This window comes from Coregonus clupeaformis, chromosome 20 (genome assembly GCF_020615455.1).
Source record: "Coregonus clupeaformis isolate EN_2021a chromosome 20, ASM2061545v1, whole genome shotgun sequence".
In the NCBI taxonomy this organism is placed as follows: domain Eukaryota; kingdom Metazoa; phylum Chordata; class Actinopteri; order Salmoniformes; family Salmonidae; genus Coregonus; species Coregonus clupeaformis.
In genome coordinates this window covers 2,484,929-2,591,162 of record NC_059211.1, presented here as the reverse complement: position 1 = coordinate 2,591,162, position 106,234 = coordinate 2,484,929, and the positions used below count along the sequence as shown (strand labels likewise).

Here is a 106,234-nt window from a genome sequence, read left to right as displayed (position 1 = left end):
ACAGGATTTTCAGGATGCCTCATGGTCTGACAAGCACGGCTCTAGCTTTGCCACCTTTCACTGCAGATGCGGAAGTGCAACGTCGGCGGATGTGGAGGATTGAGATGCATCCAATGCGAAAACACATCTCTAGTTTAAATTGATGGATTTTGATGGGGATTTTTTAAATTTATGCTAGTTAGATTAACATGTGTGCAATGATGTGACAAATCTGTGATTTTGTGCATTTTTATTGGGTAAGCATTAGAATAAGCCGCCTCAATATTTGCAGCCGTAGGTGGTAATATCTCTCTAGGAGCTGAGCTGTCGTCAATATTGTGAAATAATTATAATGTTAAAGTAAGATTTTAATGGAGAAAGCTGATCCGAGAGCAGGGCACCCTTTCTTTCAATCCGATCAGTAACGATACATGCGCAAACAACTCTCTTAGTGGAAAGATGCATCATTAAAACACTTCTAAGCCTAAATTCCATCACTATCGGGGAAACCGGGTCCAGACCTATCCAATTTCTAATAAATCTGTCTTTACCTCAAGGAAACAAGGAAGGAAGGATGCATTTCTTAAGGAGGAGTACAAGGCCCACACATTCACTTGCTATCAGGGACGGCTTGTTCAATAGGGCGATATGGGCGACGCACTGCCAAACGGGAAAAGGAAGGGATTTTTTTTCTAATCAATTATATCACGGCAACAGCAGTTATCAGTGTTCACGTCTGATCTGCCAGCCACTAAATGTCAAATCAGGCTAAAGTCGTGCTTCAAATGGCCCCGCCCGTTTTTGGGGCGATTTCAGTCAAGTTGAAAATCGCCCAGAAGTCTCTCATAGCCTGTCATGTAAAATCTATTTTTTTCACATTTCAAAGCTTTCAATACATTCTCTATGGGTGTCTGTGGGCTTGCACTTACGCGCTTTCGTCATACGTGACGTAACGTTGAACGTAACTAAGACAATGGCGGCTAGAAGCGTCTCTGTTGCGACCTGCAGTGCGGCGTTATTTTATGTTTTTAATTTGTAGACTTAGTTTACAAACATTCTGCCAACCATGGATTTCCAGTGGTTGGTTTTGGACTGATCTTGTTGATCGTGTACATACCCGCTACGAACGGACTAAATAATGAAAACGCTGCTGGCAGCTGAATCCCAATACAGCTGGGAGACTTGGCTGGATGAGTCCCGGACAGAGAAGTGGAGCCGGCCACCTTCACCCTGGTCAGAGCGGACCGCGATCCTGGTAAGAGAGCGACTCTGTACCCCGACATTGAACTGCTTTCTGTGTCATTGCGACCTTACTATCAATTCAATTCAATTTAAGGGCTTTATTGGCATGGGAAACGTGTGTTAACATTGCCAAAGCAAGGGAAGTAGATAGTAAACAAAAGTGAAATAAACAATAAATATTAACAGTAAACATTACACTCAGAAGTTTCAAAAGAATAAAGACATTTCAAATGTCATATTATGTATATATACAGTGTTGTTACAATGTGCAAATAGTTAAAGTACAAATGGGAAAATAAATAAACATAAATATGGGTTGTATTTACAATGGTGTTTGTTCTTCACTGGTTGCCCTTTTCTTGTGGCAACAGGTCACAAATCTTGCAGCTGTGATGGCACACTGTGGTTTTTCACCCAGTAGATAAGGGAGTTTATCAAAATTGGTTTTGTTTTCGAATTCTTTGTGGATCGCTGTAATCTGAGGGAAATATGTGTCTCTAATATGGTCATACATTTGGCAGGAGGTTAGGAAGTGCAGCTCAGTTTCCACCTCATTTTGTGGGCAGTGTGCACATAGCCTGTCTTCTCTTGAGAGCCAGGTCTGCCTACGGCGGCCTTTCTCAATAGCAAGGCTATGGTCACTGAGTCTGTACATAGTCAAAGCTTTCATTAAGTTTGGGTCAGTCACAGTGGTCAGGTATTCTGCCACTGTGTACTCTCTGTTTAGGGCCAAATAGCATTCTAGTTTGCTCTGTTTTTTTGTTTGTTCTTTCCAATGTGTCAAGTAATTCTCTTTTTGTTTTCTCATGATTTGGTTGGGTCTAATTGTGTTGTTGTTGTTGTTGTTGTTGTCCTGGGGCTGTGTGGGGTCTGTTTGTGTTTGTGAACAGAGGCCCAGGACAAGCTTACTTAGGGGACTCTTCTCCAAGTTCATCTCTCTGTAGGTGATGGCTTTGTTATGGAAGGTTTGGGAATCGCTTCCCTTTTAAGTGGTTACTATCTGCCCCGTGAGTTCCCCCAATTGTTTGTTACCGTTGTGTACTGTTGATAATCACAAGTTTACTGGAGAACTGAGACCAAGTAGAGACTTTGGACAGGGTGGATATGGTATAATAAAGGCAGTTTATTCAGAGGTAAAGATATCTGGAATCGCGTGCACGGACTCGTGCACGTGTGTAGGTCACCTAAATCATCAGAAAAATTGCCCCTCCTGAGAATTTTTTCAGGAGCCGCCACTGCTTGCTATTTAACATGACTTTCCCTAGTATCATTCACAAAGACAGTTGTTTTGATGAGCTACAAATGAAATTATTTATTGTAACCTATCTGATTCATGTAATCTAACATGATTTAGGGGTGTGGTGTGTCCTCAGATGTTAGGTGTTAGAAGATGAAGATGATAAAATGCTTTGGCATTCTCTGCCCGTGCCAGTAGCTTCTGTAGATGAATTTAAAATGAGGCTCCTCCGTCTTTTAAATAAAAAATGATTTAAGATTGGATCAATCACTATCAAAGCAGACCACTTGCGTTTGATGTGCTTCTATAATCATCTGTGAGAACTTCAATGTTGCTCCAAGGGCAGTGTCACAGTCAGTGTGTGATGCTGCACTGAAGGCCAGTTCTCACTGGTGATTGTCTTCATTCAAGAGAACAAAATCTCTCTTGTCATGATTGTGAATGGGGATACTCAACATACACTTTATATAGCAATTGATAATATAGCCTAAAAGGTTTTCAATACCCTATGGGAACATAGCTTTAAAGGAATTAAGCATGAAAGCAACATATTTCCCCCTGGCAGGCTCAATCCAGTTCTGTGCGAGCACCCCCATTGACTAGATCTGGTCTGCTTGTGGTGGGTTGTATTAACAGCAGTGAATGCATTGTTGAGACGCATGTCTATTGTCAGATGTCAGTTCCAATCATGTGGAAAATGATTAATACCCCTCAGTCCCAGTAGACATCTACCACATCCTACATTTGAAGGAGTTTCCAATAGTGGGTGGTTGATCAACCCGAGCCACAGATCTAGGATACGTTTACCCTTCCGAATCCTTTTCCTGACCATTATGACAGGAAAACTCAAAACAGACCCTAGATCAGCTTCTAGTGACAACTTACTCCTACTCTTCTGTATCCGGATCAGCCCCATGCAGCTCCATATTTCTCCTCTGTGACTCAGCAGCCATTGCTTTGTGATCTCCATCCAAAGTGTCCAGTCATTTAGTCCGGTAATTGATCTGGTAATAACCACAGATCTAGGATTAGTTTATCCACCGCAAACCCAATCCATAACCATTAGGAGTGGAAAACTCAAAACCCGAGATCAGTGACTAGGTAGGGGCAACATAACCAGCCCCAGCTTCACATCATTTCCACTGTGTGACTCAGAAGCCATAGCTGTGTGATCTCCCTGGTGATTGATCTGGTATTAATAGCCACGTTTAGGCTGTAGCACAGAACAGGAAAAGGCTGTGGTTAGCTAGCTGCAACCAGAGCTGACCAGAACAGACTTACAGCAAACTGCTCCTTACTGTACACTTATAGCTTAGACACACTAACACCTCTGAACAAAATGTCGGCAGTCAATCTCTTTTGTGTTCACACAGCAAAGACCTTGAAGTCGTCAGCCACTCAGCCTTATTAAAATACTCCAAAACTGGAGGTGGCAGTAGCGTTGTTTGGCAATGCATGTCCGTGTGTGTTGCTTAGTTTATGGTCTAGATTCCAATGTTGGTTAGCTAGCTAGCTAGATAAAGTTTATATTTGGTAGAAAGCCCTTGTTGATACTAGCCAGATGGACACAGCTAGATAACTACCTAGCAAGATGACAAAGAAACAATATAATTTACTCTCCATAATCCTATTTGAGTTTGCAAGAAAGGCATTTCACTGTACATGTGGCATTAACTTGAAACTACTGCCAGTGCCAGCCCATAGCCAGATGTTTAACTAAATTAGCTAGCTAGCTAACGTTAGCATATTCGCTAGCTAGCTAAGGACATTGCACTAACTAGGCAGCTAGCACAGGCAGCTGTTTCATGGAAACTAATACATTGTGATTTAATTATAATGTCAATGTCAGTGGTTATCTAGCTTGGAGGAAGTATTTAGTGTTGTGTGCATTGCGTCTGTGCACTTAGCTAGCTACCATCCCATAGCCTACATTGCATATCCACATCACCAACAAACTATCATGGTCCAAACACACCAAGACAGTTGTGAAGAGGGCACAACACCTTTTCCCCCTCAGGAGACTGGAAATATTTGGCATGGGTGTTTCTCCCCCCCCCCTTTGTTTTTACACTGCTGCTACTCGCTGTTTATTATCTATGCATAGTCACTTTACAAATTACTTTGACTAACCTGTACCCCCGCACATTGATTCGGTACTGGTACCCCCTGTATATAGCCTCGTTCTTGTTATGTAATTTTCTTGTGTTACTTTTTGATTCTATTTAATTCTTTTACTTTATTTAGTAAATATTTTCTTAACCAACAATGCAGTTCAAGAAATAGAGTTAACGGCATGTACAGTGGGGAAAAAATGTATTTTGTCAGCCACCAATTGTGCAAGTTCTCCCACTTAAAAAGATGAGAGGCCTGTAATTTTCATCATAGGTACACGTCAACTATGACAGACAAAATGAGAAAAAAATAATCCAGAAAATCACATTGTAGGATTTTTAATGAATTTATTTGCAGATTATGTTGGAAAATAAGTATTTGGTCAATAACAAAAGTTTCTCAATACTTTGTTATATACCCTTTGTTGGCAATGACACAGGTCAAACGTTTTCTGTAAGTTTTCACACACTGTTGCTGGTATTTTGGCCCATTCCTCCATGCAGATCTCCTCTAGAGCAGTGATGTTTTGGGGCTGTCGCTGGGCAACACGGACGTTCAACTCCCTCCAAAGATTTTCTATGGGGTTGAGATCTGGAGACTGGCTAGGCCACTCCAGGACCTTGAAATGCTTACTTACTCCTTCGTTGCCCGGGCGGTGTGTTTGGGATCATTGTCATGCTGAAAGACCCAGCCACGTTTCATCTTCAATGCCCTTGCTGATGAAAGGAGGTTTTCACTCAAAATCTCACGATACATGGCCCCATTCATTCTTTCCTTTACACGGATCAGTCGTCCTGGTCCCTTTGCAGAAAAACAGCCCCAAAGCATGATGTTTCCACCCCCCATGCTTCACAGTAGGTATGGTGTTCTTTGGATGCAACTCAGCATTCTTTGTCCTCCAAACACGACGAGTTGAGTTTTTACCAAAAAAGTTATATTTTGGTTTCATCTGACCATATGACATTCTCCCAATCCTCTTCTGGATCATCCAAATGCACTCTAGCAAACTTCAGACGGGCCTGGACATGTACTGGCTTAAGCAGGGGGACACGTCTGGCACTGCAGGATTTGAGTCCCTGGCGGCGTAGTGTGTTACTGATGGTAGGCTTTGTTACTTTGGTCCCAGCTCTCTGCAGGTCATTCACTAGATCCCCCCGTGTGGTTCTGGGATTTTTGCTCACCGTTCTTGTGATCATTTTGACGAGTGGAGGACAGAGGAGCCTCTTAAAGAAGTAGTTACAGGTCTGTGAGAGACAGAAATCTTGCTTGTTTGTAGGTGACCAAATACTTATTTTCCACCATAATTTGCAAATAAATTCATTAAAAATCCTACAATGTGATTTTCTGGAGAAAAAAAATCTCTCAATTTGTCTGTCATAGTTGACGTGTACCTATGATGAAAATGACAGGCCTCTCTCATCTTTTTAAGTGGGAGAACTTGCACAATTGGTGGCTGACTAAATACTTTTTTCCCCCACTGTAAGTAAGCATGTCACGGTAAGGTCTACACCTGTTGTATTCGGCTCATGTGACAAATAAAATTAGATTTGAAGTGTGACTGGCTCATGACATTTAACTGTGGATGTATGGAGAAAATGGCCTATTTTTTTCCTTTTTGTTGTCACTCCTTTTGGCTTCCCTACGTGGGGTTTCGTGCTCTCTGATTGGCTCAAAGTTGTTGACCACTGATGAGCTATGCGATTTTACAAGTAGAAGATCGTTGTTACCGGGTCGGCATGCAGCAGGTACCGCTTTTGTTCTAGCAAGAGAAGGAACGGCCTCCCACTGTCTACCTATCAGCATTCTATCGGCAGTGAGATTCTCGGTGTGTTTCGTGCTTTACAGGAGCAGGCTAGTGTTGAGATGTGCCACGTGGATTTATAATACTAGAACATTATGTTGAGTTTCTTAAAATTGTGTTAATTGCTCTTAGCAGGGGTCTCTTTTAACCCACCAAAGGGCTAGTCTTCCAAGAGTCTTGTTCAGTGGGATGTTACTTCATTAGACCTTGTATAGTTGTTCTTGTTTAGTTGCCACATGGGACTAGTATATTCACTAGCTACCACTTTCCTATGTAGAGGTCCAAGGCTGCGTTTACACAGGCAAACCAATTCTAATCTTTTTTTCCACTAATTGGTCTTTTGACCAATCGCATCAGATCTTTTCACAGCAGATATTTTATAGAGCTGGTCTGATTGGTCAAAAGACCAATTAGTTAAAAAAATATCAGAATTGGGCAGCCCAAGAAACCTGGTGATTTGGTTTTATTTCAATGTGACTTGACCCAGTGGGATGCCATCATCCGTTCCAGGGTTTGGGGTGACAGTGCACTGACTGACTCTAGGCTTCTATGTCTACTTTGTCTGTGGAAATAGCTGGCAAAGGTCTCCATGCACATTGCTGACCCGATGACCAAACAGACGTTAGATGTTTCCTAACGTCCACATGGGACAATGAAATGGTGCAATGCGACAGGACAGACACTGGCCATGAGGGCTTCCAAGTGGGCCAGCCCTGTTAATTTACAAACCCCCTCGATTTTTCAGGTTTCAAAGCTACTCGCTGGGGTCATTGCGTAAGTAATGTATTTGTTTAATTGTTTTTTTTCTTCTTTATTGATGAATTAAAAAGGTCGCCACCAACATCTGGTGAACATGGACATGTTTTGCTGAGTCACTTCCATTGAAATTCTTCTGGGATTTTGAGTGTTGTTGCCACACTGTGAAACAACAGTAAAGTTCAAACTGGAGTAACTCGTAGAGTTAGATATACCCTTGATTTTAGCAATGCTATTACAATCAACTTTAGAAGTTTCCTTTTTATTTCAAGGTTTGTCATTCAGTATGTGCCTCACATTGCAACGTGTGTGCCTTACCCTGCTAATACTGTACTCGAAATACATGCAAAACCAATCCCCTCTCTTTGTGTTCACCTCAGTCCCCCAGCCTGCAGTACCAGCCCAGGTCCAGAAGGGGGCAGTGTAGCTGTGTGTCAGTCTATCAGTGGTGGTGGTGCACTCTGGCCTGTTGGGATGCAGGGCTCATAGCTGGTAGGCTGTAGCCTGGCTGCTGTGTCTGTGCTGTGCACTGGCCTGTGACGCCTCCCTGTCTTTGTCTGCAGCCGTGTAGTGTCTGGGTCAAGGTGCTGCTATAACGAAGCCCTTGAAGAATCAACCTCAGAGGGATGGAGAGAGAGAGAGCGAGGGAGGGATGGATGGAGGGGAGGATAATGCGATAGGAAGTACCGATGATAATGCGATAGGAAGTACCTAGGATAAGCCAGTTACTTGCACATGCACTCTGTTGAGCTGTTGGATTAATTTCATTTTCATTTAATGCTGTTACGTATTGGTACTTTAAGTCCGAGCAGCAGGACTGAATCTATGGGGACTGTATAATGAGTGTCTGATGCCTCTGTCTTAGCAGATTTATTATGAGGACTTCATTTTTACTAGTATGAAGCTGATAATCCAGGGTGGATATTTAACAAATGTACCTGTAGAAAATGTTGTGTAACCTATTGGACATTTCCTAATTTACATTTTAGTCATTTAGCAGACGCTCTTATCCAGAGCGACCTTACAGTTAGTGAGTGCATACATTTTTCATACTGGCCCCCCGTGGGAAACGAACCCACAACCCTGGCGTTGCAAGCGCCATGCTCTACCAACTGAGCTACAGGGGACTACACTAATGTGGCTATGGTATCTCTACTATATCTCCACTCCAGAGGAGGCTGGTGGGAGGAGCAATAGGAAGATGGGCTCATTGTAATGGCTGGAATGGAATTAATGAAACGGTATCAAACATATGGAAACCACGTTTGACTTCGTTCCAGCCATTACAATGAGCCCGTCCTCCTAGAGCTCCTTCCACCAGCCTCCTCTGCTCCACTCCTACCCTGTTATCTGCTGTGTTGGTCGTACAGCTCCCTCCTCCGAGTCTCATGGTCTTTAAACCTTTGATCACCATGCAGAACCCTGCATCCTCATTCTGTGCGTTACTCTGAGCGGCCCGCCTGACTCCCACACCCTCCCTACATCACAACACACCAGGAATGGGCCTTTTACATGAATTACGCTAGTCTTTATCACAGGCACTGATAGCCCCTCACCAATGTTTCTCAGGCCCTTTTTGATCCATTCAGTGGATAAAGAAACTTCCTCCGGTTCTCTTAACCCCCTAGCTCCATCACTTTCCTCCCTCGTTCCTCCTCCTCTTTCTTCGCTCGTTCAGGAGTTTGATCATCCACTGGCCTTGGGTTGGCCAGGGTCATGTTCATTAGGGCATGCAACAGAAAGTATTCTAAAACGTTTTGCAACGGAACATGAAAATGAGCGTTTCTTATTGGGCAAGTCCAGGCTGTCCCTCCGTGTTTGTCTGTTTACTTCCGTTTGGTGCCTCATGAACACAGCCCAGTTCTTGTGGTCAGTGGAAACAATGTGTGAGTAGCTAACCCGTGTACAGCTGCTTACAAATCCATTAGGCCTAACTTCTCCATAGAGATTAAACAGCACACAACACTGGTATGTTACATGTCATAGCCCATTGAGATGTCTGTGGCCACATGTCTTTGTTAATCATTAGGTCAGCACTGGGCCACTGGCAGGTGGAGGCTCGGCAGTTTGCTGTTTCCTCAATCACTACTGATGGACTGTTGAGTCAGTCGGGGCCCATAGTTTTTCCTGCTTAGGTTATGTGGTCTGGAAAAACTCCTAGCTTTCACTTTGATATATTCCACTGTAATCAGGGCTATGAGTTTTACCTAGCCTGGTTATGTGACCTGGGCCCGTATTGATCGCTGATCTAGGATCAGTTTTGCCCCCTCTCGTTAATAATGATGAGACCTGAAGCGATGAAGGAAACGGACGCATACAGGGAGTCACGAAGAAATCACACTACACAACACTAAGATTTATGAACATTATGTTTGGGATTCTGTTATTTTATATATATATTGATGACTATTTTCCAATGTTACTTTTGATCAGCACTCCTACTCTGACACACTGTGACCAGGAAAAATGACTTGCCCTATATATAGTACAATAATGGGTCAACTATGGTAGAAAAGTGCTCACCAGTGCTCTAGCATACATTGACACATGAAACGTGCATGTTAATGTATATTTTGTCTAGGCCTTGGGCTGGTGCCAGTAGTAGTGGCAGATTTTGTAAGCAAAGGTGGCAGTTGGCACAAGGCAGGCAGAATGGTACCTCTGTGCCGGTAGCGTTGTGATTGGCGCACACTGACTGCACGAGCCTGGCATGCACGCGGGTGTGTCTGACACTGTGGGCTCTATTTTGGGCTGTCATTAATGCGGCGCTAGTGTCAAACGCACATTAGTTTGCAATTTAGTCATGTGAAAACTGGCGCACTAGCATTTTCCAGCCCTAACGCCAGGTTCGGCAATTTACCTGTCTTATATCAGCTCAGATGGGCAGGGTGGTAATATTTGAGGTGTGTCCTTAAAATCTGAGGTGTGTCCTCAGATTTGAAAATGCTCATTAGCATCAAAGTAGACATGCAACACTACAAATCCCTGGAAGGTCCAGCATGCCATCTCTAGCTGACACCTTTGTTAACAGGTATTGTGTCAATTTAAAACTTGCACAAGACAGTTCATCCAGATCATCATGACATTTGTAGTTCTTTATGATAGCCACATTAACAGTTAATTAGCATTTCATTTTGGGGGGGTAAATACAGGCGACTATATTGATTAAAATCAATATAGAGAGATGTACACGGTTATCAAAACGTCACGCCACAAAAAACACAGCCCTTATTTTAAGTGTTTCTAAAATCCTCTATGGGAAAAATTATTGTAACCATTTCCTTGTTTGACCGCTAGGTTTTAGGGGTATTATGACTCATACTGTGGTACTCTATTGCATGAATTTTGACAGCGGAAACACAGCCTATCCAGCTGTGATGCACACTGCCCATATGTGCATGGAACAAGAGTAGCCTAATGTGCTTTTGTATGCTTAGAAACATAAAAAACTCATGTTTTCCCCATCGCGTTTTACCTGTAAAAATGGCTTGTTTTCTGTTTCATATGTTCAAAACTCTCCCTTAGGCCTACTATAACGAAGGCTGGTTCAACAGCAATCTGTGTCTTTTTGATCCTGGGGATTTTACGACATCAGTACATTTGACATTTATTTGTTAAAAAAAAAAAAACGGATTGCTTGTTTTTTTGTTAAATTTTATTACAAGCAAACTTAGAATGATTCACCTTCCTGGTTTTATAGTGACACTTTCCGCGGCACGCTTGCAATGCAACTTCTGGAGATGTGTGAATGCGATCTGATCTGTAAAATGGTTCTGATTATGTTCATAAAACATAGTCCTATTTGGGAGCAGTATAAGGTGAGTGGACATTCTCCCTTTCTCTTTATGTTGGATCTTTGTCCAGATACTGTGAAAAGTTTAGATGTGCGTAAAACCCTCCATAGTCTGCGTTGTTTTAATATTATATGCCCACAGGGAGAAATGATGGTACCTGTAAATGTGACATAGCCTATATGTAAAACAAGTTGTTGCTTTGTTTTGATTAGAATTATTCATTCTCTTTTTAGGCCTTATCAATAATTTAATCTTAATTATTGACAATGTTTGGCATGACCATGCTCAACCATAATGCAATTTACAGTATGCTTAGCCCCTATGTCAGTGTGAATGCTATTGAAGCCATGCAATTACTTAGAACAATGTAGACTGCAAATGGGTTCAAGTGAACGTATTTAGCAAAGATAGGTCTACATTTTGTTATTTGGTTTCTGTAAGCCATTTAACAAACTATAACAGACTAACATTGGAATTGGAGTTGATTCCAAGTGAATACATAAGACCAAAAATACAAAACTTGAAGCAACCACATATTTCGCCATGGAACACATTCGGATTGGCCAGTGAGGGGCCAAGCCTCAACACACCCACAACTTGTTTATTCATCAAAACCCACCCCTTTCGCGCCAACGCCAGCAAGTGCGCCAATAATTGTGATAGTGAAACAGCAAAAATATTTCTGACACACCTCTGAACCTATAGCGCTAACGCCTGCGCTTATATTTACCATTGCGATAGGTTTGTTAAAATAGAGCCCTGTCTGTGTGTGTGTGTTGTGTGGTGTGGTGTGTAGGGCGGCAGGTAGCCTAGCGGCCAGTAACCGAAAGGTTACTGGCCGCTAGGTTGGATCGAATCCCCGAACCGACTAGGTGAAAAATCTGTTGGCGTGCTTTTGAGCAAGGCACTTAACCCTAATTGCTCCTGTAAGTCGCTCTGGATAAGAGTGTCTGCTAAATGACTAAATTGTAAAGTGTGTGTGTATGTATATCCGGAACGAGCAAGGTCGCTGCTGGTTGATTGAGTGCTCATAGGAGTGGGTGACCTCGTTCGCTCGATCCGCAACAAAGGAAAGGCAGGAGATGCAGGGAAGAGCTCAAATCACTGGTGTCTGTCCCAGTTTCTCTCTCCCTCTGGTACACTTACACACACTGGCTCTCTCTCTCACACACACAGTGTGCACACACACTTTGTTGGCCTACACACACTACCCCACCGCAGTCAGACACTTCAAGAGATTGGCACATTTCTCTGCAGTACTGTACCACCTCTGAAAAGAATGGACCATCGCCCCACTGCCCAGCATGAAAGCTACACCCTGTGTTTATATAGGACTTCCATTTTATCTTGAATCAGCCATTCAGCCCTATAGAGTGCATTTGTATACATGTACATAACTGGTTGCCACACAATGACTGCATTGAGACATAAAACGGAGCCGTGACAGACCAGAAATGATTGGAGTCCGTAGGCGTAACAGCATGTAAATCTGAGTCAGGATCCCAGGGCTTCTTCTTCCACTGAAATATTCTGTATTTGCCTTTTGCCAGGCAGGCGCTTTTACGTGTGTGTTTTTGTGTGTGTGTGTGTGTGTGTGTGTGTGTGTGTGTGTGTGTGTGTGTGTGAAAAAGACAAGCGGCCAGAGGGGAGGCTGGTTGGAGGGAAGGATGTTCACTGACTGGGAAGGGATGAAGTTATATGTAGCTCTTTCTCTGTGTGTTTTTCTCTGTCTCCTCTCTCTCTGTCTGCCTGACTAACTGACCCCCACCCCTCCCTCTCTCTCTCTCGCTCTCTCTCTACTGTATCATCAGGTCCTGGCACCACCAGTGAAACTCCCACACTCCTCTCCTTCTGGCCTCCGTTACTGGGCCATTTTATCTACATACACACACATGAGTTAGTGTTCAGTGCATGAGTTAGTGTTCAGTCTGACACTACTACACATCATCTGCTTGTAAGGATATCTGAGGAACATTCTAGCCCTTTCTCTCCCCCTTACATAACTGCTTCTATCTTAATTCGGAGCTATCGAGTCACTAGCGAGATTAGGCGTGGGATACTTGGGTATTCGGAAACACACCGGATGCTATTCTCTCCCGATGCCCTTTGAGACCCCACGTATCAATTATAGACCTGGGTTGAAATACTATTCAAAGTCATTTCAAATACTTTATTTGTGCTCGATTGAGCTTGCCTGGCTTAAAGGACCAATAGATTATTCCCAGAACAGTCCAGGCTAGAACAAATGCTTAAAGTATTTGAAAGATTTTGAATAGTATTTGAACCCAGGTTTCATGTGTTGCTGTGAGGAATGTGGTAAGTGTGACTGTTTAACGGAGGTTCACCTGAGAGGTTTGGCCTTCACACCTCATCATCCGAGAGGTCAGCAGGGCCACTGGTAACTGATCTCCGTGGGCATTGGCTACAGCTATCTCACTGACTCGTGCTCTGGCTCTCCTTTTCTGACACCTAACACACTCTCGCTCTCTTCTGAATGTCTCTACCCCCCTCTCGCTCTCTCTCTCTGTCTCATACTATCTCTTTCTATCTCTTTCTCTATATCTCTGTGTGTCTGACTCTCTTTCAATCTCTCTCAATTCAATTCAAAGGGCTTTATTGGCATGGGAAACATATGGTTACATTGCCAAAGCAAGTGAAATACTGTAGATAATAAACAAAAATGAAAAAAAAAAAAATGAACAGTTAACATTACACTCACAAAAGTTCCAAAGGAATAGAGACATTTCAAATGTTATATTATGGCTATTATCTTTCTCTCAATATAGATACATGGATGGACAGACCAGGCCAGAGGGGCACCTCTTTGCTTTACTGTTTCCAGGAAGCAGAAAACGCAGTCTTGAGTTTCCCCTCCCTCCCACCTCCTTCCCTCCCGCTTCCAGCCAGGTGGAGAAAAAGTGTCCCCCGTCCAAAAATGTCCCCCCATTTATTTATTTTTAGGTTCCACAAACAGTGCCTTTGGTTTGTCTCTTACTTCAAAGAGAGGTTCCTACTACAGTATGTCTCACGATTCACTTATCCTGGCTCGTCACCTTTTTTCCCCTGCTTTGACGGAATACCCGAACCAATCCGATGCAGCGAGAAGATTAGTCTGTCATCGTGACTTAAATTCTCTCTTACATCATACCCTGCCATACATCATTAAGCGCTTGGCCGCTATAAATCTTCACAACGTTGAGCTAGAAGAACACGAATGCCAAGAAGGAGATCCCATCATCCAGATTGGTTTCAATGGAGGGAATCAGGGGAATTCAAACCTGGTACCAGATCTGTTTGTGCTCTTGCGTGACAATGATCATAGGAGTTGACAAGACTGTACAGCAGATCTGGGACCAATGTAACCTTTTTGCTGGAGCTCTCAGGATTTGGATTTGAAAGCTCCTCCTTTTGTTAAGCTTTTTCTTATTGGCTGGGTTCGTATTGGATTCTTGGAGTAAGGAGAAGGAAGAAGCTGTGCAGCCACTTCCTGGAAATAACCATCAATTATCTGACATCATCGGATTGCCCTTTAGAAGAATATCTACACTTTTTGATGCCCACATTTCTCTTTCAACATATGACCAGTGTGTTCTGTCAGCATGGTCTGACTAAGAAACTGGATGGTCTTACCCCAGGAAACTGTGACTACTTTGAACCACCAGAAAAGGAGGATAAAGAGCATTCAATGTCTGCATAATTAGTGGCTTATGCTTAAACTGGGACAAAACTATGCAATTTTCCCCATACCATCACTTCCGTATATCTGATATTTCACAAATGTATTTTGTGATTTGTTTTTGTTGTCATATGACCAGGCCCTTCAGCATGTTTCCCCATTCTCCCCCCCAACAATGAATAGGTCCAACATTTGAGATAGCCTACTAACCTCCTGTTGGCAGTACTCACTAGTCACTCACTACAAACGACTGTTCATGGTATTTCAGGAAGGCTTACTTCTTCGGGAGGTCCGGAACAATAGGGGTTTGGCTTGCTTAGCTTTGTTGTCTGTTGCAGCTCTTATTGAGTTAGCTTAACTGTGTGTGTTGTAGCGCTTGTTGAGTTTGCCTGTGTGAGAGAGAGAGCAAGAGAAATGGAGAGAGAGAGAGAGGGGGGAACTCCAGTCCTCCCCTCCTCCCTCCCCCCTCTCTCTGATGACTCAGAGAAATGTGCTTGGCTCCTGGCAGGCCGGCCTGCCAAAGCACTGGGCCTGATGAAAACACACTGAAATTGACGGGAGAATTCCTTGGTAGAATCTTCTAGGATTATAGGGCCTAAAGCTTTCTCAGATGACCAGATTTGATAAATAAGAGCATAAAACTAATAGCATAAATGTGTAACTGGTTGTACTGAAGCCTCAAAGCCTCCTAATGGTTTTGCTTTGGTACGGCAAGTGAGTCTGTCCATGTTCTGTGTACTTTGGATGTGAGCCAGTTGGGTGACTTTAAATCCAATGCAGTTGCACTTACATTAAGGATACAGAAGTGGTTGTCTTTTGTATGGAATATTTCTTCGTCTACATGGTCAAACAGGGCTACACTGGACTACAATGCCAATGTGGCATAGTCCACTTCGGGGTCATGTTCAGTTGAGCACGCTGTAGCAAAACGTTTTGTAATGGACAAAATAAAATTGTCAGTTCAGCTCTGTTTCAAAATGTTTTCAGCCTACAGAACACAACTCAGGATCTACACAAGTATGTCAAAGTGCTAGCCCTGGCATCTCTGGCTAGCCTCTCCAGCTCTAGCGGGAGCTCAGTGGCACGGGGCTGACGATGTGAGAGAGTTTGGCTCGTGTCACCAGCCTTAAGCCCTGCTGGCCTCCATGGACAACACTGTCACCCCATTAATCTGTCTCTCTACACCCCCCCCTCTCTCGCTCTCTCTCTCTCTGTATCTCTCTCTCTCTCTATGTCTGTCTCTCTCTCTCTCTGTATCTCTTTGTATGTCTCTCTCTCTGTATGTCTCTCTCTCGCTCTCTCTGTATCTCTCGCTCTCTGTGTATCTCTCTCTGTATCTCTTTGTCTCTCTCCCTCTCTCTCTCTATATATCTCTCTCTGTATCTCTCTCTCTCTCTCTCTGTATCTCTCTCTGTATCTCTCTCTCTGTATCTCTCTCTCTCTCTCTGTATCTCTCTCTCTCTGTATCTCTCTCTCTCTGTATCTCTCGCTCTCTGTGTATCTCTCTCTGTATCTCTCGCTCTCTGTGTATCTCTCTCTGTATCTCTTTGTCTCTCTCTCTTGCTCTGTATCTCTCTCTCTGTATCTCTGTATCTCTCTCTGTATCTCTCTCTCTCTGTGTCTCTGTCTCTCTCTCTCTCTCTCTCTTTATCTCTCGCTCTCTGTGTATCTCTCTCTGTATCTCTCTCTCTCTCTCTCTCTCTCTGTATCTCTCTCTCTCTCTCGCTCTCACTCTCTCTGTATCTCTTTGTATGTCTCTCTCTGTATCTCTCTCTCTCTCTCTCTCTGTATCTCTCGCTCTTTGTGTATCTCTCCGTATCACTCTCTCTCTGTATCTCTCTCGTTCTCTCTCTGCATCACGTTCTCTGTATCACTCTTTCTGTCTCTTTCCCCTCGCTCTCCTTCTTCACCTCTGTCTCCCACCCACCCACCCCTTCTCTTCCTCTCTCTACTCAGGATTCTACTGAATTGCTTTAAGAAGCCAGCACCTTTCTTTCTTAGAATATACTCAAGCCCTTTTTGTTTTTCATAAGAAATTTAGACAGAACCACCAAACTTAGATAGAAATCTCGTAACGTAACCGACTGCTTCCACACAGATGGTCTAAATGGGAAGATAACAGTCGAGTTTCTTGGCTGTAGGGTTTATTGTATTGGCTGTAGTAGTAGTTGGCTAACTCCTTTAAGATAGCTTTGTTGAGATCCATCAAGCCAAATATGCTGGCCAACGATGTTCTTGTGGAATTGCATTCTCTTTGTTTTCTGTTCTGAGGTATCATCCCTCATCACGTATCCAACACACACACACACACACACACACACAGTGACCCTATCTATAGTGCATTCGGAAAGTATTCAGACCCCTTGACTTTTTCCACATTTTGTTATGTTACAGCCTTATTCTAAAATTGATTAAATTGTTTTTTTTTACCTCATCAATCTACACACAATACCCCATAATGATAAAGCAAAAACAGGTTTTTAGAAATTTTTGCAAATGTGTGTATATATATAAAACAAAAAAAGAAGGAAATATAATATTTACATAAGTATACAGACCCTTTACTCAGTACTTTGTTGAAGCACCTTTGGCAGCGATTACAGCCTCGAGTCTTCTTGGGTATGACGCTACAAGCTTGGCACACCTGTATTTGGGGAGTTTCTCCCATTTTTCTCTGCAGATCCTCTCAAGCTCTGTCAGGTTGGATGGGGAGCGTCGCTGCACAGCTATTTTCAGGTCTCTCCAGAGATGTTTGATCAGGTTCAAGTCCGTACTCTGGCTGGGCCACTCAAGGACATTCAGAGACTTGTCCCGAAGCCACTCATGCGTAGTCTTGGCTGTGTGCTTAGGGTGGTTGTCCTGTTGGAAGGTGAGGTCCTGAGCGCTCTGGAGCAGGTTTTCATCAAGGCCAAAGAGTTCAATCTTGGTTTCATCAAACCAGAGAATCTTGTTTCTCATGGTCTGAGAATCATTTAGGTGCCTTTTGGCAGACTCCAAGCAGGCTTTCATGTGCCTTTTACCGAGGAGTGGCTTCCATCTGGCCACTCTACCATAAAGGCCTGATTGGTGGAGTGCTGCAGAGATGGTTGTCCTTCTGGAAGGTTCTCCCATCTCCACAGAGGAGCTCTGTCAGAGTGATCATCGGGTTCTTGGTCACCTCCCTGACCAAGGCCCTTCTCCCCCGATTGCTCAGTTTGCCTGGGCGGGCAGCTCTTTGGCCGGGCGGGCAGCTCTAGGTCTTGGTGGTTCCAAACGTCTTCCATTTAAGAATGATGGAGGCCACTGTGTTCTTGGGGACCTTCAGTGCTGCAGAAATGTTTTGGTACCCTTCCCCAGATCAGTGCCTCAACACAATCCTCAACACAATCCTGTCTCCGAGCTCTACGGACAATTCCTTCGACCTCGTGGCTTGGTTTTTGCTCTGACATGCACTGTCAACTGTGGGACCTTTATATAGACAGGTGTGTGCCTTTCCAAATCATGTCCAATCAATTGAATTTACCACAGGTGGGCTCCAATCAAGTTGTAGAAACATCTCAAGGAGGATCAGTGGAAACAGGATGCACCAAAGCTAAATTTCGAGTCTCATAACAAAGGGTCTGAATACTTAAATAAGGTATTTCAGTTATTTTTTAAAACAAATTTACATATTTCTAAAAACCTGTTTTCACTTAGTCATTTTGGGGTATTGTGTGTAGATTGAGGAACATTTTTAATTTAATCAATTTTAGAATAAAGCTGTACCGTAACAAAATGTGGAAAAGGTCAAGGGGTCTGAATACCTTCCGAATGCACAATGTATGGCCTGCATAACAGTGATAAATCTGGACAAGGAAATGGTCTGCTGCTCTACTGAGGAAAGAACATTTTGAATCAGGTGTGCTAGATTAGGGTTGGAGCAAAAACCTACAGGACGGTAGCTCTCCAGGAACAGGGTTGGGCAGTCCTGCTGTAGAACAACACATTTAACTGCACTTATCCGGTGTATGTAACATATTTGTTTCTTTTTTTTGTGTCTGAGTGCACGTTGATGTGTCTGTAAATGTTCCAAGGGAAATGAGAACATGCACAGGACCGTCGACATTGATGTCCATGATGGACTGACTTGGCTCATGTACTCCCGTATGCCAACCACAACCTCCTGTATATTCCACGTCTGTATGTCACTTACTCTGTGTGTGTGTGTGTGTATGTGTGTGTGTGTGTGTGTGTGTATTGCAGCACTGCAGGAACGGAGGTGTTTAATAATGGCGGCCACACCGCTGCTGGAACTCCCTGTGTGAGAGACCGAGTGAGAGACAGGAGAGAGATGAGAGAAAGAGAGGAGAGAGCAACAGCTCGTTTGAAGTCTGTGACTAAGCCTAGCATGAAACGACAGTTCTTCAGCCATCTCAGCCAGTTCCCTTCACACACACACACACACACACAGTATTGTACAGCTAACCTTGTGGGGACACACAATTCAGTCCCTAACCCTAACCTTAACCCAAAAACCTAACCTTAATCCTAAACCTAACCCTAGCGCCTAACCCTAAAACTAACTCTAGCTCCTAACCCTTAACGTAATTCTAACCCTAACACTAATTCTAACCTTAACCCTAAACCCCCTAGAAATAGCATTTGACCTTGTGGGGACTAACAAAATGTTCCCAGTTGGTCAAATGTTTGTTTACTATTCTTGTGGGGACTTCTGGTCCCCACAAGAATAGTTAAACACGTCCACACACACACTCACCCCAATCCCTCCTCTCACACTTTGCATCCCACCTAGTTTTGATCCCCTTCATAGTTCATACCACAGATGACACTGAGTCACTGATAACCAACATCAAACACTTCTAGACGGCGGCCATTTTGTTTGCTCCGCCATATCACCTTTCCCAAACCTCGGTCACACTGGGACAGTGAAACAGTCAGAGGGACAGAGACTCCAACTCATGTCTTTGTTACAGATACAGTGGGGAGAACAAGTATTTGATACACTGCCGATTTTGCAGGTTTTCCTACTTACAAAGCATGTAGAGGTCTGTAATTTTTATCATAGATACACTTCAACTGTGAGAGACGGAATCTAAAACAAAAATCCAGAAAATCACATTGTATGATTTTTAAGTAATGAATTTGCATTTCATTGCATGACATAAGTATTTGATACATCAGAAAAGCAGAACTTAATATTTGGTACAGAAACCCTTGTTTGCAATTACAGAGATCATACGTTTCCTGTAGGTCTTGACCAGGTTTGCACACACTGCAGCAGGGATTTTGGCCCACAGACTTTCAGCTCCCTCCAAAGATGTTATATTGGGTTCAGGTCTGGAGACTGGCTAGGCCACTCCAGGACCTTGAGATGCTTCTTACGGAGCCACTCCTTAGTTGCCCTGGCTGTGTGTTTCGGGTCGTTGTCATGCTGGAAGACCCAGCCACGACCCATCTTCAATGCTCTTACTGAGGGAAGGAGGTTGTTGGCCAAGATCTTGCGATACATGGTCCCATCCATCCTCCCCTCAATACGGTGCAGTCGTTCTGTCCCCTTTTCAGAAAAGCATCCCCAAAGAATGATGTTTCCACCTCCATGCTTCACGGTTGGGATGGTGTTCTTGGGGTTGTACTCATCCTTCTTCTTCCTCCAAACAAGGCGAGTGGAGTTTAGACCAAAAAGCTCTATTTTTGTCTCATCAGACCACATGACCTTCTCCCATTCCTCCTCTGGATCATCCAGATGGTCATTGGCAAACTTCAGACGGGCCTGGACATGCGCTGGCTTGAGCAGGGGGACCTTGCGTGCGCTGCAGGATTTTAATCCATGACGGCATAGTGTGTTACTAATGGTTTTCTTTGAGACTGTGGTCCCAGCTCTCTTCAGGTCATTGACCAGGTCCTGCCGTGTAGTTCTGGGCTGATCCCTCACCTTCCTCATGATCATTGATGCCCCACAAGGTGAGATCTTGCATGGAGCCCCAGACCGAGGGTGATTGACTGTCATCTTGAGCTTCTTCCATTTTCTAATAATTGCGCCAACAGTTGTTGCCTTCTCACCAAGCTGCTTGCCTATTGTCCTGTAGCCCATCCCAGCCTTGTGCATGTCTACAAATTTATCCCTGATGTCCTTACACAGCTCTCTGGTCTTGGCCATTGTGGAGAGGTTGGAGTCTGTTTGATTGAGTGTGTGGACAGGTGTCTTTTATACAGGTAACGAGTTCAAACAGGTGCAGTTAATACAGGTAATGAGTGGAGAACAGGAGGGCTTCTTAAAGAAAAACTAACAGGTCTGTGAGAGCCGGAATTCTTACTGGTTGGTAGGTGATCAAATACTTATGTCATGCAATAAAATGCAAATTAATTACTTAAAAATCATACAATGTGATTTTCTGGATTTTTGTTTTAGATTCCGTCTCTCACAGTTGAAGTGTACCCATGATAAAAGTTACAGACCTCTACATGCTTTGTAAGTAGGAAAACCTGCAAAATTGGCAGTGTATCAAATACTTGTTCTCCCCACTGTATGTTTATATTGACTACTAAGTCCATATGTCTTATGTATGGGCTCCTCCTATATGTCCATGTGTCTATCTTTCAGGACTTATGTCTATCTAATTAGTCATTTAAACTAGACATCTGTATTGTCATTGTATTTAGACAGGCCTAGTTTAAACGTCTTATACTTACTCACATGAACTGTCATTGGATGTAGCTTCTGCACATGGAAGGCCATAAGGACTATGATGTTAGTAGAATAGTCAGAGATGCTGGTGAGAGAGGCATGTCTCTGTTATGGAGGCGAGGAATTATATGTTCATATGGCTTCGCTCCCTGACACTAGTCCTGTATGGTGGGTTTGGGATGGGTACAGTACACACCCTCTCTCTCTTCTCCTGGAGGCCTATGTGACAGGTTTCCACTCCGCCTTTGCGTCGGGTGTGTGTGTAGTCTGAGTCGTGAGGGTTGAGGGTGAGTCATCCCCTGAGCTCTCTCTTCATTATTCCCCCTCACGTCCCCCACACACCGCACCGTACCCCAGACACCTTCACACAGCGCTTACCAAACAAACAGGCACAGCACAGTGTTACATGTCAATCATTCTTCCCCCATCACATGTATACAGAGAGAGACAGAGTAGTTATCTATCTCCAGTTGAAGAGAAACAAGACACACCTGAGTCTGCTGCAATTGGGAATACAACAAACCTTTCATTCCAAACTTCCATTCAAAGCTAAAATTGGCATTAATGCATGATTTGTGTCAAAGTCAGGTTGTTGTCCCATATGCCTTTATGTACAGTACGTTTAATATTATTTGCATAGTCGGCTACATCTCATTCGTTAGCAGCTGGTACAATAAGACTTGCAGGCTTTTTACCTGTTGGCAGGTAGAACGGGTCGGGTGATAACTGAAAGTATGAATAATTGCTCCCATATACAAACACACACACAACTCATAGATTCCCTGGGGCTGCATTGCCCCTTGAGCCTCGCTGAGGTTTTCAAAGCCAAATGTGTTCAAATAAAATATAATAATTAGCAGATGTTATTGCGGGTGTAGCGAAATGCTTGTGTTTCTAGCTCCAACAGTGCAGTAGTATCTAACAATTCACAACAATACACACAAATCTAAAAGTAAAAGAATGAAATTAAGAAATATATAAATATTAGGATGAGCCATGTCCGAGTGGCATACATTAAAATACAGTAGAATAGAATACAGTACATACAGTGAGGGAAAAAAGTATTTGATCCCCTGCTGATTTTGTACGTTTGCCCACTGACAAAGAAATGATCAATCTATAATTTTAATGGTAGGTTTAAAATTTGATTTGCATTTTAATGAGGGAAATAAGTATTTGACCCCCTCTCAATCAGAAATATTTCTGGCTCCCAGGTGTCTTTTATACAGGTAACGAGCTGAGATTAGGAGCACACTCTTAAAGGGAGTGCTCCTAATCTGTTTGTTACCTGTATAAAAGACACCTGTCCACAGAAGCAATCAATCAATCAGATTCCAAACTCTCCACTATGGCCAAGACCAAAGAGCTCTCCAAGGATGTCAGGGACAAGATTGTAGACCTACACAAGGCTGGAATGGGCTACAAGACCATCGCCAAGCAGCTTGGTGAGAAGTTGACAACAGTTGGTGCGATTATTCGCAAATGGAAGAAACACAAAAGAACTGTCAATCTCCCTCAGCCTGGGGCTCCATGCAAGATCTCACCTTGTGGAGTTGCAATGATCATGAGAACGGTGAGTAATCAGCCCAGAACTACACGGGAGGATCTTGTCAATGATCTCAAGGCAGCTGGGACCATAGTCACCAAGAAAACAATTGGTAACACACTACGCAGTGAAGGACTGAAATCCTGCAGCGCCCGCAAGGTCCCCCTGCTCAAGAAAGCATATACAGTGGGGGAAAAAAGTATTTAGTCAGCCACCAATTGTGCAAGTTCTCCCACTTAAAAAGATGAGAGAGGCCTGTAATTTTCATCATAGGTACACGTCAACTATGACAGACAAAATGAGAGAAGAAAATCCAGAAAATCACATTGTAGGATTTTTAATGAATTTATTTGCAAATTATGGTGGAAAATAAGTATTTGGTCACCTACAAACAAGCACGATTTCTGGCTCTCACAGACCTGTAACTTCTTCTTTAAGAGGCTCCTCTGTCCTCCACTCGTTACCTGTATTAATGGCACCTGTTTGAACTTGTTATCAGTATAAAAGACACCTGTCCACAACCTCAAACAGTCACACTCCAAACTCCACTATGGCCAAGACCAAAGAGCTGTCAAAGGACACCAGAAACAAAATTGTAGACCTGCACCAGGCTGGGAAGACTGAATCTGCAATAGGTAAGCAGCTTGGTTTGAAGAAATCAACTGTGGGAGTAATTATTAGGAAATGGAAGACATACAAGACCACTGATAATCTCCCTCGATCTGGGGCTCCACGCAAGATCTCACCCCGTGGGGTCAAAATTATCACAAGAACGGTGAGCAAAAATCCCAGAACCACACGGAGGGACCTAGTGAATGACCTGCAGAGAGCTGGGACCAAAGTAACAAAGCCTACCATCAGTAACACACTACGCCGCCAGGGACTCAAATCCTGCAGTGCCAGACGTGTCCCCTTGCTTAAGCCAGTACATGTCCAGGCCCGTCTGAAGTTTGCTAGAGTGCATTTGGATGATCCAGAAGAGGATTGGGAGAATGTCATATGGTCAGATGAAACCAAAATAGAACTTTTTGGTAAAAACTCAACTCGTCGGGTTTGGAGGACAAAGAATGCTGAGTTGCATCCAAAGAACACCATACCTACTGTGAAGCATGGGGGGTGGAAACATCATGCTTTGGGGCTGTTTTTCTGCAAAGGGACCAGGACGACTGATCCGTGTAAAGGAAAGAATGAATGGGGCCATGTATCGTGAGATTTTGAGTGAAAACCTCCTTTCATCAGCAAGGGCATTGAAGATGAAACGTGGCTGGGTCTTTCAGCATGACAATGATCCCAAACACACCGCCCGGGCAATGAAGGAGTGGCTTCGTAAGAAGCATTTCAAGGTCCTGGAGTGGCCTAGCCAGTCTCCAGATCTCAACCCCATAGAAAATCTTTGGAGGGAGTTGAAAGTCTGTGTTGCCCAGCGACAGCCCCAAAACATCACTGCTCTAGAGGAGATCTGCATGGAGGAATGGTCCAAAATACCAGCAACAGTGTGTGAAAACCTTGTGAAGACTTACAGAAAACGTTTGACCTGTGTCATTGCCAACAAAGGGTATATAACAAAGTATTGAGAAACTTTTGTTATTGACCAAATACTTATTTTCCACCATAATTTGCAAATAAATTCATTAAAAATCCTACAATGTGATTTTCTGGATTTCTTTTTCTCATTTTGTCTGTCATAGTTGACGTGTACCTATGATGGAAATTACAGGCCTCTCTCATCTTTTTAAGTGGGAGAACTTGCACAATTGGTGGCTGACTATTACTTTTTTTCCCCACTGTATACAGGGCCGTCTGAAGTTTGCCAATGAACATCTGAATGATTCAGTGGAGAACTGGGTGAAAGTGTTGTGGTCAGATGAGACCAAAATGGAGCTCTTTGGCATCAACTCAACTCGCCGTGTTTGGAGGAGGAGGAATGCTGCCTATGACCCCAAGAACACCATCCCCACCGTCAAACATGGAGGTGGAAACGTTATGCTTTGGGGGTGTTTTTCTGCTAAAGGGGACAGGACAACTTCACCGCATCAAAGGGACGATGAACGGGGCCACGTACCGTAAAATCTTGGGTGAGAACAACCTTCCTCAGCCAGGGCATTGAAAATGGGTCGTGGATGGGTATTCCAGCATGACAATGACCCAAAACACACGGCCAAGGCAACAAAGGAGTGGCTCAAGAAGAAGCACATTAAGGTCCTGGAGTGGCCTAGCCAGTCTCCAGACCTTAATCCCATAGAAAATCTGTGGAGGGAGCTGAAGGTTCGAGTTGCCAAACGTCAGCCTCGAAACCTTAATGACTTGGAGAAGATCTGCAAAGAGGAGTGGAACAAAATCCCTCCTGAGATGTGTGCGAACCTGGTGGCCAACTACAAGAAACGTCTGACCTCTGTGATTGCCAACAAGGGTTTTGCCACCATGTACTAAGTCATGTTTTGCAGAGGGGTCAAATACTTATTTCCCTCATTAAAATGCAAATCAATTTATAACATTTTTGACATGGGTTTTTCTGGATTTTTGTTGTTGTTATTCTGTCACTCACTGTTCAAATAAACCTACCATTAAGATTATAGACTGATCATGTCTTTGTCAGTGGGCAAACGTACAAAATCAGCAGGGGATCAAATACTTTTTTCCCTCACTGTAAATATGAGATGAGTAAAGCAAAAATATGTAAACATTATTAAAGTGGCCAGTGATTTCAAGTCTATGTATTTAGGGCAGTTGAATAATGAAGTCTGATTTGACTGGGAACTGGATTCATACGCTGAGAGGATCCAACTCATTGAGCTCCCACTGGCAACTGGGTTCTAGTAGTCCTGCATCGCTTCCTTTCTTTCACTGCCCTAGTTACTGTCCTTTCACTTCCTACTCTAAGCCTACTTCTAATCATCACAAGAAGGAGCCCTAGAGGTCGTGGGTCAAGTTGACTAATAAACTGGCTATCCTGTGGAATTCAACTCTCCTTAGTTATGTTTTGCACTTTATTTAGATGGAACAAAGGTGAGACAGTCAACTGGGAGAGACAGTAAAAAGGGAGGACATGGGGATTGGACCCGGGTCTCCGGTCGGAGGAAACATATGTGGTTAGAGCCGTGAGCATTACCGCAAGACCACAGGCTCTGCACCTGTCTTTATAGTTAATACCTATCAACCGTAGACACATGTATTGCAATAAGTGGCGCCTGTAGACATGTACTACACCTCGGCACACACTTGTTCTGAAGAACATCATCTTACGTGTCAGTGTTACCAGATGACGTCCATCCTTGTCCAGTTTATTGCTATTAACAAACAATATGCTATGCGTCCCAAATGGCACCCTATTCCCTATATACACACTACTTTTGGCCAGAGCCTTTTTGTGACGCACCCTATAAATTCCAGCAGACTGATTTGTCCGATGACGGTCCAGAACCGTTCAGCCGCCCGTCACCATGGGATTGTCTAATGTGGGTTGAGCTGGAGCGTGGGCCGGCCCGGGAACCAGTAGGAACCCGTTGAGGGCAGCATGCGTGGGAAGAGGGTCTAGTTAGTTGGTTAGGAAGGAAGGATCTGGGAGAAATTAAACTGTCAGGACTGCAGTTTGATTGGGTAATGGATCTATTATGTTTCTCCTCTTTGCTCTAGTGCTGATCTAGGATCAGTTCCTTTCTGCCCATACAATCTTATTCACTATGATCTGAAAGGGGAAACTGATCCTAGATCACCAGATTCAGCAGCATTGGGTAATAGATCTGGTATGTTTCTCCTTTTATGTCAGGATGCCATAACAGAAGTTTCTCTGATGTGGTTCAGGACTCCAGGGGAGGGTTGGCTACGTGGTGGTTTTTAGAAAAAACAGTCCAAATGGGGAGGGCGGAGGGGAGACAGTTACCCAGAGGCAGCCGGATTGGCTGGGCCTGGTCTCACCGCAGCCATAGCAGTTTGGTGAGCTGGCTTTGCCTGGAGAGGGAGGGAGGGAGGGAGGGAGGGAGGAGGAGGGGTGGTTTAAGAGTTCTTGGCTAGAGTTGATCTGGTGTTACTGAGTGTTTGAATGGTTCTTTTTGTTCCGTTTCTACCATGACTCACTCTCTTCTAACTGCTGCCCTGAGGGGAGAGGGGAGGGAGGGGGTACTGATGTGGTGAAATCATTAGGAGACCGCATGTTCCCCTGCTACAGTTGGCATTGGCCTACTTTCTGACCAATCAATAGCCCAACTCAGTCCCTAGGATGATGAAGTGAGAGTAGATTTCATCAAACAGAGCCTTCCCCATCAGATCTCTCAGTACTGCCTGGACACTGTCGATTGACTTATCTTAGTGAGTTGTAGTCGATATGCACATACTGTAGCTAATCATATGACACTGCAATTCTCTGAGTATTTTCTCAAACACCATTGAATAATTAGGTCCATAATGATACTTATTCAGAACACCACATGGCACTTATGTATGTATGTATGTATGTATGTTGTCTGCCTGATCTTATCTGTAAGCAGAAATGAAAGGTATTCCACCGTCATCGGACAAGCTAATGAATAATCAATTAAGCGAATGCCCTCTCCACCTGCCGGCGTCCCCCCTCCTCCTCCCCTCCCTCACCCCATCCTTATCAGACCCCCAGTGGCCATGTTGTTTCCACTGGTGGGTTGTATATTTAGTCCCGTCGAGGACCTTCGAGTGCTCTCCTCGTGTCTCCTGAGGGAGCAAGCCACAGGTGTTTTGTTAGCCTCTCCTCGAGTCTCCCCTCTCTCGCCTCACTCCTCCCTCCGTCAGCTTATTTAGCCCCCCCGTCCCCCTCCCTCTCTCTCTCCCCCCTATGTACCACCTCTCTCTCTCTCTCTCTCTCTTTCTCCCCCTATTTACCACCTCCCTCTCTCTCTCTCTCTCTCTCTCTCTCTCTCTCTCTTTCTCCCCCTATTCACCACCTCTCTGTCTCTCTCATTGTATACGAAGTGTGATACCTTCTCCTGAGGCCTCAGTCCTCAGGGTCACTCCAAGCCCTCCACGTGTCCTTCCAGCCCCTCCAGCTCCGGCAGCATTTCAAAACCATCTGACCCCGGTGTGCTAACTGGGCTATTTTGAGAGCAGGGATGGCAAAAACGTCTGTCTGCTCTCTGCGTGTAATGCAGTGGCCGTCGGAAAAAATAGGACTGTTGAGTAGGGGGTCCTGGGTGGGTGTGTGAGAGTGTGCGAAGAGGTGTGTGCGTGCGTGTGATTGGAGAGGAGATGGGTGTTTGTTTGAAGATTGTGACCCAATTAAGTATTGGGATCAAGTTGTGTGTTTCTTTGGGTAATGGGGACTGGTGTTGGAACAGGATATTTCCTACTGTTGCAAAACAGTGATGTCCAGAATGATGTCCCTTTCACAGTTCTCTGGGCAATGGAGCAATAGCCTATCTTGTTACTTTCATCATCATTGACATCAAATATGGCACAATGCCTGAATCCTGCAATCGTAGCCAGTGGCAGTGAAACAGGTCCTTTCACTTTCATCATCAACATAACTACTGCCATCTTTTAAACGTATAGCCTACATAAGATGTAGTTGAGTGTGTATGACTTTAAATACCATCCTGATAAGTCCTCGATCATCACCACGATAACTTCACTTCTCAGCTTATTTAGCTCTGAGCAGTCGGCACGAACCTCACGAGCTAACCACATGCATTACCGTTTTACTGTCTGATTTACAGTCTGCTTTCCTACCAGGTAGACAGAAATCCCCTGAAGTGGAGTACACACTGAGGTTGCGTCCCAAATGGCACCCCATTCCCTATATAGTGCACTACTTTTAGCCAGAGCCCTATGGGCCCTGGTCAAAAGTAGTGCACTTTATAGGGAATGGGGTGCCATTTGGGATGTAGACTGAGGCCTCCTCTCTCTAATGTTCCTGATCAACTGGTTCAGCAGTAGAACGTGCCAGCTACTAACAGAACAAAACAGAATCTCATGTAATATTTATGTGGGATTTGAAAATATTACAATGTTTACTTTGAGGCGAGCTAGATTGATAGTAGGCAGAGATTTTGTAGGAATAATGTTGTAATAATGTTTTGTTTTCTTGTCCTTAATTGGGTTTAGATGATGATCTTTCCATTCAAATGGTTTTGTATATATGTTCATATACTGTATAGCTAACATCTTAATTTGATCACACTGTTGCAGGGAATTTTCCTGCAATGCAGAACATTTAAAACTTGTAGTGTATTTGAGGTTTAAAAAGGCTTCTGAAGTTTAATTTCCACTTTGAAATGTTTATTTTCCCTTATGACAAATGTATCAACCACTACAAAAATGTCCATTAATTAAAATCCACATAATAATTCACATTTCCTGTTGCTGCAGGAGTATTTTCCTGCTGTAGCAAACTGGTGATCCCTCCCACCCTCTGTTCCAGAGGCTTCCCTCTGGCCGGCGCTTCAGAATGCCCATGGCCAAGAAGAACGTGTTCAAACATTCATTCGTTCCTTGTGCTGTTGGACTACTAAATGCAACTTCAATTGTATCAGTATATGCACTTATCTATGCAGTGCAGTTGGGACAGCGGTCAGTTGTGAGTGAATGTATCAATGTCCTCTGTTTTTAGTGTATGCAATGTGATGGACTGACTGGTTTAAATGTGTATGATGTAAGAATGTATGTGATCCTTTTAATGGAAGGTGATGCCAAAGAACAATGACCATCCTGGATGGACAATAACGTTTTATTCTATTCTAAATTAAAATCCTACATCTGTAGGCCAATCTACATTCTACAGTGCATATATAAACAAAACGTAGCATTGAGTTGAGCTGGATACACATCATATGACCATTGAATGATTGCTGTGATTCACCTCAATCCTCCGAACACACACACACACACACACACACACACACACACACAGTAATGTGGCTGGGACGTCACACACACACAATGGTCAGTACATGCAGTAGAATAGATAGTGTAGTTCCTCTCTAAGAAAAGGATCTAATGTATCCCACGTTTGTTGTTGTACGTGTGGAACTGCCAGCATTGTTCGCTGGACGCTGACAGCTGTGCGCACTTATCATGAATAAACACAGCTCACATATCCTGGACGCATTAGCATGGGAAGAGGAGAGGAGAAGGCAGACGGAAATGACTCAAGCCTGTTGTCCACCTACATGTTAATGTCAATGGAGCAGAGTGTTTTAATTCAAAGGGTGTGTGGTTTTTAGAATATACTTCTGTTTTAGCCTCGATTATCTGCTTTATCTTAGAGCTCTCTGTTGAGGGGCGTGGGGGAGGGGGGCTGGCCTGCTCTGTGTCTGGCAGTAGTGCTAGGGGAAGTACAGATGAGGAGTGTCTGCATGGTTGACAATCCTGGGCTGGTCCCGCTGGGCTGTGTGAGTGAGTGGGCCTTCTGATGCAGCTCCGGGGTAGGGCTCGTGGACTGTCTGAATGGTCCTTCAGGGTGGGGCTCGTGGACTGTCTGAATGGTCCTCCAGGGTGGGGCTCGTGGACTGTCTGAATGGTCCTCCAGGGTGGGGCTCGTGGACTGTCCGAATGGTCCTCCAGGGTTGGGCTCGTGGACTGTCTGAATGGTCCTCCAGGGTGGGGCTCGTGGACTGTCTGAATGGTCCTCCAGGGTGGGGCTCGTGAACTGTCTGAATGGTCCTCCAGGGTGGGGCTCGTGAACTGTCTGAATGGTCCTCCAGGGTGGGGCTCGTGGACTGTCTGAATGGTCCTCCAGGGTGGGGCTCGTGGACTGTCTGAATGGTCCTCCAGGGTGGGGCTCGTGAACTGTCTGAATGGTCCTCCAGGGTGGGGCTCGTGAACTGTCTGAATGGTCCTCCAGGGTGGGGCTCTCCTCGTCAGCCTCCCACTCATTTAAGAGTTATTAGTACTGTAGGTTTTATCACAACATCTGTGAGTCTATAGTACACTCAGCATGTATCACTGCACTGCACTATAAGTTAGGCTAAGTTAGCACTGTGAATGGGACTCAGTGGATGGTTTCGCCTCTGTGTGAACCAGGAAGATGACTCTGTAAGGTAACAGCTGAAGCACGTCGCCTGAAATGCATTTAAACATGACTTAATGCACCACTCCAACTCCTCTGAAGTGATAGACCTTTTGGTAGTCCGAGAAAGCAGCGTGCATGTCATGCTTGGTATGCCGGTGACTCATCAGCAGTGTGTGTGTGTAACTTCTGTTAACTGTGTGTGTGTGTGTGTCAGTCCTCCTGTCTGTATAAGTGGGAAGAAGTCACCCAGTCAAAGAGATGGAGAGGTAAACAAGGTTAGAAGATTTGCAAATTTATTTTCCCCTCAGAGCCTAGAGGCCTCTCTCTCTCTCTCTCTCTAGCGTTTGCTTTGCATGGGAAATGGAGTGTCATTGGTTTTACTTAGCAGCTGAAATCTCAGGTTTTGCCAGGTGTGTGTGTCATAGAAGCAGGTGTCTTAATCCTCACCTAGACAGCGATTCTTCACACTTCCCCTGTTAAACCTCACAGATCCCCATGACTGTCATTTTATTCTTACGGCTTACTGTGTGTGTGTGTGTTGAGCCGCAAGAGGTAACTCGATAAGCTAATTCTACCCCCATTTCATTTGCGTGGCGCCTAAGGAACCTCATGCAGAGTGGCTAGATGCATTACTGTGAGAGCAAAGTGTCTGTCCCATAATATAAAGCTCAAGACGTGACACTCAAGGCCTTTCACCTTTGTACGCACTGGACTCCAACACATCTTTATTCCCTAACTTCATCATGACACGTAGTGTGTCTAACGACACATTAACACATCTATTAGCTGCTTCTGTCACATTTCACCTGGCTAGAAGCTACCATAGACAAGTGATTCCACCATGTTAAATCCCATTTAGTACAGTTACAACACAGACACAATCGGGCCTTTTCATATCAGTCTGTTGGTGAACCCAGTCCCCTGTACAGTACAAAGAGTTTCTTAAGTATTCCTTAAATATAAAGGACTCTGGGTGGATGGCCTGGTGCCAGCTTGGGTTGCCTGCCTGGGGATTTTCCTCCCAATGACTCTGCCTTGTGATCAGCCAGTCAACACTGTATACTTCCCTTCCCCTCAATTAGATTTGACCCTCCTTTCAATTCCTTCTGCTGCACCACTAGGCCTATAGCAGACACATTCATAAAGACAGTCACTTGTGTAGTTTACTTTTGAGATGGGTACATTTTACATGCATTTAATAATACGGTCATTGTGAATACTCTGATTTTAATATAGTAGTTTGATTAAAATGTTGACATGCTTTGCAAGACTAATTATTTCCCTTATAAATCAAGAGAATGGGTTCAGAATGTTAGGGATCAATGACAGAAAGCCATCTAAATATATGCACATTCCTCTCCATTTCTGCACCAGTTGGTAGATTTAAAAATACTCTTATCTTGTAGATAATTTAGGATTAGGAAAGTATTTATGAATCATTAAACTGGTTTGGAGAGCATTTACGCACAAAATATATTGTGCAGTTGACTTTTGAGTCGTCTCATTGAGACATACTGAGATGTAGGCTATGTCCTCTCATTGGGTACATTTACATGCATTCAATAATATGATCATTGTGAATACTCTGATTTAATATAATAGTTTGATTAAAATGTTTACGTTCTTTGCAAGAATGATTTCCCTTATAATCTGGTTGACATGGACAGCTGATAATCAGACTACCTGATGGAACTCACCAAATCAAAATAAATGTTCCATCGATCATATATATTCTGAGTTCAGACATTTCGAAGATGCATACTTTAGGATTTCCCAAACTCACTTCACTAGCGCCAAAGAGGGAGGCTCACGCTCTACATGCTAGCACATGCACAGCTAAAATACACAGCAGGAACTCCGATTAAGGTGTTCACATGTCCTAAAAATTACAAACATTGGTCAAAAATCAAGGTGTTTTAGTCAGTTTATGCTTACGACCTCACCCCGATAAAAGGCCCAGTGCAGCCAAAAACATGATTTTCCTGTGTTTTATATTTCCACATTATGCAGTTGGAATAATACTGTAATAAAGCTTGCTAGACCTCCCGAGAGGGGGAGCAAGTACTGGATTGAGCAGAGTAGCTTGATGCTGCCACCACCTTTGTCTGACCGGTATGGTCCGGTGTCGGAGGATAGGACACACCAAAACTCAGAGACAAAGCAAACAATGATCTTTATTAAACACACCATTCCATAACATGGCGTGCATGAAATGCTAGGCGACCTACTAAATTCCTGCAGTCTGTAACCCAATCAGGAGTGTGGCAGTGACCTGAAGGTGTAAGGCACACAGGTTATTAAGTGTGATAATGAGCTAAAAAGTGACACTACACACACACACTAGTGAGATATACGGTTAAGGAGAACTGAACATCCAAGGTTCTACTACCACTTCACTGCAAACCGGGCCTAGCCCAATGAAACGCAATTGTACAAACATGCAAGTTCACTGCAGGGGTATAATAGCCTACACACTGTCTAGAGACCCACAGGTGATAATAGAGTCATAGAACCCTCCACTGAGCTACGCAGTCTGCAATCCCCGTTCTGTTCGCCCCACATAACCCACGCTGTATTTTTAAAACGATACATTCTAAAAACATTTAACAAGACTAGGCCAACGAAAGAGACAGACATAACATTAAGCATTTAAATGTAACATTTAAAAACACTTAACTCTCCCAGGTGACGGACACCCCCACCATGGGGTCTGGGCCTTTGCACCACCATTGGACTGGATATGTTTCCTCGGTGCACTGAATAGGCTACAAAAATAGGCTGCAAACTGGACAGGAACAACAACTAGGCTATACTCGGATTCATGTTGATCACCGTAGGTTTTAGCCTGATTTAATTACGTAGAATAGAGGAGCGCACTACACTCGCAGCGCGCTCTGTTTTACAAACACTGATAATAATAATATGCCATTTAGCAGACGCTTTTGTCCAAAGCGACTTACAGTCATGTGTGCATACATTTTTACGTATGGGTGGTCCCGGGGATCGAACCCACTACCCTGGCGTTACAAGCGCCATGCTCTACCAATTGAGCTACAGAGGACCACATGATAAAGCTTAGCTAATTAATTTGCATGTCCATGAACATGCTATAATGAGCAGAGTGGTCTGTTTCCAAAAGCCAGGGAGATGGCTTGCACTGCTAGCAATCCCACTATCTAATCTGGTTACCCAAATTCCCCCTCACTACCTGTCTTCGTCGTCGGCTGCCCTACCCAGCAGCGAACGACAACATTCCCTGTTAAGGTGAGTGCAATGTGGATACTTGCAAAGGCTACAAGCCCAACGTTCATCAAAGCACAGCTCCCCCGCCAAGAACAGCCTGCGCTCTCGGCTCTGCCTTATCAGTTTCTCAGCGTCCCGGGCAGAGTCTTGCAAGCAGGCACAGGTGCGAGCAATTAGTTAATGATTTAGTGACGCTCTCCCTCACCACAATACTGTAGAAATTATAATGCAGTTTAGTGTAAGAGCTCTTTGAAAAGACTGCCTGAAATATCAGTCTGTTTTGGTGGGATGGAGTTTTGGCCTGCCTGGTGACATCCCCAGGTGGTAAATTAGTTAATAGACCAATAAAAAAGAGAGTTCCAAACCTCTCTGCCAATAACAGCTAGTTTTCATTCCCCTCCCCACTCAGACCACTCCCAGAAATTGCTCTTTGCTAAGAAGCTATTTTTGTTTCCTTTTGACTATTTTAATTGAAAACAATCACAGTAAGGTACTTCATTGTTACTCAGAAATGATTTGATATTGAGATAAAAACGTTTGCATTAGGCTTAAGATAATCAGAGTAACCTATGCCAAACTCTGAGTATTGCCATAAGCAGCTTAAAGGTAGACTCCGCGATACGACGTAGATGCAGAAAGTAAACAGCATAGCGGGTCAATTTCTACAACAACCAAGAGCGTTGAAGCGCGAGGCTCAACTTCTGTAACAGCGTGAAGCGAACCTGTGATCATTCGCAGATACTGTGTGTGACTGTGTGAGAGCGAAGTCTTGCATCTCTACCTTTTTAATATCAAATTATTACTGTGCACGTAAACACACTCACTGAGACACACAGAAAAAGATTTACACAGTGGATAAGAGATTGAGAGTTTAGCTCTGTTAGAAAAAGTAAGGGCCTGATTCAGACGTTATATGGCTTTCCTATGCATTTTCACGTAAGCACTTCGCAGTATTTGGTATTCAGACTTACCTTATGCAGGTGTGCAAGAAGTTCTTTGGGAGTGGCTCCCTTATTTGCACTGAATACATTTAATTCAACCGCTGAAAAACCTCCCACTTGCTGGCCAACAAGTTTCCTCATGGAGTTTTCATTCAATGGGACTTTCATGACATTTATCTAAAGCCATCTCTTTAAATACGGTGTACCTTTTTAATTAGAATGTTCTAATTAATTCATTATAATCGAGAGAACGGGTTCAGAATGTTAGGGATCAATGACAGAAAGCCTTCTAAATATATGCACATTCCTCTCCATTTCTGCACCAATTAGTATATTTAAAAATACTCTGATCTTGTAGATAATTTAAGATTAGGAAAGTATTTATGAATCATAACAAAACTGGTTTGGAGAGCCTTTACGAACAAAATATATTGATGAATAAAAATTACATTGGTTTGATTAATCTTGAAAGTTGCCATATTCAATTGTTCAAACCATGAAATATTGGAAGGTGAGAAAAGTGTACAATAGGGTTTGAACAAAAGTTCTATAAATAACCTATTCCTCACTAATTGTGGAAATGTAATGACATCGGTCCAGTTGTCATGAACCGTGCGCCAGGCTCCAGGTTTAAACTGCTAAGTGTGGTCTGAGTTCCATAATGATTCAAAGATTCGAAAGTATTCAGACCCCTTGACTTTTTCCACATTTTATTAAGTTACAGCCTTATTCTAAATTTTTATTTTTTATTTTTTATCCCTCATGAATCTACACACAATACCCCATAATGACAAAGCAAAAACAGGTTTTTAGAAATGTGTGCAGATGTATTAAAAATTCAAACGGAAATATCACATTTACGTAAGTATTCAGACCCTTTACTAAGTACTTTGTTGAAGCACCTTTGGCAGCGATTACAGCCTCGACTCTTCTTGGGTATGACGCTACAAGCTTGGCACACCTGTATTTGGGGAGTTTCTCCCATTCTTCTCTGCAGATCCTCTCAAGCTCTGTCAGGTTGGATGGGGAGTGTTGCTGCACAGCTATTTTCAGGTCTCTCCAGAGATGTTAGATCGGGTTCAAGTCCGGGCTCTGGCTGGTCCATTCAAGGACATTCAGAGACTTGTCCCAAAGCCACTCCTGTGTTGTCTTGGCTGTGTTAGGGTCGTTGTCCTGTTGGAAGGTGAACCTTCGCCACAGTCTGTGGTCCTGAGTGCTCTGGAGCAGGTTTTCATCAAGGATCTCTCTGTACTTTGCTCCGTTCAATTTTCCAGCCCCACAGCATGATGCTGCCACCACCATGCTTCACCGTAGGGATGGTGCCAGGTTTCCTCCAGACGTGACGCTTGGCATTCAGGCCAAATAGTTCAATCTTGGTTTCATCAGACCAGAGAATCTTGTTTCTCATGGTCTGAGTCCTTTAGGTGCCTTTTGGCAAACTCCAAGCAGGCTGTCATGTGCCTTTTACTGAGGAGTGGCTTCCGTCTGGCCACTCTACCATAAAGGCCTGATTGGTGGAGTGCTGCAGAGATGGTTGTCCTTCTGGTTTTGTCATTATGGGGTATTGTGTGTAGATTGAGGGGAACATAAAAAAAAATCAATTTTAGAATAAGGCTGTAAAGTAACAAAATGTGGAAAAAGTCAAGGGGTCTGAATTCTTTCCGAATACACTGTAAGCTACGTCTTAAATTATTGTACAGCATTAGCCTAATATGATCCACTATTGCTAGCAACCCTCGGGAACAACTACACGGACGTGACAGAGGAAAGAAAGGTCAACAGAATGGAATGTAAAGGAATGATACCAAATGTAGGCTACATATTAAAGGAAACAAACACTAAAGTGACAGTTATAAATGTTTGTGGAAATAACTGATGGTGGCTACCAACAATGGCTAATATTTAACATGATACAAATTGTATATGAAAATGGAGAAAAGCCCGGCCATATAATTAAAACATTCTAGAGCGCATTAATCAACTCGGTAGGTTCGGCGCTACAGAAGTTGATAGCTTGGGTCTCCAAATTTCATCCTGGCAAATTATGAGGACATACAATTAAAATTCTGAGTAATGGCACAGCTATTTATAGCCTTCTTCACTGTGGAAAAGGGGCCAAAATGCATATCATGTTAATATGATTTTCAGTTTGCTTCCATTTGACTGGTTTCACATTCATCTCCAGCGATCATAAGGAAAAATTATCTAAAGCAATTGCTATTTGTAATTACAATCCCCTTCTCCAAACGGATTACTAATTTACCTAGCTCTTATCAATTCATACATTACAGTGCATGGAGAATGGTGTTATTTCTATTGGAAATAGGTTTTTCCACCTGGAACCGACAGATGGTCGACCTTATTCATGGTTTCCTCGCATGTAAAGGCGGTGGAATTATGAGGGAATTAAGTCAAGGGCAGAATACAGTGTATCTATAGACACATCTCTGCCACACCTCTATCTATGATCTCCACCCCAAATGAATAGTTGGCTGTCACATGCGTTTCCTCATGCTTAAGTTCAATGTCAGAATAACAATAGAGAGGATAGGACAACAACCTCTCCCTCAACGTGACCAAGACAAAGGAGATGATTGTGGACTACAGGGAAAAAAAGAGGACTGAGCACGCCCCCATTCTCATCGACGAGGCTGTAGTGGAACAGGTTGAGAGCTTCAAGTTCCTTGGTGTCCACATCACCAACAAACTATCATGGTCCAAACACACCAAGACAGTCGTGAAGAGGGCACGACAAAGCCTATTCCCCCTCAGGAGACTGAAAAGATTTGGCATGGGTCCTCAGATCCTCAAAAACTTCTACAGCTGCACCATCGAGAGCATCCTAACTGGTTGCATCACCGCCTGGTATGGCAACTGTTCGGCCTCCGACCGCAAGGCACTACAGAGGGTAGTGCGTACGGCCCAGTACATCACTGTGGCCAAGCTTCCTGCCATCCAGGACCTCTATACCAGGCGGTGTCAGAGGAAGGCCCTCAAAATTGTCAAAGACTCCAGCCACCCTAGTCATAGACTGTTCTCTCTGCTACCGCACGGCAAGCGGTACCGGAGTGCCAAGTCTAGGTCCAAAAGACTTCTCAACAGCTTCTACCCCCAAGCCATAAGACTCCTGAACAGCTAATCATGGCTATCCGGACTATTTGCACTGATCCCCCCACCCCCACCCCCCACCTTTTTACGCTGCTGCTACTCTGTTAATTATTTATGCATAGTCACTTTAACTCTACCCACATGTACATATTACTTCAACTACCTCAACTAGCCGGTACCCCCGCACATTGACTCTGCACCATTACCCCCCTGTATATATAGCCTCCCTACTGTTATTTTATTTGACTTCTGCTCTTTTTTTCTCAACACTTTTTTGTTGTTTTATTTTACTTTTTTATTAAAAATAAATGCACTGTTGGTAAGTAAGCATTTCACTGTAATGTCTGCACCTGTTGTATTCGGCGTATGTGGCCAATAAAATGTGATTTGATTTGAATAGAGAGGAGTGCATAGAAAGGGAATAAAGTTCAATTTACGCACGCATAACTCTAACATGACTTCCCCCCCTAAGTGAACAAAAATAATGACCCCACACACTATATACTTGCAAATCAATCATTTTATTGACAAACGCAACATTTCGGTCACATTTCCGGTCAAGACATACAGAAAAGGAAGTGAATTTATGGGGTCACATGAACAGTGTGTGTGTGGAAATAACTTGTCTGGACTTCCTCAACTCAAAGCCAAAGGGGTACTCCCGGGGCGAATGGCATTGATTTACGCAGTCCCGTTCCTGTGTGTGTGTTGTGACTCTTGACTGTGTGTGAGGGGGGTTTTAGCTCCAGCTCAAAGTTTTTATGGCCTTTTTAACCACGGGACTCGGCGTGTCGAACGGGATGGAGAACTCATGACTGCAGTCTGGGGCGGCACAACCCCTTCCTCTCCCCTCCTCCTCCCCCTTACACTCCCTTCTCCTCTCCTCCCCTCTCGTCCTCCTCTCCCCTTCCCTCCTCCTCCCATCCTTCTCTCCCCCCTCCTCTCTGTGTATCTCCTTTGTCTGATAAGAGGTTGAGCTCCACGCCCCATTCATGTCATGTGTTGCTCATCACCATCGCATGGCAACAACACACACAAGAACGTGTGTTTATGTCTCTGACTGACTGGTAGTCTGTGTCTCGGGAATGTATTTTGAATAATAATATAATAATATGCCATTTAGCAGACACTTTTATCCAAAGCGACTTACAGTCATGCGCGCATACATTTTTTTGTGTATGGGTGGTCCCGGGGATCGAACCCACTACCCTGGCATTACAAGCGCCATGCTCTACCAGCTGAGCTACAGAGTGCTTGGAACTTCACATTTAGCATTTTGCCATCTTTGTGTGTGTGTATTGTATGTAAGTGTTTTAGCATGTGGGAGCAGTGGACCAGGGAGCAGTCCTGTGAGTGGTGTTAGGTCCCTGTGAGTGGGTGTGTATGGTCTGGGTCGCCAGCTTTTAGTACTGCAGGACCTCCGCTCACCTCCCTGGGACCATTCATCCACACCCACGCCTCTCTCCATCCATCCTTTCTCCATCCATCTCTAGTCTTTATCCTCCATCCATCCAGCCTCTCTCCATCCAGCCTCTCTCCATCCAGCCTCTCTCCATCCAGCCTCTCTCCATCCATCCTCTCCAAGGAGCATTCCATCCTGTGATTGTTGCATGAGATACTGTATTACATTCAGACACACACAAATACACATATGCACACAACACCCGCGACTACACTAAAAACACACACACACACCTTCCGGGGATTTTCTCCTTGCTGTAGAACAAACAACAAGACAATTGCATTGATTTAATTAGCAAAAGCTTACGTTTTAAAGTAAAGCATTTCAGAGAGAGAGAGAGCGAGAGCTTTGTTGATCTGTCAGGTCAAGGTCGGGCTACTGCTGGATCAGCTGGATTGATCTGTGGACATAAACATGTATGCTGGGCCTGTACACGCCTGTGATTAAGGGCTTTGGGAGTGGGAGTTTGTGTGTGTGTCCTCTGTTAAGGATCATTCATCTATGTGTGCGTCTGGCCCCTGGTGGGGGTTATTCAGTGTGTGTGTGTGTGTGTGTGTGTGTGTGTGTGTGTGTGTGTGTAAATGCAAATGCAAATGCACAGAGAGCTATTAGCTACACATTACATTGCCCCTGTATTTGATGTGTGGGATTTAAATGTGCTCTTTCTACATGGCCTGTCTTTAACAAGCCCAGTGGGAATGGGCTTTCTCAGAGAGGGCTTAAGCTCCTGGTAGGAGTATGTCTCGCCTCAGCGTGTGTGTGTGTGTGTGTGTCTGCGGTGTGTATGGCTGCTAGTAGGGGGGTGCATTCGCCTCTGTGTGTGTGTATGCGCCTGTCAGCGTGTATCGTGTGTGTGTGTGTGTGTGTGTGAGTGAGTGAGTGAGGACCAATGGTCGTAACTCACAGTGACTGTAAGCAGAGGCCCTGGCAGGGTGGCCTCAGCGGTGCTGCTGCGGTGCCGGTGGGCCCTTCTCCATGTCACACACAGACCACCAAGCCTCCCTCCAACCTGATACTGCTGCCTGCCAGAGACCTGCCACAGGCCCACAGCACAGACCAGCTCAGGTAGCACATAGTCAAAACATATGGAGAAACTAACTGCCAGGCTGTGTGTGTGTGTGTGTGTGTGTGTGTGTGTGTGTGTGTGTGTGTGTGTGTGTGTGTGTGTGTGTGTGTGTGTGTGTGTGTGTGTGTGTGTGTGTGTGTGTGTGTGTGTGTGTGTGTGTGAGTGAGAGATAGAGAGATGCAAATAAGGAAATAGTGGGGTAGAGGGAAGGAGAAAGGTGAGAGTGAAAGAGAGCGGGGGAGAAGGAGAGAGTTCAGCCTTTGACCTATGACCCACAAGTTCAATATGTCCTCCCTCTTCAACCTGATCTCGTCAGGCTGTGTGGTCTTCATTTCCACCTGTCACTGGATGCTTTATGACCTTTAACCCAGCTTATACGGATAATATGTATACAGTGAGAATACATTCATTCAACGTTAATTCAACATTTGGGATAAAGATTGTAAGAGTTGAGTTTGGGTTGTGAAAGAGTTTGAGAGGTAGTGTAAGGAGGATGTCGTTTTTACCTGATAACTGCATCCGTAGTTTTGAATGTAGCAGAGACACTTGCTACCAAAGATAGCTCCTACCTTAAGACGTTCACATTGGCGGCAGTTGGTGTTCTGGTTGTTTACTTGCTGTCAATGGCAATTCCCTATTTGGTGGAGGCTGAGAAACTCCATGGAAGCCATCTGGCAAACAACTCTAAACAGGGCAGATGACATTGTTATGGCATTGTTCAAGCACAGTGAGTTTCCCTACCATATTCATAGTACTTTGTAGTCGACCGAGAATACAGTACATGAGCACCACAACTTGATGACTTTAAAGTCCATCCAAACATCTCAATACGTTAAAATGATGTACTCAAAACTAAGTAGGGAAGTAAATGTAGTGAAACTTTTGGAAGGGAAAGCAAGTGTCACTGTGTACATTGCCTTCAATAAGAATTGACACCCCTTGAATTTTTTCACATTTTCTTGTGTTACAGCCTGAATTTAAAATGGATTACATTTAGATTTTGTGTCACTGGCCTACACAATAGCCCATAATGTCGAAGTGGAATTATGTTTTTAGACATTTTTACAAATTCATTAAAAATGAAAAGCTGAAATGTCTTGAGCTGAAAAGTCTTCAACCCCTTTTATGGCAAGCCTACATAAGTTCAGGAGTAAAAATATGCTTAACAAGTCACATAATAAGTTGCATGGACTCACACTGTGTGCAATAATAGTGTTTAACATGATTTTTGAATAACTACATCATCTCTGTACCCCACACATAGAATTATCTGTAAGGTCCCAAAGTCGAGCAGTCAATCTCAACCACAAAGACCAGGGAGGTTTTCCAATGCCTCCCAAAGAAGGTCACCTATTGGCAGAAAAGAAAAGCCGACATTGAATATCCCTTTGAGCATGGTGAAGTTATTAATTATACTTTGGATGGTGTATCGATACACCCAGTCACTACAAAGATACAGGCGTCCTTCCTAACTCGGTAGCCGGAGAGGAAGGAAACGGCTCAGGGATTTCACCATGAGGCAAATGGTAACATTAAAACAGTTACAGAGTTGAATGGCTGTGATAGGAGAAAACTGAGGATGGATCAACAACATTGTACACTACATATCCAAAAGTATGTGGACACCTGCTCGTCAAACATCTCATTCAAATATTCATGGGCATTAATATGGAGTTGGTCCCCCCTTAGCTGCTATAACAGCCTCCACTCTTCCGGGAAGGCTTTCCACTAGATGTTGGAACATTGCTGCAGGGACTTGCTTCCATTTAGCCACGAGCATTAGTGAAGTCGGGCACTGATGTAGGGCGATTAGGCCTGGCTCGCAGTCGGCATTCCAATTCATCCCAAAGGTGTTTGATGGGGTTGAGGTCAGGGCTCTGTGCAGGTCAGTTGATTTTATACACCTGTCAGCAATGGGTGTGGCTGAAATAGCTGAATCCACTAATTTGAAGGTGTGTCCACATACTTTTGTATATATATTGTAGTTACTCCACAATACTAACCTGAATGACAGAGTGAAAAGAAGGAAGCCTGTACTGAATAAAAATATTCCAAAACATGCATCCTGTTTGCAATAAGGAACTAAAGTAAATCTGCAAAGAATGTCCTGAATACAAAGCGTTATGTTTGAGGCAAATCCAACACAACACATCACTGAGTACCACTCTTCATATTTTCAAGCATGGTGGTGGCTGCATCATGTTATGGATATGCTTGTCATCAGCAAGGACTAGGGAGTTTTTTAGGATAAAAATAAACTGAATAGAGCTAAGCACAGGCAAAATGGCAAAATTCTAGAGGAATACCTGGTTCAGTCTGCTTTCCAATTCACCTTTCAGCAGGACAATAACCTAAAACACAAGGCCAAATATACACTGGAGTTGCTTACCAAGACTATATTGAATGTTCCTGAGTGGCCTTGTTACAGGTTTGACTTAAATTGGCTTGAAGATCTATGGCAAGACTTGAAAATGGCTGTCAAGCAATGATCAACAACCAACTTGACAGAGCTTGAAGGATTTAAAAAAGAATTATGTGCAAATATTGTACAATCCCGGTGTGCAAAGCTCTTAGAGACCTAACCAGAAAAACACACAGCTGTAATCGCTACCAAAGGTGATTCTAACATGCATTTCATTTTCAATAAATTTGCTTACATTTGTAAAAACATGTTTTCACTTTGTAATTATGGGGTATTGTGTGTAGATGGGTGAGAAGAAAATCAATTTAATCAATTTTAAATTCAGGCTGTAATACAACAAATGTGGAATAAGTCGAGGGGTATGAATACTTTCTAAAGGCACTGTGTATATTTACTGGGCTCAGCTCAAAGCAACCTGAACCTGGGAGGGAGTAAACACGGACACACACTTCCTCAGGGCAGCACACTGCACAGTGATCTATTGGAGTTGGGTGACAGATACTGAGAATGCCTGGGCCTAAATTCAGCCCTCCACTTCATCAAAAACATCCTCCCTCCCTAGCCTGGATGAGGGATGTGTACACTTCTCCTGATGGCTGGGAGCAAGGCAAACAGGCCAAGCAGCGTGTCACACTGAAATATCTCCCCGTCTGGCGAGAGGTACATACACATATAGGAACAGACAGACAGATACACACAGGTGCACACCGAGGTACACGCACGGACACACACAAATAGAGGTGCATACACACAGGTGTGTGAAAACACACACACACACACACAAAATCATGGTGTGACCCACATACCAGGCAACTGCATAAAGAAGCAGAGAAAAAAGGAGGAGAGGAGAGCAGAGAGAAGCACCACTTCACTCCAGCCCCTTGTGACTCTACTAGTGTAGTAAATCTCACCCATCCATCCCATCCCATGTCCCACTCCACACCATTGTAAACCGCAGCCTGCATGAGGTGGAAGTTCCACCTTTATTTATTTGATCTATCCTTTGTTTAACCAGGCGAGTCCCACTCAGATGGTAATCTGGTTTACAAGGGAGTTGAGAGAGTTGATTCTCTAAGCTCAGTGGGCCATGACCACATAATGCTCTGTACAGTACAACAGACCTATACAGATGGCTATTTAACACATATGACCAGCCTAGATGCAGTTTCTAATGGGAAATGTCAAGCATTCACTTCACTTCTCTCTCACCTCTGCTGCTAATACTGTTCTATTCCCGCCTCTAATTACTATGCCTTTTAAACAAACCAGAAATTAATCCATTTCATTCCCTTCGCCCAATTAAACCATCCATCCTCTTACTTACGCCCACCACAGGGTTGTCTTTCTCTCTCTCTTTCTCTGAATGAGACTTGACTCATTGTCCCCAGTGGGAGAGAAGAGTAGTTTAAAGATTCTCACTACTCCAGTTGACTTCCTGGAAAACTAGACCCACCGTGACTGTCTCATTATCTTTATGCTGGAGTCCTAGACTATCCCACAAAGCCAGGGCTCAGTCGGATCACAAGGCCTCTAGACGGTCTGAACCTGCGGAGGAAGAGAGAGAAAGAGGGGAGGAAGAGAGAGCGAAAAGGGAAGACATGAAGAGATAGACAGAGAGAAGAGAGGTGTGTTCATGCTATCCTCTCTGTTAAACCGGAGGGCATTCGAGGCTACATCACATATCACTACTCTGTATGCTAATTGGTTGCAGCGTCTGTTACTCGGCAGCCAATCCCCCGTCAACACCTCAGCAGACACCCAGGGTCAACTTGTATGTGTGTGGGAAGGTGTTTTCTGTTGGGTATACAGTGCCTTCAGAAAGTATTCATATATTCAACAGATTTTATTCTCACCCATCTACACACAATACCCCATAAAGACAAAGTGAAAACATGTTTTTAGAAATGTTTGTAAATGTATTGAAAATGAAATACAGAAATATCTCACACCCCTGAGTCAGAACATCTTAGAATTGCATTAGGCAGCGATTACAGCGGTAAGTCTTTCTGTGTAAGTCTCTAAGAGCTTTGCACACCGGGAATGTATAATATTTGCATATTTAAAAAAATATTCAAGCTCTGTCAAGTTGGTTGTTGATCATTGCTAGACAGCCATTTTCAAGTCTTGCTATAGATTTTCAAGCAGATTTAAGTTAAAAAATGAACTAGGCCACTCAGGAACATTCAATGTCGTCTTGGTAAGAAACTCCAGTGTATATTTGGTCTTGTGTTCTAGGTTATTGTCCTACTGAAAGGTGAATTCATCTCCCAGTGTCTGGTGGAAAGCAGACTGAACCAGGTTTTCTTCTAGGATTTTGCCTGTGCTTATCTCTATTCTGTTTCTTTTTATCCTAAATAAATTCCCTAGTCCTTGCCGATGACAAGCATACCCATAACATGATGCAGCCACCATGCTTGAAAATATGAAGAGGGGTACTCAGTGATGTTGTATTTACCCCAAACATAACACTTTGTATTCAGGACATAAAGTTCATTTCATTGCCACATTTTTTGCAGTTTTACTTTAGTGCCTTATTGCAAACAGGATGCATGTTTTGGAATATGTTTGTTCTGTACAGGCTTCCTTCTTTCACTCTGTCATTCAGGTTAGTATTGTGGAGTAACAACAATATTGTTGATGCATCCTCAGTTTTCTCTTATCACAACCATTAAACTGTTTTAAAGTCACCATTGGCCTCATGGTGAAATCCCTGAGCAGTTTCCTTCCTCTCCAGCAATGGCGTTAGGAAGGACACCTGGGTCTTTGTAGTGACTGGGTATATTGATCAAATCAAATTCTATTTGTCACCCGGGTGGCGCAGTGGTCTAAGGCACTGCATCGCAGTGCTAGCTGTGCCACTAGAGATCCTGGTTCGAATCCAGGCTCTGTCGTAGCCGGCCGCGACCGGGAGACCCATGGGGCGGCGCACAAGTCGTCCAGGGTAGGGGAGGGAATGGCCAGCAGGGATGTAGCTCAGTTGGTAGAGCATGGCGTTTGCAACGCCAGGGTTGTGGGTTTGATTCACACGGGGGGCCAGTATGAAAAATAAAAAAATAATGTATGCACTCACTAACTGTAAGTCGCTCTGGATAAGAGCGTCTGCTAAATGACTAAAATGTAAATGTAAATTTGTCACATACGTGTTTAGCAGATGTTATTGTGGGTGTAGCGAAATGCTTGTGTTTCTAGCTCCGACAGTGCAGTAATATCTAACAAGTAATATCTAAGAATTTCACAACATATACCCAATACACACAAATCTAAGTAAGGAATGGAATTTAAGAATATATACATATGGACAAGTAATGAATGATACAAAACTAATAATGTAAAAAATAATACATAAAAAGGGATATTCGGTGTCTGCTTTTTATTTAATTTTATGTATCAACCAATAGGTGCCCTTCTTTGTGAGGCATTGGAAAACCTCCCTGGTCTTTGTGGTTGAATTTGTGTTTGAAATTCAATGCTCGACTGAGGGACCTTACACATAATTGTATGTGCGGGGTACAGAGATGAGGTAGTCATACAAAAAATCATGTTAAACACTTATTGCACACAGAGTGAGTCCATGCAACTTATTATGTGACTTGTTAAGCACATTTTTACTCCTGAACTTATTTAGGCTTGGCATAATAAAGGGGTTGAATACTTATTGTCTAAAAACATTTCAGCTTTTCATTTTTAATTAATTTGTAAAAATGTAGAAAAGCATTTATCCACTTTGACATTATGGAGTATTGTGTGTAAGCCAGTGACACAATATATCAATTTAATCTATAACACAAGAAAATGTGGAAAAAGTCAAGATGTGTGAATACTTTCTGAAGGCAATGTATCAAAGTATTTAGAGAAAATGCCTTTATATGGTTATGGCCGACACTTTTCAAGCATTTCTCAGCCTTTAACCTGGTTTTTATTGGTATCTCATAATTGAAAACCAATTATCTTACGTTATGTTAAAGGGCCTTTGTGTTAGCTTAGCTGGAGAGTGTTTCACTTGTTGGAACAGGTCATTTTTATGGGAGTTCATGAACAAGGCAAAGTTGAGTTCAGTTTACTGCATTACATTAATTTTATTCTCTCTCGCTCTGGGAATGGAGACGAGTGTTTACTCCAATACAACTTCTTTATTAACAAATTTAGATATATAAAATGGCCGTGGCAGAAGTTGCTAAAGCTTCAAAAGACTGCAGTTGTGTGGTGTGTTAAATTATAAACATTACCCTACTTTAGAAGAAATCTACAGCCAAGTTCTATAAATGGTAGCATTGATGCAACAGTTGGCTACTGAATAAAATCTATTTATTGAGAAGAAGACGAAGACAATGAAGAAGATTAAGAGGAATAATAAAAGTCGAAGAAGGCAGGAACCACCTGGAACGATCTAAAGCAGGGGTCACATTCTGAGTCAAAATGCAAGCCGAGATCTACCGTTCATATTCGTTTTTTTTTAAGCCTAGGCAACAGTACTGTAGTAATGAGGTTTGTGCAGTAGGCTATAGGCCCAAAACATTATCACTGCATATTGGCTTTTCTTCTCAGACCATTTTTTACAATTATATTTCAACATTTGAGGTAGGCTATATGATCACACCGGTAATAGATCAGTTGTTGTTTAATATTGCAGATAGATTGTTGCTTCCATCAATGTAATTGTCTGCATCATTTACAATCCCCACATATATATATATATATATATATATATAGTACCAGTCAAAAGTTTGGACACACCTACTCATTCAAAGCCTTTTCTTTATTTTTTACATTGTAGAATAATAGTGAAGACATCAAAACTATGAAATAACACATATGGAATCATGTAGTAACCAAAGAAGTGTTAAACAAATCAAAACATGTTTTATATTTGAGATTCTTCAAATAGCCACACTTTGCCTTGATGACAGCTTTGCACACTTGGCATTCTCTCATCCAGCTTCACCTGGAATGCTTTTCCAACAGTCTTGAAGGAGTTCCCACATATGCTTTCAACAATGTAGAAAATCGTAAAAATAAAGAAAAACCCTTGAATGAGTAGGTGTGTCCAAAACGTTTGACTGGTACTGTATATACATACAGGGTGGCTATTTGAAGAATCTCAAATATAAAATATATTTTGATTTGTTTAACACTTTTTTGGTTACTATATGATTCCATATGTGTTATTTCATAGTTTTGATGTCTTCACTTTTATTCTACAATGTAAAAATAAAGAAAAACCCTTGAATGTGTAGGTGTGTCCAAACTTTTGACTGGTAGTGTATATATAAATATACATACATATACATATACATACTTATATATTAACATATATTTTAAAAATATAAATATCAGCCCAGTTGTTGTATTACTTGTGAGAGACAGCTGAATGAGTATACATTTAAATAATTTGCTCTTAAAAATTTTACTGGGCTGATGGAGCCTGCATCTGATGGTCAGTCTCTGTGGAGGGAGAGAACAGCAGACTGAGGGTCCGCCTCTCAACGTCCCTCCGCTCTCCCTTTCCTCCGCTGACACTGACCAAAAAGGGACACCGTCTTCCAGCTGATGGCATTGCATTATTTCTGGCTCATGCACAAATTAATGTTGTTACTCCTATGACCAGAGAAAGTGAAATATTCCTCAAAATTAAAAAAGACCCAAGCCGCTAATAATAACAACGCAAGCCTATTGATACACTTTCCTACTCATTCATTGCAGCTGCAGTGCTGGTTGTAGCGCTAGTGGAAGTAGGGAAACTTGCATTTTATGGCTTATAAAAGTGTTGAATAGAAAGTGTTGAGTAAAAACTTAAACATGAACTCACTCATAAAAACAGCAGCTCTTTGCTGTATTCGTTGACAGTCTCTCTCTAGTCATGGTTTTAAAAGTTTAAATATCTCACAGTATCAACTTTGCTGTAGCTTTCTTTCACGCCTGCTACGTTACTGCAGACACAGTAATCTGAGCCATTCGATTGGTAGGCCTATAGTGCACTTGATTTGCTCCCCCCGGGAAGGCAGGGTTTGTACCTTCAGACATATGAAATGGTTCAAAAAGGGAACACATCGCCTCCCCGGCGCGCAGGGTAGCTAAATCGGGTGCACCTACTGCCAACAGCACGAGTTGAATAAGAAATGTTGGCGATCGACTAGGAATGCCTTGGAGATCGACCAGTTGATCGCGATCGACCGGTTGGTGAACACTGATCTAAACAAAGCATTCCAAAACAGGGTTTCGATGTCGAAGCGCTGTAAAGCCCCTTTGTAAAGCCCCTTTGCTCCACTGCAAGCTAAAAGGGAAGTCAAGGAAGTCAAAAGATCCTACTGGCAGTGTTGGAGTGTGAAACGGACGGCCGGAGGATTGATACCAGTGTCAACTCCAGACGTCACATGACCAAAAGAACATCCCCACAGTGTGTGACGCCTCAGATCCCGCAGTGCTATGTACACAGGAAACTGGCCAAGACAAAGACTTGTGGAATAACAAAAAGCAAAAGGGGCAATGAAAGATGCTGTCCACAAAAAATAAAATACATTAAGTGTCATGAAAAAACACTTGCCCTCTTTGGTTACACATGTAAAATATATTATAAAACATGGGCAGCACTGTTGGTTTTGGAGTTGGGCAGCTATGGATGGCCAGGCCAAGGGTTTCTATGTCCTGGAATGAGAGAGCGGCTCCAAGAATAAGAAGGCACATCACTAACTGCTGGGCAAGGGTCTTCTGAGGTCTGCCTTGTCACATTGTGATCCACAGACATCAATCTAGTGCCAACATAAAACAGCTCTTTGTTCGCCCTGTAGAACGGTTGTGCTACACACACATTTCCCCCCTGAAATGTATTATAAATGGATTTTGCTTCACCTTCAAGACGAAAGGGGGTTTGCCAACATAAAGACCAAAGAGGAACAATCATGTTTTCTCTGTGATTTGAAGGAGCTCCATTGACAGTTTTGATAGGGGCAGAAAACATTTTAACTGTCATATTAGAGGGGTTTTGAGGAAGAATTGGATTTCTCCTTACGGTCATGTCGTCCTATCAACTGAGCCAGGCTGGACAAGGAGGACTAGACTGTGGGTCTTCAAGCTGTAGCTTCATGCTGTGCTGTTGAGACCGACTGAGAGAACCCAAAGATACTTCGGAAACCATGAAAATCTCATTAAGTTCACCAGACCCACTCAGTCCTTGAGAAGACTGCAGGAGGCCATTTGAAGTAGCAAGGTGGTCTCCCTTTAGTCCTTTCCATCGTACTGTGCAGAGATTTGAACGGTTGAGCATCTGTGGCTTATTCTGCGAAGTATTTTTTAGCGTAAAAGTTCTCTATTAGTTACTGAATGACAGGGATTTTGTGCATTCTTGCCAATACAGACCCCCTGCCAACATTAGTTTACTGTGAACGCTTCATTCAACGGCCACAACCATATCTAAAGCATCAAGCATCATCAGACACATGCCAATCGCCCAAAGGAGTGCTGGACACATTGCACAATGCACGTCAGGGGCCTCCTGGTTTTGCAATGCAAACTAAGAGAGTCGGAAAGGTTTGCTAACATGCATCGTTGACCCCAAATTGCCAGAAAACAACTACAAATCTCTCAGCACCTCTCCAATGGCTGGTTGGCGAGGACAAGGAGTGAAGAGAAGAGTCTAAATGGTCTTCCATAATATTTGTGCTGAATGAGGCAGTTTTCTCAGAAAACTGGCCCTATATTCACAGAATGGAAACACACAAGCACTAACGTTAGCACTGAATATGAATATGAGGTATGCATATACGCAAACAAACTCACCATGACAAACACTGGAAAAGGTTAGCCTGCCCATTAGCCTGCAAAGCATTCATTCCATGCTTTGTCGGCGACTCAGCGCACAAGCCTCCACGCCAACAAGCAACTTGAGATTCCAGTCCATATGAAACAAAGCAAACAGTGGGTTAAGGAGCCGCCAGAAGTGCAGCATTAGTGTACACAGCCATAAGTCAAGAGATCTGACCAAGATAAAAATTGACAGGACTCCTGTTTAAAAGGCAGGGAAAGCCTAGGAGAACTGTTTATCTGACCTTTCAACTCCTCCTCCTAAACTTAGGCTCATTGTGCAACATTGGGCTCGGCATCTTGGTTGTTTACAATGGCGATATATGGAGCACAGGCGGATTAAATTGTTGCCTGCTGTTAAAATACATTGGATTTGTTGTGGACTCTGTTTAGTGAACTCTCCAATTAAACACAATCAGGCTATTTCAGAATGATGGGAATCTACCAAGTATTATAAACACTATCCAGATGATTGGGAGTGAGACCTTTAATGATTAGTAGTTACTGGAGGAAATTACCATTGTAGAGATGCAACACATGGTTAAGCCATAGCTAAGTCATTCTATTTACTCTGGGTTGTCCCCATCATAAAGCGTCTCAGAGTAGGAGTGCAGATCTAGGATCAGTTTTTTGCCTTTTAGATAATAATGAATATGATTGTATGGACAGGGGGGTCCTGATCCTAAATCAGCACTGCTACTCTGAGACGCTTTGTGAATACGTGCCCAGGTCTCAGACTCTCAGTAGCTGGTTGGCTGAAATCAGGTTGGAAGAGTTTATTTATAAAGGGGGATACAGCGGAGGGTGAAGGTGTGCTCCACTTTCTCGCCCGGCGTCTCTGCCTTTGTGTCGGTGTGTTTGTGTAGGATTTTAGTGGCTCTTCAAGTGTTGGAGCTCCATCAGTTAGGCCCACACACCTTAATCATGGCACCCATAGTCAGTGAGATCTGGGCCCATGCCGCCGCTGAAGGGAGCCTGGGCTCGTCCCATGGGTGTGCCCTTCTCTCCTGTTGAGTCATACATCACACAACACCAACCCCCCTCCATGGAGACACACCCACACGTTACCCCCTTCCACAGTGACATCACACAATACATGCACATCACAATACATGCACACTGCACACAATACACTCACCCAACACACACCAGCCCCCACCTGTCGGCCGACCAGCCCTCCACCATTGGCCATTATCAACACCTGAATCACCACTCACAGCTTGGCTTCTTTAGGCCTGATGACTCACACTAGAGGGGGTGCATAGAGAGCCCATGATGCATGTCATACAGGTAGTTCTCTCACCATTCACCTTCTCTTTCTGGAAATGTTTGTCATCATCACTCAAAGGAACCTTTGTTATTCGAAAGGATTTCTCCAATGACAGAGATGGAGGAGCATCATCCCTCAAGAAAGAAACCAGAAGAACTGGACTTTAAACGGCCCAACTCACCTCCCCCTCCCATCTGTAGTCATCGGAGACACTTCCCAAATCTTCAAGACTTTTGTAATGGAATATTTTGACAGCATGCAATGCTTAATTACTTTGCTGGAGTTGCAGAGCTTCAAACCTGCACCGACTTGCTGTAATAGAAAGACACAATTCATTAAATAAGAAGGGGGGCATGACTTTGTTTCAGTGCGAGGACAAGAAGATACTACTCTGTTCTGTTCCTCTTCAATTGAAACCAATGGCCCTTAGCCATCTTACCACTGCCATTACCATTGTGTCTAAGGACAGACTTCTACAGAGCCTCTGAACCTAGTAGAAGCACAGTGTCTGTCCTGTGATAGCTGTATGAGATTCCACATGCTCTGAGTAATTCCCCCCCCTCCCCCTCCCTCCCTCCCTCCCTCCCTCACCCCTCCTCCCACACTCCTTGTGCGGTGCGTGGCCCTGAGTCATCAGCCCAGCCAGGCACCCCACACTTTCCTTCCCAGCCCCTCTCTGGCTGTGGCAAGGAGGACGGCGGATTCACCGACCAACCGAAGATTCACGATCCTCCCAGAGGAAACTCACTGAATAGCCTCCGAAGGTGATGAGTCACCCCGACGGCGGAGCACTCCTCTCCGTCTCCTCCAGCCAGCTTCCCCCTCTCAGACAGTTCTCCAACCCCACCCGGATCAGATCAGAATCCTCTGTCCGTCTCTCTGTCTGGCCCTTGGCGCAAAGTCAAGACACTGAAGGACATATAGCTCACTTGTCTGCATGTTAAACAATGGAGACTGGGGTGATAATGACATCCTCAGGCCAGCCTGCAGGGTACATAGCTGTCATTAGTGAGGATGAAGATGTCTATAGTTCTGTCTGGCCAAAGTGTGCTCTGATCTCGAATCATCCCACTCATCTAAAGTATTGTGATGCTGAACGTAGCACCTTGAACGAGCCGTGAACTTCTGGATAAGAACATCTGAGGGCAGAGTTGCGTCTAACTAGATTTGTTTGACTAATTAATTGACAAGTTAGGAAAGCACCCTGACAACGGTCGTAATGTCGAAATGCGTCAGTTGGGAATAACAAATAAGCATTTTCTATTCCATTTTCAATGCCCTCCAACTTGCTCCAAGACTGAATGGATTTCATAGAGCTTGTAATGAGTGATTCGCCCATAACATAGAGACTTGTTCTAATAGGAGATTTTGTTGACCATTGCAAGAGCAATAAGGATTTTTAGGGGCATTATGACTGGGTTAATAAAACACAGCTGCCCCTAAAAGTCCCTCACTTTTCTTGCTGCCTTTTTCTCTTTCTCCCTGTCTCTCTTATGTCTCTTCCAACCTTTTTGAGATTGAACCGTAGCGTTTACTGGCTTGTGGACTGGCTGAGGAGTGGGTTCACAGCTTCGATTAGTTGAGTACTAGCAGAAACGTGGCTGGATCATTCGGAACAACAGAGGTGAAAGAAGAACCAACCAGCCGGTCGGTCGGCCAACACATTAGACTTTTGGGTTTAGATGGATGGGGCTAGAGGGTTGCATATTTCGCACAAAGCAATTTATGAATTGTATATTTATAATGGCTGAGTTTTATTAGGATTAGCGTAGGTGTTTTAAAAGGAGTTGAATGAGTTCAGAACTTCAGAGCTTCAGTCTTTCTCAGGAGGGTCCCTAGTCTAGTTCATTAGCTATTCAGCTTTACTGTAGCAGACAATGTAAACACAACCTAGGCCAGTTGAATTAGAGGAGTTTGCTGTATTCACAATTACTACGTAATGACAATATGTTACATATGTTATGTCTTTTGAATTGCTGTATTTAAGTTGGAAACTCGACGAACGAATCCAATGACCTGACATACCTTGAACAAGCATTCCCTGGCATATACTCACAAATGTACTGTAGGCCCAGGCCTAGTTACAGCTGCAGTCTGTTAGAGACTGATATGGTCTGGTTAAAGTGATTACAAGGACTATTGCAAGTGGCAAGATGAGCCTGACTGGACCTGGAACAATGTAAAATGCCATTGAGTAAGGCTTGGCAGGCGGTAGGAGTGAGCACTGTTTATATCCCAACTTTAATCAGTACTCTTGGTGGATATCCCAGATATCTAGCATAGCCATGGTGCTTATTCAATCCAGGCCCAGGCCCGTGTCACCAAGCCTTCCTACTTAGGCCCTCTACTCTCTCATACTCATACTGGCTGTTTTCCTGGTTGGTATTGAGGAGTTGTTGTGTCATGCAGTGTTTTTGGTTTAGTTTTTGTAGTGAGTCATTTCATCTTTATGGTAGTAGGATGTAAATTAGCATAGTCCTACATATATCTTAAAATGACCTGAAACAGAGCAATAGGAAAGTTAATGATAGATTACGCCCTCAAACTAAGCGAGAAGCTATGTGTTTCAGTTTTGAATCGATCTAAACTTGAAACTCAGTTCACTCTTGATGTGAATTTTTATGAGGATTATCATTTCTCCAGTTAGAAGATGATACATTTGACAAATGCTAATCTTATAGGTCTATTGTCTTTTATGCTTATACTGATGATAAACTAATTAAGTGTTAAAATAAGGTCACTGATGTGAAAAATAGTTAAACAGAGCTGACACATCTGACAATTGCAGCTTATCACAACTGTAGCTTAAAATAGCAGGCTTGTATAAACAAAGTCTGTGTTAAAGGAGTGAGAGGAAAACGGCCTACTTAAACTGAACACTAAAGAAATGCATTGATGACATGCATTTTAGTCAGATGGTGGGATAATAGGCCTAAATAGTAGAGGTTGTAATACAGTACTATGGCAATGATCAACAGATATATAATAATTAGATATTATTGCATTCAGCTTTAAATAAAACACATGATTTAGCATAGGTCTTACCTATGTGTCATTTCAGCATGTAGATGTCACCATCAGCATGCCTAATATAAATTACATAATGCATTTAGGGTATAGATGCTAAATTCATTACTGGGGTATGTAGGCTATGGCATTCGGCTAGCGAAAATATGTCTGAGACTAATTTGGTAACTGACTTCAATGCTACCTTTATGACTTCAACACACTTTAAGCAGATTAGAAGATGGACTTTTCTCCTCCTCAGTTGCTTTCAACTTTTATCTTAGACATGAAAGTATGGTCAAGTAGACTGTTAAGAGATATCATAAAAGTTATTGCATCTTTGCATGAAGACGTTTTTTATGGGCCATTCAAAGACTATTTCCAAGATGTAGGTCTGATAAATGTTTAGATGAGCACATGTAGGCCTGTCATAGAGATTTAAGCCCACATTTCACATTTATAAAAACATATGGACTTGATAGGATATAATCTAAAAGCAGTTATAGATCAGTGTTGTAATAGGGTATTAAATAGTTTTGCTGCTGACTTGTCATCATTTGTAGGACAATCTTATTACAACAATGAATAAAAAAGCTCAATTTGACCCCCTCACTTCTAGAATAAGGAACAATATAGGCTATATATTAATTGTGTGTTATAATTGATATTTTAATATCAATCCCTGTGAGGCCCTTAAACTAGGCCTGTGCGTTTTGCGCAAAAGTTACACTTGGTTTGGTTGCCCATGTTCAGGGCAGTGTGCAGTGCATGTCGTCTCCCCAAATTGCATTAGTGCGAAATAGTTCACAAGTACAGAACCTATATTTTGTCAGTCCACTTGCAATATATTCTGAACGTGTTGGTCACATGAGCCAGAAACTGGGACTTTGTAGGCCAGTTGAATGAATGAGGACTCACCTTGCCCGCAAAGACCCAGCCTCTGGCACACACTGATTTCAGAGCACTCTATAATTGTGTGAGGAATTAATTGTGGCTTGTCCTTGGTTTGTAAAAGTGTATTATGATGCATAATGATTAACAAAATAGGCTAAATCCTGGTATTTTAGCATTCATTCAGTATATCCTATTCAAAAACGCAGTTGGCACAAATTAATTGTCCCAATATTGTCGACTACTTCCTATCCAGACAAGAAGGCGCAACAATGAATTCAAAGAAATCTACAGAACCATAATAGGATATTCATATTCACTGTTTGACTGAGCTAACGTTGTCTTTACCTGATATTCTCCAATGTCACAAACATGTTCAGCATAAACGCGCAACGCGGTAGGATCCGTGATGTCTCGTCCGCATCCGTTGGACAGCAAGATGACTTCGCGCAAAACCCTCGCTTGATGAGGAGTGTATGGGAGAGATTGGAGATGCGTGCGAAGTTGAAGTTCGCCACCACCGCCCCTCTTTTTGATCAGTTGCGCTGGTATTGCACAATCCCCAAATTTAGAAATAATATCCTTTGGGACGAATTGCACCATTTCCTTTCAAAATAACTTGAAATGTTGTTTTCTCCAAAACAAGAACTACGCAACAGTGTAGCCCTCGTGCCACGGTGCCAGTGATTCCCCTAAGCTTTTTTTTTTTTATGGATAAATGCGATGTTTTCCAGTCTGAGCGACCCCGGTGCTCACGCACCGCCGACTGTCCTCAAAATATCCATTCTCTGGAAACGGACTTGCTGATGTTATTGCCCTGTTGTAGGCTATATGACCACGACATCGCCAAGAGCTGGAAGGATTTGATATATGGTGTTGCGTCCTCGTGCTGGGACCTCCCCAAAATGGACTTCTGCTAAGTGGTAACCTGGTTATTTTGAGCGCGTCACTTCGACTCGTCTCCAAGTTATAGGTTTCCATTGCCAAGGTTGGGTGCAGCAATTGTACTGATATTGTTATAGGCTACTTATTGATGGAATAGACATTCATAGAAATCGGTAAACTATTGACAACACAATGAAAGAAAAGTGGACACATTCCTGTTGTTTCTCTCTTATACGAATTATACATTTATTTTGCCCACATAATAATGTCGTCAAATTGGCATATTATAGACTAATAGTCCTGGTGGCCGTTATTAAGAAACATTTTAGATTTAATGTAAGCATGGCAGTAGCCAATATTATGATTTTATATGATTATTATATTGGCCCATAATTTCCCTTGCGCTCCTTTTTCTTTTGGTGGTGTGGTGCGACTCCTCGTGGCAATAAATTGGGCATTATTGTAGCAGCAAGAATGAAAAGGCCTATAGAGCACGCTCTACTTTCTGTGCGTAATGACGCACTTTGTGCAGGAGCAATGCCACAGTCGCAACACCAAGACAGCGCCACCGGTTTATTCTAAACTGTATTATGATTTTTATAAACCACAGCTACGGATGTTCATCCTTATTCCAACAACGATTTGCATAACATTGCCAATCCCTCGGTGAGTATTATTCGTTTGTGCTTAATAGTCGAATGATGTCGCGCTGGTGAACTTTGGCTCGAGTTTCGACCGAAGGATGATGTTGATTAAGCTGTTTTTTAAAAAGCTCTTGTTTTGGCCAAGTAAATTATCGCAATCAATATTATTTTATCTCCCTCCTTTGTCCTTTCCTGTTAAATATTTGCTCAATGCCATTGGTTACAAGGCCATAGAAACTTATGAATATGGCGCCTCGATTTGCGCACAAAGGCTATTCAAATTGGTCCCAGTTTCGAATGGTTTTCTCGTGGGGAACTCATCACTAATGAAATGAGTTTCACATGCATCGTTTTATTCCATCGCCAAAGTTCCTTATTTACTAAGATTAAGATTGTCATGAGGGTCCAACAGGCTATCTCTGCGCGCTGATGTCAGACAGTCAGCTGGTGTTAGTCTAGGAGGCAACATAACAGCTGGACATTCTGATAAGGATGAGAATGATACCTATTCTAAAAAGAAAACAGCAATCATAACATGTTGTGGATGATGAATGAATATCATATTGATTGTGCTACTAAACTCAGTTTCCCCTCTCTAACTAGCCATATGACCTCCATTTAAGGGGTCAGAGGTCACCATATTGTGCCCTGTGTGTACCTATCTCTCCTTCCCCCGCAGTGAGGGCCGTGTAGTGGGGCCCGTGAGCGGCAGATGAGGCTGGGGTCCAGCTCCAGCGGCGAACTGTGGCCCCCCAATGGTCTCCCCCACCATGAAGGCACTGGTGGACGCCGTGTGGGCGGTGTGGAGCATCGGCGCCTCCGTCTATGACTACATCCACACTAGCGCCATGGAGGAGCGCATCCACACGCTGGAGACTGTCATCACCATTCACCAGTGTGTCATCGCCGCGCTGACCGCTGGAGTGGTGGTGCTCTTCACCTACATACTGCTGAGGAAGCACTGAGGGGGAGTGAGGAAGGAGAAGCCGATCAGTGCCCAGGAGGCAAGTTGTGAGGACAACACTGGATTACCATAGTGATCAGAAGCATTGAGAGTGTGGGGCTGGAAAGTCATCCAGAGCCCTGGAGAGGCCTATCGGCCTTATTGGATGAGATGGAGCAGGACTTGATTAATAAGAGATTTTGGCTACTTGCAATGTTTTTGGCTATTTGGCCTTTAGCTCGACTGGCAATTGTACCATTCTACTGCAGAGGTGTTGCCGGACACTTCGTGTGGCTCAGTGAGTCAACGGTTTCACTCACTTTGCACCCATGGAAGAGGAAGACATGGGCAAAAGATGCATGAAAATGAATATTGTTACAAATACAAGATACTCTACAGACCAATGTATCAAACTAAAATACAAAATACTTTTGCAAAGTATTGTATTTAGAATGTTTTTATTTATTTATACAAAATACATTTGCAAGTACACGCCTCCACTACAACAATATTCTTAGTAACGGTAACAAAAAAAGTCGCTGTGGATAAATGTCTGCTAGATGACCTAAATGAACAATCGCAAAGCACACTGGGTATTATTATTGGCCTTGTTTTGTGGGAGGAGCTCATTAGAATAATACCCAGCATGCTTTGCAAGTGTACATTTTTACATTTACATGTTGTTCATTTAGCAGACACTCTTATCACACCATAGTGCCATGACTTCTGATACCAGTGCAGGGTGAAAGGGGGCCACAAAATGTTGAACTGCTGTAAAATAGAAATGGTATAGAAAAGTATTTTGAAAATACAAATTACAGGTCTCGAAAGTATCTTGTTACAAACTACATTGGATTGTAGTTCAGGCCGGTGAAATACAAATTACTCAAAAGTAATTGAAATATGAATTTCAAATACATGTAACAGAAATACTGCCCACCACAGCGACACCTCAACCTGCAGTCTGTAATCTAATAACGCACTAAAGGGATGCTAACTATCATTAGATTGCACCTCAATGGTTTGCCTGCCTTAATATGCCTCAAGTGGTTTCACTCCCCAGATGGAATAACAACATTACTTAGTTAGGTTTTCATGTTGGCACTAATTGCTTATACCCCCCTGTATGATGCATTGGAAAGCTGTAAACTGGGGATTCCCTCTTCAAAACCATGATTGTACTAGATGCCAGTCCAACAGTCTATACTGGTCTATAATTGGAAGTCTTGGTCATGAAGATGAAAGCATTCACTCAGTGGTTAACTATTATATCACCCAGTGAGGGAGAGTGGAATATCATGGGACGGACTGAATGTATTCTCAAGAAGCCTTATTTGTTGGATGTAGAAAACTGGCCTTAAGGTTCTCCTATGAATTCCTCTGTAGGAGAAGGAGAGTTTCTGTGAAACATTCAAAGGTCAATAAACTGGTCATCATGAATGCCTGCCATTTAGTACAGTACATGTTCTTTGATAAAACAACTTTAAAGCATGTTTATTTGATTACTAAAATAAATAATTGTAGATAATCTTGTAATGCAAGACTTTGGAGGGGCATTTCATGGCGTTAGTTGAACATGGCTACAGCTGTGAATGTTACGTCACTGGAAAGAGTATTTAGAAGCATCCTTAACTGTAAAATGTGAATCAACCTGAATGTTTTGGTATTTTGGCACATTGGTTATAAATACTTCAGTTTCAGTAATGCTAGCTCTTATCATTAAAAAGGTATTGAACACATTGTTGGACTTAATATCATATTTATTGCAGTTTTTTATAAAAGTTGTTGTATAATCCATTTAAATTGTACACTTGCTACAATATATGATGAATGCACAATGTTTGCCCTATCATCTTGTTCAGATTGCCAAAATGGGCCTCAGTGAAATGTTTCAGGTAAATCAAATGTGACTTAGTGGTAACAACCGGCCTCCATGGCAACAAAACATTGAATCACTTCCTGGATCTTTGTGTGAATGTACAGTACCAGTCAAAAGTTTGGACACACCTACTCATTCAAGGGTTTTTCTTTATTTTTACGATTTTCTACATTGTAGAATAATAGTGAAAACGTCAAAACTATGAAATAACACATATGGAATCATGTAGTAACCAAAAAAGTGTTAAACAAATTCTTCAAATAGCCACCCTTTGCCTTGATGACAGCTTTGCACACTCTTGGCATTCTCTCAACCAGCTTCATGAGGTAGTCACCTGGAATGCATTTCAATGAACAGGTGACCCTTGTTAAAAGTTAATTGGTGGAATTTCTTTCCTTCTTAATTAGTTTGAGCCAATCAGTTGTGTTGTGACAAGGTAGGGGTGGTATACAGAAGATAGCCCTATTTGGTAAAAGACCAAGTTCATATTATGGCAAGAACAGTTCAAATAAGCAAAGAGAAACGACAGTCCATCATTACTTTAAGACATGAAGGTCAGTCAATCGTGAGTTTTTTCAAGTGCAGTCGCAAAAACCATCAAGCGCTATGATGAAACTGGCTCTCATGAGGACCGCCACAGGAAAGGAAGACCCAGAGTTACCTCTGCTGCAGATGATAAGTTCATTAGAGTTAACTGCACCTCAGATTGCAGCCCAAATAAATGCTTCACAGAGTTCAAGTAACAGACATCTCAACATCAACTGTTCAGAGGAGACCGTGAATCAGGCCTTCATGGTCAAATTTCTTCAAAGAAACCACTACTAAAGGACACCAATAAGAAGAAGACTTGCTTGGGCCAAGAAACACAAGCTATGGACATTAGACCTGTGGAAATCTGTCCATTCTGCAGCGATACGCCATCCCATCTGGTTTGCGCTTAGTGGGACTATCATTTGTTTTTCAACAGGACAATGACCCAAAACACACCTCCAGGCTGTGTAAGGGCTATTTGACCATGGAGAGTGATGAGTGCTGCATCAGATGACCCAACCTCAACCCAATTGAGATGGTTTGGGATGAGTTGGACCGTAGTGAAAGAAAAGCAGCCAACAAGTGCTCAGCATATGTGGGAACTCCTTCAAGACTGTTGGAAAAGCATTCCTCATGAAGCTGGTTGAGAGAATGCCAAGAGTGTGCAAAGCTGTCATCAAGGCAAAGGGTGGCTACTTTGAAGAATCTAAAATATATTTTGATTTGTTTAACAATTTTTGGGTTACTACATGATTCCATGTGTTATTTCATAGTTTTGATGTCTTCACTATTATTCTACAATGTAGAAAATAGTAAAAATAAAGAAAAATCCTTGAATGAGTAAGTGTCCAAACTTTTGACTGGTACTGTATGTGTACTATAAGGATCAGGAGAGTGCAATGTTCTGACTGCAGATAAATGTATTGTATAGAGCTGAATCCGTTAACTCTAATCAAGAAAAGGTTTCACAAAGCACTGGTTGGTCAGTGGACCTACTGCCATCCCTAGGCTCCAGTCTGAGGAAGCAAGTCAGGGGTCATTCAGGGACAGGGTCATAACTCACATGCATGTAAGTAGTCATGTGATGCACTGGTTATTGAAACGATAATCCCATGTAGTACAAAGTGTGATATTGACCTACAGACAGAACACAATAGAAATAGGAGACTATGTTGGGATGGTTTTATTTAAAGTTTACAGCAACAAAGTTAATGTTTGTAAATACATAAAATATTAAATCCTTACTGATGGTGTACATTAACATAACTCTTCAAAAATAAATGATTAAGTTGTAAACTTGCATGAAACACCACGTTGTATACTAAATGCAAGGAAATGTAAAGTACAAATTTAACTCTCCATATAAACAGAACAGCTTGTTATCCCCGTCTCTAGGTAGTAGATGCCCTTAACCACAGATCTAGGATCAGATTACCCTATCCCCAATCCTAACCTTAACCATTAGGATGATCAAATAGTTCTGACCCTGTATCAGTGGTTAGGAGCAACTTCTACCTACTCATCTGAACTTCAGTTGCACAGTAAGCCGTTTCCCACAACACTGTTGGAACAGTCCACTTCTTGGAAAGGGGGGGAGGGAGGGGGGTCAGGTGTGTTCTAGATGTGTCCAGTCTGCAGCATGGTGTACTGGGCAGTGAATCTCTCCACACTCTCCCCCTCCAGCAGCTTCATGGCTCTCCAGTGGATCTTCCCACAGTTTTCTGGCTGGCCGCTTGGCCCCAGCTCCTCTCTGATGTACTCCAGCCACAGATCTGGAGGGAAAAAGCCATACAGACAGTCCTGAGTGACCATCTCAACTTTAATTTGACCAGGTTCAGCATCTCTGGTCCCAGAAAACTACAGGATGTAAAGATTTATATTCCTGCCATACTAAAACACCTCAATCAGTTAATAAAAGTTCCTGTTGAATCAGTTGTGTTAATGTTGGGCTGGAATAAAAGCCTGCAAACCCTGTAGTTCCGACCATGTATGTCTTGTTCATTCTTCTACTGGCCTATTGGAAGTATTTTAGTTGTTAGTGTAACAACTGACATGAAAGAATCCCTGTGGGACTTATTTTAAATGGGCTGCTTTGAATGTGTTTTCAGAATCTCACCATCATCTGTGGAGCCGAATTCCCTCAGGGCTCTCTCATAGAAGTCCCTCAGGTTGCTCATCTTGGGAGTCTCCTAAAAGAACAGTCACATCATTCCAGTTAGTACACCAGCCTAACCTTGCTAACGACCATAAGAGTTGTCTATGCAACACAAACAGATCTGGGAACAGGCTTACAAAATCCTAACAGTGTGAATAGTTAAACCCTTCATACAATATTTTCTACATGAAGCCACAACAACATGTGTTGATATTGGAACAACAGGCTAGTTCGAGACTTGGTTGGTTGCCACATGCATTTGTCTGAGCATGGACTTGGGTTCTTGTTTCCTCATACATTGTGACTTGACACACTTACTTGATCTTTCTCGATCTGGATCATTCTGGTGAAAAAGGCCTTGGAGAAGGGCCGGCTCTCATGCAAACTGGAAAATAAGAGAAGGTAAAATTACATTTAAAAAATTGTCAAAATGCTTAACTTAGTAAATGCATAGTAATAAGTCATCTACATTTACATCATTTAGCAGACGCTCTTATCCAGAGCGACTTACAAATCTAAAACGAGGATACGTTGTTGTACAAAATAAGTACTGTCAATTAGAATCACCATTGTAATGATTTGGCCTTCAATGCAGAACTTGTGTGAAAAAAGAATAATATAATATTATTATTAATATTCAGTACCTTGTGAAGGTCTTCCTGGCTTTCTTGTAGCCTCCGGCCCTGTAGGACCAGTCAATGTACTTCTCCTTTATCTCCATGGAAATGGCAGGCACCACAGACAGCAGACCTCTCTGAGAGCAGAGGAAAAACAAACTGTTACAACTAATTCTCATCCAACCAGACAACATTGTATGTAAGCAAATATGGCTGCGTTTACACAAACTGGTATTTTGACCAATCAGATCAGTTCTGAAAAATATCTGATGTCATTGGTCAAAAGATCAGAATTAAGCTGCCTGTGTAAACGCAGCCTATGAGGCACTACTGCTTTTGCACTATGACACAATGGAGGCCAAGAATGACATAGAACCAGAAAAAGCTTGGTCAAAGCACTGTCTGGACGGAGATTCGAATTATGACAAATGTAAACTGGCATTGTATTGAAATGTCATAACAGACTAATATAATTTGAGAGGTTGGGCTTGGTTCTGTACCTGAAACAGGGCCTCAGTTTCCTCTGGGCTCTGTGATGTCATGCTCCACTCCACCTGCAGCTGCCACAGGGGCAAACTCAACTGTCAACAGACAAGACCAGGGTGGTTAACATCAGGTAAGATGCTCTTTTTACATATAAAATATTTTCATGGGTTGCTGGGCTGGAAAAATTGTTACCGATAAATACTGCCTTCACACTCCGATGCTCCAAACATTTTTGTAAAATACTCCTTATCCCTTAAATCTTAGTCAAAATGTTTTTTACATTCCAGAGACAATCCCATTGGGCCCATATTATTTCGCAACTCACACCCCGGATCAACAATGTCTTTGTGACTACGTAATTACAAAACGAAGTGGAGGGTGAACATAGTCCCCCCTCACAGTCAGCCCCTTCTCGTGAGCCGCCCCTTACATTGCGCAACACCCATCATAACAATGAATGACTAGCTACAAAATCTATATTGCGATAAATTGCCTGAATTGATGTGATAACGATGAATAGAACGATACTTTTACAACAATGTGCACCACAGTCTTATTAATGATCCTTTATACTTCTACTACTAGTTTGATGGTTGTAGCCATCAGTTGTCCCCTAAACAATCACCCATATTAGCAAACTTCTTTCATTTCAAACTTCACATTTCTCTAGTATAGGCTACTTATCGTAACGATATCAGCAAAATGCCTGCGATAAGTGATCGGTATGGTCGGTGTCGATAATTGATCGGTTTATCATCCCAGCTCTACTACATACTACCCACTGGGCACAGACGTCAGTTCAGTGTCTACTAACGTGAAATCAACAAAATGTCATGTCATTGGATTTAGGTTAAAAGATGGCGAAATTCCCTTACGTTGACTTTTTTCAAATCCAACCCATGTTGATTCAACGTCATCACATAGAATGTTTTTGTTGAAATGAAGTGGAAACAATGTTGATTCAACCAGTTTTTGCCCAGTGGGTACAAAGCTCTGCGCGCTGACCTCCAAACACGACACGGCGAAGCGGTCGAAAAACCTCTGACTGTGGGCTGGATTCAATTGAGCCCACAATAGCAATGTTAATGCAGTGTCTTTGTTACTAATACTGCCCGTGCAGGCGTCTTATTCTGAAAACTAGAAGAATTTACCTGTGAGGAAAGTCTACCTGGTATTAGTAATAGGGTTTAACAGTACCTGAAGCAATTCTGTCATGTCATTTGGAACTACCACGTAAATACTGCACTGTGGGTTTGATTGAATTGAGCCCATCCAGTCATATTGGAACTGGTTTTTAGCAGGGAATAGCAGTCATTTGAGTAAGTTAATATGCTGTAGGATAGTATCTGGGACAGAGTTGGAGCTGCCCCACTTTCACAGCAGCACTTAATGACTGTGTGTGTGTGTACCTTGGGATTCACGTGTGTTAGGGCATCCTGGAATAGCTTGCCCGTGGCGCCACTCCCCAGATGCACCATCGTCTGCAGGGCCAGGCACCACACGTCCACAGATTGTCTGTAGCGCTGGGTGGCTGCCATGGCAATCGCAGCAGTCTGCTCCGAGTCTCCTGATGAGAGTAAGACCTGCAGCTGAACAGACGGACGGAGGGACACACACCCACAGGAAACTGTTACATGTTGTATCCTATTGGTTGCTATGCTGTATGTTTGTACATTAGATAGCCTATGTTGATACAATTACTGTCCTAGATTTACTCTCGTCATAAGAAATCTTCTTACCCAGTTCTTGTAGAAGTCCTCCTTCAGCAGTGAGGAGTCGTGGGCACGCTGAAGCACTGCCAGCAGCCTCTCCTGCCTCTGAGGGATGCCAACACACACACAGGTCAGATTTCAGTCTTATAAAACCCTACACTAATTTCACTAATATACTAGTCATATTAACATTAGATCATCAATAACCTATCAATATTCTTCACTAAAAAGTGCTCATCAGCAATTAAAAAAACTGGTCATCAGCAATTATAGTCATGGTTTGAAATGTTGACCTTCTCCTTCAGCTCCTGGACATTGGTTTTCCTCTTGAACCTCTCCAGGCAGAAGGACACGTAGCACGCCCACATGGCCTCTGGAACACAGCAAAGAGAGACCAGTCATCACTAGGGCTGTTGCGGTGACTGGCAGTCATGAGTCATGACGGCAGTCAAATTCCACGTGAACGTTCAGTCATGGTAATCTCCTCCTATGCTCTCTGTACATGAAAGGCGTCGATGTGTTGGTAGTACCCAAATCGCTAATGATGTCAGGTCGCTAATGGCCTGGTACTCAGCGCTCTATTGTCCCTCTAATCACTCTGACATGAATGCAAATGAAGGCTACATTGTTTGACCTCACTATGATCGATCAATTTCAAGAAAGAAACAGATTAAAACTGAGTGGAAAAGATGGTCGTTGTGGATCTTGTTTCAAATCCAAACATATAAAGGGTCAGCATTTTAAGGTGATGATTAATTCAAAGCATTTAAGATGTCGCTTGTAGAACACCCATACGCATATTAGAGCTTATGCATTAACATTACATTTTAGTCATTTAGCAGACGCTCTTATCCAGAGCGACTTACAAATTGGTGCATTCACCTTATAGCCGGTGGGATACCCACTTTACAATATGTTTGTTTTTTTGGGGGGTGGGGTAAGGGGGGGGTAGAATGATTACTTTATCCTATCCCAGGTATTCCTTAAAGAGGTGGGGTTTCAAGTGTCTCCGGAAGGTGGTCAGTGACTCCGCTGTCCTGGCGTCGTGAGGGAGCTTGTTCCACCATTGGGGTGCCAGAGCAGCGAACAGTTTTGACTGGGCTGAGCGGGAACTGTGCTTCCACAGAGGTAGGGGGGCCAGCAGGCCAGAGGTGGATGAATGCAATGCCCTCGTTTGGGTGTAGGGACTGATCAGAGCCTGAAGGTACGGAGGTGCCGTTCCCCTCACAGCTCCGTAGGCAAGCACCATGGTCTTGTAGCAGATGTGAGCTTCAACTGGAAGCATGTGGAGTGTGCGGAGGAGCGGGGTGACGTGAGAGAACTTGGGAAGGTTGAACACCAGACAGGCTGCGGCATTCTGGATGAGTTGTAGGGGTTTAATGGCACAGGCAGGGAGCCCAGCCAACAGTGAGTTGCAGTAAACCTATATGAGCCCAAGCCTGAAAAAAAGCCTGAATGAAAATGATTGTGCAGTTGTACAATACATAGCCTACCGCATATTAAGCACAGCAGAAAAACAAATTATATATATAATAAAAAATAAAGATTTATTTGGTACATAATTTGGTGTAGGCTACAAACTCTAGTAATCACCTGGCGCAAATAAACGTTATCGGAGGGGGACAAGTAGCAGCAATCTCGCATCACATCTTTTGCCACTGAAAAGCGCCACTGTGACAACGTCAGAACCTAGCAGTTAAAACAGCTAATTACTGTTTCAATTAATGATTCTCAAATGGCTTGTTTTTTGTTGACTGAATATATAATGGGGCAATTTGATTTCAGTTCATATTTAATTACTTAACCTACCTTTACGTAGTCCTTTTGATTGCTAACAGAAGGCTTCTACAAGCAAGCGCCACTGCTGACGTAACTACCTTTTTTAACACTGTGTTCCACGATATAATATAACCAGTTGAAAAAAATAAGTAAAATGCCCATCCCTAGTTGTTTGTGACCAACATGATTCGAAGCAGTGTCTCCTGGAACCCAGACGACACTATTAGCCTGCCAAGCCTAGGTTTGGGATGCAAATGCAACTTTTCAGGGCTCAGGCAAGGTTACCCATCACGTGGTCCCCGAACCTCCTCCATTACACTTCATCCAACTCGTCACTTGTGTTGAGTTGTATCGCGTCTACACGTGTCGAGGTCTTTATTTGCATTGTGTCTACCTATGTTAAGTTTTGTGTGGTGTCTTACCTGTGTGTTTGTAATGTGTTGTGTTTCTGTCTAACCTGTGTTGATGTGTGCATTTCTGTTTGTTGTGTGTACGTACCTGTGTTGAGGCTGTTGAGGCCCTCCTCGTAGACCTGGCAGCAGCGCTCCTCTCTCCTGGCGATGTCAGAGGCCCGCCCCTTGGCTGACTGAAGCTCCTCCCCCACCGTCGCCTGCAGCTCCCGCTTGGCCATGAAGTCCCACGTCACTGAGTCGTCTGTGTACTTGCTCTGCAGGCTGGGGACAGGACATTCAGCATGGTCAGTATGTGTTGTGTCATGTTGAATAATGAATAGAGATCAGCAACTAAAAATTGTTTTAGGTGACGCTGTTTGTTTTATGGAATACCAGGCACGTTATAGAAGCTATCACACTTAGTGTTTGTGCTAAATGTCATAGGGAAAAGCCAATACTGATGAACAAAGCAAAGACGAGCCTTACTCTTGTATAATGGTGTCCTGTAGTTCTTTAGTGAAGTCAAAGATGGCGGCGATGGTCAAAAGAGACAGGATGAAATCAGCTCCTGTGGACAGCACAGAGAAATCCATTAACATCTCCAAAACACTGTCTCTACTCTCTTAATAACCAAAGTAGGCATACATATGACTGTTAGGCAATACAATGGCATAGAATACAATACAATGTAAAACGGCTCACCTTGGATTTTCCCAGTAGCATCTCTGTACACCACCTCGGCCAGTTTGCCACTCATGATCTCAGGGGAGAACTCGTACTCTCCCTGTAGAGTGGAAGAGGACAATCAGTGACCCAGTACAAAAAGAAGAAACTCAAAAGGTGTGTGTGTGTGTGTGTGTGTACTCACCACATCTATCTCAGCCTGCTCCAGCTCCTTCTGTTGCTTTCTCAGTTTCTCAGCGTGCAACAGCTCCATACGGAAGTACTGTTCAGGTAGAGACATGGGTATCAAACATCCTGGGGGTTTTAACAGTGGTCCTGCTACATTTCAGCTTTGTGTGCATTCAGTGTTTGCTGCCACAGCACTTAGATTTCCATAGCATCTTAGCTTCAAGCCTAATGTGGTAATTCTTCAATTAATTGAAAATCAAATGCCATCCACCTCCTTACCTCCTGGTAGACCTTCTTGCTTTCCGGGTGGAAGCGTAGAGCACGCAGGAACAGGTGCCTGGCGCTCTCTGAAGAGTTTCTGTCCTCCAGCTCGCTCTTGGCAGCCATGATCCAGAGGGCTGGAGAGGCAATCAAATGATTCTGCTCACTAGGCACTGTCATCCACTCAAACAACTGGAGCAATGATAGGATATGTAGTGTATGTAGTGGTACTTTGCAGCTCAGTTGGTAGAGCACGGCGCTTGTAACGCCAGGGTAGTGGGTTCGATTCCCGGGACCACCCATACGTAAAATGTATGCATGCATGAATAAGTTGCTTTGGATAAAAGTGTATGCTGAATGGAATATTATTATACACTGAGTGTACAAAACATTAGGAACACCTGCTCTTTCCATGACATAGACTGGCCAGGTGAAAAGCTATGATCCCTTAATGATGTCACCTGTTAAATCCACTTCAAAATCAGTGGAGGAGACAGGTTAAAGAAGGATTTGTAAGCCTAGAGACAATTGAGACACGGATTGTGTATGTGTGCCATTCAGAGGGTGAATGGGCAAGACAAAAGATGTAAGCGCCTTTGAATGGGGTATGGTAGTAGGTGCCAGGCGCACTGGTTTGAGTGTGTCAAGAACTGCACCACTGCTGGGTTTTTCTACGCTCAACAGTTTCCCGTGTGTATCAAGAACGGTCCACCACCCATAGAACATCCAGCCAACTTGACACAACTGTGGGAAGCATTGGAGTCAACATGGGCCAGCATCCCTGTGGAACGCTTTCTACACCTTGTAGAGTACATGCCCCGACGAATTGGGGCTGTTGTGAAAGGGGGTGCAACTGAATGTATTCCTAATGTTTTGTACACTCAGTGTGCATTACAATGACATATGCCATTGACGTGGTATGTCACCATAGTATAATGAGAAATCTACCTGGTTTCTCAGGATGAATGGCAAGCATGGAGGAGAACACCTTGCTGAGTTGACCCTTTGTGTTCTATTTGAGATGATAACAAAAAGTACAGTTTCAGCACCAGAACACAACATTTATTCAAAGTTTATCAGTTAAGAACCCAAGATAACTGCAACTTACCCATTTCTTACAGAAAGCAATGTGAGAGAGCCACAACTGCACATCATCCTGCAAAAAGAGGTCTTATTATTGGTCTGTCCACTGACTTCTTTGGTGCCTTCTGCATAGCGCTGTTTGAAATATTCAACATCCCGTAGCTAATAGCTATGTCATATAGGGCTTATATAGTACCTTCCATTTAGTTGTGGCCCTTCTGAAAATGTTGTTGATCCTCGAGATGATGGAAAACTCAATCTCCTCTCTTTTGAACTGATAGCCGATGCGCTAAAAATGAAACATGGGGAACAAATATGAACTCCTGATACAGATATTCAATATTTCCATATTTCATAGAACTTCAATGGACTTGTAGTAATTCATTGGTTGTAAACTCTAGCATGATACTGAAAGTGGATATTATTATTATTACTGGATTCTGTGGTTGCCATGGTGCCGTAAGGCAGCCTAAACAGAGAGCTCTGTATATTTTGTACATAATTTAGATTATTTTAATAATATATATTTTTTCTATCCTTCTTTTTTTTTGATAAGTCATTGAGTGTTGATTAGATATATCTGGTTGTTTTTACCCATGGAGTTGAAGGACTGATGGCAAGTCTGCTTGTTTGGCTAGGCTAGCTAGATTGCTAGTTGCCGGCTAACGTTTGTATTTAAAAGACGCATCAGACTCAGCACCGGCTTCTATTATAGGCCTTTTCACACTGTATTGTTCTTAGTATTGTACAGAGATCGAAATTTTAAAGTGGAACATTGTTTCTGAGGTCGGACAGGCATACAGCTAGGCTTATATAAACCCCCGCCTTATGAGACCTGACTGCATTGTGGAAATGGCAAAGAGTTCGTAGTGAGGATGACTACTGCTCTGGACTGATGTGTGGTGAGCTTTTTTGTGCTACAGTAACTGCAGAGACATCACCCAAGTGGATGCACATCCAGAGCGGTTGAGCTAAGGATGACATCAGGGCCATCAAGCCAACTCCATCACCTGGCATCACAGGAAGGCTACAGAGAGGCTGAGGACAACATCAGAGCTAGCAAGCCAAATGAAATGCATCATCAAATCATCTAGCTTAACTTCAGTGGGTTGTCAGAAACACTAGTCTCTGACATGAGCTGGCAAACTCTTGTGAGGGAACTCTCTGAAGCTGGCTTCATCAACGTCACTTTAATTGTTTTGTTAATCTACCTAATTGTTATTCTCTTTATTTGTAGGCCTACACTACAATTCAAGTTTTAGCTGCGAATGTGTAGCCTACAAAATGAAATGACCCAATGAAACAAATCCTTCATATATTATTACATATGAGATTCAAAACTTACTGATCTTCTCTTCTTTATCAGCTCTAAGACATTGATTTCATACTGAAATAACAAAGAAATAACACAGATTAATACATTGAATAATTAAGCAATAAGGCACCTCGTATGCCCAATATACCACGGCTAACGTCTGTTCTTAATCGCAACGCAGAGTGTCTGGAGACAGCCCTTAGCCGTGGTATATTGGCCATATATCACAAACCTCCGAGGTGCCTTATTGTTATTATAAACTGGTTACCAACGTAATTAGAACAGTAAAAATAAATGTTTGGTCATACCCGTGCCAATCAGCATTCAGGGCTCGAACCACCCAGTTTATAATACTTGTTTTTGATTGCCCATACACACATTCTCTAGCTTTATTCACTGTTATTTTTTTATTTGGCACTCACCTGAATGTATGCAATGAAGTCAACTTTGGTTATGATCAATCGATGCAGTTTGTATTCTAAAGCTGTCGCCCTTTTTAGCATGGATCTGTAATTGGGAGATGAATCTGATGTAATACAACTTCAAAGATGGTTGCTACCATTGCAAGCTAGTTAAGCAAAAGGGTGTTCTTAATCTTACTTGACTTCTTTTTTGCTGAACAGTCCCACTCTCTCCAACTGTTCCAACTCTGGGATTCGATTTTCTATCCGCTGTTGGACTATCTCAGCCATCGTCACTTACTTGGTGCTTTAATTTTGACTGACTTCTGTTGTAAATGTTATTATTGTATTCCGTAAAAACAAGAAAACAGTGAACTAAATTAACCCAACCACATCTTTCACACGTGTGGAAGTTGTGATTGATGTACTTCCGGTTCCGTGCTTCAACTTCGTCCGTGCAGAAACGTGAATTTACAATAAATTACGGCTTGACAAGCGAAAACCTTAGCATTGGTTTTTATTATTAGACCATGCATTATAAACATGTGTAACTGATAATGGTCGGCATTTACGTAACAATACATAACATAGACATAGTACATTTCCTATCATTAGTCTTCTGGCTTGCACAAGTTCAGAACTGAGCATATTTGGCAACTGCTGTTTCTGCAACAAGTGTATTGATTTATAATTGACACCAGAAATATGCAAACGGCTAGGCTGAAAAGTAAACAAGCTTCATGAATCATGCCCGGTGGTTGGAAAGATTTCCCGCAAAATCGTTGAAAAGCAAGAGAAAGCGAGCGGCAATTTGCCTCTTCCACCGAACTTGATGGTGTCACTTACAGCTGTGTCTGCCCAATCACAAGTCTCAAATTCCATTTTCGAATTTCTATTGGATGAGAAGTATTTCTAGATGTCCAGTAAAGACCACACGATTTTAGCATAACGTGTAGCTCATCTGAAGTTTTAATGTTTTTCATATAATCAATAACATAATCTATAATTTTTATGTAAATATGATTGATGTACTTTACACGTCGACTTTGTGTGAATAGTTGGAGGGAATACTGGACCGCAACATTTGGGATTTCTTCTCGTTAACCCACTATGCTAGTTTAGCTAGCAGCAGCTTGCTTCCTTGCTAATTTCATGGGTTGCCTGTGTTGGTGAGTCTCTAGCTGGCTAGCTAATCTTAGCTAATGTTAACAAGGTTAGCTTCAATGTTGTACAGTTAGATAGCAAATAATAATTTTGTGTTTTACCCGTTTCGAATATCACTCCCACACGTTTACTAGCTAACTAGTTTGTTATAATTTAGGACATTTTGACAATTTGTTTATGCTAGCTAGTTAGCCTTGCTGGCTAACTAGCTAATAAAAATCCAGATGCTGGAATTTGAGACATTACGGTAGTTAACTAGCTAACTAATGTGTTTATCTCTATCTTTCTCACAAGAAAATGTATGTGTGTAGTTAGCTATGATCTTTAATTTTATTATGGGATGCTGAAATGGAAAAATATGTTATACAAAGCCAGTACTAAAGTAGGTTAGGTAGCTTGCTAACCCAACTAGCTGATATGATTATGCTTCCTTTGTTTTGAAAAGGACCATAATAATGTTTGTTTCATCTGCATGGATGCCCCATGTACAGCATTCAGGTGAAGTAATGAGTGGGGGCAGTTGTAAAGCGAACGGCGCCGTCTACCCGGCCTCCACAACTGTAATGACCACGGTGAAGAAGCCGAAGATGGAGCAGATTCAAGCCGACCATGAGTTGTTCCTACAGGCCTTTGAAAGTGAGTTGCAACACTTTTTACTTATACCAGGAAGTAACGATTTTAAGCCAGGTGGAAATCTTTGAAAATAACCAATTGAGTATCATTTGGATTTTGTTACTGTTGTCTACTTTTCTCACAACTAATATCAATGACACTGACTAATATGAGGCCTATCTCTGACTAAATTTGATTAGAAAGTGGGCCTGGAACCATAACATGCATAGGCGATATATCTGTGAGGCTCTGCAATACTATACAACTCTGTGAATACATTCATACCACAATTCTATTCAATAACTGACTAAAATCATTACAAATAAGATTATTGAGCAGGCTATGATTATTGTTATGATGTATTTGCAGAGCCAACTCAAATCTACAGATTTCTCCGCACAAGGAACCTGATTGCAGTAAGCCAATATTATATGCATAATATACATATATACAAAATGTACAGTGTTTTCAGAAAGTATTCACACCCCTTGACTTTTTCCATATTTTGTTGTGTTACAGCCTGAATTGGATTACATTTAGATTGTGTGTCACTGATATACACGGGGCGGCAGGTAGCTTAGTGGTTAAGAGCGTTGTGCCAGTAACCGAAAGGTCGCTGGTTCTAATCCCCGAGCCGACTAGGTGAAAAATCTCTGTGCCTTTGAGCAAGGCACTTAACCCTAATTGCTCCTGTAAGTCGCTCTGGATGAGAGTGTCTGCTAAATGACTAAAAATGTAATACACAAAATACCCCATCATGTCAAAGTGGAATTATGGTTTTAGAATTTTTTTTAATTTTTTTTATAATGAAAAGCTGAAATGTCTTGCGTGAATAAGTATTCAACCCCTTTGTTATGGCAAGGCTAAATAACTTCAGGAGTAAAAATGTGCTCAACAGGTCAGATAATAAGTTGCATGGAATAACTCTCTGTGCAATAGTGGTGTTTAACGTGATTTTTGAATGACTACCCCATCTCTGTACCCCACACGTACAATTATCTGTAAGGTGCCTCAGTCGAGCAGTGAATTTCAAGCACATATTCAACCACAAAGACCAGGAAAGTTTTCCAATGCCTCGCAAAGAAGGGCACCTATTGGTAGAGGGGTTCAAAAAAAGAAAGGAAAAAAAGCCGACATTGAATATCCCTTTGAACATAGTGAAGTTATTAATTACACTTTGGATGGTGTATCAATACATCCAGTCACTACAACGATACAGGCGTCCTTCCTAACTCAGTTGCCGGAGAGTAAGGAAACCGCTCAGGGCTATCACCATGAGGCCAATGGTGACTTTTTAAAACAGTTCCAGAGTTTAATGGCTATTATAGAAGAAAACTGAGGCTGGATCAACAACATTGGAGTTACTCCACAATACTAACCTGAATGACAGAGTGAAATGAAGAAAGCCTGTACAGAATAAAAATATTCCAAAACATGCATCCTGTTTGCAATAAGGCACTAAAGTAAAACAGCAAAAAATGTGGCATAGAAATTAACTTTATGTCCTGAATACAAAGCGTTATGTTTGGGACAAATCCAACACATCACTGAGTACCATGCTTCATATTTTCAAGCATGGTGGTGGCTGCATCATGTTATGGGTATGCTTGTCATCAGCAAGGAGTAGGGAGTCTTTTTTGATAAAAATAAAAGGAATAGAGATAAGCACAGGCAAAGTCCTAGAGGAAAACCTGGTTCAGTCTGATTTTCAACAGACACTGGGAGACAAATCCACATTTCAGCAGGACAATAACCTAGAACGCAAAGCCAAATATACACTGGAGTTACTTACAAAGATGACATTGAATGTTATTGAGTGGCCTAGTTACAGTTTTGACTTAACTAGGCTTGAAAATCTATGGCAAGACTTGAAAATGGTAGTCTAGCAATGATCAACAACCAACTTGACAGAGCTATAAGAATAATAAAAAAATTATGGGCAAATATTACATTTTTACATTTACATCATTTAGCAGACGCTCTTATACAGAGCGACTTACAAATTGGTGCATTCAACTTATGATAGCTAGTGGGACAACCACCTTTTTTTTCCTTTTTTATTATGGGGGGTGGGGGAAGAAGGATTACTTTATACTATTCCAGGTTTGGAAAGCTCTTAGACTTACCCAGAAAGACTCACAGTTGTAATTGCTGTCATTGTAACATGTATTGACTCAAGGGGTTGAATACCTATCTATTCAAAATATACTCGTGTTTTATTTTCCATAAATGTAATTTTTTTCCCCCGCATTTTTCTTCCACTCTGACATTATAGTATATTGTGGACAAAAAATTCAATCAATTTTTTATCCAATTTTGTAACACAACAAAATGTGGAAAAAGTCAAGGGGGGTGTGAATACTTTCTGAAGGCACTCTATATATAATAATAGATATATTCATGTAATTTTCTTGATTTCTTTCTCATTTTCACAATGTCTAGTGTATTAATGATTAACCTCCAAATGCTTCCATTTTAGCCTATATTCTTGCACAGGACTCTTACCTTCATGACCCACAGAAACACTCGAACAAATGCTAAAAGGTAACATATTGTTCACTGATTGATCTGAAAGGGATCCGATGATTTTTATATGGTAGTAAGAAATGGTATAAAGTAGAACCTTAAAGATAAGAACCTCAAACTTACAGACTGGACGGTAACCAAACGGTCAATATCAAACCGGGACATGTATTAAATGCAAAAACAAACTTATGTAGGCTACACACAATGGTACACCTTGCTTACACGTGTAAATACGCAATCTATATTTTCTATAACGGTAGATGCGGTTATCAAGAGAATTTCAAAGTTACGGACGGCCATTGTACGGACCTCCAATCCCGCCGTGTTCATATCTTTGAGGTCCTACTGTACTTTTTTTATCTCATCAAAATTAAAGCCACTTCTAAGGGCCTAATTTGTGCTGTGGTTGAACTTGTGTGCTCAGGAAAACGTTCAAGGTGGATGACATGCTGCTCAGAGTTGAGAAGATGAAGGGAGAGCAGGAATCTCACAGGTAAGAGTTAGGAGACATAACATATTATAAGATGTATTATAAGTTTTAATGGTTCATACATGCTTATAATAAGTTATAAAGTCTTGAGTCATATAGTTATAGTTTTCTTTTCATGTATTTTATTTGAGGTGTTTTCACTTTATTTAGACAGTAAGGAAATCAGAGGTGGAGACTGGCAAGTAGGAGAGAAACAGTGGGAAGGGTGGGGATCGAACCCTGTTCTCTGGTGGGGAGCCTTATGTGACTTTTGCCTGGGAGTGTTACCACTACACCACAGCTCTGCATCTTTTCTAACTGTGTATTACTGCTTTTTCTTCTAGCTTGTCCTCGCACCTGCAGCTTACCTTCACTGGATTCTTCCATAAGGATGGTATGCCCACCAATACTCTCCTGTTTGCACAATGTTCAAATGCAATTTATTTGTATGCCTTATACCAATGTGTTGGTGTGATATTTTACAAAAACAAAAGAGACAAAAGAATGAAACATTACACTTTTTTAAAACGTTCTCCTTCTCACAGAAAAGCCATCTCAGAATTCAGAAAACGAACAAAGCTCGGTCTCTCTAGAGGTGCTACTTGTCAAAGTCTGCCATAAAAAACGAAAGGTAAAAACCACGCTTCGTTTCTCTCATATTGTTTCAATCAAGTGAAATTGTTTATAAACCAAACTCCTAACTCAACTCCTAGTTAAATCCTAACTTTTCTCCTTTAACATTGTTTTCCATAGGATGTCAGCTGCCCGGTGAAGCAAGTGCCTACAGGTAAAAAGCAAGTGCCTTTGAATCCTGACTGCAGCAACCAAACCAAGCCCGGCTCGCTGCCCTCCCTGCTGGTGTCCAGTAACGAGTTTGAGCCCAGCAACAGCCACATGGTCAAGTCCTACTCGCTCCTGTTCAGGGTCTTACGCACCGGGAGGAGGGACATGAACGGCCTTGTGAACGGCGAGGCCAACGAGAACATAGGCAAGTAGTTGCAAAAACACCCTCTGGGACGTTGGATGACTCACTAAAATTGAATGTCTGTCTCTGTTTGTTTGGAGAGAGAACAGATTAGTTGTTGGGAGATACCCATATATATATACAGTACCAGTCAAAAGTTTGGATACACCTACTCATTCTTTATTTTTACTATTTTATACATTGTAGATTAACAGTGAAGACATCAAAACTATGAAATAACACATATGGAATCATGTAGTAACCAAAAAAGTGTTAATCAAATCAAAATATATTTTATATTTGTGACTCTTCAAAATAGCCACCCTTTGCCTTGACAGCTTTGCACACTCTTGGCATTCTCTCAATCAGCTTCATGAGGTAGTCACCTGGAATGCATTTCAATTAACAGGTGTGCCTTGTTAAAAGTTAATTTGTGGAATTTCTTTCCTTAATGTGTTTGAGACAATCAGTTGTGTTGTGACAAGGTAGGGGTGGGATACAGAAGATATGAGAGAGAACAGATGAGTTGTAGGGGAGATTTTATTTATATATATAATATATATATAAATAATATGGTGGCCATTTTGTTTTGATGATGTGGCATTATTTTCTTGAGCCAAATGTCTCATTTTTGTTTGTTTGGTTTCTTTGCATCGTTCAGATATGACAGAGATGCCCAGCAGAAAGAAGAGAAGCTCCGCCCACAGAGAAGATGGCGAGACCACAGAGACCTTTGTTGCACAGATGACTGTCTTTGACAAGAACAGGTAAACAACATACCATATATGGCAAAATGCTAGTCATTTATCCCCAGGTGGAAAATGTCATTGCCAAGTTGCTGCTAAAGCTGCACTCTGACCTCAAGGATATTTAGCTGCTTGTGAGTGCCTTTTAAGGTGCTATAAACTCTGACCCTATTTCTGAATTGAAACCATGACTGCATATATTCTATAACTGTTCACACTCAATGTTAAATGCATTACTTAGAGCTTATAGTTAATAAGGGACCTCTGTCATGTGCAGGAGATTGCAGCTGCTGGATGGGGAGTATGAAGTGTCCATGCAAGGGATGGAGGACTGCCCCGTCAGCAAGAAACGAGCCACATGGGAAACCATTCTGGATGGGAAGGTGAGTGTGCCAAAGGCATGTGTGTGTGCCAACCTAGCAGGCTTTGGTTCCAGCACTAAACATTTAATTACACTAATCAAAGTCTTGATAAGCAGTTGAGTAATTGAATCAGGGGTTGTTGTGCTGAGCTGAAACAACAGCTTGCCCAACCAGTAGCTCTCCAGCACCAGGGTTGGTGAAGACAACTATACTATCAGTAGGACACTCCACATCGAAATGTGTGTATGATGGTACTTTGACAATGTTTCCGGCTCTGCTCCCACAGAGGCTTCCACCGTTCGAGACGTTCTCTCAGGGACCCACGCTGCAGTTCACTCTGCGCTGGACAGGCGACGCCAGCGACAAGTCCACAGCCCCCGTGGCCAAGCCCCTAGCCACACGCAACTCTGATGGCTCCAGCCCCATGGAGAGCAGGCCCAGCACACTGAAATCTGCCCCGCTGGGTAAGAGGCACAACACACTCAATAGCATCTTACTTGGCTTTTACCCTAAAGGAACAACACATTCTAACCTCCCATTAGATTCACTCACAACAATTTCAGTATACTGTTCTCTTGCCTTGACGTGACTCTAAATGTGTGTAAGGCTGCGTTTACACAGACAGCCCAATTCTGATAATTTTTTCATTCATTGCTTTGACCAATCAGATCAGCTCTGAAAAAGATCTGATGTGATTGGTCAAAAGGCCAATTAGTGGGGGGAAATCAGAATTGGGTTGCCTGTGTAAACGCAGCCTTGGTCACCATCTAACCAATGCTAGAGCCATAAATATACTATGACTTTAACTTTACAATAAAATTGACCAGACCGACGTGCAGCTGCATCACTAGCATACTAGCATAATAATGTCCCTAAGATGTGCTATCTATTAACCTCTGACTCCTTCATCTCTCCCTCCCCTCCCGGTTGTAGCTGTGAAGGCCTCTGTCAGCACAGACATTCAGATGAAAAGAGAACAGATCCTGTGTGAACCCAGGCAGAAACTGCGTATATTTTACCAGGTCTGTTCATGCACCAATATTAAATGTTTCACAGCGCTTTACATAGTAAGGGGGAAACTCACCTTATCCATCACTAATATGTAGCACACACCTGGTTATGATTATCATGATACACCTCTAAGTACAGGGGAAGAGTAGCGTAATATACTTAAATGTAAAACAAAATCTTGTTTGAGCATAACTCAGAATGGTTCAGTTTATTAATAAACCAGTAATGAACTTCCATCTTTTTGTCCCATGGCAGTTCCTGTACAACAACAACACGCGGCAGCAGACGGAGGCTAGAGACGACCTCCACTGTCCCTGGTGCACTCTGAACTGTAGGAAGCTTTACAGCCTGCTGAAACACCTCAAACAGTCCCACAGCCGCTTCATTTTCAATTACGTGGTGAGAGACTGGGGCTTTGTGTGTGGGTGTACAGGATTCACATGTTTGAACGTTTTCCTGTTTACCATTAACCTATGCTAATTTGGTATTTTGATGAACCCTATACAGGTAAAAAAAATAGTTAAGACTAAAGAGATGTTAAAGCCATCTACTACCAAGTACTTGGCATACTGTATGTTGAATATTTGAGTTGTCAAGAATATTGATAAATAGTTATTTGAATTGAATTGATGTCCCCCTGTGTCTCCAGCCTCACCCTAAAGGTGCTAGGATAGACGTGTCCATCAATGAGTGCTACGACGGCTCCTACGTGGGCAACCCCCAGGACATCCACAGCCAGCCCGGCTTCGCTTTCAGCCGCAACGGCCCGGTCAAGAGGACTGCCGTGACACATGTACTGGTGTGCAGGTAAAGAAGGCGTCTCCTGTCTCCACTTTCATCTCACTGGCTCTCACCCTCAGTCATCCAGTAGTAAGGATTGCATGTCAGAATCAAAGCACTGAAATAAAAAGATTAACTTGGTTATGTTCAGCCTCCTGGGTAATCATGTGAAAGGACAACTGCAATTTTGATTGGCTAACGTATTTCATATATCTTCACTTGGATGGTACCATCACAGCCATATAGCTAGCTGAGAATTTGTACACGTGTACCATTTGTCCACTAGCTTGCCTGCATGTGTGTACCTAACCTAACCACAGCCTCTGACCCCTAATGCATTGCTCCTGTCTTGTAGGCCCAAACGGACAAAGCCCAGCCTGTCAGAGTTCCTGGAGTCTGAGGATGGGGAGCTGGAGCAGCAGAGGACCTACGTGAGCGGACACAACCGTCTGTACTTCCACAGTGACAGCTGCATGCCCCTCAGACCCCAGGAGATGGATGTGGACAGCGAGGACGAGAGAGACCCAGAGTGGCTGAGAGAGAAGACCGCCACGGTCAGTCCTCTGCTCACATTGTTACTCAGACCCAGATGATGTATAATGGAGTAGAACACAAGAGAAAACATAACAATGACTGCCTGATGTTTAGAAAGAATGGCCCATATCCTAACTCTGGGAGACATGCATGTCAAATGAGTATCCCATTGATATCAATGTATGATTTACATGAAAATCGAGCATCTCAAGATAGGATTACACCTATATGAAGCCAACAGAAATGAATGTCGGCTTGAACTACAGCTGTGCTTTGCTTCTCTCATACTAAAATGTACCTTCTGGTTGTGTTGGTCTTTGCGTGACTAACGTATGAGTGTTCCGCCCACAGCAACTGGATGAGTTCACAGACGTCAACGAGGGCGAGAAGGAGGTGATGAAGCTGTGGAACCTGCACGTCATGAAGCATGGGTATGTACCTAAAAGCTGTGGGTATGTATCTCTAATCACTAGCCTTTTACGGCACTATAGTAGATCACTTAGAAATACACATACAGCCACATCACCTTGAAGAGTTTACCTCTTAACATGTGATATAAATGGTGTGTTTAAGTAAGGATAAAAACAGTAATCCTTATGTTACTGTAGTTAGATCATTTAGAATTCCACATAAAGCCATGACACTTTGAGAGATTACATCTAACATGGATAATGTATTTAAAAAGTTGTCCTTAATCTGAATCATTCTCTCTAGTAAATCAGTATTCTAACCTCATTTCCTCCCGTTGTGTTCTGTTTCCTGTCCGTATCTAGCTTCATAGCCGACAACCAGATGAACCAGGCCAGCATGCAGTTCGTGGAGAAGTGCGGCGCCTACATCGCCCGCCGCAACCTATGCCGCAACTTCCTGCTGCACCTGGTCAGCATGCACGACTTCAACCTGGTCTCCGTGGCCACCATCGACCGTGCCATGTCCCGCCTCCGCCACATCCAGGAGGAGCTGCCCAACGCCGGGGCGGACGACCAGGCTGACCGGGCCCTCATGGAGGGCGCCTGCAACGGCACCGCAATCGCCTGCAGCTCTGGCGGGGGCGGTGGGACCAAGCACGGCAAGAGGACAAAAAGCTCTGTGACTGATTGATGAACTGATGACATTTGGTGGCAGCAGTCGATCCCACCCATTCATTTTTATTGTTATAACTGTCACCCTTGGTGCTTAGTTAGGTGGGAGGAAGACATCAATCGAGGATTGTCTTGAATTGACTCAAAACATACAAATATAGCTACACACACAACACAGGCATATGAAGACTCACTATAATGTGAGGTTTTACCAAGTCATTATGCACCGTGAGCCAGTTGAGTGATTCTTGGTGGTTTCGGGGGTGTGAAGAAACTGGGGGAATCACTTGAAAGGTATTGTAATCATGGTTTGACTGCCTTTGTTATCACATTGTAATCAGAAACTATATTGAGTGGATATACAGTGTCATGCATATTGATAACATTGTCACTCTTAATGATCTGTATTCCATAACCCTGTCTTTGGCTCTAATGATCATTTTAGTTGACTATTGTTTTAGCACTTGGTAATAATCTGTATTAGTGAATTGTTTTAAACTTGAGTTGAATCACCATTTTGTTTTTACTCTGCGCAACTGCATCAATTGTCAGATGCACCGTCTGTCTTGAATCCCCTGAAACCTTATTGGGATTTTATTTGTTTTGATTTGATGTATGTTGTTTCTCATGTTTCTGTTGATAATATCTTGAGTAATGGAGGATCAGTGGCCTCTGATATTTTGCAGACGACCAGATGCTACTCTCTGCATCCATAGCTTGAGGATATTAAGCCAAGATGCACCACAAACTGCCAGCACATTCACTCTTTCATGTAGACTGCTTAGCTCTTCTACAGGGGTGTGTTCACTAGGAACCAAGGGGAAGCAAACGGGACAAAGCGGAAGGGACCTACCTGCATTTGTCCAATAGGAAACTCTTTTTTTTGTTGCAAAACGTTTTCTGTTGTGAAATGTTTTGCTACTGTGTGCACTAATGAATGCATCCCAGACAACAGGACTACAACCTATGGACGTTTTATGACATGCTGGAACCTGTATTATGGTTAAATTGGTTTGAGGGACATTGGGAACTCAAAAGCCGTTTTTGATGTTCATTTATCTTCTTCAACGGGTGAGCTAGGACGTGTTGGACAACACTCCTTGCAGACACTTTGTATACATTGTAATAATGTCAATATCTAGCTATATCCCATTGTGAACCTGATTATCACTGATTATGGACATGTAGGATTTTTCTTCAAAGGCAATATGCTGTTTGTTTATTGGAAATGGGTCCTAGTTGATACGTGTCTATCCTACTATTAGGTTCCGTTTAAATGCCAAAGGGGGTGATTTTCAGTAAAGTCTCAGTTCTGCGTAATTTAAAAAAAAAAACATAATTTCAAATCTTTAAATGACAAGTGGTGTATAAGCCTTAGCTGTATGTTTTTGCGTTGTGTGAGTGCACAAATTGAACAAAAGCAGTAGTTTTGGTGCTTCGTCGAACACCTTTTCCCTCAACTCCATGGACCAGTCTTTTACTCCCTCGTACCTTTATGCACGTTTTTGATCGGCTGGATATAAGGGTAGAAAACAATCAGTTCACCATATTGTCAAACCACCGTTGAAGTCGTGAACTATGTTATAAACTTTGGATATGGGGATTTTATATTTAAAATAAAATACATTTGACCTTGTCAGTTTTCTTTATTCATCTGATATCAACATTCATGAAAAATATATTACATTTTATGTTAAATGTGTCCATTTAGGTTAGCCTACTACCACAGATTTAGTAATTTACATGAAAACATTTTAATACAATTTCTGCAACTAACGTTACAGTGCCTAGGGGTGGGACCAAATATTAAATGAGCTAGTATTCAAGTTACTGTCAGATTGGCCGATCTGGGTTTGGCGCGTCTATGTGAACATACGGAAGTGGTAAATTACACAACATGTAAACATTTGGCTGCATGTGCTGGTTAATGTTTTAGGAAAAGCTAAATTCTGAAATTATTAGCGTAAACGTTTTTTGTATGTTTAAAGTTTTTCTCGATAGGCAGTCATTGACTTGTTCAGAAGCTCATGCCAGAAAGTAAAGTTGTCTAGCTAGCTAAATCTGTGTTTTTACAATGTGTCAACGGTTGTGAAAGTGCTACTTTATAGGTAACTATCTAGTCCAGCACCTTACGAAGACAAACGTGAAAGTAACTTTCATTTTGTCTTTCAATTCTAGTGAATGATATGAATAATAATAATAATATGCCATTTAGCAGACGCTTTTATCCAAAGCGACTTACAGTCATGTGCGCATACATTTTTACGTATGGGTGCCCTATTGATGTGATGACAGTAATGGTGACAACTTCAGAAAATAATTTGATACAGAACGATGTGGTTATCACCCCTGCTTGGCCATGGAGAAGAAGGATGGGCGCCCAAAATCCAATGACATCACAAAGTACTTCAGTATAACCCCACAACCTCTTGGGAGGAAGAGACTAATTTCTGAGCAGGTGAAAGAGAAACCTAAGATGGCGCCTTGTCATATTGGGGGTCTGATGATGAGGTGCCTCTCTCCGTGTCAAGGTCAACCAGTAGACTGCACAGACTCAAGCAGAACAGATACCCCAAAGCAAGAACAAGCCTCATCAAGGATAGCCCCTGCTCAGACCCTCCTAATAATGTTATAGTGATTTCAGAGTCAAGCTGCTCCAGTGCTGACACAGCGTTCAGGAGCAGGGAAGTGATGGGGTCTGTGGACCTGGCTCAAGTCACTGGCCAATGCCATGGAGCAGGAGTTTGACTTACATCTGGCAAGAATGAAATACCATGTACCCTCACAATTTTCACCAGGAAACGGGACACTAATAAGGCGAATAGTCCCCAACACTCACAGAGACGGATTTTGAATTGGTGGTCCAGCTCAACACTTAAACGCAACCAGACTGAGAGGGAGGGGTCAATTACTTCTGGCTGGAGAGATACGTTGTCAGGGTCTGTCTGCAAGGGGTCTCTTAAAGAGGTCAAAGTGTCTAACCCACTGTTCTCAGTCAGAAGAGTCTTCACTATGCTGCTGAAGAAATACAAAGAGAATTTACTGGAGTCGGAAAGTCCAGGTAAGATTGAGAGACTGTAGTTACCTCTATTCTATCTGTGTCATGTTCTTATTGTCATGTATACAGTCTGTGTGGGCCATATTATTGTATCAGATTCAGTCTTACTGATCGCCTTTTCTTTCAGAGACAGAGATAGGCACTACATCTCCTCCTAGCTCTGTAGGAGAGAAGAGGAAACATCAGAATGAGAGGGAGGACCCTGAAACCGTACGCAAGCGCCAAAGGTCTAGCCCGCGGTTAGAGGAGACCAGCTTTACTGGGTATAGTTCCTCTTTAGAACACCAAGTCAGGGGGTCTCTTATCCCCTCTTCCAGGGGTCAGCCTAGAAGAAGCAGGCTGAGCCGAACACAAAGACTCAGGCAGCAACAGCACGAGAGTCAAGGTCTGGGGATAGGTCATGAACTGACCCCTAACCCACCAAACCAACCAGAATCTCCTCAGAAGGTATATCCTGCCCAACCACAGAGATGCCAAAGGAGAGGTGATGATTCCTAATACAGATTGTTGTTGAAACTACAATGTATTTACTTTTCTTTGTCTGATTTTGTATGTCCTAACTGTGTATGCCCCAGACCACTAGACTACCGAGGTGCTTTAGCTCTGTCATTGATTGGGATCTGCCAATGGCCTTTAAGATATGTACCGTTCTTTATTTTTCTGTTGTGAAGTTCACAACATTGAGGATTTGCTGTGGACAGAGAAGTACCGCCCTCAGCACTCCAGTGACGTAATAGGCAACCCTACCTCTGTAAAGAAGCTACACAGGTGAGTTGCTAACACCACGGCTAGCTCCTTCAATGTTTAGCTTTTATAGCATGGTGTCTTAAATGCATTTCCTTATTTCTGTTTGCAGTTGGTTAAAGAAATGGAAACTGAGAGCTGACTCTGAAGAGAAGAGAAAAGAGCGGGAAAGGAAGCTAGAAGAAAACGCCAACAGCAATGGTAAAAATAGAACACTTTTAGATGTTATGAATTGGTGGGAAAAAATAGTAAAATAAAACCACCTACTGTATCATAAAAAAAAAAAATATCATCACTGACGATGAATCCTCCATGAATAACATTGATTGTAGTGTTGACCTCCGGTTTGGCTGTGCAGACTCGTGGGACTGTGGTGACTTCCAGGGAGAGGCTGGAGTGGAGGAGAACTGGGAGGAAGATCTGTGTAGCACCATGCTGATCACAGGACCTCCAGGAGTGGGCAAGACAGCCTCAGTATACGCCTGCGCTCAGGAGCTGGGCTTCAAGGTCAGTGTGAGACTACTTAGAAGACTTACAGTCCCATTCACATAGGACCTGCTGATTGGTGTTAGAGTATGGTACAAAGACATTCCTCTATTTTTAACTTTTAAATTACAGTTTGTGGATAATCAGATAAGATGGGTAAAGCAGAGAACCAGGAGAGGCCTACACATGTTCATTCAGTCATATGATTCACAGAAACAGGTTAGCTTTCATACGGGTGTATGCAGTCATCTTCTAACCTGTGGGTGCAGTATGACTAGTCATAATATATGTAAGATGGCTGTCTTGACTGCTCATTTCCTTGGCCTCTCCAGGTGTTCGAAGTGAACGCTTCCTCCCAGCGCAGTGGTCGCCACGTCCTGACTCAACTGAAAGAGGCCACCCAATCTCACCTGGTGGAGATCCAGGGAAGCACCACCCTCGAACCATCTCATCTCAGTAGCTACAACAGCAACAACACCTCAACTAAATCTGACACAGTAGCTGGTAAGCACCCCCCGCAACTGAAAAGTACTTAATTGCAGTCTAAGCATAACCATCTACTGAAAATCACTTATTTAAAGTGACAGGAGCTATTTTGTATAGTGTTTGTCCAATGGAGAATGTGGGTTAAACCTATTTTGTGCTCTCCTCACACAGGTAAAGTGGCCTCTCCCAGAAAGATTTTCTCACCCTCTAGGAAGGGGCCTCAGCCCCCTTGTAGCTCTCACCATAAGATGGGTGGCAGTGCAGCCTCCATGATGCTGGCAAACTTCTTCAAGAAGAAGAGTAAACCAGAGATCATAGACAGCCCTTCATTATCTACAAAACAGGATGAACACCGACCCAACAGTTAAGAAAAACAGGAAACACCTTGAAAGTTTAGCATGTGTGGATCTTAGGAGACTGGTGGGAGGAGCTATAGGAGCACTGGCTCATTTGTAATGGCTGGAATGGAATAAATGGAACGGAGCTGAAAATGTGATTTCAGTAAGTTTGATGTGCTTGATACCGTTCCATTTATTCCATCGATTACAATTGCAATGAGCCTGTCCTCCTATAGCTCCTCCCACCAGCCTCCTCTGGTGTGGCTATGGTTAGTCTTTTTGTTTAATCGTTGATATTATTTCCTACAGTTTTTGTCTCTCTCAAGACCGTGACCGTGAAGAAGGCAGATATTATTAACCCTAGGTTAGTCAGTCAACTGTCACCAGACATTGAAGAACCACCAACAGGTAGACAGAGTAAAAGGATGTCCACATCACTCATTCTATTTGAAGAGGTAAACCACACAACAGTCAGTTGTTTTATTTGTATAGCAGTTCTAGGTTGCAGACTTGACTGCATAACTGTAGTTTTAATGAAGTGACCAAGCTGCACCTGCTCTCCCGCAGGTTGATGTCATATTCGATGATGATGTGGGATTCCTCACAGCAATCAAGACCTTCATGACGACAACCAAGAGACCTGTGATACTGACCACTAGTGGTGTGTGTATATATACTGAATAATATGAATTCAATCTGTATTGAAAATTAACACGAAAACTGTCTTCAGATCCCTCCTTCAGTGCAAAATTTGACGGCGACTTTAAAGCGATCCTTTTTAAAACACCTTCAGTGGTAGGTAAAGCATCTAGGCACCATTGCGTCCCCTCAACTAATGTGCATGATATGATATGAAGCTGCTACTCCATTGTGTTTCTGTCTGTGTCATGCCCCTCCCAGGTGAAGGTTTGCAGTTACCTGCAGCTGCTGTGTCTGGCTGAGAACGTAAGGACGGATCCTGGGGACTCACCTCTCTGGTGAGCGTGAACCAGGGAGACATCAGACGTAGCCTACTGCAGCTGCAGCTCTGGGTCTGCAGTGGAGGAGGACAAGTATCTCAGAGGGCAACCCCACTGAAGGACCCTGCAGGTGGTGTGTATGGAAGTGAGTAAGTGATGACTAACTATTAACTGACTAACTTCAATGGCTAGGTGTGTTGGTATATCACATGTATTAGGGCGGCAGGTAGCTAAGTGGGTAAGAGCGTTGTGCCAGTAACCGAAAGGTCGCTGGTTCTAATCCCCGAGCCGACTAGGTGAAAAATCTGTCGACGTGCCCTTAAGCAAGGCACTTAACCCTAATTGCTCCTGTAAGTCGCTCTGGATAAGAGCGTCTGCTAAATGACTAAAATGTAAAATGTAAAAAATGTGAACCCTTAGTTTTCTTGGTCCCTGTCAAGTCTTACAATTGAATCACTTGATTGTTTTGGTGAACCCTAGCTCTGGGTGTTGCTGAAGTGGAAGACAGTGCAGTGGGTGAAAATACTTCTCCCCACCATCCTCCCTGTGACGTGGGCTGCACTCAGAGCATGCTGGGGCTCCTGAACTCTGACCACAGCCATGACCTGCAGACCACTCTAAAGGCACGTAACCTCAGAGGCCCTGTGGCCTCACAATACTGATCCACAGGGATTTAAAGAACTTTAACTAGATGAACATCCAATGCTTTTATTCAGGTAACAACATTGAATGACAGTCTAACTGTATGAGGTGCCTTTCTCTTTGATTCCTCAGTGCCAATCCTGGGCTAAACCAGACATTATCAAGCTGATGGAGATCCTTACTTAGAGCTGGAGGAGAGGTGTAGCTCTGCTCTACTCAAACCTGGAGCTCCTCCTTCCCAGCCCAGTCCTCTCCTCACTGCAAAGAAAACGACTCGCCCTAGGCTTCAGAGTGAGCCAACACCCCCTGACATCCACCCCCACCCTCAGATCCCACTGATCCTGGATCAGACCAGTCCAGTTAAGGTGTCCTCTGGCTCCAGGCTGAGGAGAAAGAAATGTGTGCCAATGATTCCAGATCAGCTCACAGCATGTTAGTAAAGCCTTACAGAGCCTCACTGTCACAGAGGAGGACTCATCCAAGTACATCAAATATTACTGAGACTGTTAATGACAAACTTCTAACTGAGAAGAAGGCAGATGGGTTGGTGTACCACTGCTTAGGTGCAATAACTGACTTTATGGACCTCATGTCCTTCATTGATATCTCTCTACCGAGTGAGTGTCCACATAAGGCAGGTCCATGCAGGCCAGGGGCTTTTCTCTGGACAGGGGCAGAGATTAAGGATGGACTGCTAGATGAGATGAGAGAGGAGGATCAGGGCTCCTGGAGGTGGGGTTGTGAGAGGACATTGGAGATCAAGGCTGCAGTAGAGGGCATGGGCTTCCAGAGGTGCCTAGCCAGGGTGTCTGGGGTCTGGACTGGATCCCAGAGGCTGGAGGGGGAGCAGAGGGGGAGGGTGATGGAGAAACTCACCCTTCCTGTCGCCCCACACAGACAGGGTTTCAGGGTCAGTCAGACCACTTCCTGTGATCCTAGGTGATTGCAGTCTCCTGAGTGTTCTATCTATCTGGGTATTTTTTCACTCTGTAAGAAATGCATTGGTGGCTAAATTACCGTACATTCTTATGTGAAGTTGGCACTCAAGTTGGTAATGTTGTTACAATTTGGTTCAAACGGCTAGTCAGAAATTAGCATTATTGCAAACAAAACCTTCTGATATTACGTTACACTGAATATAACTTTCATTGTAAAGCTCCAGTTCCATTGAGTCACTGTGGTATCTGAACATCAGTTTGTCTTCCAGCATGGTCCAAAGGAGATATGACATCATCAGAACCGTCCTCTCAAGCAGAGCCTTCTGCACATTGGGAAGCAAGCAGGCTGTTGCCGTGGACTACCTGCCTGTCCTCCGCACCATCTGCCAATCAGAGAGAACTCAGGAACAGGGCCAAGGCAGGTGAGTCAATACACTGCATGAGAGCAGGAGGTGCACCTTATTCATTTCTACCAAGAGAAAACAAAGTTGGACCAAAAGCAGTTATAATTAAATAAGATTGCTTAGATGACTTAAAATGACCGATTTGTTGTATGAATGCTGTTTCTTTTTCTCCTAGGTTTCCGCATTACCTCAGCAGTACTCACCTGGGCCTCCCTAAGGCCACTGTGAGACTCCTTGCAGATTATTTCCCATGACAATGACCATTGAAGTCAGCAAGACTACACAAACAGATCTGAAACTACTAGGCAACATGTCTGGCTCTCTACACTGCATAACAGGGAGGTTAATGCTATCATCTCCCTATGTTAATGACTTATGATTTAGTGAATGTAGCCCATATGTGTTTTCATGATAGTTTGCTGTATATCTATTATACTGTACATTCATTCATGCTTATTACTTTTTTTTTTAAATATGAATTGAATGAGTGAGACGTTTAGGTTTCTACTGTATGCATTCAAAATGTATATTAACTGATGAAATCCTATTTTTATATATTTATGCATAACAAAATAAAAACATGTATTTGTTACTTTTTATTTCACTCAGGTTCAGTGAGGTGGTGTTTAAAATCTGAGAGGTATTTCAGAGTCAGAAGACATTATAAACATTTGTCCATAAAGATACAGATGCAGGTGGTCGCATGTGACATATCACTGTACACATTCAAGCCTGTTCTGCTTTACTATTGTCCCTGACAACATTTCTATTCATGGGAAAGTGAAGAAAACATGAGGTGTGGTGTCTGTATGAGGGGAGGCTTGAGTTCAGCTGTGGGGCCTGAACTGAGACCTCAAGTGCAATACCATCTGAGTGTACAGGTTGGAAGTGTTGTAGTATACATTTAAATATAAGATAGCATCAACTTCCATCAAGCCTCCAATATGCATGTCTCTCAGGGTAGCTCTGTGACCTTTGACCCCACCAGGTCACACATACTGTACACAGTCAACCGGTCTTTGTCTCTGGTGAAAATGGAGCATGGAAATTGTCTCTAACATTAACTCGATTCACTGAGCAGCTCGTAAACGCCACAGCCTGCAAAATGGCGTCACACAGCTCCTCCCCCGACTCCGCCCACCCATCTGGAAGGAGTTCCTGTATTTCACCAACAGGTTGTGAGGGAATGTCACCCTCGGAATCTTCTGAGTCACTGACTCCGTCATCATCTGTCGCACCGTCTGGGCCCCGCTGGTGCGTGACTCGCCCACCATGAGGTCAAAATGGCGGCCGACGGCGGTGCGCATCATGTTGAGCACCTTGGGTGGAGCGGTGATGTCAGGCTGGGTGTAGCGGGGCTCCAACAGGGCGAACAGCATAGCCTCCACTGTACGCATGTGAGCCATTACCGGGTACAGGGCGGTGTTCTGGAGGGAGATGGACGGCTTTTCCACAACGAAGAAGTCAGCCGTGGGGAGGTGGGATACCACACTGGAAATCTGGTGATGTTATGGCACATAATGAGATGTGATTCAGTACAGGAGTTAGGCTATTTGGATATTACAGTCAATGATTGTGCACTAAGCTGCAACCTAGCCCTGAGACATGGCTGTAGACTGACAACATAGTCATGCCTCAGGGCTAACCTACTTAAACAAATGCAAGAATACCTCGGTCGGAAACATTCAACTTACGTCATCCAAGTAGGCAGAAGCCATGTAGGTTCCCTTCAGGAAGTTGTGGCAATCCTCATGTTGCCACTCCAACACGTTCATGCCACGATCCACGTGCGCCCAGGCTATTTTATTCACTCCACACACAATAGACACTATGGTATTTGCTTCCTGGAAGAAAGACAAAAATGGATTAATACACATGTAATAACACTGACATGTAGTATTTTTGTGCTGACGTGACTGAGGGGGTACAGACAGCGGTGACTGACCCTGTGGGCTGCTCTACCACCTGTGTCATCAACGTCCAGACCTCAAGGCCATCACTCTAGCTAAATCATCTTACCTCTAGCCAGGTCCTTTCCACTTCTGGTCTGATGAACTTGGCAAGCTGGACCTTTACTTTTCTTTTCTCCTTCTTCTCCGGAGGGTTGAGGATGGAGTTGAAGACAATGACAGCACTTTTGTGTTTCAGAAGCGGCACATTTATGACGCTTTCGAGATTTTTAAAAGGTCCATTTCTAGTCCTGTATTCCACAATGTTGACAGACTTGCGGCCACGAAGGAGCTTGACAGCGGCGAGTTCCGACTCTGCCGCATTGTTGAGGAGCTGCAGAATGACATCTCGCTGCTCTGACGTGTAGTATGCGTCCAGCGACTTGTTGTCATCATTGCAAGGAGTAATAGAAGAAGAGAGGGTGCCATTCAGGGTTTCAAAGCCTGCTACTGGGATCCGACTCCTCCAGCAGCACGTGCAGTTGAGATATCGGAATTCTAGTTCGGGGAGCGAGCCCTGGGGTAGGTAGAATAAGCCATACTGCCCTGCAAGAATAGAGGGGAAACATACAATAGGTGCGGAAAATACATTGCGAGTGATTGAACGAATGACATGAACACCCCTCATTACAAACACAAGAACCAGCTAACAAATAGCACCGGACAAAATTGTAATTAAGAAGTTACGAGAGACTTGACGGCTTGAATAAAACATTTGTGTATACCTCTCCGGGCGACTAATGACATAAATCGCCTTGCAACCCACATTGTAATCGTGGTTTTAGAGGTAATTCATCTTCTAAACATCAATGCAGGTTACAAAACTTTTGCCCTTTAGTTGTTCGCCGGTCTCACTCCGATGCAGAAACAAGGATCATGCATAATTTGTTCCTAGGCACTTTATGTTCCCCTCGCTCTCCAGGTTCTTTATGCTGCATGTGAGATCTCACTGACTTTCATCTCAAGTGCAAACTTCTTCAAAGCTGACTTCGTTTTTATTAAGATATTTTATTTAGTTACATTTCAATATGAATATGAATAAATGTTGGTGACATTATTTAAACATTAGATATTATCTCGATATATTTTGTTGGAATATAGACCATACAATCAATTACGGTAGTTTTTCTTAGATATTACTATTCTGTCAGGCTTACTTGTCTTTTTATAAATAATGCGTAATATGGTAACGCCTTTTTCACTTCCCCTGCTCATTGTTATTTGAATAGTGAGTGTTTGAGTGGAGAACAATAAACTTAATGTTGCTATGCCAGTGAGAAAAGGAAACATCGGGCCAGTGAGCGCGGTCAAGTGCAACAACAAAGAGAAACATTTCCTGACACCTGTTGTAGAAGTAATACATTTTAACTTAATGAAAAGGCATGGACCTACGTAAAATAAGCAATTTGTTTGTTGGGACTTGATTGAGGCAGAAGAACAGTAGATTTACTTATGGCAAGTCCGGAGAGAAATAAGAAGATTCTGCTTGATCTGGTGAAACAGCCCAGCAACGACCATTGTGCCGACTGTGGGGCCTCTGGTAAGTTATATTTCATAAAATACATGTTAAACCATGTTTGATAGCCTCTAACATTTGACATGTTTAGGCTACCATTGTGGCTAGGATATGATACAGATAGGAACTGTAAAACAAAAGTTTAAAGTAGTGAAATATTGAAGGACTCCCAAACAGAAGCTGTGTGACTATTTCATATTGATGATATACTATTTCAGTGTGGTTGTCTATTGTTCATAGAATGTGGAGCATGAGAAAAAACCTAAGCCATGTAAGACATGTGAGTTGTATGTGATGTGGTTGTCTCACCTAGCTATCTTAAGATGAATGCACTAACTGTAAGTCGCTCTGGATAAGAGCGTCTGCAAAATTACTCAAATGTAAAATGATTACAACCATGGCATGTTTTAAATAACCTATTTTGGGGGAAGTTACAGTTTATTCAGTCAATGATTACAGTGGTTCCTCCTTTCCAGTAACTCTCAACAGCCAACCTGAGAAAAACAACCAATCAAGGCGTGACATACTACAAAGTCCAATATACTGTATAGTGGCCTCCCTCATTGTTCGCAAACTATAGCAACATGGTTCAAAGGTATACAGGCTGCAAACATTTCAAGTGTCTGATTGAGTGATACAGTATCATATTACTACTATTCACAGAGCCAGACTGGGCCTCGTACAAACTTGGTGTGTTTGTATGTGTGAACTGTTCGGGGACACATCGGGACTTGCCTGCCATCAGCCGGATAAAGTCCATACGCTTGGATTTCTGGGATGATTCCCTAGTGGAGGTACAGTTTAACATGTCATAGTGGCCCAGTAGTGTACCAAGGACCATTACACCTTGAAGGATGTACTCTCAAGAGCACACAATGATAGTCACAATCCCTTTGCTGTTATGTTATTATGTTATTATTATGTTATTATTATGTTATTATTATGTTATAACGTTCCTATTATGTTTCTAATTGTAGTTTATGAAGACAAGGGGTAACGCTGCAGCCAATGCCTTCTATGAGAAGTGTGTTCCGCCATTCTACTACCGGCCACAGGAGAAGGACTGTGTGTGAGTGGGACTATATCAATGTCTTCATTCACTCACTCAATTTAAGGAGGTGTAAATTGTGATGACTTGACAGTTGTTCATTCAGTGGAAGGATGTAGTATTATTTCAAGAGAAGAGGAAGAAATATCTTGACGTCGATTAGCCTACAATTGATTGAGTTGGCAGATATTGCAGGGTTTGTGGTTGAAGTTGAGTCATATATTCAACACAAATATTTAAAATAATCCTTTTGTATTTAAATCTTTCACCCTTTGGCTTCCTGACAGTGTTCTTAAAGATCAGTGGATACGTGCTAAGTATGAGAGGAGAGAATTCACAGGAGATAATAACTTCCTTCAACAAGGTTATAGTTCAGGTAAGTGCTAAATGTTGACAAGCCTTCATGGATAAGTCAATTTATTTGATTAAAATTGTCTAGGAACATAAGATATTTCCATAGATCTCTGTCCACAGAGCAAGGCATAGAACCAAACGTGGCAAAATACTGAGTATGAAGAGACAGGGGATACTAACTAAATCAATGTTTTTTATTGGTTGGATCCCATTCAGGAATTTACGAAGGAATTCTATGGAAGAAAGGCAAGGACAACAAGCAGTTCCTGAAAAGGAGATTCCTGCTCTCTGAAACAGACTTCACCTTGAGATACTTCACCAAGGAGGATGTAAGTAGCTTCTCTCCATCCTCTTTGATCAGTTAACCCAGCTAACAAAATGTAGTCCTGGGGATGTTCCCAGAACGTTATTGAAAAGTCACAGGGAATGTCCCATGTTACTTAAAACAATGGGACTCCCTAAATCTCTCTCAGATCATTACCAATCCCATGAGGTATGACCCCAAACACCCAGAAAAGGCTACTCTCCTTGATGTTATCCTCACAAATAACCCTGATAGGTATCCGTCTGGTGTTTTCTGTAATGACCTTAGTGATCACTGTTTTACGGCCTGTGTTTGTAATGGCTGCTCAGTTAAATGACCTGTCCTGATTTGTCATAGACGCTTGCGGAAAAACTTTAATGAGAAACCTTCCGCTTGATCCCCTCTGATCCCCTCTTCCGCTTGATCCCCTCTGTTGATCCCCTCTGTACAGAATCCGCTTGATCCCCTCTGTCGAAGATGCTTGGACCTTATTTTATTGTTAACAAGCCCATGGTTCGACCGTGATCTGGCAGAGTTACTCCACCTCAAGGACACTATTTGGCGAAAGGATCGGCACACAAATACTCAGGCTGACTGGCTGTCGTTCAGGCAAATGAGAAATAGTGCGCTCAGGCTATCCGGAAGGCCAAAGTCAGTTAGTTTAAGGAGCAGTTCTCTCTCTGTGGGTCTAACCCAAAGAAGTTCTGGAATACGGTGAAAGACCTGGAGAATAAACCTTCCTCCTCACAGTTGCCCATGTCCCTTAATGTGGATGATGTGGTTGTTACTGACAAGGAGTGTATGGCTGGACTCTTTAATCCTCACTTCATTAAGTCAGGATTCCTCCTTGCCCGTCCAACACTTCCTCATGCCCCCCCCTCATCAATCTACACACAATACCCCATAATGACAAAGCATTAAAAAAAAAAAAAAAACTGATATCGCGTATACATAAGTATTCAGACCCTTTACTTAGTACTTTGTTGAAGCACCTTTGGCAGCAATTACAGCCTTGAGTCTTCTTGGGTATGACGCTACAAACTTGGAACACCTGTATTTGGGTAGTTTCTCCCATTTTTCTCTGCAGATCCTCTCAAACTCTGTCAGGTTGGTTTCATCAGACCAGAGAATCTTGTTTCTCATGGTCTGTGAGTCCTTTAGGTGCCTTTTGGCAAACTCCAAGCAGGCTGTCATGTGCCTTTTACTGAGGAGTGGCTTCCGTCTGGCCACTCTACCATAAAGGCCTGATTGGTGGAGTGCTGCAGAGATGGTTGTCCTTCTGGAAGGTTCTCCCATCTCCACAGAGGAACTCTGGAGCTCTGTCAGAGTGACCATCGAGCTCTTGGTCACCTCCCTGACCAAGGCCCTTCTCCCAGATTGCTCCGTTTGGCCAGGTGGCCAGGTCTAGGAAGAGTCTTGGTGGTTCCAAACTTCTTCCACTGTGTTCTTGGGGACCTTCAATGCTGCAGACATTTTTTGGTACCCTTCCCCAGATCTGTGCCTCGACACAATCCTGTCTCGGAGCTCAATGGACAATTCCTTCGACCTCATGGCTTGTTTTTGCTCTGACATGCACTGTCAACTGTGGGACCTTATATAGACAGGTGTGTGCCTTTCCAAATCATGTCCAATCAATTGAATTTACCACAGGTGGACTCCAGTCAAGTTGTAGAAACATCTCAAGGATGGTCAATGGAAACAGGATGCATCTGAGCTCAATTGCGAGTCTCATAGCAAAGGGTCTGAATACTTATGTAAATAAGGTATTTTTGTTTTTAATTTTAAATAGATTTGCTAAAATTTCTAAAAACCTGTTTCCGCTTTGTCATTATGGGGTATTGTGGGTAGATTGATGAGTATTTTTATTTATTTAATCCATTTTAGAATAAGGCTGTAATGTAACAAAATGTGGAAAAGGGGAAGGGGTCTGAATACTTTCTGAATGCACTTCATCCACTTATATGCAGATGATACAGTCTTATACTCAGCTGGCCCCTCCCCAGATTCTGTGTGGAATGCTCTACAACAAAGCTTTCTGAGTGTCCAGCAAGATTTCTCTGCCCTTAACCTTGTTCTGAACACCTCCAAAACAAAGGTTATGTGGTTCGGTAGGAATAATGTCTTACTGACACTGGTGGCTGCTTGGTGTGATGGGTTTTATCTCTACCATTTTGTCCTTCGTGCTGTTGTCTGTGCCTAACAATGTTTGTGCCATGTTTTGTGCTGTTACCATGTTGTGCTGCAACCATGTTGTGCTGCTGCCATGTTGTGTTGCTACCATGTTGTGTTGTTGTCATGTTTTATTTTACATTTACATTTTTAGTCATTTAGCAGATGCTCTTATCCAGAGCGACTTACAGGAGCAATTAGGGTTAAGTGCCTTGCTCAAGGGCACATCGACAGATTTTTCACCTAGTCGGCTCGGGGATTAGAACCAGCGACCTTTCGGTTACTGGCACAACGCTCTTACCCATTAAGCTACCATGTGCTGCTGCCATGCTGTGTCGCTACCATGTTGTTGTCATGCTATGTTTTTGTCAAGCTGTGTTGCTGCCATGTTGTGTTGTTGTCATGCTGTGTTGCTGCCATGTTGTGTTGTTGTCATGCTGTGTTGCTGCCATGTTGTGTTGTTGTCATGTTTTATGCTGCTACCACGTTGTGCTGCTGCCATGCTGTGTTGCTACCATGTTGTTGTCATGCTATGTTTTTGTCAAGCTGTGTTGCTGCCATGTTGTGTTGTTGTCATGCTGTGTTGCTGCCATGTTGTGTTGTTGTCATGCTGTGTTGCTGCCATGTTGTGTTGTTGTCATGTTTTATGCTGCTACCACGTTGTGCTGCTGCCATGCTGTGTTGCTACCATGTTGTTGTCATGCTATGTTTTTGTCAAGCTGTGTTGCTGCCATGTTGTCTTGTTGTCATGCTGTGTTGCTGCCATGTTGTGTTGTTGTCATGCTGTGTTGCTGCCATGTTGTGTTGTTGTCATGCTGTGTTGCTGCCATGTTGTGTTGTTGTTTTAGGTCTCTTTATGTAGTGTTGTGGTGTCTCTTTTGTCGTGATGCGTTTTGTCAAAACAATTTGTTATCCCAGCCCACGTCCCCACAGGAGGCCTTTTCCCTCTTGCTAGGCCGTCATTTTAAATAAGAATGTGTTCTTAATTGACTTGCCTAGTTGAATAAATGTTAAATAAATGTTAAATATAAAATACCTGAGAAGGGCTCATTAAAATGCTGCCTGTTGTGTATTATTGACCCTAGTCGAAGAAGCCCAAAGCAGTCATCTCTATGAAGGACCTCAATGCCGTGTTCCAGCCGGAAAAGATAGGTCACGCCCACGGGCTGCAAATCTCATACCTGGAGGAAGAACGGACCAGAAACCTGTTTGTTTACCATGACAACAGCCAGGTGAGAACCAATGACAAAGCTCAATTGAAACGTTGTCATGAAGATGTCTAGAGATTTAATGACTTGGGGTCAAATTTCTCTCTCCTACTTTTAGGAAATTGTGTCCTGTTTCAATGCAATTCGGGCCACCCGGTTTGCTTATCTCAAGAAGGTCTACCCTAATGCCAGGGACAGTGACGTGAGTACAAAGTAGAAGTCTGGTATTGCCGTAATTGACATGATATGTCACAGGTGATGTCACCCTTTCAAGGACTCCCTCTGTACAGATCTGTCTCCCTTCTATGTTTTTGTTTGTGCAGCTTGTACCTTTGATAACCAGAAGTAGCATTAAAGAAGGCTACATGGAGAAAACAGGTCCAACGGTTAGTAACCCATCTAATTCATTGAACATAGTGATGTTTTCAATTGATAGACATCGGGAGCACCAGAAACTCAACCTGTATGATGGTCAGCCAGGGCTGATTCTGTGTCTTCTGTTTCTGTGTCTGTTCTCAGCAATGGGAGCCATTCAAGAAGAGATGGTTCATCCTAAACTTAACGGACAGAAAGCTGTCCTACTTCAAAACGTTATTGGTACTGACAACAGAGAATATGCATAAGCAAAAGATGAGATTTCATCTAATTTATTTGCCATTTGTATTTGTGGAGAAGAATGTTGTAACTAGTGTGTGTGTGTGTTTGTCTGGCTGTGTCTGTGTGTATGCATGTGTGTCCGTCCATAGGATGCCTTGGAACTGGGAGCTGTCTTCATCGGCACAGAGGGCCATGGCTATTCTGTGAGGGAGAGCCAGCCTAAGGGGAGCCGCGGTGGCAGGTGGAGGTTCGGGGTCACCTTGGAGACGCCAGACAGGCAGTTTGTCTTCCTGTGTGACCAGGAGCAGGACCAGAGGGAGTGGATAGAAGCCTTCAAACTAGTCATCTCCCAGCCTATGCTACCACAGCACTACAACAGTAAGAAGACAATTCACTGTTCACCGTGTTTACAATGTACCAGCAGCATGAGACTTACGATTATTGTAAAAGTGGTCAATGACAGGAAAGAGTCATTTTGAATAGCTGAAAGATTGTATTTGTTTTTGTTGAAAATGTGTCTTTATTTGTTATTTCAGCTGAGGCAAACATGAGAAGGATGAAAAGATGAATGGAGTGTAAAAACCTGAGGAAAGTAAAACTAAATTTACAGGAAGAAATGGCAATATGTGGGGCTGACTGCCTGTTTCAGAAAGCCTAGCAGTGACACACGGAGGCTTCTCACAAGAGGTGATCAATGAACTCTTCAATGGAGTCATGTTTATTGGAAACTGATGAGAGGCTAAATGAACTGAGGCTAAAGAGGCTAAACGAATTGAAGAGCTGCCAATGAGGATAAGCACTGGTAATCATTCCAAACCACCATCATCCAGTGCACCTTGTAAACCAGTGACAGGACTGCCTATTATGAGATGGGAACTTATGGCATTGTCGGGGACATTAGGAATGTAATAAATACTTTCTATTAACTCATGTGCATATACACTGAGTGTACAAAACGTTAAGGACTCCTGCTCTTTCCATGACATAGACTGACAAGGTGAAAGCTATGATCCCTTATTGATGTCACTTGTTAAATCCACTTTAATCAGTGTAGACGAAGGGGAGGAGACAGGTTAAAGAAGGATTTTTAAGCCTTGAGACAATGGAGACATGGATTGTGTATGTGTGCCATTCAGAGGGTCAATGGGCACGACAAAATATTTAAGTGCCTTTGAATGGGGTATGGTAGAACTGCAACGGTGCTGGGTTTTTCATGCTCAATAGTTTCACGTGTGTATCAAGAATGGTCCACCACCCAAAGGACATCCAGCCAACTTGACAAAACTGTGGGAAGCATTGGAGTCAACATGGGCCATGTTGGGCCTGCATCCTTGACACCTTGTAGAGTCCATGACCCGATGAATTGAGGCTGTTCTGAGGGGTGTTCCTAATATTTTGTACACTCAGTGTAAATAGAAAGCGAGAGAGCGCGATACAACACTTTAACATATCTATTAGAGTTCATTTTTTGTATAATACTGTTATTTTATAATACAGTGTTTTATTATCTTTGTGTTAATTGCAGCCTACTGTTATTTAAATTATTTTGTATGTCCTGTCTGTGTCATTGTTGCATATGCCAATAGCACACACCAGGAAGAGTGAGTTATTTATGTCCATATAGAGCACCCCTTGTGGCTCAAGAGGCAATATATTCTTTAAGTTGTTATTATACCTGTGACACTGTGATAACTACAGTAGCAATTACTTTGTAATTGCATTATGTGTCATTATGTGCCTGGACTGTCTTTACGACAATGTATACATGTACAAAGAGGCGGTCCCCACCTTCGTTACAGGATGTTGATCTGGGTGGCCAGTCCACCTCACCCCCCAGGAGCAGCAGACCAGCCACCAACTCCCTGAGACAAATCAGACACTCCTTTAGACCTGCATCTGGTGGCGCCTCACAGAGACTGGAGAACAGTCAGCAACACTGCCCCCCACACCACCCTTCACCACTTCTCTACCAGGAACTGCATGCAGATACACTGAGCTATGCCCAAGCCGTACGCAGTCAAAGAAGCCTGATGCAGAGTTTGGAGCATCGCCAGCCACACTGCCCTCCACACCACCCTCTTCAATTCTCTCTACAACTCCCTCCCATGCTACCAGACCAGGCCTGCCTCAGTACATCTCTACCAGACCCGGCCCGCCTCAGCACATCTCTATCAGACCCGGCCCGCCTCGGCACAGCTCTATCAGACCCGGCCCGCCTCGGCACAGCTCTACCAGACCCGGCCCATCACAGCACAGCTTTACCAGACCAGGCCCACCTCATCTCAGCCCAGCTCTACACAGCACCGACCACTACCCTAGGGTCTGGCAAAACACTGTTGAGGGTAGTGCACCACATGATGCAGTCCACACCATGAATCATTCACATCAAGTAAGGGGGGGTAGAAGGATTACTTTATCCTATCCCAGGTATTCCTTAAAGAGGTGGGGTTTCAAGTGTCTCCGGAAGGTGGTGAGTGACTCCGCTGTACTGGCGTCGTGAGGGAGCTTGTTCCACCATTGGGGTGCCAGAGCAGCGAACAGTTTTGACTGGGCTGAGCGGGAACTGTGCTTCCGCAGAGGTAGGGGAGCCAGCAGGCCAGAGGTGGATGAACGCCAGACCCGTCGCCAGACCTCAGTCTTAAGGGGGGCATATGAAATGCATGGGAGGGCAGGGCACAATTATTATTAGCCTACAGTACGTATATTTAATAATAAATTCCCTCAAGTGGGGGGGGGCACAAGCATTTTGGGGGGCGGGCCCGGCCCCCTATGGCCCGCCCATAGCGACGGGTGTGATGAACGTAATGCCCTCGTTTGGGTGTAGGGACTGATCAGAGCCTGGAGGTACGGAGGTGCCGTTCCCCTCACAGCTCCGTAGGCAAGCACCATGGTCTTGTAGCAGATGCGAGCTTCAACTGGAAGCCAGTGGAGTGTGCGGAGGAGCGGGGTGACGTGAGAGAACTTGGGAATGTTGAACACCAGACGGGCTGCGGCGTTCTGGATGAGTTGTAGAGGTTTAATGGCACAGGCAGGGAGCCCAGCCAACAGTGAGTTGCAGTAATCCAGATGGGAGATGACAAGTGCCTGGATTAGGACCTGTGCCGCTTCCTGTGTAAGGCAGGGTCGTACTCTGCGAATGTTATAGAGCATGAACCTACAGGATCGGGTCACCACCTTGATGTCAGCGGAGAACGACAGGGTGTTGTCCAGGGTCATGCCAAGGCTCTTTGCACTCTGGGAGGAGGACACAACGGAGTTGTCAACCGTGATGGCGAGATCATGGAACGGGCAGTCCTTCCCCGGGAGGAAGAGCAGCTCCGTCTTGCAGAGGTTTAGCTTGAGGTGGTGATCCGTCATCCACACTGATATGTCTGCCAGACATGCAGAGATGCGATTCGCCACCTGGTTATCAGTACCCAAACCATAAGCTACAGCTAGCTTTCACTGCAGTTCATAACATGTGGTGAGCAGTTGTCTCAAAGAGAGAGAAAGACAATCGTTTTTTCTTCAAAAATGAAGGAAAAGCGAGAGAGAGAGTGTCATTTTTTTTTCACTTTCAGTTTCACTTACTTAGCTAGCAAATGCAGCTAGCTAGTTTAGCCTACTCAAACACCCTGCTAAAATATAGGGATGCTATGTTAGCTAGCTGGCTATGACTATCCAACACAACACTGGAACTCTTCCAAGTCAAGGTAAACTTTTGGTTTGACTAATATATTGCCACCGGGCCTGCCAGTGTAACTGCTAAACTGCTTACTGACTATGCACTGTAACGTTACTGCATGATTGTAGCGGGTTTTTCTAACCCATCAGTTCTATTAGCAATGTTTACTATGACGTTACTTTAGCTAATATGGTGACAACGATGTAGGCTGTGTATAGCGGTTATGATATGGTTTGGATTGGAACGTTTTTTTGCCTGGTCACATACAGCTGATGTGTTGTGCGTTGAAGTCCAAAAACGAAGGGAAAAAGTGAGCGGGGGAGAGCACATAGATGCAGGAAGGAATACATCGTGGCTGCTATGAAAGTGAACTGTGATCAGGGGTTTATTCATTCCGCCAATTCTGTTGAAAACCTTTTCTTAAATAATAATAATAATAATAATATGCCATTTAGCAGACGCTTTTATCCAAAGCGACTTAAATGGAAGCAAACGGAACGAAACGCAGATAAACATACCTGAATTTGTCCAAGATGCTAGATGCAGGCAGAGTGTGCAAGGCGGTATTGAATGTGTCACTGTCTGTCCATGTGTCACTGTCTGTCGCCTCAATTTTTTCTCTCTACCTGTGTGCACCTATATTGTAAACTTTCATTTATAGGCTAGGTTGTAGCAACCTCATGATGGGTAAAGAGAAAATTAGAGTATCATGTAGTAGCCTAAACCTATCGATGTTACATTGAACTGGGTGAATGGAATATGAATGACAGTCATCCAATATGCTATAATAGAAATAAGGCCATGCTCATAAAAATCTTTAACGGCACCAACCGCCACTGTTATGATATGTTATAGGTCAGGCCCTATTGGTCACGTGCATGCCATGCACACGTGTCACCTAAAGAGAGCAAGGGTTGAGGGAATAAATAATGTTTTTCGGTAACAGAACTTTTCAGAGAGAGAAAAAACTAGTAAGAAACTAGAAATGGCTGTAATTATGTTGCAGCTTCAGCACCATGGGCAGCGCGATAAGCACATTTGCTATGCTATGGTCCCTGGTCGCTGCTGCAGGGAGGAGCGAGAGAGAGCGTCCTGCGGGGTTACCTCTTGAGTCATTTGTGTGTCTTAATTATTTCATCAAACAGTGTGCTTCAAGTATCAGACAACCTCAGTGCATACTGTATACTGTAGTTGATTTTATTAAAACACATAGGGTGTTTTTATAGACCTATGGAAAAATACACGTTTTAAAATTTGATTGGTCAAAAGAACAGACAACTCTCGGTCAACCAAGACAGGGACAGCTCTACTTCCTACCTTGTAGGCTTACCCAGTATCAAAGGCTTAGCTTGACAATCTCCAAATGTCATTAACCTTTTTGGTGTTTTGTAACAGATGTCCCTTTCCATTCATAAAATAGCCACTGCACAGTTTGTATTGATTGATTGATTTGATCAGTTAAAAAAATACATATGTACACAAATATTTGTAAAAGTGACCGGGATTTTACAATATTATTTATTTTCCATTGTGGTCCCATTTAAAAAAAAACATAAATACATATACAATTGCATAGATGCAAACACATTACAGAGATACAGACAAAAAAATGCTCAACCTCCAGATGAATATGAGGGAGGAGTTTAAGTACAAATCTTACAAGCTTGTTTGGCTGGTCTGTAGCTTATTCTTTAGATGTTTGGGGCTGCTGGTGAATCAGGCATAATCAAAGTGACACTGGACTAGAGCACTTACCAGAGTATTAGGGTGTCTATAGCTAGGTTTCCATCCAATTGGTGACAGATTTTCATGTGAATATTCATGCAAATATTATAAAATCTGCATAAACACAATATGGCAATCACCATATGGTGTGTTTTAAACAAGAAAAAATTACTTATTTGTACTTAATTGTAGTACAATTAGTAACATTCCATTGGTTGATTGGGTTGATCTACGCATTTAGGTGGCAGTGCGCGCGTGCCGCGCTTTTACGCAAGGTCTGTTGTAATTGTAAGGTTGTTAAGACACTAGCTTAATCAATATTGTATAATTAATTCAAATACATAAAGGGTTAGGTCAGGGGTGTCAAACTCATTTTAGCTCAGGGGCCACATGGAGGAAAATCTATTCCCAAGTGGGCCGGACCGGTAAAATCATGGTATATATAACTTAAAAACAACAACTTCTTTTTTTGTTTTAATACTATCAACATAAAACATAAAGCTGGAGCCTGAGGACAGTGTGTCCAAAATAGTACAAGCACAACATCACTATTAATCATAAAACACCTGAAGTTTATTTGAAAATTCTAAAGAAAAAGAACACACAAACACACAATGCCTCTGTGATTCACATAACTGTTTCACAGATCACAGAACTATATCAGGGTGTCATTTCTCAGGCAGAAATGTAGATACAAATAATGAAATCCTGTTCCCCAAACAAGTGCAAGAACCACAGAGTCAAGAATAGGTTAAATATACAAATAAAATAAAATCAATTAAAAACAATAGCACATCAACATAAAAACATATAAACATAAAGCTGGAGCCTGAGGACAGTGTGTCCAAAAGCACAACATCACTATTAATCATAAAACACCTCAAGTTATTTGAAATTCTGAGGACAAACAACACACAAACACACAATGCCTCAGTGATTCACAGAAGTATATCACAGATCACAGAACTATATCAGGGTGTCTCATGCAGCACTTTAAGTGGGGTTGCATAGTTTATTTGACTCTTGATACCTGGCATCTTTTAGCTTTCACCAGCGCATCAATATCAGCCGTAACATCCTGAGTGGCAGCCAACTTCAGGATGTGATTCAAGTGCTTGTGCGTGAGCCTTGAGCGCAGCTTTGTTTTATTCATGACGTTATCCATCTTTAATGACTTGCAACACAAAGCCTCCTGGTGCAAAATACAGTGAAAAGTCCAAAAATCACGTCCTCCATTTGCAGATTGCACTTTCTCTCTGAACTTTATCACAACGCCTGCTTTTTTCCCGATAATTGAGGGCGCACCATCTGTAGCCAGGCTGACAGCGCGGGACCAGTCCACTCGACCCTGTCCAGCGGGGCCGACGAGTGCAGTGAAAATATCAGCTGCTGTCGTTGTATCTGTCATCGGCACCAACTCCACGAACTCCTCGGTGACGGTCAATGTGTCATCAACTCCGCGGATGAAAATG

General features: G+C 42.9%; 5 protein-coding genes, 1 long non-coding RNA gene and 1 pseudogene across 12 annotated transcripts; 4 read left to right on the top strand and 3 right to left on the bottom strand.

Moving 5' to 3' along the window:
- Positions 1 to 40,707: 40,707 nt before the first annotated feature.
- On the bottom strand, positions 40,708 to 57,130 carry LOC123481417. Of its 2 annotated transcripts, XR_006657090.1 has the most exons (4): positions 56,337 to 57,130; positions 52,273 to 52,403; positions 50,798 to 52,069; positions 40,708 to 41,286 (listed from the first exon to the last, which is right to left on the bottom strand). It is a non-coding gene; the product is annotated as an uncharacterized LOC123481417 (long non-coding RNA). The 2 variants fall into 2 exon arrangements; XR_006657089.1 differs by having other exon boundaries at positions 50,798 to 52,403; positions 56,337 to 57,129.
- Positions 57,131 to 62,037: 4,907 nt separating this feature from the next.
- On the bottom strand, positions 62,038 to 72,363 carry LOC121533187 (U3 small nucleolar RNA-associated protein 6 homolog). Its single transcript, XM_045205244.1, has 19 exons — positions 72,123 to 72,363; positions 71,945 to 72,029; positions 71,553 to 71,594; positions 70,404 to 70,496; positions 70,233 to 70,280; positions 70,073 to 70,136; positions 69,143 to 69,261; positions 68,880 to 68,957; positions 68,714 to 68,795; positions 68,498 to 68,579; positions 68,118 to 68,293; positions 66,134 to 66,213; positions 65,868 to 65,945; positions 65,538 to 65,717; positions 64,143 to 64,223; positions 63,670 to 63,779; positions 63,344 to 63,410; positions 62,987 to 63,059; positions 62,038 to 62,642 (listed from the first exon to the last, which is right to left on the bottom strand). Exons 1-19 carry the CDS (start codon positions 72,212 to 72,214, stop codon positions 62,488 to 62,490), a joined length of 1,785 nt encoding a protein of 594 aa, XP_045061179.1. The 5' UTR covers positions 72,215 to 72,363; the 3' UTR covers positions 62,038 to 62,487.
- Positions 72,364 to 72,827: 464 nt separating this feature from the next.
- LOC121533186 (polycomb protein suz12-B-like) lies at positions 72,828 to 83,809 on the top strand. Of its 3 annotated transcripts, XM_045205242.1 has the most exons (17): positions 72,828 to 73,092; positions 73,579 to 73,723; positions 74,069 to 74,115; positions 76,179 to 76,243; positions 76,650 to 76,718; positions 77,039 to 77,088; positions 77,240 to 77,325; positions 77,448 to 77,682; positions 78,320 to 78,425; positions 78,682 to 78,787; positions 79,053 to 79,230; positions 79,700 to 79,788; positions 80,033 to 80,176; positions 80,427 to 80,584; positions 80,913 to 81,111; positions 81,443 to 81,543; positions 81,865 to 83,809. In XM_045205242.1, the coding sequence occupies exons 2-17, from the start codon at positions 73,594 to 73,596 to the stop codon at positions 82,190 to 82,192; spliced, it is 2,091 nt and encodes a 696-aa protein (XP_045061177.1). In that variant the 5' UTR covers positions 72,828 to 73,092; positions 73,579 to 73,593; the 3' UTR covers positions 82,193 to 83,809. The 3 variants fall into 3 exon arrangements, with proteins under 3 accessions (XP_045061177.1, XP_045061176.1, XP_045061178.1); XM_045205241.1 differs by lacking the exon at positions 72,828 to 73,092 and having other exon boundaries at positions 73,564 to 73,723; positions 81,443 to 81,522; XM_045205243.1 differs by lacking the exons at positions 72,828 to 73,092; positions 73,579 to 73,723; positions 76,179 to 76,243 and having other exon boundaries at positions 74,097 to 74,115.
- An 864-nt stretch (positions 83,810 to 84,673) lies between these two features.
- On the top strand, positions 84,674 to 88,864 carry LOC123481280 (ATPase family AAA domain-containing protein 5-like). 3 transcript variants are annotated; one of them, XM_045205237.1, is made up of 12 exons: positions 84,674 to 85,234; positions 85,359 to 85,715; positions 85,903 to 85,999; positions 86,088 to 86,176; positions 86,334 to 86,482; positions 86,794 to 86,965; positions 87,119 to 87,310; positions 87,595 to 87,740; positions 87,853 to 87,946; positions 88,016 to 88,080; positions 88,186 to 88,389; positions 88,725 to 88,864. In XM_045205237.1, exons 1-11 carry the CDS (start codon positions 85,186 to 85,188, stop codon positions 88,264 to 88,266), a joined length of 1,491 nt encoding a protein of 496 aa, XP_045061172.1. In that variant the 5' UTR covers positions 84,674 to 85,185; the 3' UTR covers positions 88,267 to 88,389; positions 88,725 to 88,864. The 3 variants fall into 3 exon arrangements, with proteins under 3 accessions (XP_045061172.1, XP_045061173.1, XP_045061174.1); XM_045205238.1 differs by having other exon boundaries at positions 88,186 to 88,393; XM_045205239.1 differs by lacking the exon at positions 88,016 to 88,080.
- A 154-nt stretch (positions 88,865 to 89,018) lies between these two features.
- Positions 89,019 to 90,820, top strand: LOC123481416 (ATPase family AAA domain-containing protein 5-like). Of its 2 annotated transcripts, none has more exons than XR_006657088.1 (3): positions 89,019 to 89,177; positions 90,094 to 90,246; positions 90,404 to 90,820. XR_006657088.1 is itself a non-coding variant. In XM_045205240.1 (3 exons), the coding sequence occupies exons 1-3, from the start codon at positions 89,284 to 89,286 to the stop codon at positions 90,480 to 90,482; spliced, it is 774 nt and encodes a 257-aa protein (XP_045061175.1). In that variant the 5' UTR covers positions 89,184 to 89,283; the 3' UTR covers positions 90,483 to 90,820. The 2 variants fall into 2 exon arrangements, 1 of the variants encoding a protein (XP_045061175.1); XM_045205240.1 differs by lacking the exon at positions 89,019 to 89,177 and adding an exon at positions 89,184 to 89,825.
- Positions 90,821 to 91,236: 416 nt separating this feature from the next.
- Positions 91,237 to 93,020, bottom strand: LOC123481461 (annotated as a pseudogene).
- A 397-nt stretch (positions 93,021 to 93,417) lies between these two features.
- Positions 93,418 to 100,378, top strand: LOC121553996 (arf-GAP with dual PH domain-containing protein 2). The gene is made up of 11 exons (XM_045205774.1): positions 93,418 to 93,717; positions 94,357 to 94,487; positions 94,671 to 94,762; positions 95,029 to 95,117; positions 95,312 to 95,424; positions 98,654 to 98,800; positions 98,895 to 98,978; positions 99,100 to 99,162; positions 99,296 to 99,373; positions 99,523 to 99,751; positions 99,910 to 100,378. The coding sequence occupies exons 1-11, from the start codon at positions 93,630 to 93,632 to the stop codon at positions 99,939 to 99,941; spliced, it is 1,146 nt and encodes a 381-aa protein (XP_045061709.1). The 5' UTR covers positions 93,418 to 93,629; the 3' UTR covers positions 99,942 to 100,378.
- The last annotated feature ends 5,856 nt before the right edge of the window (positions 100,379 to 106,234 follow it).

What these genes read in the sequence shown, in the direction of transcription:
- LOC123481416 (XM_045205240.1), top strand. Translation starts at nt 89,284, where the DNA reads ATGTGTGCCAATGATTCCAGATCAGCTCACAGCATGTTAGTAAAGCCT. An exon ending in ACCACTTCCTGTGATCCTAG is followed by an intron (nt 89,826 to 90,093) that starts GTGATTGCAGTC and finishes TTTGTCTTCCAG; the next exon opens with CATGGTCCAAAGGAGATATG. An exon ending in CAGGAACAGGGCCAAGGCAG is followed by an intron (nt 90,247 to 90,403) that starts GTGAGTCAATAC and finishes TTTTTCTCCTAG; the next exon opens with GTTTCCGCATTACCTCAGCA.
- LOC123481280 (XM_045205237.1), top strand. Translation starts at nt 85,186, where the DNA reads ATGCTGCTGAAGAAATACAAAGAGAATTTACTGGAGTCGGAAAGTCCA. An exon ending in ACAGAGATGCCAAAGGAGAG is followed by an intron (nt 85,716 to 85,902) that starts GTGATGATTCCT and finishes TCTGTTGTGAAG; the next exon opens with TTCACAACATTGAGGATTTG. An exon ending in TCTGTAAAGAAGCTACACAG is followed by an intron (nt 86,000 to 86,087) that starts GTGAGTTGCTAA and finishes TTCTGTTTGCAG; the next exon opens with TTGGTTAAAGAAATGGAAAC.
- LOC121533186 (XM_045205241.1), top strand. Translation starts at nt 73,564, where the DNA reads ATGCCCCATGTACAGCATTCAGGTGAAGTAATGAGTGGGGGCAGTTGT. An exon ending in CGAGGCCAACGAGAACATAG is followed by an intron (nt 77,683 to 78,319) that starts GCAAGTAGTTGC and finishes TGCATCGTTCAG; the next exon opens with ATATGACAGAGATGCCCAGC. An exon ending in AACTGCGTATATTTTACCAG is followed by an intron (nt 79,789 to 80,032) that starts GTCTGTTCATGC and finishes GTCCCATGGCAG; the next exon opens with TTCCTGTACAACAACAACAC.
- LOC121553996 (XM_045205774.1), top strand. Translation starts at nt 93,630, where the DNA reads ATGGCAAGTCCGGAGAGAAATAAGAAGATTCTGCTTGATCTGGTGAAA. An exon ending in GGGATGATTCCCTAGTGGAG is followed by an intron (nt 94,488 to 94,670) that starts GTACAGTTTAAC and finishes TTCTAATTGTAG; the next exon opens with TTTATGAAGACAAGGGGTAA. An exon ending in CCTACTTCAAAACGTTATTG is followed by an intron (nt 99,374 to 99,522) that starts GTACTGACAACA and finishes GTCCGTCCATAG; the next exon opens with GATGCCTTGGAACTGGGAGC.
- LOC121533187 (XM_045205244.1), bottom strand. Translation starts at nt 72,214, where the DNA reads ATGGCTGAGATAGTCCAACAGCGGATAGAAAATCGAATCCCAGAGTTG. An exon ending in CATTCATCCTGAGAAACCAG is followed by an intron (nt 69,262 to 70,072) that starts GTAGATTTCTCA and finishes TTGCCTCTCCAG; the next exon opens with CCCTCTGGATCATGGCTGCC. An exon ending in AAACTGAGGCCCTGTTTCAG is followed by an intron (nt 63,780 to 64,142) that starts GTACAGAACCAA and finishes CTCTGCTCTCAG; the next exon opens with AGAGGTCTGCTGTCTGTGGT.